The 142,594-nt window shown below is 38.4% G+C and overlaps 4 protein-coding genes across 4 annotated transcripts; all 4 read left to right on the plus strand.

Annotated features, from left to right (window-relative positions):
• Positions 1-21,222: 21,222 nt before the first annotated feature.
• On the plus strand, positions 21,223-23,184 carry LOC126366401 (uncharacterized; the record flags this gene model as incomplete). The annotated part of the gene is made up of 1 exon (XM_050009510.1): positions 21,223-23,184. A coding segment is annotated over exon 1 (1,962 nt), but the record flags the coding sequence as incomplete, so codon positions are not given.
• Positions 23,185-30,124: 6,940 nt separating this feature from the next.
• On the plus strand, positions 30,125-37,327 carry LOC126366121 (uncharacterized). The gene is made up of 8 exons (XM_050009064.1): positions 30,125-30,259; positions 31,064-31,187; positions 31,974-32,079; positions 32,970-33,117; positions 33,291-33,383; positions 34,844-34,942; positions 35,847-36,061; positions 36,902-37,327. The coding sequence occupies exons 1-8, from the start codon at positions 30,125-30,127 to the stop codon at positions 37,119-37,121; spliced, it is 1,140 nt and encodes a 379-aa protein (XP_049865021.1). The 3' UTR covers positions 37,122-37,327.
• A 5,621-nt stretch (positions 37,328-42,948) lies between these two features.
• On the plus strand, positions 42,949-52,302 carry LOC126366402 (uncharacterized). Its single transcript, XM_050009511.1, has 8 exons — positions 42,949-43,107; positions 44,200-44,388; positions 45,554-45,945; positions 47,478-47,637; positions 48,487-48,582; positions 49,607-49,705; positions 51,055-51,266; positions 52,071-52,302. Exons 1-8 carry the CDS (start codon positions 42,952-42,954, stop codon positions 52,300-52,302), a joined length of 1,536 nt encoding a protein of 511 aa, XP_049865468.1. The 5' UTR covers positions 42,949-42,951.
• An 8,910-nt stretch (positions 52,303-61,212) lies between these two features.
• LOC126366111 (proton channel OtopLc-like) lies at positions 61,213-92,362 on the plus strand. Its single transcript, XM_050009045.1, has 15 exons — positions 61,213-61,519; positions 63,909-64,073; positions 74,601-74,661; positions 75,590-75,661; positions 77,301-77,439; positions 80,819-80,924; positions 81,950-82,099; positions 84,190-84,337; positions 85,847-86,043; positions 86,148-86,334; positions 87,041-87,178; positions 88,027-88,132; positions 88,514-88,669; positions 89,039-89,288; positions 89,919-92,362. The coding sequence occupies exons 1-15, from the start codon at positions 61,367-61,369 to the stop codon at positions 90,237-90,239; spliced, it is 2,349 nt and encodes a 782-aa protein (XP_049865002.1). The 5' UTR covers positions 61,213-61,366; the 3' UTR covers positions 90,240-92,362.
• Positions 92,363-142,594: the final 50,232 nt, after the last annotated feature.

Consider the following 142,594-nt stretch of genomic DNA (forward strand, 5'->3'; position numbering starts at 1 on the left):
GCAAAAACGACGGGGTATTATAAGTTTGACGTGTCTCTGTGTGTGTGTGTGTGTGTGTGTGTGTGTGTGTGTGTGTGTAAAGGTGTATGTGTCTGTCTGTGGCATCGTAGTTCCCAAACGGATGATCCGATTTTAATGCAGTTTTTTTTGTTTGAAAGGTATATCAGTCGAGAGTGTTCTTAGCTATGTTCAAACTCATCAGGTCATTTGTTAGGTGTGATAGGAATGTTACACGCTCAGTTTGCTTGCAAGCATATGTGGGATCCGACATTTGAAACAATAATGTCTTCTGGAACCACTGAGCTGGTCTGCTGTTAGCGTACGTTTTTCTGGTCGGGGGTTTTTTAATTTTTAATTGTTTCTTTATTCTATCTATTGTTACTACTACACAAAAGATAAATAAGTACCTACAAACAAACATACTTACTCAGCGACAAAATTCAAGAACGTCGCGTCGAATATGTAAGTTACACCTGCATACCCGTCACTGGCCAGTAGTAAAAGAAAAAAACATCAAAAAGTTTTGATTACGTCAATTCCCACTTAATACAAAATGAAAGTCGTAACGAAAATACGACCTTGTTTGCATCCATCCAAAGAGCCGGGACAAGCGAACGAGTTCCCAAAAACAGCAATTAATGCAACAAAGACGCAACAACGTAGCAATCGATTTATAGCGGACTTATTGTGAGACACAATGAGTCTGTGAACAGTCACTGCTAAAGTTTAATTAAAGATTCATGATAAATTGTCGCGGGAAGCTGCATTCTGCGCGGCGGCGGCGTCTCACGTGAATAACGCCCGCGAACACTTAAATAACTTAAGTCGGTATCCTAACAATAAATTCATGAGCCCCGCCTTTTGTCCCGCGTGTTTTGCTAACGCCACGCTAATTGGCAGGAACCTGCTAAAACGATACCAAATATACGTTATAATTACATTACCCGCAGCCTTTGTAGCGCACAAACACTCATGACTTGCAGTAAATAAACTAGGCACTGTATCACAAACCTTGGTTACATACCGAACTAAATGTGGTTTTAAGATTAATTATCTCGCTGTGAGTACGTAAAAGTTAAATAGAAATGTTCGCTAAGTCGCAGGGAAGTGGTATCCGGAAAGCTGGAGCAGATTAAAGTTGTGCCACGTTGGCATTAAATTGCATATTTAGAAATAATATTAACGTCTCGACGTTCCATCTACACCTAATTTAATTTCGGAGTCCTTTGTTGCGGCGTGGCTGGAACTCTTAAAGCCATTTCAAAGACACCTCCGCTGTGCTCCGCTGCAGTGAGCGAGAGGAAATAAAGTTATGATTTATGTTGTGAAATATGTTGCAGGAGCGGCGACGCTCGCAACGCGTCCTGTCGTTGACAACATAAATTTTTAGCGAACGAGAAGACAATCGTTTAATAACAATGCCAAACGTAACGGGCTTGTGTCCAATGTAAATATTGCGTTCCGTATTTTGGATGCATGGCTGGCGGTTTGATTCATTGTATTTTTTGGAAAATGATAGATAATTGTTATGGGTGATAGGCTTATCTCTGGTTCATTATATCACCTCTTCTTCTTCTATCGTGTGGGTTGTGAGGTAGAGTACCAACCACCTCATATCAATAATAGCTGCAAGTTATGTTAAGGTGGGTACTGACCGGTGTTACGAGGCGTTTTGTACCATTCGTAGCGAGCATGATATGTTACATCATGTGCTTGATATCAGTGTTGATGCTCGTTACGAGCGCCTTATTTCCCTGTACTGACAGCACGAACGCTCGCTGTGGAACTGATATGAACCGTTTAGAGCAGTAACCAGCTCCGTGTAACTTGCCTTTTCCAGTGCCTGCGGATGTACTAATTTACGCGCTAGGCGATAGGTATCATCCCCCAAGTGTGTCAACAACAAGGCACTCTTGCTCTCCTCCTTAATATTAGCCGCATTCAATAATAAGAATTGTTGCATGCGACCGTGAAATATTTCCCAATCTTGGGTATTATGGCCAAAAACTCCAAGATTCCCAAATAAGGCACTCATCTTCCTCGAAGTGGGTAGAATTTACCTCGTCGGCCACTGATATGTTTAGAGCAAGTAAAATGTCTATTCACAGTAGGAACTGGTTACATGGACTCGATACAATTCACCAAAAGGTTACTATACTTACTTGTGTTTTATAATTTGTAGAGGAAATAAAGATTTTACTTACTTACTTACTTACTTACTTACTTAAAGGTTGCCTGGAAGAGATTGCTACTTAGCAATAAGGCCGCCTATTGTACTAATTCTATTTCTCTTTTGTTTTGTATTTTGTTTTTTCCTGTTTGTGCAATAAAGCATTTGTTATGTTATGTTATGTTAATTCACAACAGGTTACGTACTTATACACCAGGAACACATTACATTACGCGTCGTAACACCAGTCAGTACCCACCTTTAGATTACTTGTAGCTCCGCCCGCGATACAGCTCACCACGTATCACATTGGCGTGGTGAGGCGTGATACTCAGTTAATTTTGCGATGAATGTACCTCTAGTCCAATTGCGACACAGCCGTGAGCTTAAGTTCAAAGTCAACCCGTGCGATTACTGAAGCCTGCCCAGCTGTTTGTCAGTTCACCCACGTGGCGGCAAACTTCCACCAACTTGTGATACTAACGATCAATTTATTTAATTACGCCATTTCGCCGCCGCTAATGAAAAGCTGTCGGTTCAAACCGGATCGGACGAGACATGCATTCTTATATTTGTTCTATAAAACTTAGAGAGGAGTGGTTTATTGGAGTTATTTTTTATTTGAATTATCGAATTATCGTTGCCTCCTTTTTAATGCGGACCGTATAGCCAACAAATCTTTAATAAATATTATAATTATGGAATCTTCAACACGTTACGTGGAGATGTCATTAAAAAAAGGTTTAGTACGGTCTACTCCGAACCGACGTGCGTGTATGAAACGATTGATGAATGTGGAGGAAGCAAGAGAAGTGTGTCAGAATCGAAGCGAATGGAATTTCATTGCCTCTGCTTACCCCAGTGGCATAAACGCGTAAGTTTATGTATGTATGAAGTCTTCAAGGTTAGTCTGAATAGGTGTCTCACCTTAGGCCACATCACCAGCAAGTGAGGAAGCAAATCTATCTTCTTCTTGACTTATATTAATTATCTAGCCTACTGCAGAAGAAGTAGATACAATCAAGCGGTTAAATAGATTTGGATGGAGTAGTTATGAAGGTACAGTCATTAAGTATTAAAAAAAAAACAAAGAACATGTTGTTTTATCATTTAATGCTTGTGAAATTCAATGCAGTATCGTATAAAAAAAAGGTCGGGGTTTTGGGACGCTTCTTTGAATTTGAATTAGATTTTGAAATATATATCCTAATGCGCTATTTCTGTTACTTTATACCAACGACGGCTTCACGCCTGTATCCCCGAAGGAGTTAGCAGAGGTTTTTAGTATATACACCCACTCCTCGCTAGCTATGTTTAAGTCCTATGGGGGCGAGCCTATTGCCATTAACCGGGCACAAGTCTTGGAAACCACGTGATATCAATTATCTACAATCTAAAAAAAAGTTTATTTAGGTAAAACCCACGACTCACATATACATTTACAACATTAAAATATACACACATTAATATTTAGTTTGAAAACATAAAGGTATATGGGTGCCGCAGCTCACTAAAAAGGCCAGGGTTCAGTGAAAATTTACCCAGAGGGCAACACTGATTTTCAACCCACGCCGATCGGTGAAACGCGAGTACCCGCACAATAGATTAAAAACATAAATAAAGAGTACAAAAAAAAAACGACGAAATAATAATCTAAAGGTGAATTCAAACTCACTTTATTGGTATAAGAAAAAAAAAGTACTTTCAAAAATGTATTAATTAAGAACTGCTTCGTATGTCGTCATGTGCGTGAGAATATATTCGTGGTAAGCTATCGACTGGGCCCCGATACAGTCCCTCACCAGTTATCAGCTTGGTGACACCCAGCCCGCGTCTTAGTGCCCTCTGACGGAGGTCGCGCCTGCCCAGTCTCGATAGCGAGGACGGGTTGATCGCCCGTCCACTACGGATTATCTAACATAACCGTTTCTCCGAATAGATTTTCAAATATAGCGGACACTGCGGGGAGAAACGCAATGGATGTTTACATACAGAACATACATAAACAGCCTATATACGTCCCACTACTGGGCACAGACCTCCCCTCAATCAACCGGAGGGGGTATCGAGCATACTCCACCACGCTGCTCCACTGCGGGTTGGTGGATGTTTATCAAAACGTAAAACAAAGAAAATGTTAAATGCTGACCAACTGCAAACTGTATATATATGATGATTATGAATTATGAACGGATACTTATCAGTTTCATTGTCATTTAAGTAAATAACGGTTTTTACTTAAAGGGTCTTTTGCATTCATAAACTAAACTTTTAGAAACCAAAATGTCTTTAGTAATGTACCTATCTGTTTATTATTATCCGACGAAAAATATTTTCATGTAGAATATTGCCGGGGCGAGACTATATGGCTCGCACTGACAAAAAGTTACCAGATATTATTTAGAGCCAAGCTTCTAACTCTACATTCCTTAAGTCTACACACCATAACTCTTCACGCCCTAACTCTACAGGTGCTAACTCTACAAACCTTAACTTGGCCGTGTCTACAGCTAGGTACTAGTTGGTAGGGTGTTTTTACCTACACCAAACAGGTATACCAAATCTAGGTAAAGTCACAAAAATTAAAGAGTCAAGTATAACAATGTATGTAGGACGGTACCAGACCAGACCGTCTTCAAGACCTCGACATAAAGCTTCCTCCCCACCGACGCATTGGAAAAGGTGTGACCATTGTTTAGTTTGTCCTCAAACACAGAATGACCCCAATCTGTTAGGGGAGAGTATTTGTTTGGTAAGTATCTGATTAGACGAATAAACATCAAGGTATCTTCTCTAGCTGCTACGCACTACCCGACGTTTCCTGTGTAAAATCATATTGAAAAAGTATCTTTTAAGTTTTTCCTATAAGTATTTTCCAAAGCCGGAACATTGGCCAACGTAACAACGGCCAACGGCAAATCAAATGCAGTTGCATATTTTCTGAAATTTATTGTTATGTATGTTCCAAAACTGTATACATATGATAACCGAGTCCCATTGCCATTCAGAATTTGCCTTTCAACTGTTTTAAGACAGTAGTTAAACAAAAACTTTACAAAAAAGGTTATTATAAAGTTAGTGATTATTTAGAAGATATGAATGCATGGGATTAACTGTCTGAGAACTGATATTAGGCAGCTAAATTACTTAATTGTATACCAATATTTTATGTTTATTTTATTTTTTAAAAGAACATCTAGGGCCCTGTGCCGAGGTTTTTCTTGCAGCTTCTTTTCCCCAGCTATATAGGTTGTGAGAAGCTGCAGTAGTTTTAGGCGGATGAGACGTTCGTTATGTCATGTAAAAATTGACGATTCAAAGTGTAACTATGTTACCTACTGAATAAAGATATTTTTGAATTTTGTTGACCATAATAAGTTGGGGTCACGTGCATTTTGATTCAATTGTCCGCACGCAGCAGGACCGGACCGTCTTCACCCGACTCCGACACCGGCCGTCACTTCACTGAAACGATTTAAACGTCACTAAGTAGGGCTGTCACAAAGGAAAATTTTTGAACAGAAAGGAAAATGCTTTAACGTACACTTATATAATTTCATTCCAGCATGATTCAATGCACAAACTGAAGCGCGCCAGTAGATGCTGCAATAACATTGTTCAATAGTGAGGTAAAAAGTTATATAGATGGCACAATGCTGATCACGGAGTCTTCTTCTTATCGTGTGGGCTGTGAGGTGGAATACCAACCTCATCAACCCTGGTATCAGGGTTATCTGAGCCGCCAAAGGTCCCTGACCATCACGGAGTACATAGCTGGCAATTAAGTGCGGTATGTTTCGACCACAACTTAAGTTGAAATCACGTGCGTTTTGATTCAGTAGCGGCCGGGCCGTCTTCACCCGACCCTGCCACCGGCCGTCACTTCACTGTACTGATTTTAACGTCTCTAGTAGGGTTGACTCGAGGAAAAAATATATTTAACATCCATAATACACAATACATTATATAACAAATTTTTTAATGGTATGATACCTCATGGTATTTGTCCGATTTAATTTTTTTGTACATTATATTTTGTATTTTGTTGTCTGTGTTGTATGTATTGGGTTTATTGCCTTCATCAAAGAGTTATTATCATTATAATAAAGTTACGACTGTGGCCATTTAATTATGTTGAAGCGAACAGTTGTTATGCGGGCATAATTCTTTGATAGACTTTTATGTGAAAAAGCTCTTTTTTAACTAATCCCAGTGTAACAGTGAACTTAATGAGGTCGGTTATTGCTCTCATAACCCACACAAGAGAAGAAGTGAAGTAAGTAGGTATATATTAAGTAACCATTACATGAAAGAAAGACAAAGCTACAATTCGAAAATGACACGTATCTATAGATGAATAAGAACGGATTTTATTATTTTAACATTTTCAGTCGACAACCCTACATCGCTTCTCTCCCGCAATCCTTAGCAAAATTAACACGTACAAAATAACAATCAACCGTCGTGTCATGCTTTTAAAATTTACTCTCGGACAAGCTTTGATGTTGACATTCGTGCGTGCAAAGCGAGAGACGAGGGGCGGGGGGCGGGGGTAGTTGACATCGTTATGACGTATTTATACAGTAATGTGAGGGCTCAAGGTCGAACACCTCCGTGACGACCTCCGTGGTCCAGTGGTTGAGCGTTGGGCTCACGATCCGGAGGTCCCGGGTTCGATTCCCGGTGGGGACATATCACAAAAATTACTTTATTTTGTGATATGTCCCCACCTTAGTTTGATTAGGACATTACTGGTTGATCACCAGATTGTCCGAAAGTAAGATGATCCGTGCTTCGGAAGGCACGTTAAGCCGTTGGTCTCGGTTACTACTTACTGATGTAAGTAAGTAGTCGTTACATGAGCCATGTCAGGGGCCTTTGGCGGCTCAATAGTAACCCAATAGGGGGTGATTTCTCATAGAAGAGACAAACACATCTGCTCTGTCGAGACGGAGAAGCTATAAGCAAAAGCACATAAGTATTTGTATCGAATCCTGGTCCTTTTGCATAGCAGAATTGGGTAGTTTCCTAGGTCAAAGATAAATTATGAAATTCTAATTACTAAATAAAGACAGTTCTAAAGGTGACAAAAACGTCTTTTCTATTTATCTTATTTTTGAATTTTAATAAAGAAAAAAAAGAAAAAAGAATTTAAAAAAGAAGAGAAGGAAAAAAAAAGAAAGAAGCAAAGAAAAGAATGAAAAAGAAAGAAAGAAAAAGAAAGAATGAAAGAATGTAATAATAAGTAGGACATTTTGTCACGTTTTTCTATGACGTCACAGGTTGCTTTTCATACAAATTCCATACTAATTTCGTGTTTTGACTTTTGACGTTTTTTTCCTCTCACACGACGCCATGAGCCGAGGTTCGCGCCCAACTGGGCACCTTCAGGCCTGTTGTCTTAAACTTTGTACCGGGTGAGAGCCTTCAGCACTCCCCATTTGTCCGACCAAGTAGTTAATGCCATCTGCGGCAAATCTACAATAAGTCACGTCAAAAATACAATTTTACTTTTGACGTTTAGTAAAAAGCAACCGATTTGACTAGTTGGAAAGTACCCTACTGTACTGTAATCAGTATTTCACTTCCCACTGGTTTAGCTGAGCTTTACTAGTAAGTAGTATATCAATGGATATGATAGACTTAGTTCAATCAATAGCTGTGCGTTGCAAGGGAGACCCACAGACTGATATCATCTAGACCATGGTATAAAAAAACCACCACGGCCTACATACGCAACATGATAACATTTTGTTACGGTCATTTTATAACATAACATAACATAACATAACAAATACTTTATTGCACAAACAGGAAAAAACAAAAAATCTATGTATTTTTTTTTATTTTTTTGGATTTTGTCGATTCTGACTAGGTATATATTTATGTCGTTTTGTCGATTGATGCTAATATGTGAACCCAAATAAGTCATGACGTTCTGTCAAAATACGAACAAAATCACGTGGTACGTGGTGTTAGGGAAAAAAAACAACTTATCGATTTCAACAATACAATACAATACTATACAATACAAATACACTTTATTGCACCAAAATAAAAAGAAATAATTACAAAAAGTCTCTCAACATATTGAACAACATAACAACAACAACATAGTGATTCAACATATTGAATCGCATATTGTGCATGTATGGCTCAATGCCAAGCTAACAACAACACAACAAGCCAACAAGCCAACCAATAACAAACCCCAAGCCACAACAAGCCGCCTTTGCTAGCCTATTGATGACGTAAGTGAATTACTGACTAACGTATTTAATTACTATTACTTGTCACATAATATATTGTTATTACCGAGAAATCTGTTCTGTGTGTAGTACACACACTTACTCTAATCAAGCCTACAAGATCCCACTGCTGGGCAGGGGCCTCCCTTTCCTCTTTCCATTTTTCGCGGTCCAGTGCGTATTCCGGCCAGTCCCTCCGGCAAGCGCCTAAGTCGTTACGCCATTTTGTTACTGCCTGTCTGTTCTTCCAGCCCGCGAAGGGAAAGCCCAATACAGGTTAGGTCACATACCTCCGAAAATGTATTTCTCGGGAATGTCAGTTTCCTTACGATGTTTTCCTTTACCATTGTTTTAGGTTTACGCGGTTATTATCATAATTAAAACACATAATAACGCGTTAACCCGTTATTATGTGTTTTTCCTTCACTGTTGAGCACGTGATAATCATTTATGATCAAAACATGAATTCGAAAACAAATTAGACAATCATTGGTTTAGTCCTGTGCTGGATTCGAACCTCAAAGTGAGAGGCAAGCGTTCTACCAACTCGGCTACCACGGCTCTCTTTATTATCAGTCAGATAAAAAAATGTAATGTCTATGAAGGTACCAGTCTGGTGGTACAGTCAGAGTCGGATGCCTGGCAGGAATCCGGCCCTCGCAGTAGCAGCGCAGTCGCGTTACATTAGGCACAGCTTACATTCCGCTGCTCTAAATCTATTCGACTACACCTAACTGTTGTATTGGGTGCCTGCTGCTAAGGCATTGCTTTACATTCAATTAGGCTGCGTAAGTTGCTGGCGCATCGTTTCTTGTTTGGTTTGGAAATATAAGAATAACATAAAAACATAACATAAACAGCCTATATACGTCCCACTGCTGGCCACAGGCCCATATAAGATATAAGAATTAGGACTATTAAAATAAAGAAAGAGAGACAGAGACATTTATTATTTTAGGACACCACAGACACGAGTTACAGATACAATAACAAGACTAAGAGACATGAACTACTTACATAAAACACTTACATAAAACTAACAACAGATAGTAATGGTTATGATATAGGTATAAAAACACACACACACACACACACATAAATATAATAATTATTAATTAATTATTATATTTCTGTGTCTATAATTATTTATTTGTCTCTCTTGTGTAAGTTGTTTTTATTAAGTACGTGTTTTGTTTTATATTTGTTACGGTAGTGTTCCTTTTATAATAAACGTTTCTTTTAATACAAATAATCTTAAAAAAGTAATAAAAATGCTTTCTTTTTTAAATTGTTCTTTCTTATACTCCTATCCTTTCTACCTAAAGGCTAGATAATAAAGCTCTTTTTTGGAAAAAAAATACTTCCTTGTACACGACGACATATCACTGCACACAACACAAGTAAAACTAAGAGTGTATGAGCACACTTGCAGTATATATAAGGCAAAGACACAACGCACACGTGTAGGTATTTGCCTACATTTATCCTGCATATGCAAGTTCACAGGCTGTGCCACTAATCCGTCCCGAGCGAGCGATAGTGATAATGTGAGCCATTAAACTCGGTGTCGACAGGCCCGCAGACAGCAGCGAGTGGGGGCCACGAGAGGGCCATGGGGGGCCATAAAGGGGCCGCGGCCCCCACAACATTCTTGTGTATTTTTTTGCAAAAAGGTACATTCTGTTTTACTTCCAATGGAGAGTTCAATGTCTAAGGTTAAGACGGTTTTATAACTAGGTACACTGGTAGACAAAAAAATCGACTCGAGTTTTGTTTTGCTCTACGCAAATAATTATTTGTCATATTGTTTTCTTTTATTTTCTGACTCTGAATACCTTCCCCTTTAAAACGCTACCTTCATATACCAACACTTATAACATATTATTACTAGTTTTCAAATTAAATATGGAATAGAGAGTGGTTTTGCTTCGACGTTTGATTTGTCAGTCTTGTTTCGGAGATCGAATATAAATAGTCTATACACGTCCTTCTGCTGAGCATAGCGCTCCCTTCAATCAATCGTAGGATATTTAACCAGAAGAAACATTATATTTTTACAAAAAATATACATTTTTGTATTTTAATTTATAAAAAAAACTATTAACCCCAGTCAAATGTAATCCTAAAACCGCCACTGTTAGCATCTGCTTTACAATGACACAGTTTATGACACCCCTCATTAAACTCACGGCGATATTAACTACGTGCCGGTAAAAAGAATCCATTATTAAAATACCTCCAGGAACGTCTGTCTGCTTAATGTGAAAGTAAGATTTAAGACAATACGTGCTTATTCGCGTCCCGGTTTAATTGCCCGGGTACTTGCATCTGTGCGGCACTAAATTTAAATCCTCCCCCCAATTTTCCACTTGGAACTCCTAAATACGTTTTTAAATTATGTAAAACGTTCTGAAACATGCATTCGTTAGAACTTTGATGTTTTATCGCGATTATCTTTGGATTTGTTAAAGCCACCACCAGACTGGTACCTTCATAGACATTAGGACATTTTTTATCTGACTGATAGTACATAAAGAGAGCCGTGGTTGACTAGTTGGTAAAACGATTGCCTATCATTTTGAGGTTCGAATCCAGTACAGGCCTAAACCAATGATTGTCGAATTTGTTTTCGAATTCATGTTTGGATCTTAAATGATCATCACGTGCTCAGCGGTGAAGGAAAACATCGTAGGGAAACCGAAATGTATTTTCGGAGGTATATGACCTAACCTGTATTGGGCTGGTTTTCCCTTCGCGGGTTGGAAAGTCAGACAGGTAGTCGCTTCTGTAAAAAACCGGACCTGTCAAATCTTCAGGTTACGTAAGCGGATAATGCTGGAGGGATGATCTTTGGCTTTTTAACTTTTTTGTAAACATGGAACACTTTGGGCTGGTTGGCCCTTAGCGGGTTGGAAGGTCAGACAGGCAGTGGCTTCTGTAAAAACCGGACGTCTCAAATCATCAGGTTAGGTCAGCAAAACCTGGGAAAACGGTATAACGTATATGATGAAGATACTCTCAGCTGCTTAGACAAGCAGGGAAGACTCTCGGGCATGTCGTAACATCTGACAGAGGTATTGTATCTTTTCTGACATGATGAGCAATTATTATGTGCGATATTCGTCTTAGCATTTCGAATGAGCATGTCAGAGACAAGCGCCATCTAGCGAAAACGGGATGTAACCTTTTTTATCATAAAACAAAAGAAAAACAATAAAAAAACAAAATATAGTAACAAGAACGACGCCGTTTCATTTTCCCGCTCCTTATATTTAATTTATTTTATACAACCAAAATATATTCATATTATTTACCTATTTCTTCAAGTGACTGAAAGTTGTCTTTGATTACTAGTGGCTTTGCCCACTCGGATAAGGCACGTGTGTTTATGTATATTGTTACTTTTATTCTCCTTTACAATATAGGCACAATCGATTTATATAGGTTGTAACGGAAAATTCCACTTGATATTGACTCAGAATCATGGCCTGAATCATCCCCTTCAGTATTAAGTACGGTGGTTACACTCTGTACTTACAGTCTACTTCTTCTATCGTGTGGGTTGTGAGGTGGATTACCAATCCCATTAACTCTGGTATCAGGGTTATTATTGAACCGCCAAAGGCCCCTTACATGGCTCATGTAACGACTACTTACATCGGTAAATAGTAGCCGGGACCAAAGGCTTAACGTGCTTTCCGAAGCACGGATCATCTTACTTTCGGACGAAGTACTTACAGTGACAGCGATCAATATATATTATTCAAAGCTGCATTTAAATCCGCAATCATTGTTCAAACGTCTCGTATTTCGGCGAACGCTTTAGTTATGAATGTCATATCAAGCAAATTAGTTTATTTCCTCTAGGCGACAATTTAGCTCACGCTCTCCTCGCAAATTGTCGGCGGGTAAATGCAGACTATTAAGGAAATACAGCAATTCAACCAGTCCTTACCCTACATTATAGCGTAATCTGACTCCGGCGAAATTATAAGCAACACCTTCTTATGCCGTGTCTGGAAGCAATAACACGTACCACGGCCGTATTGGACGGACATTGTACTTCTAAACTCCTCCATGATTTGACTTGCGTATTTATCAATTTTGAATTTTGTTACGGATTCGTGAAATGGAATGACTGCGGTAAGTGTACATGGTGTTAGTGATACCGTAACGAAATCTTTGAGGGGTGATTCTGAGTTGCTATCTAGATTTTCCGTCCCGCTTAATTCAAATTCAAAATTCAAATTCAAAATATTTATTTCAAATTCAAATTCAAAAATATCTTTATTTATTTATTTATAGGAAAACCAACAGCTACATCAAATAGTATAAACATAAATATAAATCACAAAAGAGCCAATTATAGGTTTCCACAGATAGACTTCGGTATATGTTGGTCATACAGCAACAATAGATAGCAAAATAAACTAGGTGCCTATACAAACATAGCAAACACATTTCACGAAAAAATCAACCAGTCGCCCACAATGCCCGGGATAGAAATCTGCAAGCAGAAAAATGCCTGCGATCACGTAATTACAACGCATGATACTCCCAACCAACTAATATCTTTTTGCCAATTTCCGCTTCACTGATGGTATACTACAGTTGAAGATATCGATATCAAGATCTTTTATTATGTTATTAAGGTTTCTGCCTGCTCGCCATAGAAAACTGTCCTGTCTATAGTTTTTAGATGCTAATCTTTATTCAGTAGGTAACATAGTTACACTTTGAATCGTCAATTTTACATAACGAACGTCTCATCCGCCTAAAACTACTGCAGCTTCTCACAACCTGTATAGCCGGGGAAAAGAAGCTGCAAGAAAAACCTCGGCACAGGGCCCTAGACGTTCTTTAAAAAAAATAAAAATAAACATAAAATATATTTCGGAAACTAGTCTATATTTAGTTAGTAACAAAAGGCTTAACCTAGTATTAGTAACAGATTCGAAAGACGAACAACATAAAAATAAAACACAAGAGACCGGCCCGAATCACCGAAGCCGCGGGCAGCTATGTAACAGCGTGCAATCGCACCCAGCGGTTCAGCAGCGGCGAGTCGTACCACTAATAATAATACTACTAAAAATTTCATGAATTTTCCGACAGGAAATTCCACTTGATATCAACTCAGAATCGTGGCCTGAATCATCTCCCTCAGTATTCCGTACGGGGCGTCACTATCGATATGCTAGGAGGCTTGGTTTGACTTATCTGAGGGTAAGTAGGTAAGTTACTGATGACTTCGTTAGCGAGGCAACGTCGTAATAATGCACACATGGCCGAAATACGTTTATATCTATTGTGTTATTTGACGTTTGGTACTTCATATGGATTCGCATTGGATGACAATCACTATTTTCATTGCATGCATATTCGCATTGGATGACAATGACAGAATACCAGCGTCGTGGCTAGCGCCGCGGCTTATGCTGAGTGAGGCCCTTTTATAAAGGACACCACCACCATCGTTGACCAGTCCATACGCTCAATTATTTGTATTTCTCGTGTATGTTGTTTTTATTGCTTTTTAATAAAAGTAATAAAAAAGTAATAGTTAAGCCGTTGGTCCCGGCTATTAGCCGTAAAAACACCTCCACCAACCCGCAGTGGAGCAGCGTGGTGGAGTATGCTCCATACCCTCTCCGGTTGATTGAGAGGAGGCCTGTGCCCAGCAGTGGGACGTATATAGGCTATTTATGTTATGTTATGTTTTTATGTATGTTGTTTTTATTATGTGTTTTGTTTGATTGTAAGTTGTGTGTTATTCCGTGTTTTAAATTATATATTTGTTTTGTATTTGTTACTGTGGTGTCCCTTTATAATAAACGTTTCTTTCTTTCTATTTTGCCGCACAAATGGGGAGCGCAGAGGGTTTTAATCCAACTGTGCCCGTACCCTCGGCCCAGTTATCTTAAATTTTGGTTTGTATTTGCTCCCCATTTGTCCGACCAAGTACTTAATGCCATACGAGGAAAACATTTAATAGGACACGACCATATTATTCTCTAGCAACAACTATAATTATAACGGTATCATAATAAAAACTACCTATAAATCGTTCTACTGATATTATGTTATCAATTTTAGGACATTCAGTAAACGAAACAAAGCCACAAGAGCTATTTTCAACGTCACTACTATTTCACATTTTTCTAAGCAAAATCATGGCAACAGAATGTCAAACTTTATTTTTAAAAATCAAAACATACTGTGTACTCTGCTAAAGCTAGTCAGCAAAGCACATAGTTCGGCGACCCCACGTCAAGAAACCGACGAATAAATTTACAATTCCGTGTGTGAGTTTGGCTGTACTGGACAAATGCTGAAACTCTTTCCCGTGAGTTGCTCTGCTGAATTTAAATGTCGTAAACAACTACACACGTTGGTACCAAAGCACATGTTTTAACTAGGATATTCGACAAAGAATAAATTAGAAAAAAAATATATATTTTTAAATAATCTTTTATTTTTATATTTATTTGTAGTCACGTAAACCAATTTTAGTCTGTGTCTGCTTATAATGACAATAGTTTATACCTAATATATTGGTTTAAGTTTATAAACAATCTTTTTGTAACATTTCCAGTTTTTTTTATAATGTGTGTTTATTTTATAATATATATATTTTTATATACTTTAAGCCTAGCATTGTATCGTTAGTTTTGTTACTGTTCTCATCAAGTTCTACAATTTGTTTTATTTGTGGTAGGTATCCTGTGATTGGCGAACAAACATTGTACTTACTGTAATTATTCTTAGTTAATTAATAAGCTGTTGGATATCCTCAATAAATAAATAAATAAATAAAAAATAAATAAATATATTAATATGCTGGATGGACATTACATACAACGAGGACACAATGAAAAAGAAACAAAATAACCTAAAATAGATATTTAAACCCGCATTCTTGTCAAGCCAAGAACAGTGTGTTAACCACCACCACTTTCTCTTGGTAAGTCTCCCTTAGTACTGGCAATTACTATAAAAACAAAATCGATTACGATATTCGATGGTCTTAAACATACGATCACGAGTATATCGTTATGTCAAAATACGAACAAAATCACGTGGAACGCATGTTAGGAAAAAAAAGAAACTTATCGATTTCGACAAATTTATTGACTCGATCGATAATTTTATCATTTTGCGCATGTTAGTCCTGCTGAACATGAACCACAATCAAAACGCAATATTGCACGGATGTCATACGTTTTCCAGCTGCATCATGGGTAGCTGAATTGCATAACTCCCTTCTTTTCCAGAATCTTTTATAACAAAAAGTTCCTCTTCCTACATCCATTTTGGTCCTACTTGCTTCTAATGATCTCAAATAGATAAGTTGTTAGCTACATTTATTTATATAACATAAACAGCCTACATACGTCCCACTGCTGGGCACAGGACTCCCCTCAACCAACCGGAGGGGGTATGGAGCATACTCCACCACGCTGCTCCAATGCGGGTTGGTGGAGGTGTTTTTACGGCTAATAACCGGGACCAAAGGCTTAACGTGCCCTCCGAAGCACGGAATCATCTTACTTTTACGGACAATCAGGTGATTCAAGCCTGAAAAGTCCTTACCAAACAAGGACAGTCTCACATAGTGATTTCGACAATGTCCCCATCGGGAATCGAACCCGGACCTCCAGATCGTGAGCCTAACGCTCTAACCACTAGACCACGGAGGCTGTTTGTGGACATTTATTTATGTAAATAATATTAAATTGTAGTAAAATATATGTTTATTTTATACCTATTGATTATGTAAGTAAGTACATTGATATTCCTTATTCTTTACCTTATGATCCTTTATTCCAAAATTTCGTACCTATCCAAATTCCTTTCTCCATAAACGTTTCCTAAGTTTTTATCCTCTACATTATTGGGAAATATGCAAGTCGCATGACGCCAGACAAAGAAAAAAGGGTAGCCGAATCATGTGTGTGTAAATATGAACCAGATATCAATTTGGTCCTGCCAGCAGGAGCGAGCACTCGGCGGCACGGCGGATTCATTCCACGTCAATCTGACGCCTACTTCGATTGATGACGTTCGTCCTTTTTTGTCAATCACAATCAGCTTCGGTGGCTTAATAATAACTCTCGGTCATTGCCCTTACAGAATAACAAAAGAAGATCAATATTTTGCAATTTAAAATCAGGAAACATGCAACTAGAAAATAGACAGTAAGTTGTCATGAGCAATATAATGTACCTACTTTAGGACTCTGTCGCACTAACATATTTGACATTAGTGAGACGTACAGTTCAATTTGTCAAAAAAGTTAATATGACATGGTACCAAAGTGTATAAATATTAATGCTCGTGACCGTACTTTCAGGTAAGCTTTATATATAGTTATCTAACTAAGAGATTTTTTACAGTTGACCTACTTACGTGACAAGATATCAACTACGGCTTATCATATCTACAACAGTATCAGGCAAATAGTAACATAATATACTAATGGTATCTGGGAGACGGCTAAAGAAGCCTACATTGAAGCTACTTATTTATTAAAAAAGCAATAATGCAATTTGACGTTTGCGCATATAAAAGTAAGTGCGCAATGCACACAAAGTTGCTTTTTTAGATGAATGGCTTCGATGTGGCATTTGTTTGTTTGTTTTTTGTGGTCTTCAAATCAAAAGTAGCTGAAAGTACGGTTGTAGATGGTATATAAAATTGTATAAATTTTAAGTTCGTAAGTAACATAGGACACTGATGTTCTAGTTTTAAATGCAAAATTGTAAGTCTCGGTGGAATGCGAGGTTTCTTTATCTTCGCGCACCACGCTGTCCCGCGCGCGCTAACTTGTTTCCGTAAGTATGAAATATTGTAGGAGACATGTCCTCGTCTCTACGTCACCAGAACGGGACATAGAGAAGGGGACGTCTCCGGTCTCTAGCCCACTTAGCTTTTGACTTTAGAACACATTTTATTTTCCCAGCCCAGTTGGTAGAACGCTTGCCTCTCGCTTTGAGGTCGCAGGTTCGAATCCAGCACAGGCCTAAACTAATAAGTCAAAAAATGAGAAATCCGAAATTTTATCACGTTTTTCTATGACGTCACAGTGTGTTTTTTCATACAAAATCTTCTTTCTTTTTTTTTAGTAAAAGTAACTGACTTGACTAGTTAGTAACTAGCCTATTTCTCAAAACGGGAAAGTCTCATGAAGGCAACTTTTGTACAGTCATAGACAAAAGACTAAAACCTAAAAGCATTCCTTTTTAATCTGTGGGCTAGACAACTTTATATGCGATTCACTAAAAGCAAATTTGTCACCGATAAGCTGTCAACGTTTAATATTTTATACGTAATAATGTGAAACCGACATTAATTCTCCCGGCGGCGCGACCTGCAGATACAAGAGTTCGTTGACAGTTGGTGGGCGCAGCTAGGCAGTTGATAGATCCTACCATAGATAATCACTGGGATAGACTATCAAACATTTATCAACAAGTGGTAATACAGGCTTTCTTAATAACTATACCCACTAATTTAAGTTTTTTAAGGTTCAAGATTTAAGAGCCACGCTCTTGTCGGTGTAGCTTCCTCCATGCGCCTTTAATAACACTTACTTACTTACTACTTTTTACTTTAATAACTATACTACTACAGTAATACTAATAGTAATAATAACCCAACTCTCAACCCAATAGCCCAGTTCCCTTTTTCCCATAATCTGCAATTCACTCCTATAGTGCATACAGGGAAAATCGCCAGTTGGTGTCACACAACATTTAAATTAAATTGTCTTAAGGGGCCTCTACGTGTAGGCTGCCCCACGCATACCTTCCAAAAGTCCGGAACTCCATTGTCCCGAGAAATGGAAACGACATACAATAATAATAAAAATCAACCACGCTAAATTCAATTGTTTATGTCAATATTCTAAATTGTAAGGTAAACTTTGTGAAGGCATTACGGATCTGTCGAATATACTTTTTGTTCAGGATACAGAATGTCAGGAGTTTGTTTAAGTGTTCAAGTATTAGTGAGACGGGTGTCAGACGGGCGCTCGTCGACCCAACTTTTCCTTTCCGCGGCATCGACGCATGAATTATGCATGGGAATTAAGTTTGACGGCAGATAAGCGGCCCTAAGATTTATTTGCCGATATGATGTGCGGAAAACAATCCAACTTGCCTCCAGTCGCTGAATTATGGTTGTTGTTTTATTGTGGGCACGTCAAACGTCTTCAAGTTTGGACGATCGGCAACTTGGCTAAGAATTTCTTAGTAGTTTTTGTAGAAAACAAATAGGTTTCGTGCCAAAACTTAAGTGTGCCGATTACATTCATATTTTACATGTCAAAAATTATGTTTGTAGTAAGTAAAATTTTAAGTAAGTAAAAATCTTTAATTCCTCAACAAAAATATATGGTAATGTTTGTAGAGGTTGGAGCATAAAGTAGGACACCCTGCGTTTTAGGACTCCAGGTCCCCACCTCCAGAAAGTCATGGTCAAGAGAAACTAACAAAATAGAAAAAAGTTGAAAGTAATAGCAATTAAAAGTAGTCTAAATCATAAAAAAAATTGTTAATCCAACTCTTTTTGTAATACGATTTAATTTTGAAAATTTTAATTTATTCAGTAAGTAGTTAACTTTTTACACGTGTGAACTGCTCAGAATCAGGAGGAGGAGTGAAAGGTAATCTTCTTCTTATCGTGTGGGTTGTGAGGTGGATTATCACAACCTCATCAGCCCTGGTGTCAGGGTTATTACTGAGCCGCCAAAGGCCCCTGACGTGACTCATGTTACAACTACGTATTTACATTAGAAAGTATTAACCGAAGGAAGGAAGGTAATGTAAAACTTATATTATACAAAAAAGGTTATTATAAAGTTAGTGATTATTTAGAAGATATGAATGCATCGGATTAACTGCCTGAGAACTAAAAGAAAAAAATATTAGGCAGCTAAATTATTCATTTGTATAAAAACATTTTGTTTATTTTTTTTTAAAGAAGGTCTAGGGCCCTGTGCCGAGGTTTTTCTTGCAGTTTCTATTCCCCGGCTATACAGGTTGTGAGAAGCTGCAGTAGTTTTAGGCGGATGAGACGTTCGTTATGTAAAAATTGACGATTCACAGTGTAACTATGTTACCTACTGAATAAAGATATTTTTGAATTTGAATTTGAATTGTATAAAACGTGACGCAAACATAAGATCGGCATTGTGGGCGGCAGCCTTTTATCAGAGTTACGCACGCTCTTACAGGACCTGGCCGGAAATTTAACTTCGTTAAGAATGAAATATGTCCCGTCGTTATTCCACGGCTTGTTGCGCGCATACTTACATTTCGAGTTCTCCTCTAGTTTTCTCATCAGGCTCAACGGAAATAATTTCAGCCGAGACTGAGTTATGACAAAACTCCAACGGACATTGCCGCATCCGTAATGAGAATGGAGTCGAGATATGTCCGTAATTTATTATCACATGCTCGTATTTGGGCGGTATTAAGCGCAAAATCGACTGTTTTTGCGGCGAATATCGTACTCGGGACAGATTTACGAGACGCTGTTTATTTTGTTATTCACTTAGTTAGTATCCATGTTTGCTGTTGTAACTTAGTATTTAGAATTGCTTAAAAAAGAGATTTAGATGACTGCCAAGTTCCAGTGATGTCTTTAAGTCCTATGAAGTATTTCTTATAAGATTATAATGTCTTTAAGTCAAATACGTACTTGCAAAGAAAGGTAGCGGTATTTCCCTCTATTGATAAAGCATCTTAAAGCGTTACGAGTGAATATATCACGCTCGCTGTAGCAGGGAGAGATAAGGCGAAGTACACAGGTAAAATACTAGGTGGGTGGAGGAAGTATTTAATTAAATCTAGCCCGCGCCCGCGCCGCGCCGCGGTCCATCACCGCGCTAATCACAGCTACGTTGTCGACACGTTCCCCATTTGAATACCTACCGATTATTTTGCTCCGTCAAACGTTTCTCTATCGATATTGCATGTGTTTAATTTATATCATTTACAAACCTAGAATAATAAATAACAATAATAATAAATAAATTTATTTCCAAAAAAAAAAAATTGTTACAATGAAGTTTACAATGGTTGTACTTAAAATACAAGGTTGTGATTCGCTGTCCCCTAAACTAGGTAAAAACCTGTATCTTAGGGGTCAGTGAGTCTGGCAAAGCGTTGGAGTAATGTACAGACCAGAGTTATGTTAATCCATATGCCCAGTGGAAAACAGTAAATAATAAAAAAGAAAAAACAAAAGAAAAGGTGTGTGTGTGTATGTGTGTGTGTTGGGTGTATGTGCACGTGTGTGTCAGCGTGGTAGCCCAGTCGGTAGAACACGTTGAGGTCGCAGGTTCGAATCCAGCAAAGACCTAAACTAATGATTGTCGAATTTATTTTTGAATTCATGTTAGGATCATAAATGGTTATCACGTGCTCAGCGGTGAAAGAAAACATCGTGAGGAAACCCACAACCCCGAGAAATGCATTTTCGGAGGTATGTGACCCTGTATTGGGCTAGTTTTCCCTTCGCGGGTTGAAAGATCAGACGGGCAGTAGCTTCTGTAAAAAACCGGACCTGTCAAATTTGCAGGTTAGGTAATAGGAGATGATGACAAGCCTAGAATAATATACGTAGGTAAATAAAATAATACAATCTTTGTCACGGTTCAGCCAGCAAGGAAATGTTATTACTTACACAATTGTCAAACATTAGTAAAAACTTCAAACTGACAAATCAATAAGTGTCATTTTTATGCAGAGTTTACAAAAAATAGTGTATTTTGAATAATTTTATTAAATATTTATAAACATGGAAAATGAGGTTATTGACACTTTAGCGGAGGGAGAAAGGGTCATTGGCCACTATGCTGAAATTTACTTACCCGATGATTACTGCGATTACAAACCGACTGTGGATAGCGAAGAAGAACATGAGCCCACAACATCCAAAGGACCCATTGTAGAAGCTACAAAAGATGAATGGACTTCACCCAGTGACTTGCTGATCGGTAAAGTGGACCTACTTCCTCCATTCACCTCTAAAATAACAAGAGGGTACACCCATAAAGGAATACTCGAAATAGGGGAAGCCGTTTTAGAAAGAGAACGCGCTAAATTCCTTAAACATATAGCTGAATTACTATCCTACAATGATTCGGCGTGGACTCATATACAAGAACAGGAGAAACTGATTGTTGCACAAAAAGTAAGAGGCATTTATGAAAAGATTTTTGATATGAAAAGTACTCATATGCAGCAGGAGATATCAAAGTTTTACGAGGAATCTCTTCAAGAACTAGAAGACCATTTGAAAACAGAGGTTCGAACAGTACTGATAAGCGCTCATTGTAATATTATCAACGACCTCAACCAAGAAATAAAAGAAAAACTACATAATGAAAGACAGGTGTTAGAAAAAGTCTTAAGAAAAAAATTTGATTGCGAAATAAGAAAGATGAATAAATATTACAGACTTCTTCTACATAATGAGAAGCATAGGAGTAACATGCTGATAAACCAAGCAATTCGCGAACGCAACGAAGCCATGAGGAGCTTTTGTAAACAAGTAGAAAATGACACGACTACAAGCACGATGTACGTCATGTGCACTGAAAGAAAGAAATGCAGAATGAGGCAATTTCTTCTCGAAAACTTTCATTCCAAAGAAATAGAAGAAAAAATAAAAACGATAAAGGAGCGTCAGGATGTGTTAGATGAGTTTGAAAGGAACAAAAAACATATTATGGACATTAATAAAGAATGGGAAGAAAAAGTACAAAAAATACTTCAGCTATTCTTAAAATTCATAAGTTTCAGTCTGAAATTGCTACCAGAACAAACTACATTTTTGCTTGATCTCGAAAAGCTTGTTGTCTTACAATTAAATGAAATTCACAAACATCCGAAAGAGAAAGGTCCTTACATTTTAATAAACAATGATGATGTAAAAAATCTATTTCAATTCCAACCTCAAAAAGATGACGAATCAGTTTGCAAAGGTGAGCCATTTGTTATTGAAGGTGACTTGGCGCCATCTATTCCCACTCCTTATGGAAGCAGAGAAACTATACCTCCTCATGTAGATCTACCTATGGTTAGACTGCAGAGAAAATTTGTGTATGCCAAATGTCAAAGAATGGAAGATGTGAAAACGTACCTGGAAGCACAACGTTGTAAATGTCATGATAAGCCGGACGATGAACAATCATTTGTTACTGATTCGAGGACAAGTACACCTATGCCGTCACCGACACCGGACGTTACGCCTGTGTCTTCAAATGAGTTGCTCCTAGTAGAAGATTTTCAACGTTTGCACCACTGTCCTAAAAGAGGATGTACAGATATGATAAATAAGCTTTCATTTCCTAATCTTGACGAATATGTCGATTTTAATGAAGAAAACTTGTTGAGAGTGGAGGCGATACTCGGTAAACCTGCGGCACTAGAACCAACACCGGAAATGTTCAATCCGAAGGATATAGTGTTTCGGGACTTGCCTTTTGCAGCCACCAAGGAGAAGCATCGTGACGCGGAAACACAATACTACGCAGATAGTGTAGAGGACTTGAGAGATGTAATAGGCTATCCTTGTCCGTGCACGGGCGATCTTCCTATAAAACCTGTAAAGAAACCAAGCATAGGACCAGAAATACAGAAGATTGACGATAAGGAATTAAATAAAATCCTCGCTGATCGCAAGAATTCGTTGAAGATGATGCTACATGCAAACCCGAAACTTTTGAAGTTATTTAGTGAAGAAAATTTTGATTTCAAATATGATTTTAAATTTTAATTTAATTAATTAAATTCTTTCTTTAAAATTTTGTATTATGAATATTAATAAAAATGTTATTTTCATATTAGATTGCTTATTTGGCGTACTGAGAAGGCAAGTTTCTCTTTGAACCCGTTGGGTTTAATTAAACAGTGTAACTTGGAATCACATGTATATTGAACAACATTCGCAGCAGTTGTGGTATGTTAACACACTCGGCACGGATGGTAACGTTCCAGCAGGTGTAAACGTCCCTCGGATCACAAATTGTCAGTGTCTTCGCGGTTTCTCGCTAAACTGTATTCATTTGTTCTTGTTTGCTATACTGTATTTGTTTACGCAAGTTCCGCCCTAGTATATGAAATTGGTACAGATAAATCAGATAATTTTATATGACTTTGAAGCAGATTTATAAAGTGGCCATCTAGAATCAATGCCTGATATGCAGTGTCTGTTCCGTTTTTCACAGGGTCCCGTTACCTAACCTGAAGATGTGACGGGTCCGGTTTTATACAGAAGCGACTGCGTATTTGACCTTCCAACCCGCGAAGGGAAAACCATCCCAAAGCAGGCTAGGTCACATACCTCCAAAAATTGCATTTCTCGAGAATGTGGGTTTCCTCACGATGTTTTCCTTCACCGCTGAGCGCGTGATAATCATTTATGATCCAAACATGAATTCGTAAACGATTGTCGAATTACAATCATTGGTTTAGGTATATGTTGGATTCGAACCTGCGACCTCAAATTGAGAGGCAAGCGTTCTACCAACTGGGCTATCACGGCTCATTATCAAATGACAAGAAACTGCAACAGCAACACATCTTTTAAATCAATGAGGGTACATTACAAGTTATTTAATAACTAGAGGAAGTATTTAGACTTATTTAGGGATTTAGGGACGAGGTGAGTGAATATGTAGGTAATTATGTGTAATTATGTGAAAGAGGGGGTATAGTGAACGTGGGTGCGAGTGAATGTTGATGAAATTAATGAAATTACACCTGAAACATTGTTTTCATTTAGCATATACTGCGTAATCATATAAATTACACCGGGTTAGCTAAGAATAATGTAGGGACGCGCCGGGTATATCGGGCGTTAAGGTAAATTTGCACAGTCCCGCGCAACTTAACTTATTAACTCGTCACCCAAGACGCGAGTGACTGCGCTCGACTTATGACATTCCTACCGTGTGTACTCAGCCTTGTAATTAAAGTCTGTTTACTTAAAGATGTGTTTGTAGATTCTTGTTCAAATTAAATAGGGAGGTTTATTGAGTGGCCTGATGAGTTATTTAGACGGAATTATCAACAAAGTTGAGCAAAGATAGTTTATTATGTGGGATTCCATTTGTACTCCTATTTTTTTGTTTCATATTGATTTTGGACAATTATTTTTTTTTACATTAAGTATTATAGTGTTTTGGCATAATATGTTATTAAGTAAGTATAAATGCTTATAGTTTATCCTATTGATATAAGAACAGAAATATACTTACACGAAAAGTATACTGAACGATGACCAACAGCATGAAATAGTGTCATAAAATATAAAAAGTCACGATCATGAACCAAATGCAGCCAGGCTAAAAGTAGGTTTCGAAAATGTTCAAAGTTGTGCCAAAACTTTTCTTATTCGGAGTATAGTTTTTATGCTTATAATAATAATGCTTATATATCATTATGATCGTTAATTATTATACTTAAAAAAATAGTAGTTATGGTTTTCAAAATTAGGCCAAAAAAGTTATGACAAATTAATACTATAACTAATAATAGGACAAGTAATAATATGCAATGTTAAATGATTACATAAAATTTTATGAGTACAAACAGAGAACCATAATTATTATGTATATTTTCGACATAATTTTATTATATTTTTTTACCATCAGATAATAAGTAATGCAGCTCGCAGTGGAGCAGCGTGGTGGAGTATGCTCCATACCCCCTCCGGTTGATTGAGGGGAGGCCTGTGCCCAGCAGTGGGACGTATATAGGTTGTTTATGAAGATTTTATGAATAAGTAATGTTGGGTTTGGCAGAAGAAACATGAGAGTAGAATAATGCTTTGAATGATAGAATAAGAAATAGTGTGGTGTATAGAAAATGTAGAGACGATAATTGGAATGCTTAGATTGTTCGAGAGAATTAATGAAAGTAGACTTAAGTACCTTAATTTATGACGCGGGTGTAAGTGGTAGAGCTGGAAAACGTCTAGGCCTTCCTGGGAGTACATACCGCGATTAGATACAGGATGTTTTAAAGAAATGCCTCAAGAGTAAATACTCTAAAGCGGCAAGCATGCGTGAAGGCTTTCATGAGAGTGGAAAAGCGAAAGGGGTGTGTCAGGATTTCGTACCGAGTGAGAAGTCTCAGCGCTGCCCATTTTCCCGATCAAGTAATTAATGCTATCTGAGGCAAACCTACAACTACAAGTCACTTAAAAAAATGAGGGGTGGGTGTATACTTATACTATACACTTCTGCTTACCCCTATTGGGATATAGGCGTGATTCATTCACAAATCACAACTCAAATACAATATGCCCAAGTTTCCATAACAGTCTTCACTACAATTGAATGCTTTTAGATGCTCCACGGAAAGATAAAGTCTCGGGAAGAGTTGGTTTGCCTTTCTTTGAATGGGAAACAAAAGATATCAGTAATTATAAACAAAATTGACCGTTGAAATTAACGAACCCATTGTGACAAATGCTATAAAACACTGATAAGTGTTAGAAGTTTGTGAATAAATTACAAAATAAAATCAAATATACTTTATTGCACACAACATACAAAACAAATTTACTCAAATGGATGATAAAATATGTTTATATTTTTATGTAAATATGTTTATATTTTTATGTAAATATGTTTATATTTTATCATCCATTTGAGTAAATTTGTTTTGTATGTTGCAATAAAGTATATTTGATTTTATTTTGTAATTTATTCACAAAATTTTGGTTTATAACATTTTAATGCGTGTAGTGTAGACGTTAACGGACCACATGAGAAACAGGATAACGCTAGGAAGATGACAAATATTAAAAAAAAAAAAATTACAACAGGAACATTTCCTCTTTGGTAATATTCTCGGGAACTACACACCACTGTAAACTAAACACAAAGTCAAAACTGCGAACTGACTAAATCACTATCATTTGTTATTTAAAGACTTGGCGAAGTTAAAGTGTGTTATGTCAAGTTGATGTTTTGCTCCATAATATTGTGTTAAGCGGCGCGCCGTGAAATCTGACACAACTTGACACAAGAGTCTGAACAAACTTGCCTCGTGAACAGTATGGTGATACTACACTGCAGTTGGAAAGTGATTTATTTTGAACCTCATTGAACAGGTTTACAGGATTTGTAAACACGATGTGATAACTGCAATAGGTTTAGGTCCCACGTCCTCGAGGGCGACTGGCGAGTAGTGGTGTGATGCTTTGTCGCGGGGCCACCACCTCCAATTCAGTTGAAGACGATACAGATTAATGTACGTACCACGTACATAGTGTACGTGAAAAGATTTTATGTGTACGTGCTATTATAAGGAAGAAAACAACTAATTAAAGTGGCTCCGCTGCAGAGCATACTCATATACTTTAAATAGTTGTTTTCTTTTTCACGTACACTATGCACGTAGTACATACATCGATCTATACTTCAATTTACAGGAAGAAAACATCTCGAAGTATGTAAAGTGAGTGGCTCTGCTGGGGAGTATGCTCTGCAGCGAAGTCACTTTAATTTGTTGTTTTCTTTTGTATTATAGCACGTACACATAAAATCTTTTCACGTACACTATGTACGTGGTACGTACATTAATCTGTATCGTCTTCAACTGAATTGGAGGTGGTGGCTTCGCGACAAAGCATCACACGAGGAGTGGATGTAACGACAACTTTGAGGGATGATTAAGACCATGATTCTGAGTTGATACCAAGTGGAATATCCCGGCTCAAAAGTATGGAACTGAAAATAATTAAAAAGAACACTAAAATTATCATGAATTTTCCGACAGGAAGGAAAATCTGTACAGCGCCATCTATATTGAGGAACGTAGCGTGTAAAGTCCCTTACCGTGTTAATAGGTTTGTGTAACAGCCTCCGTGGTCTAGTGGTTAGAAACAGCCTCCATGGTCTAGTGGTTAGAGCGTCAGGCTCACGATCTGGAGGTCCGGGTTCGATTCCCGATGGGGACATGGTCGAAATCACTTTGTGGGACTGTCCTTTGTTTGGTAAGGACTTTTCAGGCTTGAATCACCTGATTGTCTGAAAAAGTAAGATGATTCCGTGCTTCGGAGGGCACGTCAAGCTGTTGGTCCCGGCTATTAGCCGTAAAAACACCTTCATCAACCCGCAGTGGAGCAGCGTGGTGGAGTATGCTCCATGCCCCCTCAGTAGGACGTATATAGATTGTTTATTATAGGTACGTGTAAAAGTTTTAGTATTAGTAAATGTGCAATAAAGTTTTTCAACATTTTATAACTGCACTGTAACAACACCAGTTTGTTCATCTTTTGATTACATTAACCCTGCCAAGTGAACTTTTGTCTGTCGTTGCATTTGAGTACTTTCATTTGAATTTATTATTGCCTTTTGCAAATGGAATTCAAATCAGGGTGGAGTTATAAAATTGTACGGAACTAAATGTACTTACGTTTTTTGATGATTAGCTGAGAACTTATGCGATTTTTACACGACCGTGCACCGACGAGGTTGGCGGTAAATCGGTTTTTAAATCGAATTGATTTCGCATTGATTGATTGTATGTGATCCGCTGGATGCGGGCAGCGCAGGACCGATCGTCGTGGAGATCCTTGGGGGAGGCCTATGCCCAGCAGTGGGCGTCATACGGCTGATGATGATGATGTGATCCGCTAACCGCTAACATACGAACTCCGCCCGTCCGCGCAATACTTTGCGCGGTTGGGCGATGCTTGGCACACGACGAACCGCATAACCGCGCGGATCATTGTGGGCTACGGTATGTTTGGTATGTAGGTATGTACAGTCATGAGCAATATAATGTACCCACTTTAGGACTCTGTCGCACTAACATATTTGACATTTAGTGAGACTTACAGTTCAATTTGTCAAAAAAGTTAATGTGACATGGTACCAAAGTGTATACATATTAATGCTCGTGACCGTACTCGAAAACCATTCGGTTTAAACTTCACCATCAGCTCTACCGTTTTCATCTGCCGCGTATGTGCGCAGCGTCGCGCGTCCTAGGAGAAACATCTTAAACCCACTGCTATAGATTAAAAAAAATAAAAAAACGCCTTCAAAATAAAAAACATTAACTACAAAACAAACACAAAAAATCGCATTAGAAAAACACGCAGAAACTAAAAAGCAAAAACTATATATAAATGATACAAGAAGACACAAATTATTTAAATATCTGCAACAATTTTCAGAAAAGAAATGTTAATTTTTTTATTTAAGTATGTATAAAATTTGACACTAAAAACGAAATTCAATATTTACAATAAGTAATCAATTATTTTTGGAGTTGGTTCGGGCTGACACTGACTTTTTAACCGAAAAAGTAAAAAATAAAACTGAAAAAGAAAGATAACAAAAGTACTTATCCTGTTTTAGGTGTCTTACATCATATGTGCACATAAAGTCTGGTACATAAACCTTGTAAAAACGAATATTAGATCCTTTGTACTCTTGTATAAACGTCAATCATCCAAACATAAAAAGCCATAATTAACGTCTAACATGTTCATTAAACAGTAATAAACCATGATCAATAAACGGGACATAAAATACTCATTTAGAATTGACGAGTGACCACTGATCAGTTCGGTTTAAGTATCAAACACGCATAGAGTTCACGGTCTGAGTACAAAGCATAGCGCGACTATCCGATATTGATCAAACATTGGCGCACTACACCCTATCCTACATGAAAATTCACGCGTATTTAGAGGCCTTCATTTAGCAAATTACGAATTCCATCCCTAAATACTAAGCAGCTACTGCAGTTGACAACGAGGTATTTATAAAATGACCGTGTCTATGTTTTATCAAACCAATGTCATGTTTAAGTATCGTATCAGTGATCAGTGTTTATATTTAACTTAACTTTGATCACTATAGCAACCATATCAGATGCAATCAACCAAACCAATGGCAGACTAAGAAAATATAGACAGTTCTTCTTCTTATCGCGTGGGTTATATTATATGATCTGTGGTTATGAGATGGATTACCAACCTCATCAACCCTATGTCAGGGTTACGTGACGTGACGACTACACATGACTCATGACTCATGTATAGACAGTTAATATGTATACTTATAGAGGTTTTTTTTAGTGTCCTTTGGCAACCATCGCATTTGAGAGTACAAACGAATGCTTATTTCCATGTTCATCAATTATATAATTTAAAGTGCATCGGAATTTGAATTTAGAACAAATATTTTATTATTGTCACGCGGGAATTAAAAAATATAACAATAAAGTACCTACTTAGTTCGAAATTCAAACTTTGATACACGACAAATCTAATTAACTTCTCCTGTGAGAGTCAAACGTCGTACTCATTGTTACTTAATTCAAAAATATAATTCGAAATAAGTCGAAAAGTAAAATGAAATTGATTTTTGATCATCTTAGACTGGCTTCTATTTCTAAATTAGCTTTTTACAATTTATCTTTGACTCAGTCAAATAGCCTGTTATACAAAAAGTATAATAAATATACCTAATTAAATGCCCAGTCTAAACTTACTGTAGTCGTGAACACAATGCAACGCATTGAGGGTTATTCATGCCTCGGCTACGAAGCATTCCACACTGATTCAAAATCGAATGTCGAAACTTTTTCACATTTTTGTACCGTAACGAAAATCTATACGGTTGCGTTTGTCTGTAAAAATAAATCAATCCACACACTAATTTCTTATAATGGAGAAAAAATATTCAAGAAAACCTTGTAAAATACCGGTTATAAAGTCATCACAATATGAGGCAGGGTCCGCTATACATCACAATAGGAAATACTGGCACAAAGTGTTTCAAGAAATGGATACTTCGACTACAGCTCCGGTGAGTTCCCTATAAGCTTATACAATAGGGTATTTAACTGGGTCAAAGTTAAATTATAAAATGCTAATTCAGAAATAGAAGCCAGTCTAAGATGATCAAAAATCAATCTCTTTTTACTTTTCGACTTATTTTCGAATTTTATTTATGAATTAAGTAACAATGAGTACGACGTTTGACCGCTTTTATTGATGACGTCACAGGACAGTATGTCCATACAAACTGCAAAGAAAACTTTCGTTTTGACGTTTCGGAAATAGTATCTCATTTGATATGTCAAATAGCCTATTATGCTATGATACCATAATGTTTTGCTGGACGGGGGGCGAATAAAAAACAAACGCTATCAACCAGGGCTCGAAAAGATTAAAGTATACATACAAGCCATTAAACTTGTATTAGTACCGTTAGTATATACCACGCTACCGTTAGTATACCGGTTTAAAATTACGTTACCGATTTCCTATTGGTCCGTAATTAATAATATGAAATCGGTGCCGTAATTTGAATATGATATGATAACGGTAACTTAACTAAATGTAACTGGTTAACCTTGTCAAATATTGACTTTCAACTGCGTATCCTCCTAACTAGATCGACCAGACATGAGATAGGTTATAGGTATTTACTATCTCCAAGAACGCGTAGAACCCATTATTATGGTGTTTTAATTATGATAATAACCGCGTAAACTTAAAACAATGTATATTTACTATCTGCCAAATAGATAGTTATCAGCTAGTGAAGAAATAGGTCTAACTGTAAAAGACGAAATATCTAAAACATAATGCTTTTTTTCAGTCGGATTACGAGAAAAGTCGTCACCTATCACAGGTTCTCCCAGACAACTTGTATGAAAAAGTTTGTGAAGTACTGGAATTGCCAAGAGTAGAACCACAAACGGATACGCCTAAACAACGACCAGGTGAAACGCCAAAGACATTACATGCATGAGATCACGCCTATTTCCCATTGGTATAGGCAGACGCCACAGAATCCCACTTATGTATTAGGTATCATTCAGATGCACCATTTTCACTTCATCGTAGATTATTCTGCGCATGTTCCAATATAATGCATCCAGACCTCCTCCAGGAGGTTCTTTTGTTCCGATAACTTTTATGTTATTTTGTATCATTTTTAATATGATCTACTCTGAACCGGCGCGCGTGTTTGAAGCGATTGGTGAATGTGGTGGAAGCAAGAGAAGTGTGTCAGGATCGACAATGAAATACAAGAACAAGCAAATGAAATTATATAGTCCCTGCTTACGCCGGTGGGAAATAGGCGTGAGTTTATGTATGTATGTATTATTTAGTACTATTTTTTAAGTTTTGTAAATTTTATTAATGATAAATAATTTAATAAATTTAATTTGAGGAGCTCGGTGGCGCAGCGGTAAACGCTCTCGGTCTGCAATTGTTGAAGTTAAGCAACTTTCGCAAAGGCCGGTCAGAGGATGGGTGACCACAAAAAAAAGTTTTTATCTCGAGCTCCTCCGTGCTTCGGAAAGCACGTTAAGCCGTTGGTCCCGGCTGCATTAGCAGTCGTTAATAACCACCAACCGCACTGGGCCCGCGTGGTGGTTTAAGGCCCCATCTCCCTATCCATCCATAGGGAAGGCCCGTGCCCCAGCAGTGTGGACGTTATTGGGCTGATGATGATGATGATGAATTTAATAAATAAATTAAGAAATATAATTCTGTTTCAGAGAAAATCGTGCGTAGGCTGAAGAAACAACCTCTGTTGTCTTATAGAAAGACTCTGTATATTGATAGAGAGATGGATTCCGATACTGATGTTGAAGTGAGTCCCAGGTAACACAGAAAGTAAATAAAGTGAAAAAAAGTACTTATAATGACAAGTAAAGTAAAAAAGTGTCAAGTGTCATAAATTATATATAATTTGATTTGAAGGTGGTTTACTTATATATAGTGACATCGTATCGAAAAAAAAAATCGTATACGTGATTGTAATAAAAACGATGGTAACTAGTTGTTTTTCTAGTCGGAAAGTTATTGCTGCGCCGCTATGAAATCGAACAACACAAATAGTCGAAAAATATACATACCATACATACATACATAAATACCCTACATACGTCCCACTGCTGGGCACAGGCTTCCTCTCAATCAACCGGAGAGGGTATAGAGCATACTCCACCACGCTGCTCCACTGCGGGTTGGTGAAGGTGTTTTTTTCGGCTAATAGCCGGGACCAACGGCTTAACGTGCCCTCCGAAGCACGGAATCAACTTACTTTTTCCGACAATCAGGTGATTCAAGCCTGAAAAGTCCTTACCAAACAAAGGACAGTCTCACAAAGTGATTTCGACCATGTCCCCATCGGGAATCGAACCCGCCACCACCAGCCTCCGTGATCTAGTCGCTAGTTTCGAACTAGTCAAATAAGTTACTTTTTACTAAACGTCAAAATAGGAAATTACTATGAAATTTTTATGAGAAAGAACACTGTAACGTTATAAGATAGATAGAAAAACGTGACAAAATGTAGGACTTATTATTATTACTCTCCTTAAATAAACTTCATCAAGCTAAATAGAAAAAGAAAATGTTTTTGGTTAGTTTTAGGTTTGTCGTTATTTAGTAATCAGAAATTCATAATTTATCTTGAACCTAATACTGATATAATATATAATAATACCTAATATAACACGACCCAATTCATAGTATAATTTGAAATGCAGAGATGATGTGGAAGAAGAACTAAACGTCCACCGAGAACTGCTAAGGAAACCAGTTCGTGAGCAGATCACGTGGGCTACGCACTATCTCCAGCCGGAGCGAGAGGACGAGAAGAGTCTAGTCACCAAGGCAGATGACGTCACTAATCGGGTAACACAACATAACATAACGTGACGTAATGTAACGCAACGCAACACAACATAACGCAACGCAACGCAATGCAATGCAACGCAACGCAACGCAACTCAGAATCATGGCTTGAATCATCCCTCAAAGTTTTCGTTACGATGTTACTAACAACCTGTATGTACAATGTGTTTCAGATAGCGACTGATTTCGCTCAGTACATGACTGAGTTGGGCGGCAACCAGCAATCACAACTTTTTACTCCGAAAGCTATTAAAGAACTTTTTCAGGTTTGTATTGATTCATTCACAGTAATAATACAACATACAATAATACAACAGTAATATTATCCGTGATGGCCCTGTTTGAATATGCGTGACTCACATCGTTGTGTTTTCTCTGAGGCTAAACCACTCAAATTAAAAAAATATTTTTATTCAGTGGGTAACATTTTGAATCGTAAATTACATAAATATACTAGTTTTTGCCGAACCTCTCATCGGCCTAGAACTACTGCAGCTTCTCTACTTGTATACACATACATACATAAACTCACGCCTATTTCCCATCGGGGTAAGCAGATACCATGGAATTCCATTTGCTTCGATCAACTTCAACTTGTAGCTGAGGAAAAGTTGTTGCAAGAAAGCTATGAGTTACAAAATGTAAACTGGATAGATTTACTTCAGGGGATTTTGGGATTTTCATAAGGTACAAAATACCTCAATACAGTTTTTTTTAACATAATTATTCAAGCAGCCAGTGGTGATAGCGTTGGTCTCACGAACTAGAGGTAAGTAGATAAGATAAGATATTTATTGCATTCCTGATGTTTTACAGAGGTCTTTAAAATAAAAAAATGTACAAACAGGAACCCTGTAAAATAAAAATAAAAGATAGATACATTTACAATTATCAGTATTTCATAGATTCGTTAAAAAACTCCTGCAGGCAGCGTATAGAATGTTTTTTCAGTTAAGTATTTTTTAACGACATTTTTAAGAGATGTATTTTGTCTATTTCAGTTATGAATTTAGGTAATTTATTATATATTCTAACGGACAAATTCAAATTCAAATTCAAAAATATCTTTATTCAGTATGTAACATAGTTACACTTTGAATCGTCAATTTTACATAACGAACGTCTCATCCGCCTAAAACTACTGCAGCTTCTCACAACCTGTATAGCCGGGGAAAAGAAGCTGCAAGAAAAACCTCGGCACAGGGCCCTAGACGTTCTTTAAAAAAATAAAATTGAGTCAGACATTGAGTGAGGGCCGGAGTCTACAAATTTTAGATGGGAAGGGAGTTTGGCCAGTGCGTTGCGAGGTCTTAAATGATTTGGGCGAGTATATTGGGGGAACATGTTCATGTTATTCCTAACGAAAGTACACATTTCGAGTATGTAGAGTGAGGTTCGGGTTCGTAGCCCTTATATTTTTATTTCTTTTTTAAATAATCTGTATTGAACAAAAATATATACAGAAAGTCACTTGCATATTTATTTGTACGCAATAAGACAGACAAAAGAAACATACAAAGAAAACAGTACAGCCCTCGCGGCACGACAACACCGCGCGCGGCGCGAGTTATATCGAGGGCTTTGACCGATACCCGTACGACGTATATTCATGTAGATAGCATTCACTGCGTCTACGCGCGGCGTCGTTGACATGCAGATCCTGCAGGTAAGCTTATCTCTAAGGAAAATACAGATTTCTTCATAAAGGTTTCTTCTTTTTTTTCAGGTTGAGTTCGATACGCACGTGGCCCGCGGTCTGCAGGTGGTACCAAAGGAACTGCCCACTGTTCTTGATAGAATAGCTACTGTTTCAGGAAATCCAGAGGTATTGATATGCACATTTTAATTATTTAAGATAAGTCGGCAATCGGTAGTCGGCAGTGTGGGGGTGGATACCTAAGAAATGCGTTTCGGATGTGACCTAACCTGTTTTGGGCTGGTTGTTCATCGCGGGTTGGAAGGTCAGACAGGCAGTTGCTTCTATAAAAAACCGGACCAGTCAAATCTTCAGGTTAGGTGAGTGAACGCTGTGAAACACAGAATAACGTTAGGGAGATGATGACGACAAATCGGCAATAATTAGGTAAAACGTGGTACAGTCATGAGCAATATAATGTACCCACTTTAGGACTCTGTCGCACTAACATATTTGACATTTAGTGAGACTTACAGTTCAATTTGTCAAAAAAGTTAATGTGACATGGTATCAAAGTGTATATTACATATTAATGCTCGTGACCGTACACCTTACTATTACTATTTTAAATATAATAGATACTATTTTAAAGCGGAAGGTATTGAGATTCAGAAAAATAAAAACGCAATATATGACAAACAGTCAGGAGCCTCCGTGGTTCAGTGGCCAACGCTGGAGGTCCCGGGTTCGATTCCCGGTGGGGACATATCACAAAAATGACTTTGTGGTCCCTAGTTTGGTTACGACATTACTGGCTGATCACACGATTATCCGAAAGTAACATGATCTGTGCTGCGGAAGGCACGTTAAGCCGTTGGTCCCGGTTACTACTTACTGATGTAAGTATGTAGTCATTACAAGAGCCATGTCAGGGGCTTTTGGCGGCTCAATGATAACCCTGACACCAGGGTGGATGAGGTTCGTACACCTCACAACCCACACGATAGAAGAAGTCAGGAGCCAGTTTCTAGGGAACAAAACTTTTTTTTTGTCCAGCAGTGTAATTGCAATAAAAGATAACATTTTGTCACAGAGATCTCAACTGGCCATGTTAGAGCGAGAAGTGAGCAAAGACATCGCGGCTGAGCGTCGTCCTGAGTTGAAGATGGCGTTCAACTACAGCATACCCCCGAAGGAGCAGTGGCACGCTCCTAAGAACAACACTAAGACCATGTGGCGGTCAGCGCGCCATGTGCCTAAGGACCTGGTCTCTTTGAAGACTGTTTGGGAGGGCATAACAAACTTGAGGTAATTTAAAACATGCAATACATACATAAAGATCACGCTTATTTCCCGTTGGAGTCGGGAGGAACTGGAATTCCACTTACTACGATCCTAAACAAACCAAAGACAAAGTTAAAGTCAAAATATAATAATGAATAACTAAATATAGGTAATAATTATGCACTATAGTAATGACACAAATATATTGGGTTGATATCAACCCTATATTTGTAATTATTATTTATGACTATAATTTGTACTTGTCATCCAAAGACCCTTTCATACTATAGTATATTGCAAACCAGTTTGAAAGAAAATTTTGAAATGGTTTTAATTTGACCTTGTTAAAAGAGTCAACAGGATCTACACGGCACCGCGCGCGACGCGAATTATATCGTTTGACCAGTAGACGCAGCGAATGCTATCTACGTGGATAGACATCGTACGGCTATCGGTCACAGTCCTGCCGAGTCTGCATGACAACCGCGCCACGCGAGGCGCGAATTATATTGAGAGCTTCGACCAATAAACGATACGAAAAACAAAAATACTGATTTATTAAAAAATGTAAGCGTAAAGAGAATTATAGGTCCTCATATAAAGACTTCTTACCGTACAGGGGTAGCAGTTTTACTGGGAAATGCGTTGTATTGTAGATCGACGTCAAACGGCTATTGGTTGAAGGCCTCGATATAAATCGCGCCGCGCGCGGCGCGGTTACCGTGCAGAGCCTACTGGATATAATTCGCGTCGTGCGGTTGTCGTGCCGCGAGGGTTGGAATCCGCACCACTTTCACTGTTGTTTCACGTTGTAATGTTTATAGTTTGAATTTTGAAACTGACTGTATATTTCTCCCATGCCAGGAGTGTCCGTGAATACTGCCGCTGGATGATCGAGCACCCTGAGTACCGTCGCGCACCGTACCTTCTCAGCCTGGGCATGTTCGACCCTGCCGTGTTGGAGGCGCGCATGACCCTCGAGTTGAATAACATGGTCGCGCCGCCCTCGCCTGACCACTCCCCTTCGCCCATCGACCACATTCGACGACGACTCTCGCAGCTGGCTGACACCGACCACGACTGATCAGCTCGCGGCCTAAATCCTGTACATAATAATTAAACTCCAAACTTGTGGTTGCGCCTTTAATAATAAACTCCATTAAACGCGCAACCACTTCCGAAGAACCTAATAGTTGGCTTTTAGAACAAGAATTTGCATTCTTCCGATAACATGATGCTTGATTCGACTGCGCTTGGAGGGTTATGTTTTTTCTAGATTGAATTGTAGATACTTACTAAGCAGTTGTAAATTCAGTTTTTATAAATAAATTGGTAAATTAGTACTTAATTAAATTATCTATTATCAATCATCGACAATTCAAATACAAATATTATATGTATTTCGGAATCTAGTCCATAATATGTTAGTAACAGAACGCTTAAACAAGTATTAGTAACAATATCAGTCAAATAACGTTTTTAGTTGTATTTATTATAATATTATTTATAAAACTTGGCTTGTATTATTTATAATGAAATATGTTGCTAAGATATTTTTTTTAGTTCGACGTATGTATGGTAGGTACGTAACGTACAGTGGGAACTTCTATTTTCTTAATGTTCTTCGGCAGGCTACATATTCCCCCTAGCGTTATTTCGTTTTTCACCGGAATCTTACTTAACCTGAAGTTTAGACAGGTCCGGTTTTTAGCAAAGCGACTGCCTGTCAGACCTAACCCGCGGAGGGAAAACCAGCCTAATACAGGTTAGGTTACATACCTCTGAAACATTTCTCGGTGCTTCAAGATGCTTTCCTTCACCGTTGAGCACGTGACAATCATTTGTAGGTTTGGGCGCTTGCTAGATTCGAACCTACGACCTTACAGTGAGAGTCAAGCGTTCTTCCAACTGGGCTACCACGGTTCCTTGGGCAGGCTATGTTCCCCCAAAAATAATACAGATGGCGCTGTCGAGATTTAACGTGTCAATTACCTATTATCGGCTTTTTGGTGGGAAACGGGAACGGGACAGTTGCTTTCTTCATTGAATAATCTAAATAATTAATACGAAGTGGTGTTTTGTGGTTAATGATCGCATTAAGTTAGTCGGAAGACATTCGCGAGTGTTATTATATCGGAGTATTCAATAAACAAAGTGTATCTGCCTATTTTCGCTTCGTGCCAGGAAGCCGCTTCATAACTCGAAAGTTTATGCGGACTTTTGAGTTAATTCGTTTGGGGTTCGGAGTAGGAGTCTACTCTGAGGGTGGGGGCTTAGGTTTCATCATCATCATCTTTCATCATTTCATTAATCATCAAGAAAAAAAATACGTAAGACATGGCTGTATGGGCATAGTTCCCTTTGCCTTACCCTTCGCGGAAAACCAAAACAAAAAAAAATAATTACCTATTATCTCATTACTCGGGTACATAATTATTCAGAAATAATCAGTGAAAAATCTTTACAGCGCTATCTATATTGTTTTTAAGGAACATAGCCTGGTAAGTCCATTATTATTGAATTTCCGAATACAAATATGTTTATGACCTTTCTGAATAAAACATCAATAAAGCACTTTATTCTGAATACAAATAGGCTACTTGAATATCTAGTGAAATGAGATATTTTTTTCAAAACGTGAAAACGGAAGTTTTCTTTGCAGTTTGTATGGAAATACCATCCTGTGACGTCATCAATAAAAGCGCTCAAACGTCGTACTTATTGTTACTTAATTCGTAATTTAAATTTGAAAATATATCAAAAAGTAAAATGAGATTTAGACTGGCTTCAAATTATAATATGCCAATATTATAATTTGATTTGTATTTGACCCCGTCAAATACCCAATTATGATACACGATAAATCTAATGATATATGGACATGGAAATTGGCTATTTTGTTTTCGGAATTCAAAAACAGAACATTTTCGCCCGCAGTCCCTAACGGGGTAGGTAGAGCCACAATGATGACAAGTGAGATTTTACTGAGCAGCCGCTTTTGAAATAAAGGCCTCCTGAGATGAATAAAAAATTGTGGTGACAGGAAATTAGCCATCAACCCCGTTTGTATGGTGGTAGAATGGACACAATTCCTCTGTCGGTTTTTACGACACCCCAAGAAAGACAAGCTCTTAAACGGGTTCTGGTGTTTATTTACCTAAAATTCAGCATAGCACTCCATCATAATTACATTTAAAAGTTTAAATTCTACGAAAGCCGATATAAGGGTGTTTTATAACAAAAGTGAAGACTACTGCCATCTCTCGGTTTCAACCGAAACTAATTCAACTTTGTAAAGTTCAGTTGGACGTACGATTTCAACGCAGCGCTCTATTGCAGCAGCAGTGACGGCTTGTAGTTTTACGTATAAGTAACTAGATGGCACTGCTATACTCGTAGGAAAATATTAGTGTTATTGGTGAGTATTCTTTTTAGACGAAAATAGTAGCCTATTGGTGCTAATTCCTGTAAATACCATCTAATTTTATTTTAAGTTATATCTGTCATTTTCTTATCCGCCGAAAAGGAAAGGGACGGGTAATCGACAAGCATAAAATTTATGGAACACACGTCAATTTTAAGCACAAATCTAAACCAACCGTCTAAAAATTTTACATCAGTCAATAACCCGACACATTCATTTACTCATTCTTCCTAAAATTAAGAGCTGTGAATCATCCGTCCCTTTCCTTTTCGACGGATATGAAAATGACGGATATAACTTAAAATAAAATTAGGCGGTGTCTCCAGGAATCGGGGCCATTATTAGTTATTCTATTTGTTTAGTAGATTTTTTTCCGTAAAAAGCCCTACCCTATTTGTCCCTAAAAAGTAGCATGGAGAATACTACATTGACAAGAGCGTGGTGATGAAATCTTTTTTCATTTCGGCTAAATACCGATACAAAAGCAAGGAATAATTAAAATAACTAAAAAATACATAAGGTCTTATGCTCTTAGAACTGTGTACTTGTGGCTCTGCCCACCCCTTTAGGAATTACGCACGCTAGTTTATGTATGTATATGTGTATATGTCACCGTAAAATTGTAAATAACGTTAGATTATAATCTATCTCGCGAGATTGTGAACTGTCGAAAAATTGTGAAACGTAATATACTGCTTACAATTTAACGTATTATTATTCGTCAGATTATAATCTATCGAAGTAAAAATTTTTAACAAAAAAAACCGACTTCAAACGCAAAACTAAAAAGCAATAAATAAATTTACTTCGCACAAAGTAATTAGTACGTATTTTCAATTAGTTAATTAATTTTATAAATCTGAAGCCGGTGCCAAGGAAATGCTACAACGAAGTACCGATTCATATATTTTTCAATACTGATTGTTTTGTAATTTTTTGTTTGACATTGTTTTGTAATTGCTTTAATATAGGTATTAAACAATATTGTGTGTACATAGTAATTTGATATTGTAGTAGGGTTGTTGTAGCATTTACTTGGCACCGACTTCAGATTTATAAAATTAATTAACTAATTGAAAATACGTACTAATTACTTTGTGCGAAGTAAATTTATTTATTGCTTTTTAGTTTTGCGTTTGAAGTCGGTTTTTTTTTGTTAAAAATTTTATTTTATTTTACGATTTTAAGTGATGGTTAGACCGAGCAAGGATGCAGAGACAGACAAATTTTCTGATTTATATTGATATATATTAATACATGATTAGTAGTGATCACAATTATTATTGATGAACATGTTTACACACACACACACACACACACTCACACGCGCGCGCACACACACACACACACACACACACACACACACACACACACACATACACACACATGTGGTTGTCAGTGGAAGCTGCTATCATACACACTCACGCACACATATAGATACAGTAGATTTCGCGTGGTTCGCTCGCTGCTAAAGCAGCTCGCGTGTCCTGTTTATTCGAAACTGTCCCTCTTCGTATGGCGGCCATCTTGTTTTTCCGCCATTTTGTTTTTTTTCACCGGCGACAGAATTTGACCATGATTTAAATGGGTGTCGCGGAAACAAACAAAATCCAGGTGCAATAGGTTTGCCAGGCCGTAGAATGTCTCCCTGATTGGGAGCAGTTTTCAAAGATGACGTTCCGATCACACCCCTATACATCATTTTTACCCCCAAGACATTTTCTGGAAAAACAAAATTTTGTATGGCGGCCATCTTGTTTTTCCGCCATTTTTTTTTTCACACGCTATGGAATTTGACCAAGATTTAAATAAGTGCTCTGAAAGAAATATTGGTTCACGTGCGATAGTTTTGCCAGGCCGTAGAGTATTTCTCTGATGCGGAGCAATTTTTGGTGACCAGAAAGTATTTCCGTACTCTACATGACGTTTTGAGTAAGCGCCCCATACATTATTTTTACCCAAAGGAGCTTCTTCCAAAATCGACAAAATTTTGTATGGCGGCCATCTTGTTTTTCCGCCATTTTGTTTTTTTGCACCGGCGATTGAATTTGATCAAGATTTAAATACGTTTCGTGAAAGAAAAATTGCTCCATGTTGTATAGTTTTGCCAGGCCATAGGGTGTCTCCCTGATGCTGACCAGTTTTCGAAGGTCGGGAAGTTTTCCCGAAGCCTAAAGATCGATCCGATTAATATGACTTTACAAACGCACTAGTCGCTCCTACGATTTTTGAAAATTCCCCTTGATTTCTCTGGTCTTCCATCATCAGATCCTGACTTCCTTGACATGGGACCCCCTTGGGTATATCTCCTTTCAAACAAAAAAAGAATTATCAAAATCGGTTCATATACGACGAAGATATGCCCGAACAAACATAAAAAAAAAAAAAAAATATACGGTCGAATTGAGAACCTCCTCCTTTTTTGAAGTCGGTAAAAACTGTTAAATCACAATCTTACAATTGTCAAATTGTCAACTGTCCGACGGCTGTCCCTGATTGGTCGGCCTTACAGTAGACCGTTCTGTGTCCATAGAGTTAGGAATAAAACACAGGTGTCAGTCAAATAAAATAAATGCTCTTCAAGATTGTGAAATCAAGTACGTATTTATTAATTATTTAGTAAGTAATCAATAATTCTGACATCACATAGTAAGAAAAAATGTATCAAAATTAAAAAATCTGAAACGTATCATTCAGTATACTTTTCGTGTGTAAGATAAACATGTTGGCGGCATAGGGGTGGCCCAAGGGCCACCCCCGCCGCACCCTAACCTACTGTTATGCCTTGTAAAAATTATGACAAAACACTATTATTCTAAAAAAGAATTATGGATATCTATTTATTAATCCCAAAAATAAGTTATACCTAACAAACCAGTATTCCTAGATGTTATTATGGGAAAGTAAAACTATTATGCTAAAAAACGTTATGCAAAAAGGATTATGATAATTAAAATTATGACAAAAACATTTATGCATTTTAAGAGAATCCCAAATTAACATTATGATCACTCTAATAGTTTTGTAACTCTATGGTATAGCACGCGTTTCGTATCACAATTTGACGGTTTCACTTCGATAAATTATAATCTACCGAAAAATAATACGTTAAATTGTAAGCAATATGATACGATTCATAATTATTCGACAGTTCACAATCTCGCGAGATTCAATCTCTCGATAGATTATAATCTAACGTTATTTACAATTTTACGGTGACATATATAACAAGGGAAAGAGAACAGACACTTTCACTCAAATACTTCTTCATACTTATTGTAAAAAAGAAGGGATTTTTTCTATTCTCTTTGAAGTCATGACTTACCTTGTCACTTAGCCAAAGAAACGTCATAATTAGTCAAACAATTCATACGGACGACATGAATGAATCGTTTCTTTGATAAGTCCTTAAACAAGGCTTGTCTAAGCGTAATCGGGTAACCCTGAAATCTCCGGACTCCGGACATCCACGTGCAATTAGTCGTCCAATATGCCCTGTGGCAAGAAACCCCTCGTTAAAAGTTGGGACAGGCCGAAAGATATAAGGACGGTAAAGCCTTCCCGCTACCAACAGAACGAAGCCTCCGTGAAAGTACATTGGAAGAATGTTATCAAAGACATTGAATTATTTTACAAAGATGAACAGGTAGACTATGTAAAAATGTTATCTTCATTAGTCACGTCCAGTGATGTGCTGTTTCCGGGAATGTTCCCAAAGTGGGAATGTTCTCTAAGTAGGAATGTTCTCAAAGTGGGAATGTTCCCAAAGTGGGAATGTTCCCAAAGTGGGAATGATCCCAAAGTGGGAATGTTCCCAAAGTGGGAATGTTCTCAAAGTGGGAATGTTCTCAAAGTGGGAATGTTCTCAAAGTGGGAATGTTCTCAAAGTGGGAATGTTCCCAAAGTGGGAATGATCCCAAAGTGGGAATGATCCCAAAGTGGGAATGTTCTCAAAGTGGGAATGTTCCCAAAGTGGGAATGATCCCAAAGTGGGAATGATCCCAAAGTGGGAATGTTCCCAAAGTGGGAATGATCTCAAAGTGGGAATGACCCCAAAGTGGGAATGATCCCAAAGTGGGAATGATCCCAAAGTGGGAATGTTCCCAAAGTGGGAATGTTCCCAAAGTGGGAATGTTCCCAAAGTGGTAATGTTCCCAAAGTGGGAATGATCCCAAAGTGGGAATGATCCCAAAGTAGGAATGTTCTCAAAGTGGGAATGTTCCCAAAGTGGGAATGATCCCAAAGTGGGAATGATCCCAAAGCTCTACAAAAGAAAGGACACTGGTTACTGGTAGTAAGGATGCCGTGGTAGCCCAGATGGTAGAACGCTTCCCTCCCACTTTGAGGTCGCAGATTCGAATCCAGCAGAGGCCTAAACCTATGATTGTTGAATTTGTTTTCAAATTCATGTTTAAATCATAAATGATTATTACGTGCTCAGCGCTGAAGGCAAATATCGTGAGCAAACCCACATTCCCGAGAAATTCATTTTCGAAGGTATGTGACCTAACCTGGTTGGAAGGTCAGAAAGGCAGTCGCTTGTGTAAAGAACCGGACCTGTCAAATCTTCAGGTTAGGTAAGCGGACACTGTGAAAAACGGGATAATGATAGGGAGATGATGGCGATAATGAAACTTACAACTATATCCCAATGAGACACTTTCCAGGCTACGGTCTTCAAAAATAATATAGATGGCATTGTAAAGTATGTGAGCTTATGCTACGTTTTCATGTCTAGTTCTGGGAGACTCAAGGCAAGACGGTGCGTGACCTGGTGGGCCCTGTCATCTTCGAGCGTCTGGTGAAGATCTTCAACCTGCAGATAGATGACGACCCTTACGTACCGCCCTCTGAACCTTCCACCATACAATCCTCAGACAAGTACTATGCCACGTACATGCCCAGTACCGTGTCACGCCAGGATAAAGTAAGAACTGATTTGTATAACAATATAACGGGTGTTAGTGACATCGTAACGAATACTCAGGGGGATGATTCAGACCATGATTCTGAGTTAATATCAGGTTGAATTTTTCGTCGCAAAATTCATGTTTTTTTTTTAGTTTTTTAAAATTATTTTCAATTCTATACTTTTGCGATGGAAAATTCCACTTGATATTAATTCAGAATAATCAGCTGAATCATCCCCCTCAGTATTCGTTACGATATCACTTACACCCCACACAAGTACATACAGTAGCCATACAAGTAGGTATAGGTATTAGTGACAACGTAACGAATACTGAGGGGGATGGTTCAGACCATGATTCTGAGTTGATATCAAGTGGAATTTTCTGTCTGAATATTCATGAAAATTTTTGTGTCTTTTTTAATTATTGTCCACTTGATATCATCTCAGAATCATGGCCTCAATCACCGCTCAAAGTTTTCGTTACGATGTCACTAACACCCTGTATGTATAGGCCCCGATACCTGCAGACACCTGCTAATTTTATTTTAAGTTATACCTGTCATTTTCTTATCCACCGGAAAAGAAAGGGACGGATGATTGACAACTGTTAATTTTAAAATAAATGAGTGAATGAGAGAATGAAATAGGTATCTCGTTCGTACGCAAACCGTTTGATGTCTGCTGTTAACTTAATTAGGTCGGGTTATTCGGAGGCCATTTTAAGCAGTCGGTCCCTGCTATTGTTATGAAGTCGCTACATGAGCTATATTAGGGGCCTTTGACACCAGGATGGATGACCCACAAGAGAAGTATTTATTTCTTCTTCTTTCGTGTGGATTGTGAGGTGGATTACCAACGCCATCAACCCTGGTGTCAAGGTTATTACTGAGCCGCCATAGGCCCCTGACATGACTCATGTAACGACTACGTACTTACATCAGTAAGTAATAACCGGGACCAACGGCTTCACGTGCCTTCCGAAGCACGGATCATCTTACTTTTTGGACAATCAGGTTATCAGCCTGTAATGTCCTAACCAAACTAGGGGTCACAAAGTGATTTTTGTGATTTGTCCCCACCGGGATTTGAACCCGGGACTTCCGGATCGTGAGCAAAACGCTCAACCACTGGACCACGGAGGCCGAGAAGTATTTATGAAAAAGTAACTTGTGATTTACAGTCTCAATTCGAGATGCGGCCGTCGTATTCGTTGAGTGACTTCGAACCGGAGGAGATTGGCGAGGAAGATGAGGAACGAGAGGACGAAGACACGTGGTCCACCTCATCGGAGGACGAGACGATCGGCGGTGGCGGCGGCGGCGTGCAAACCAACCGATCCATCACTCGCTCGATGATGGGCCATTCTATGAATCGCTCCGTGAACAAATCCCTCAACCAATACGTATTCAAGAGCTTCTCCAAAGTGTTCTCGACGATGTCCAGGACGTTCAACAAGAGTTTCCAAAGGTCGTTCTCTTCGCGGAGGTTTGAATCGTCGTCGTCCTGGGACATGAGCGCAGCGTCTGATGACGACATCATAGTGCATCCCAAGAGTGTCGTCCATACTCGGAAGTGAGTTTATTATTGTAGTTTTTTTTTATGTGACTTATTGTAGATTTGCCGTTGATGGCATTACTACTTGGCCGGACAAATGGGGAGCGCTGACTCTCATTCGACCTCGGCTCAGAGCGTCATCTAAGAGGAAGAATATTGGAAATAATTAATCGACCCTTTTTCGATTTCTCGATTGAGGGAAATCGTAGCCCACGTCGGCGGGGTCGGTATCGGGGTTTTGAAGTGTTTGGTGTCGCAAGCTGATTGACCGCCTCTATGGCTAGAGTAATCGGGTCGTCGGGATCGTATATTACGTCCTTCGGACGCCGATACTTTTCAGTACCGACCCTAAGCGGGATGTATTCGGAAGCCGCAACTACCAGGGGATTTGGGTAGTGCGGAGCAGAATGGAATTATTATTGTAGTGTAGAGACGCCTTACATAAGCTAGCCATAAGACAAATTGCTTAGGGTGTAGATCTGGCCACGGCCTACACCCTAAGACCTATATAAATGGGTACTTACGATGGGCCTCTGAGTGACAGGTTTTTTTAAAATATAATAGGCTCGCGTTTGACAACAATCTCCCCTGATGGTAAGTTACGATGTGGTCAGGGTGGATCAGGCTTACCTAGAAAATGCCTATTCAGTCTAGCCTTGAGGACTCCCAGAGTATAACGAGGCTCTGACGACCCCAGTAGGGAATATAGTCGTGATCTTAGGTAAGTTTTGTTCTCTCTCTCTCTCTCTTTAAGAGCTGCGCTCTTGTCGGTGGAGTAATCGACATTCCTTTCTTCTTCCCGCCAAAACCTTCTCTTTTATTTGTTTCATAAATGTTCTCCTAGGTCTACCCCTTCCTCTCTTCCCTTCAATTTTTCCTTTTATAATGTTTGTTATAAATGAATGAAGTTTTGTTATGTTATTGTATTGGACAGTAGGTACGAATTCTCTTGGGTAATTTTAATTTAATTAATAATCCAACCGATCAATTAACAATCCTGTAAAAAATCCTGGTCCAACGCATATCAGTGGCTGCGCAATGGGGCAATGCCGTTAGTGTAATGGGTTCGTTTGGACCAGGTCAGACTCGATCAGAACACTTAAGCGTCTAGTTTGGATGTGATTAAGTTACCTATGTTTATGATTATTTTACAAAGGTGCTAATTCCTGCAGACGCCATCTAATTTTAAGTTATACCTGTCATTTTCTCATCCGTTGAAAAAGAAAGGGACGGGTAATCGACAGGCATAACATTTATGAAATACACGTCAATTTTAAGCAGAAATCTAAAACAACCGTCTAAAATTTTACATCGGCCAATAATCCGACAGAATTAAGAAAACAGCACGTCAAACGGATTGCATACCAGGGAGATGCTTATTTTAATCGCACGGGTTATTCATTCCTTTTAAAATTAACCATCTGTCCCTTTCTTTTTCGGCGGATAAGAAAATTACAGGTATAACTTAAAATAAAATTAGGAGTTGTCTGCAGGAATCGGGGCCAAATTGTATTCTTTTATAATTATTTTATTAATAATATTAAATGCAGGAGAGGAGGACAAAAGTTGGTCAATCCTCATTTCGAATTGTTGTACTGCAACGACTCTGAAACAGACATGATCAAATGGAACTCCCACTATAAACAAAAGAAGTTCGAAGTATCCGCTTCTGATGAGTATAGCAAGAAGGCTGAACTATTGACGAAACAGGTAAGTATTCATATTCATATTCATTTAAGTATTGCATGTCACAAACATAAATTAAGGTGGAACATAGTAAAAAGGTACATGTGATGTGACGCCCTGCAAGGGCACGGCAATATAAAAGAGGCGACACTAGGTCTTGCCTTATTATAATAATATTATAACATCTAACTAAATATTATTATTAAGTAATTAGGTAGGTACAAAATTATATCATAGGTACAGTTGTTTAGTGTGTGTACCGCACCACACGTGTAAAACGTAATAACAAGATTAGAAAAAGAAAAACCTGCCTGCCTACTGTTCATAATATTTATACCATACCTACTACGTACATGCGTGGTCGCCGATTTCCCTCAACCAGCGCTTATCGCTATCGACCCGCTAGGGTCGATTAATTCTTTCAAATATTTTTCCTCTCAGACGACGCCCTGAGCCGAGGTTCGCGCCCAACTGGGTACCCTCAGGCCTGTTGTCTTAAACGTTATACCGGGTGAGAGCCTTCAGCGCTCCGCATTTCTCCGGCTAAGTAGTTAATGCCATTTGCGGCAAATCTACAATAAGTCACGTCAAAAAAAAAAAAACTAAGTACATGCACGCATTAACAAAACATCCATATAAGCCTGCTTAACTTGAAGTTTTGACAGGTCCGGTTTTTACAGAAACCCGCGAAGGGTTACATACCGAATGTCGGTGGGTTTCTTCTTGATATTTTCCTTCACCGCTGAGCATGTGATAATTATTTACAATGTAACATGAATTCGAAAATCTTTGGTTAGTCCCGTGCTGAGATTCGAACGCGTCCAGCGTCCTTCCAACTGTACCATATACATTGACAAGGGCATTATTTTCCAGATAGCTCACGACTTTTACGAGTGGTGGGTTGGTCTGGGCAGTGTGGAGTTCAAAACTGAAATCAAACGCCCGGTCGACATTGAAGACTTGTTCCAAGTAAGTATAAGGTCGTGGGTCCGAAATGTTGGTTTTTCTCTGCAATGAATACCTTGTGATTGAAGTAACGGCTAGCAAAACAACAAACATTTTTAAGCATAGTATGATAGTTATAAATTATGAAAATCCGATTACTAAATTAAGACAGATCATAAATAAATTAAATATAAAAAAATCTAATGTTTTTCGTTAGTTTTAGATGTGTCTTAATGTATCTGATTTAGTAATCAGAATTTTATAATTTACTTTTCTGAACCTAGTTCATGACCCAGTTGGCATAAATAGAGGTACATCCATCGAAAGATGAACTGAGAATCTTCGCCAAGTTTTCTGTTAGACCAACGTGATAGGTGGTCTTCCTCTATCGTGTAGGTTGTGAGGTGGATTACCAACCTCAGCAACTATGGTGTCAGGGTTTTGAGCCGCCAAAGCCCCCTGACATGGCTCATGTAACGATTACTCACTTACATCAGTAAGTAGTAACCGGGACCAACGGCTTAACGTGCCTTCCGACGCACAGATCATCTTACTTTCGGACAAGCGGGTGATCAGCCTGTAATGTCCTAACCAAACTAGGGATCACAAAGTGATTTTTGTGATATGTCCCCACTGGGATTCGAACCCGGGACCTCCGGATCTTGAGCACAACGCTCAACCACTGGACTACAGAGGCCGTTATAGGTTGCTTCGGCTATTTCAGCTACAGGAAATAATAGGCTAGTTTCCAACTAGTCAAATCAGTTACTTTTTACTAAACGTCAAAACACGAAATTACTATGGAATTTGTATGAAAAAGCACTCTGTGACGTCATAGAAAAACGTGACAAAATGTCGGACTTATTATTACGTTTTTCTTGATTAAAATTCATAAATAAGTTTAATAGAAAAAAGAAAATGTTTTTCGTTAGTTTTAGATGTGTCTTTATTTAGTAATCAGAATTTCATAATTTATCTTGAACCTAGTACACGACCCAATTGTCGTTTGTTATAGTCGACATATTAACATTCTCTATTAACTTATCAGGTTTGGTTCGACGAGCACGCATCTCGCGGTCTGGTGCTGGATCCGAAGATTCTTCCTTGCGTGCTGCAGAACATCGCCAATTACGTTGGAGCACCAAGAGTATGCTATTTTATTGTCTATACACATAACATTGGCAGAAGTTGTCCATACACACACCCACGCTTCCTCTGCTATGTTTGAGACCCAATAGATGGCGAGCCTATTGCCATCAACCGGACACAAATTCTAAAAAAAAAACTTTATATCAATTATATATGATCCAAACGGGGTCTACCACGTCTACGGTGTCCGTCCTGCGGTACCCAGTGCGTGATGATCTTTGCCCATCGTTCCGGATGCATGCGGCATACGTGTCCAGCCCAGTCCCACTTTAGCCTGGCGGTCTTCCTGCCAACATCAGCTATACCGGTTTTTGAGCGCAGCACAGTGTTTTTAACTCGATCAATTCGTTTTACACCTAGTATGCTGCGCTCCATTGCTCTTTGACAAACCCCGACCTTGGCCTTTTGAGCCTCAGTAAGCGACCACGTTTGGGCACCGTAAGTAAGGATTGGCAGGATGCACACGTCGATAAGTTTGCGTTTCAGTGAAAGGGGAAGATCCCCTTTCAGGAGATGTTTCATCGACCAGAAGCTCTTCCAGGCATTATCTATACGGCGCTCGATTTCTCGTTCTTGCCTGCTCTGGAAGGAGACTATCTGGCCCAAGTAGATGTACTCATCAACGTATTCTATCTCCTGCCCATCGACCAATACCTTACGTTTTCCGTAGACCGTAGACGTGGTAGACCCCGGAAACGATGGCGCGATGATCTCGACGGTTATCGAAAAGACTGGATGGAGCTCGCACAGAACCGGGATACTTGGAAAGACATGGGGGAGGCCTTTGCTCAGCAGTGGGATCATATAGGCTAATAATAATAATAATAATAATGATCCAAACATGAATTCAAACGTTAAATACAGTGGTTTACAGCCCGGCGTAAGAACGGGACGGATTTAATTTAATTCAAATTTTATTGTCTATTTTTATTGAAAAAACGTTACTTGATGGTTTTGACTAGACCGCTTAAGATAAAATTCGCTTACCTAATTATTTAATTTCGAAGCGCATCATCAACTTCCTGTTGGAGTATTTTTTTTGTCAGAATGATACTGTAAAAAACTTTATTATCTATACGACGTATGTTTGTGAGTAATAAAGCGGCATTCATTGTCGGGGGAAATGACGATACGAGTATTTAGTACTGATTCATATTATATTCCAATTGGGGTAGCCCAAAGTACATCCATCGCAAGATGAACTACCGACACCTCACCGAGCCTTTTAGACCAATGTGACAGGTGGTAAGCCGTATCACCATCTACAATGGTCGAGCCAACTGTGTTAGTGAACACCGCAATTGAGAAGAATCTAAAGAAACTTAAAAAGCATCCTCTCGTCCCCAGACGTCATGCCCGAGGGTCCTCAAGAGACAGATCGCGTCAGACATCCACGCGGAGACCAAGCCAGCCCACACCCTCGCTTTCGGACAGTGCCTGCCGCTGCACATGAAGCACATCCCACCGCAGAACAACACCAAAGAGATCTGGCACAGCGTCAAGATACCAGAGGATCTGCGCTCCATGGCCGCTGTCTGGGAAGACATTTCTCATCTCACGTGCGTTTCCGTTCTTTTGTTTTTCATCATCATCATCAATTTAAGAGCCACGCTCTTGTCGGTGCAGCATTTTCCTAATACTTTTTTAGGTAAAGCTAGGGCAGTGATTTCCCTCTTGCCGTCCGCCCCGCAGTACTCTGTCTGACGCAAGTGGGATGGCGCCCAGAGTAGTCTGTTACAAAGCCATACTAGGACTCCTGTCCTCCGCCTCCGAATAGTAGAAGTCTGAATAGTTCTGTTTTTAACACATATTATTATGACAGAAAGACGTCGTTCCTGGTTCAGTGATTAAGCGTTGTGCTCTCGATCCGGAGGTCCTGGGTTCGAATTCCGGTGGGGACATATCGCAAGAAAACACTTTGCAACAGGCAAACAATAAGTTACGCAAAAAAACAATCTCAGTTGATGATAAAATGAACACGCTTGCACTAACAAGTTCTGACCATGTAAACTCCAATACTAGAGTTGTGTCTGCCGGCTATTTCAGTTCTTCGCTGTTCGCATTGGAAAGATGGAGGCAAAACGGGTGGGTTAAATTACAAATGTTTCTATGCTGGTCTTGGAGCGAATAAAACACAGAACACCATCAGCTGCTTATTTCCCGAAAAAATAATTTAAAATCCGACTGAGGGTTTATGTCCTTTCTAACATGATCCCTTGTCACCAAATAATCTTAGGATGTGCAACCTCTGTTGATGTGAAATCAACAGAGGCTGCAAGTTGTCTTTGATTACTTCTGGCGGATTACGGGCGTGAGTTTGAATGTATGTACTCCTGTTGAAAATTCTATTAATTCTTTTCCAGCGCTACGAAAGCGTTCATGAAGTGGTTGACGCAGCATCCTTATATGCCGATGCCTCCTTATCTGAAGGAGTTGGGCGGCGCTGGCGAGAAGAAACAGTTGTTCGTCATCCCTTCAGATTTCGTGGTGAGGGATAAGAGTATTGAGAGCTTCTCCAACCAGGACCTGAACATTCCCGTCTCGCAGTTCTCACTCGAGATAAAGGAAGTTCTTAGCCGACTCTTGAACGACTAAACGAATCAGAACTATTACTCCTAGCATGGAGTAACTAATACAGGGTGTTAGTGACATCGTAACGAAAACTTTGAGGCTTGATTCAGACCACATTTAGACTGTCATTTGAGTTAATATCAAGTGGAATTTTCTGTCGCCAAATTATGGAATTCAAATTAATTTCAATAAAACAGTAACATTATCATGAATTTTCCGATAGGAAATCCCATTTGATATCAAATCAGAATCATGGTCTGAATCATCCCCTTCAGTATTCGTTACGGTGTCACTAACACTCATACATACTTGTATGGCTACATTTACCCTTAAGGGTCTTAGTAACTGCGATTGTTGAGGTGTTTAGGGATTTATCTTCAACTGATTATATTTTTGCTTACCTATGTAATAATGTCATTACAATTGATTGATTGGAAATCATGTGATACATTTTTGGATTACTGTGTGGCGTTATGATTAGAGGACACTTAATTATCTTTGTATTATGAGTTGTGTGAACTCTACTACTTAATATATTGAACGCAAATCTTAATTATATATGATATATTATTTGGATATTTGTTATATTATTTCGACATCTCGAATAAAATTGTGATAATGACTTTCCAATTTGTTTTCCTTTCGTAATCTACACCTACATTCTCCGTTAATTGTTGTCTTGACAGGTCTAAGCCTTTGCTTTATCGTTTAATAATATATTACAATAATGAATTAAATGCATTAATAGCTTATTCTTGTTTGATTTATTGACATAAAACTCGTGGTATTTATTTGATAATTTTGTCAAATAGAAAGTAACCGATAAGCCACGCCCTGGAGCTGTGGAAGACCAAGCAAATATGGTTGCATAGTACATCGCTACAACGCGCGCTTTCTCCCTGTCTATTCACTCGTCCTCAATACTAGCGTGAACAGACATTCACTAGGTAAGCATGTACCAGCTTAGATCAGGTGAGATTGTGGTCAAACGGTTACCTACTTACTTATATGGTATAGAATTAAATTGAATTAGCTTAGTGCAATAAAAATATATAATTATAAAAGGATGTTACACACAAAACAAAGACAATAACATCATTTAAAATTTTCACAAAACAATTACAAAAAAGAAAAACGGGTTATATCTATTTTGAGTTGATATCAAGTGGAATTTTCCATCGTAAAAGTATGAAACGGAAAATAATAAAAAAAACCATAAATTTTCATGAATTTTCCGACAGGAAATCTCGCAACTCAGAATCATGGCCTAAATCGTCTCTCAAAGTTTTCGTTACGATGTCACTAACACCCTGTGTATATATACATATACATCGTCGTAGACAAATAAATCTATAAAGTATATATTTGTTTACAATTTTACTTTCCTCCTTACCTACATTACTAATAAGTGAACCACTTATAAAATATTTCTATAGGGTCAATGATTCCTAGGAAATGTAACGGTTTCACTGATTTAACCTACATTAGTATGGCAAGGATAGTATCAGTGTGCATTATTATCTACCTGTGATTGTTGTCTTCAAACTAGTTTCAACTAGAAATGATTAATCCACACTTGTATATAATTCTATGTACGCACTTGTGATTTATGATAGTACTATTTTCGGAAGTCATTTAGTTGTACAATATGCTTATGTGCAATAAAAGGTAATGACCTATAACAGATCATCCTCAGGGTAAGTCCCTTCCGGGCAAGATCGTCGGACAGGTAGAGTTCTGCTCAGGGTAAGACCCTTCCGGACAAGATCGTCGGACAGGTGAGCAATATCATGTAGGTATCCACTTTAGAACCCTGTCGCACTTTATATTCGACATTTAATGAGACTTACGGTTTAATTTGTCAGAAAAGTTAATGTGACATGGTTTCAAAGTGTATTATTAGTACTCGTGACCGTACACCAACAATATTTTATTAATAACAACAACAACACAATATACATCATCATCATCTCCCTAGCATTATCCCGTTTTTTACAAGGTCCGCTTACCTAACCTGAAGATTTGACAGGTCCGGTTTTTACAGAAACGACTGCGTCTGACCTTACAACCCGCGAAGGGAAAACCAGCCCAATACGGGTTGGGTCACCCTCCGAAAATGCATACAACACAATCCACGAACAACAAAAAAATACATATCTATACTGCAAGACAACAATATCAATATTTAACAATATTTATTTTTACAATAATTATTATAACGATTATTGTCGACTTTATCTAGTTTTACTAATTTAAGTACTTACTTACTTAAAAGATTTTATTGGCAATAAAAATGATCTAAAAATAACAGTAATAACAATACGAGCTTATTATAAATGGAAAATCTCCTCCAGCGCGCCACACTGAGGCAGAGCGCCCAAATTTTTTTTATTTTTTAAAAGAACGTCTAGGGCCCTGTGCCGAGGTTTTTCTTGCAGCTTCTTTTCCCCGGCTATACAGGTTGTGAGAAGCTGCAGTAGTTTTAGGCGGATGAGACGTTCGTTATGTAAAAATTGACGATTCAAAGTGTAACTATGTTACCTACTGAATAAAGATATTTTTGAATTTGAATTTGAATTCAAAACGCTGGCAGCATTTCCCCTCTGAACTGCCAGGCCTATCCTCTGTGCAATTTTACTTAAATTAAACACTAAGTTTGCCTTGTACGGTCACGAGCATTAACATGTATACACTTTGGTACCATGTCACAATAACTTTTTTGACAAATTGAACTGTAAGTCTCACTAAATGTCAAATATGTTAGTGCGACAGAGTTCTAAAGTGGGTACATTATATTGCTCATGACTGTACACAATGTAATTTCAATGGGTACTTCTGAAAATAGGTAGGTAAGTACGTAATACAGATTCAGTCATGGGCTACTTGACCACCTAGTCAAATGAGAATATGTGTGTTACTCTTGGAGTTTCTTGTCATTTCTTCTCAGCCATAACATCTTGCGAAATGACGTAGATTAAAAAATGTTAAATTGACCTTCAACAAGTTTATCTATGATAATTACGTTGAATAAATGATTCTGATTCTGAGATTTTTTACGAAACGTCAAAACGAAAGTTTTCTTAGGAGTTAGTATGGAAATACTGTCCTGTGTTATCAATAACATTTATGAAACAAATAAAAGAGAAGGTGCAGGTCGTGTCGTATCGGGAGCTGAAGGTTTTGGCGGGAAGAAGAGAGGAATGGCGGTTACTCCACCGACAAGAGCGCAGCTCTTAAATAGAGAGAGAGAGAGTTATCGATAAAAGCGGTCAAACGTCGCTATCATTGTTACACAATCTATACTTATAATAAATCTGTAGAGAGGTTAATTCTGTACATTAAATATTTTTTCAAAATAACTATCAGGGGATGATAAGTGGTCGATACTGATGCCAAAAATGCAATCAGTAAAATTTTTGTCTGTCTGTCTGTCTGTCTGTCTGTCTGTCTGTCTGTCTGTCTGTCTGTATGTTCCTTATAGAAACAAAAACTACTGGACGGATTTTAATGAAACTTGGTACAATTATTCTTCACACTCTTGGACAGGTTATAGTATACTTTTCATCACGCTACAATCAATAGGAGCAGAGTAGTGAAGGGAAATCCTTTTGTATGAAAAATCTAAACCACTCAAGTTAGACGTTTGAAATTTGGCATGCAGGTACCTTAGATACCGTAGAGGTACACTAAGAAAGGAATTCCCGAAATTCCCACGGGAACGGGAATTAGCGGGAAAATACTTTTGTATGAAAAATGTAAACCACTCAAGTTAGACATTTGAAATTTGTCATGCAGATACCTTAGGTACCGAGGAGGTGCATTAAGACAGGAATTCCCGAAATTCCCACGAGAACGGGAATTAGCGGGAAAATCCTTTTGTATGAAAAATCTAAGCCACTCAAGTTAGACGTTTGAAATTTGTCATGCAGGTACCTTAGGTACCGTGGAGGTGCACTAAGAAAGGCATTCCCGAAATTCCCACGGGAACGGGAATTAACGGGAAAATCCTTTTGTATGAAAAATCTAAACCATTCAAGTTAGATGTTTGAAATTTGGCTCGCAGGTACCTTAGATACCGTAGAGGTGCACTAAGAAAGGAATTCCCGAAATTCTCATGGGAACGGGAATTAGCGGGAAAATCCTTTTGTATGAAAAATCTAAACCACTCAAGTTAGACGTTTGAAATTTGGCATGCAGGTACTTTAGTAAACTTAAAGCTTAGTTGCAACAGGATATTACAAAATTCCCACGGGAACGGTAGTTAGCGGGAAAAAACATTTGTATGAAAAAAATCAAATCTAAATAAAAGGAGAAACTGACTGACTCAGTGACTGACATATCAACGCATAGCCTGAACGGCTAAACGTAGACATTTGAAATTTGGAAGGGACATAGCTTAGGTACCGTAGAGGTACACTAAGAAAGGAATTCCCGGAATTCCCACGGGAACGGAAATTAGCGGGAAAATCCTTTTGTATGAAAAATCTAAACCGCTTAAGTTAGACGCTTGAAATTTGGCATGCAGGTACCTTAGTTAACTTAAAGCTTAGTTGCAACAGGTTATTGCAAAATTCCCACGGAAACGGGAGTTAGCGGGAAAAAAACATTTGTATGAAAAAATCGAAACCGCGTAAGATAGATGTTTTCAATTCAATTAAATTATTTATTGCATTCCATGTAGTACAATGGGGTGTTACATAGGCATAGGAACTAAAACATGGACCCTGTAGGGCACAGCATAGTTGAAGGGAAGAGAGGAAGTGTGTATTAAAATTAAAACTCAATGAACAATCAATTAAAAAAAAAATCAATTCAATCAATTAATTCAATCTAGCATGCATGCATACCTTAGTAAATATAAAGTTTATTTTTGGCTGTAATATTTTGAAAAATGGGAGTTATTAGGAAAAAAATTGTATGAAAAAATCTAAACTGCATAAGTATGCACTCCCACACACACAAAGATCTCTCTCTTATATAACACGCCACGCGGACGAAGTCGCGGGCAAAAGCTAGTTCATAAATAAAATTCGAAAATAATTCGAAAAGTAAAATGAGATTGATTTTTGATCATCCTAGACTGGCTTCTATTTCTAGATTAGCATTTTATAATTTACATTTGATTTATAATGTATGTTTCTTAAACTAGAGTAATAAGATGATACTTTCGTAAATGTTAATTATATTACATATTAGAAAATTAATATCTTAAGTCTAGACTGCGTCTCGAGTAGGTATAAGTATATAAGTGGCTCTTATTCATAATAACAGAAGGCGGCATGAAATTATCTTATATTGTCGTCCTTTTAACTGCCCTGAACTGTATCTATAGGAATTTTTAATGACTGTAAGCTGTCAATGTTGTAAAGTCACTGACAGCCTACCAGCCAGCCATTGCATTCCAACAGTATATACTATAAGTACACCTCTGCCTACCCCCTTTGGACTTCGCATTAATAATGGCTACTTGGTTGCTGCGTTGTCTTCTGATTACTTGTCGCTCTGTCGTACCTGGTAAGTTTGTGTATACATGTATAGTTATGTGTGTGTATGGGACGATATCATCTGAAAGTAGCTATTTAAAATTCTGTAAGGAACTGAGTTAGTCATATTTTTTATTGATAAAAAACATGAACATAATACATTAAACGCTAAGGAGCATTGATAAACCCGACATGGGTTTGTATTAACGCACTTTAAACATCATTACTATCATTGAAAATGTAGATGCACTTAGACATTTTTATATTTTAATAAATAAAATCTAATCTAATCTAGCCTATTACATGCCACTGCTGGGCAAAGACCTCCCCTTCCTCTTTCCATATTTCACTGTTTTAAGCGTACTCCAGCCAGTCCCTTCGGCAAGCATCCAAGCTGTCATGCCATCTTTTTCGAGGTCTACCACGAAGTCTGTACTATCATCACGAGGCACTTAATGGTGATGCGCGCCCAAAGGTACCAGCCAAGTTGTTAGTAATTGCGGCAAATCTACAATAATTCACGTCAGAAAAAGCGCCCACAGCTCGTGGTGCATGCGACAAACTATTCGACCCAATCCCATAAAATGAAATACAGAGAGAATATAATATTTCACAACGTTATAAAATAAAATGAGAATAACATTTTCAAAAACTGTATTTAGCAAAGACCTCCATGTAATGTCAAAGTGAAAGTGACATTCTAGACCTTAGACAAAAGAACATAGATAAAAGATCATGAACAAGACCTGTTTGTATTATGGAAAAATATTATAAATATGTTTTATTAAATTATTAAACATAAGTACTTACAACAACAGGTGACAGGTTTACAATAAGTCCATTAGTCCTTTACGTTAGGTCCAACGCTGTCGCTTTGTCGTCTTTTGTAAACAATATGGCGCATTGTAATTTTTTCTTTGCTTTTCTTGATTTTCTTTTGTTTATATTTCTTTACAATGAGGACGTATGTGTACTGTCGAGATCTCCAATGTTTTGTGGAGTAGTATTATTCCTTATTCTATGATGGAGTGGGCTGTAGCTATGACGGCGAGGTGTAGGTAATTTTTCCAACCAAGTAAATCACAATTTGGTTATGCAGTACTAAATTACATAGTTGCTTTTGCTTTATAATTATTACACTTTAATTAAATCGCGGGAGGCGGCAGACATCGTTTTTTGGAAAGAGTTTAACGGCTCTGGCCTTGTACTCGTAGCATTTTAATCCTATCATTAACCAAATGTTAGGTATTGTTATATGCAAAAATATTATAAGTAAATATTTACCTATACTTGTGTTGCCAGCAACAAATTCTATAATATATATTTATGTAAGTATGTATAACATAAAACCAGTTTTTATCCGATTACTGCAAAGCTAAAAGGCAGAGATATAGTAAAAAGTAAGCTAAGAAACTTTTACTTTACAAAAGGTTTCTTCAACTACTTTCATTTTATTCGATTCTGACACACTTCTCTTGCTTCCTTCACATTCATTAATCGTTTCATACACGCACGCCACGTCAGCTTAGAGTAGATCGTAGGTACTAAAACTTTTCTAAGGACATCCAATTCAATTCTTATCAGGTAATGAATACTTATATGACTAAACCTTACAGCAGTATCCATTGCAAATGTCTAGGTTAACACAACTCTCGGGTAATTACCGGAGTCGGTATAGAAATAATCATTTTATTATCATACACTATTTCTATAAATAGCATACAATTCAATTATATATCGGAGTTAATACATCTACCAACAAGTTTATCTGACTAGACAATCTTCTAAAAATAATTATCATAAATAAATATCGAGGACAGTATATGTAGATATTATATATTATTTAATTTATAAGTAGGTTGTTATAATTTCTGCATATTTGCCGTGTTAGTGAATTGCGGAGAAATTAATTGTTCATAAATATTATATTTGGCTACTTAAGAGTTGTAATAATAAAATATGAAATATGTATTTGTGATTTTTTATGAAAATCGTTTTTAAATATTTAATTTTTACAAATAAGACTGCGCCATGATTGAGCATCGTGTGACGTCACATGTCACAAAATAAAAAAATAACTAAGTATCTGTCAGGTTTCAAGTTGCTATCGGCTTTTGGGCGGGAACGGGACAGTTGCTTTCTTCATTGAATAATCTAAATAATTAATACGAAGTGGTGTTTTGTGGTTAATGATCGCATTAAGTTAGTCGGAAAACATTCGCAACAGTGTTATTATATCGGAATATTCCATCAACAAAGTGTAACTATCTATTTTCGCTTCGCGTCAACAAGCCGCTTCATAACTCTAAAGTTTATGCGGACTTTTGAGTTAATTCGTTTGGGGTTCAGAGTAGGAGTCTACTCCGAGGGTGGGGGCTTAGGTTTCATTATCATCATCTTTCATCATTTCATTAATCATCGAGGAAACGTAAGACATGGCTGTATGGGCATAGTTCCCTTTGCCTTACCCTTCGGGGAAAACCGAAACAAAAAAAAATACTATGTTTGACAGACTAAATCAAAATTGCGTAAGCGAAGCCATTAAGAAATATATTTGACAGTTTCTTTGCTTATTCAAATGTGACGTCACTAGACAATATGTCACGTGACCAATCGTTTTCGCGGGAAATTTGAAATGAATGAAGAAAAATACGTTCTTTTCTATTACTTATATAAATATTTTTCAAATATATAAAATATTTTAAGAGGTATAAAATAAGCTATTCTAATTTTTTAAATACTTATTCGAAAACTGTGAAATACCCAATCGGCGTACAGTGATTAAAACTTTATCGATAATGATCTTTTTGATAATGTGATTCTTATTTTTATTAAAAATTGCGTTTCTGCACATGAGAAAAATGCGATGTCATTACATTCACGATATTTACAGTGTCATCATTATCATTAATTTAAGAGCCACGCTTTTGTCGTTGTAGCATTCTCCACTCTTGTCTTTCAAAGGGCAATTCCTTGACTTCCTTTTTCTTTCTTTCTTTTTTGGTTTTTCATTTATAGTGTAAGTACATAATTAGAGTGGGTTTTTGACATGACTTGTTCTGATGAAAAAATTATATTTCGTTTATGTTTTTGTTTTAAACAAAAACGAAATATAAATTTTTCATCCGGCTTTGCAGCAATAAGAACAAGTCGTGTAAAAAAACCCACTCTAATTATGTACTTACACTATAAATAAAAAACCAAAAAAGAAAGAAAGAAAAGGCAAGAATGAGTTGTTTGAAAGGATAATACCAAGAAGAGCTTACATGGAACAATTTACAATTTCCTGGTGCCAAATTCGTCGTCGAATCCCCGCATAGTGTGCGCTAGGCCTAACGCCTGCCACTCATGTACGAAATAAAAGGAAGTTGTAAATTGATGACGATGATTTATTAATAATCGAGATATGCCAACCAACTGATAACGGGTTACAATCAGAAACATTTTTATTAACATTTGCACTGCGAATCTGTTGACACAAACTTACAAGTGCTTACAAATCTCAACGTAAAATGTTGCAATAAACAAATAAATTGTTATTAAATGAAAAAGTTACACAGACTTTCAAAGTAATTACAAATAAAGAATTTCAAAAGTCATACAATATGACGGAACCAAACGAAGTGCCAAAGGATTTGATGGAAGAAATAATGAACAGGAGTAAGTTGGGAGCCCACAGGTCTCATTCGGAGACTTCCTTGCAGAACTTCGGGGAAGACGAACATCCACACACACCAGAGGTGTTTGAGGATCCAGGGGTATGTAGAACCAATTTATTTTTTTATATTTTTGGAGCAGCGTGGTGGGGTATGCTCCGTACCCCCTCCGGTTGATTGACGGGAGGCCTGTGCCCAGCAGTGGGACGTATATAGGCAGTTTATGTTATGTTATTTATTAATGGATCACTTACAGCTATGCACATTATAACACTTAGTTAGGACATAATTAAATAAAGTAAAACAGTACTTATGTGTAAGCCAATTACAAGTCAACACAACATTCATCATAGAAAGAAAACAACATCTAGTCTGTTGAGACTAACTTCGCAGCAGCTAAAATCTCACTATTAATAACTTTAATATATCATATTATTGCACTAGTTGGTACAAAAAACAAATAAACTATACAAATTTAACATACATAGCTATACAAACACAGTTGGCTCGACTGTTACAGACGTCGATACGGCTCGCCATCTCACGTTGTTCTAACAGAAAGCTCGGTGAGGTGTGTTAGTTCATCTGGCTATGGATGTAATAGCGAGCATCACGCCTGTATCACCGAAGGGGTAGTTAGAAGTAGTACATAGGCTCCTCGCCAGCTATGTTTAAGACCTATATAATAGAGAGCGAGCCTACTACCTGGGCAGAATTCCTTCTCGATATTTCGATGGTATTCATCAGATTTTTTCAGCCCAGTATTTTGCTGCCTGGACAGCATTTTTGGCAGTATTCATAAGCTCCTCTCACGTGCAGGTATTAGGGCACGCGGGGCAACACGTCAGGTGAACCATAGTTTGCACAACTTGAAACTACGTAAACATAAATTCAAACTTATAAAGTCGAATACAGTGGTGTAGAACCCTAGCTGGGATTTGAACCTGTGAAGACACGCATTTTCCGAACAGCTGGACTATCAGGGATTAATTATTAGATATCACCATTTTTGTATCTATTTCAGGCTGATCTGGACAAATTAGGGCAATTTAGATTGTCTATTTGGACAAAGGAAAATATACACTAATTCAAGTACCTAGGCACTTACACATAACCAGCCAATATACGTCCCACTGCTGGGCCCAGGCCACCCCTCAGTCAACCGGAGGGGGTATAGAGCATACTCCACCACACTGCTCCACTGCGGGTTGGTGGAGGTGTTTTTACGGCTAATAGCCGGGACCAACGGCTTAACGTGCCCTCCGAAGCACGGAATCATCTTACTTTTTCGGACAATCAGGTGATTCAAGCCTGAAAGTCCTTACCAAACAAAGGACAGTCTCACAAAGTGATTTCGACAATGTCCCCATCGGGAATCGAACCCGGACCTCCAGATCGTGAGCCTAACGCTCTAACCACTAGACCACGGAGGCCTAGGCACTTATTGTTACACGAATCAAACACACTTAACATATTGATAACAATGACTGTTGCAAATTATACCGTAATATTATGACATATTAGCCTCGATTTCTGCAGACACCTCTTAATTTGTCTTAAGTAACCTGTCGTTTTCTTATCCACCGAAAAAGAAAGGGACGGATAATTGACGATATGTAATGTTAATTTAAAACTGAAAAAATAAGCCGGGCGAATCAAATAGGCTTCCTTTTCTCATGTGGGTGGTGAGGTCAGTGGCCGAACTCATCAGCCCTGGTGTCAGATTATTATTGAGCCGCCAAAGGTCCATGACATGGCTCATGTAACGATTACATACTTACACCAGTAAGTAGTAACATAATCATTTTATTTTTCAGCCTAAGATATCCTGGCCAAACTAGGAATACTCAATATGTCTCACAAAGTGTTTTTATATCAGACGTGTCTCATACGTCGAACCCCTAAACTAAGCCCCACGCTCAACCACTGGACCACGGAGGCCGACGGATAGGAGTAGAAAGAGCGGAAGTCGTGTGTCTTTGTGTACACTTACCATACAATGTATGAATGATACTTATAGGCAAATCCTACGATACCATATAGGTATACTTCCTACCTAAAATATCCTTACTAAGGTAATCAGAGGTACATCCATCGCAAGATGAACTAAGTACCGTAGCTCACCGAGGTTTTTGTTAGACCAATGTGATAGATGGAGAGCCGTTTACTCGTAGCTGTCTATAATGGTCGAGCTAACTGTGTTACTCGTTTAGCCGTCTATAATTGTCCAGCCAACTGTGTTAGCCGTATAACCATCTATGATGGTTGAGCCAACTGTGTTAGTGAAAGCAATACAAAAACTCTTTAAACACTAAACAGACAAATATTAGTGGATCAAAAGTAGTACAATCCCCGGTCGTCGTTTATTCTTCTTTTTCTGGCAATTTTACAAGCTCATGACTAAGTATGTTCCCACTAGGTGTAGTTGAAGCAACAGCATCGCATGATGGACTAAGTACACGTTGGTTTCCTAATCATAATTCATTTTCAGGTACAGAACGTGGCTACAATGAACGGGTCTGCACTAGAGCCGGCCAAAATGGACGACCCGGCTCGAAGGCGCACCGTGTCGCAGCCAGGACCCATATCCGGCAGTTTGCTGACAGCCACCGCCGCCCGCGCTGCTAGGAAGAAGAATGTCAACTATGCTCTTAGCGTAAGTTCTAGAATAATTTCACTCCTCATCATTCCTCTAGCGTTTATTCTGCTTTCACGGTGTCAGCTAAAGTTATTGGCAATAATTTTATTTCATGCGATCCTCTTCCAAAAGAAAGTTACAAAGTGTGACAGAACGCGAACAGATACGAATTATAAGGTTTGATGTAGAAGTGACTGCCTTCTGAACTTACAAACCCAAGGGAACAGTCAAACAGATATTCATGCTCATATAAGTGAAACTACTCCAAAGGCCTGAGGGACAACTATGTAACAAGAAGATTTTTCTACCGCGATTGATCGCGTCCCGTGATCATGGCACTTGAAACAGTGTTGAAATGTCGGGAGTCTAATATCCCTGATTATAACGCGGTAAGAACCCGGTATTATGTGTTTTAATTATGATAATAACCGCGTAAACCTCAAACAATGTTTAATTTTTATATTTCTTATAAAAGTGACCTGCTATCACTTTTTTCGGAATAGTTTTCTAATAAAATAATATACAGCGATAAAATGATGATTTCAGAAGTACTTACCTAAGGTAGTAATCTTAAAAAAAGTAGAAAATAGGCCATATCTTCTCAACCGTAAATAATCGCTGAACATACACATGGGATTTTTCCGGTAGCCAATGAGGCCTTCTATCTAAATTTTCGTTATGTGCGTCAACTTTCGAGTCACTCTGTAGGTACAAACCTATAATGCACTCATAAACTATACACTTATAGATAAGTGCTGAGTGCATTTTTGAAGAAATTAGGTTACCGGGTCTAATACTCATACTTTGCTAAATGTAAAGTATTCAGCCCACTTCCGCTCAAAGTGACAGAGAAGTTAGGCTAGAAGACACGAAACGAAGAACACGGAACACGAACGAACGGAAACGGAACGGAGAGCACGGAATAGAAGAAAGAGGATGGAAAGACCTTTTTTTTGACGTGACTTATTGTAGATTTGCCGCAGATGGCATTAACTACATGGCCGGATAGGATGGAAAGACCCTAACTCGTGTTTTGTATGAGAACCGCTATCGCCAGTTCCACCCCACTCACTCTTACCACTACTCCTGCTAACAGATAACTGCGATAGCTCTACTGCTTCTCAAATCCCATAGCCACTTTACCGGCAATGTATATTTGTTTTTTTTTTGCTGCAATTTTATCATTACTTTTCGTAAGGCACTCCATACAAAAGTATTTTTTGGATAAATAGCCAATCATACTGAGGTTTTTAGATTTCCTGTGATGGAGGGATTTCCTGGCGAAACGTTTAGTGCGGATTGGTGGTTTATCGACAATATAAGAATTAAATGCCCGCCGACGCGTAGTTGTTCGTAGATGGAATAGAGTGGGTGGAATTAACTCGTGAACTTCTTGTTCACACTTACCGAAGTGTATCCTATAAAAGACTGACAGACAAGCTACCCCTAGTCGTGAGGACGTCACACCATCTTTTACGCGGTCGGTCTCGACTTCTATACCCGCCTTGAGGTGACCAGTGGGTAACGACAGCTCGTGCCCATCGCTCTGGATGCGTCCGACAAACGTGGCGGACTTTTTCCCTACGTCAGTGATACCCTCGAGATATTTGTTTTGGAGGAGAGTGTTCCTATTCGTTCTGTCCCTCAATATTTTCATGATTATCTAATGGATCAAAACTTATTGTCATTTTTAATTATACATTTGATATGTAAAACAAATTACTCATTTATTGACACGTTTCGTCTGAGTTTGATTTATTATAAATTGTTTTAAGGATTAAAAATATGTCGAAATTAAGCTTGGATTAAGCTGTCATTTAGTGATGAATTTGTGTCATTGATTAAGGTATATAGGTACGTTTTGTTGAATTAATGTTCACGGTTGTTTCCATTAACCCGCACTGGAGCAGCTTGGTGGAGTATGCACCACGTCCCCTTCGGTTGATTGAGAGAAGGCCTGTGCGATAGAATAAAGAAAATTACTCTCCGCCCAATTACCCTCCGTGGTCTAGAAGTTAGAGCGTTAGACTCAAGATCTGGAGGTCCGGGTTCGATTCCCGATGGGGACATTGTCGAAATCACTTTGTGAGACTGTCCTTTGTTTGGTAAGGACTTTTCAGGATTGAATCACCTGATTGTCCGAAAAAGTAAGATGATTCCGTGTTTCGGAGGGCACGTTAAGCCGTTGGTCCCGGCTATTAGCCGTAAAAACACCTTCACCAACCCGCATTGCAGCAGCGTGGTGGAGTATTCTCCATACCCCCTCCGGTAGATTGAGGGGTGGGACGCCGTGCCCAGCAGTGGGACGTATATAGCATAGGCTGTTATGTGTATGTATGTTAGTATGTTAGTCTCCACCCAGCACGAAGTACTTGCTTATCTAGCTTAAAGCGAGCTTGATTTACCTCACCTCCCCCCGATGGTTGCTATTTAGTCTATTTAAGTCGTAAGCCGTTAAGGAATAAGGGAGCATGCGCAGACTGTCTGTCTCGCTCCCACGCATAGCTAAAGTGTGAGAACGAGATTTTTGTACGGAGTATCCAGACTGTGGCATTGATCCGTAATCTTCGTACTAAAAGTGGCTGCAGGTTGTCTTCTGATAACTTGTGGTTGTAGCTCTACCCACCCCCATTGATTAAGGATTACGGGCGTGAATTTATATGAATAAGTCATAAAGAATATAGTTGCTATTCAAATTCAAATTCGAAAATATCTTTATTCAGTAGGTAACATAGTTACACTTTGAATCGTAAATTTTTACATAACGAACGTCTCATCCGTCTAAAATTACTGCAGCTTCTCACAACCTGTATAGCCGGGGAAAAGAAGTTTAGAAAATTAAAAGATTATCAGTGTCGTGTGCGTGTGTCTATAATTGACAGGCATACCGGAACTTTTCCTATGTGTTTTTTTAATTTGTGTGTTTGTGTATGTACTGCTGTTGATGCAGCATAAAAAAATAATAAATAAATACACGGTGACAGATCGTTATCAACATCATGGAAGAATCATTCGATTGTTTCCTACTGATAATGCCATAAAAAATTAAAACAATTATCAAATTGTATTTATAAACGTGCCTAAAATTGTGGGGAATTCCAATATGAAAAACTAGATAACTTTACAACGCGATCGTTCTTAGTTTTGCAGTGGAAAATTATATGGCACAATAAACATTTATAGACAATTGATAAAAGTTCTAGCAATCTGCCTTTGGGAGTTTTTATATCACGAATCAACATAGTGATTTCATGTTGACGCTTTATTTTTGAATCGCACGCTTTCAACTGATGTTCGAAAATACATACTTACCCACTAGCCATTGCGAGTGGCTTCGCTCGCGTTGAATTCGCTTCCTACCTTGAAAACTGCGAAAAGTCCCATATAAAGTTTCACCTCCTCTTTGTGGAAGGGGTTTCCAACCGGGGTAAACAGAGGCTATGGAATTTGATTTGCTTCGACCCTGACACACTTCTCTTGCTTCCTCCACATTTAAGTCAATCGTCCAAAATATAACAAATTAACTGCTAACGAATTGCTGCATGAGCAATAAGGCCGCCTTCTATGCTTTTCTGTATTATGTTGTCCTTATCTCTGTATTTGGTGTCCATTGTGCTCAATAAAGTATTTTATCTATCTATCTATGACAAAAAACCAACGTTCGTTCGATTGTGAATGAACACAAAAGTGTGAACGCAGATTTCAATAAGTAATTTATATAATTTGAGTGGCTTGGCCATTTCTTGGCTATTGGGCCCTGATAAGATTTGAATTTTTGAGTCACGTCAGGTATTTGATTTCGTACGATACACGAGGACAACCATTCGGCGTGATAGGGATTTCCACCTGATTCCACACTGAGTGACACAGTCCATATCTAAATAGATGTTTATGAAAATCAAATCACCAAATCATTAGCGCGTCAAAAAAGTACAGTAATTAATTATGATTAGCTTCCCCTTATCTAAATTATCCGATTAAGATAACTGGAACTCGTTCATTCCTTACACGTTATCGTGCAATATTTAAAACAAAAACTTTTTACATCGATACACAAACTCACGCCAGTAATCCCTCATAGGGTGGGCAGAGCTGCAAGCAATCAGAAGACAACATACAGTCATTGTTATGCTTGAATCTTATGCTTGTGACAAGCTGCAGTAGTTTTAGGCGGATGAGATGTTTGTTATGGAAAGATACATAACGAACGGTGTAAAAATTTACTTTAATCAAAGTGTAACTATGTTACCTACTTAACAAAGATGTTTTTGAATTGAAAATATCTTTAGGGCGGAAAGCAAGAGGGAAACCACTGCCCTATTTTCCCCTAAAAAGTAGCATGGAGAATGCTACACCGACAAGAGCGTGGCTCTTAAATTAATGATGATAATGATAACTATGGATGAGCCTTGCACAGGACGGGAAAGGATGGCGTGAAAGAGAGCAGGCCCAGCAGTGGGTGGATACAGGCTGAGTAGATAGATAGATAGAAAGATCAAAGTCATTCCCAACACAAGTACTCTAGTTACTTACTGGGAAGTCTCGACAACAAACTTCGTTACAATTATGAGAAATAAACTATTTTTTTTTATATAGATGACAACTTGTCAAGTGATCTCTCTCTCCTTGACATTTATTATTCCCATCTGATGGTGGAATCTGCCTTCTTCATACTTCTTCCACTTCGCTCTATCAGACGTCAACTCACAACTTGACTACTTGTCAAGGGATGATGAAACGAAATTCAATATTTCGAACTGGATATTGGCATGTTTTCAAAGTAAATTTATTTTAAGCGGCAGCCGTAGTTTAAACAACGGATGTATATATCAACGCAATGGGTTGTAATGATTTTTCCGTTGGCATCGTGTGGACACGTTGGCGTTCAATATATGCAGTGGCAGAAGAAAACTCTAAATGTAAAACTCTTGGAGAAATGTAAAGAAACGCATGCAAATCAATTTATGAGATTCTCGAGATCACCTCGAACGTACATAGGATTTCCGTACTGTTACGAATCTGCTGTGAAGTCACAGGGACTGTAACCTGGAACCTGACAGAGGGCAGCAGTAACTGTCAGTACTATTCAGAGGCGGAGGACAGGAGTCCTAGTATGGCTTTGTAATAGACTACTCTGGGCGCCATCCCACTTACGTCAGACAGAGTACTGCGGGGCGGAAGCCAAGAGGGAAACCACTGCCCTATTTAAGGTAAACGCTCCTATTACCGCCAGGTTAAGCTATGCTCTGATTACCGCTCAGAAATTAAGTACTTCTGTATTTGCTAGTGCAGCTTATTTATTTTATTTGTATTGTTATGACTGTCTTCTGCTAAATACATCAAGAATTTTTAATTTTGAGTGAATATTTTGGATAAAAAATAATTTTATGTCCGAAAACTCACTTTCCTCTATTACCGCCACATAAATTGCGGTTTCTTTCTATTACCGCCTTTGCTGCATCGAATACCGCCAACGAGATATCTAACCAACTATTCAGGTACAATAAAATACTTTATTTAAAAAAAAAGTTGTTTTTACCACTGTTAATGTAGTTAATAGATACATAAATTGGGAAGGCACTGTCTCTTAAAATACAGGTTCACCTAGTTTGAAAGACAGCGTTCCAACAAAAACTGTAAACGAATTGTTTTCAATAATCATCATCATCAACAGCCGTATGACGCCCACTGCTGGGCATAGGCCTCCCCCAAGGATCTCCACAACGATCGGTCCTGCGCTGCCCGCATCCAGCGGCTTCCCGCCACCTTCACCAGATCGTCGGTCCACCTTGTAGCGGGCCTACCCACTGAGCGTCGTCCGACACGTGGTCGCCACTCCAGAACCTTTCCGCCCCAGCGGCCATCGGTTCTCCTCGCTATGTGTCCTGCCCACTGCCACTTGAGTTTTGCAATTCTCCGAGCTATGTCGGTGACTTTAGTTCTCCTGCGGATCTCCTCATTTCTGATTCGATCAAGCAGGGAAATACCGAGCATAGCTCTCTCCATTGCCCGCTGAGCGACACCGAGCCTCCTCACGAGACCCATAGTATGCGGCCACATCTCACTGCCGTAGGTCATCACTGGCAACACGCGCTGGTCAAAGACTTTCGTCTTGAGACACTGGTATTTTGGACGAGAAGATGTTCCGCAGCTTCCCGAACGCTGCCCATCCGAGTTGGATCCGACGAGAGATCTCTTTCTCGAAGTTGGACTTACCTAACTGGATTATTTGTCCTAGGTAAATGTACTGGTCTACAACCTCGAGTGTAACGTTCCCAACCTGAACTGGAGTGGGTGCGACATGGTCGTTGGACATAATTTTTGTTTTTGCCATGTTCATGCTAAGACCCACTCGTTGGGATGCGTTACTGAGATGCTCGAGCATGGTGTTCAGTTCTTCCAGGGTCTCAGCCATTAGGACTATATCATCGGCAAATCGAAGGTGCGTCGGGAACTCACCGTTGATGTTGTTGCCAAATCCTTTCCAGTCCAGAAGCTTAAAAATATCCTCCAATGCAGCAGTGAACAGTTTCGGAGAGATGACATCTCCCTGTCTCACTCCTCGCTGCAGTTGGATCGGATTAGAGCTCTGGTTCTGTACTCGAACTGACATAGTGGCATTTTGGTAGAGGTCCCTTAGCTTTTCGATATACCTATGGTCCACTTGGCACCTCTGAAGAGACTGCAACACCGCTCAGGTCTCGATCGAATCAAAGGCTTTCTCATAGTCCACAAACGCCAAGCAAAGTGGCAGATTATACTCTTCGGTCTTCTGTATAACCTGCCGCAGCGTATGGATGTGGTCTATGGTGCTAAAGCCTTTTCGGAAACCGGCTTGTTCGGGAAGTCGTCAAATCTGTAAGCGAGACGATTCGTAATGACCCTCGAAAACAACTTGTAGACATGGCTCAGAAGCGAGATAGGTCTGTAGTTCTTCAGTAGGGCTTTATCACCTTTCTTGAAGAACAGGACCACCTCGCTTCCGCTCTATGCCCTCTGCGCTTTGCCCTGAAATATGACGGAATTGAAGAGCCTCTGGAGGGCTTTGAGTATTGGCGTTCCGCCCGCTCTCAGAAGTTCTGCTGTGATTCTGTCATCTCCTGCCGCTTTGTTGTTTTTGAGCTGTTTGAGGGCCATCCTAATCTCGTACAGGCTGACGTCCGGGATATCTTCAGTGTAGTGTCGGGTAAGCTTGGCTCGAGGGTCTCGAGCCATGCTTTCGCCTGATGTTTTCGTGGAATATAGCTGTCTATAGAAACTCCCAATCTCCCTCAGGATTTCGGGAGTCGACGAAATGATTCTGTATGAGGAGTTTTCAATAAACTTTATTATTATTGTTATTTTTTTATTAAATGAATTATGACATAAACTACAGAAAAATCTTTTGGTTTCATAGATTTATATACATAATTGACGTCTGTCTCTGTCCGCCCATCTGTCCATCCGTCTGTCTCTGTCTATCCGTCTGTCTCTGCCGGTCCGTCTGTCTCTGTCTATCCGTCTGTCTCTGTCTATCCGTCTGTCTCTGTCCGTCCGTCTGTCCATCCGTCTGTCTCTGTCCGTCCGCCTGTCTCTGTCTGTCCTTCTGTCTCTGTCCGTCCGTCTGTCTCTGCCTGTCCTTCTGTCTATGTCTGTTCTTCTGTCTCTATCTGTCCGTCCGTTTCGGTCTGTCCGTCCGTTTCGGTCTGTCCGTCCGTCTGTCTCTATCTGACCGTCCGTTTCGGTCTGTCCGTCCGTGTCTGTCAGTCCGAAGAATAATGCATCACCCTGTCTATAAGTCATAAGAGGGAATCTATGGTGGCGGTAATAGAAACATGTATGTAATTTCTGTGTTTCAATTTCCGCCACATAAAAATTAGCCTTAAGAAAACAAATAAATATTCAAAATGAGAGCTACGTATGTAATAACCAGTTTCAAAGCATATTTTAATAAATATCTAAAGTATTTAAATTAGAAATTCATAATTACTTCAACTACTTGTTCATACATTTCTTAAAAAAATACATTAACTTATATGCAGCACAGGATACTTGAATTCCACCAAATGTGTGGCGTTAATAGATTTTAATATAGTTCATGAACCATACTATAAAATAAGATGATAACATTATGAATGATTGGGCATGTTACCTTAAATAACTAAAAAATACAAATATCATACAAATATCGATCGCCGCCATAGGTGGCGGTAATAGTAACCAAACTGCAAATGTATGCTTCTATCACCGCCACATTTTAAAACTCAAATTAATCATTTAAAACTAACACAAATATCAAATATAGCATGCTTTCTCAGTTCTTAAACGTATTAACAAGTAGTTATAATTACTAAAATGAAGAAAAATTATGTTTCATCGGACACAAAACCTTAAGAAAAAAATGTTGTATGCTTATGCATTTCAGTAGTGGCTTGTATGGAGCGCGTTGCTTGCGCGGACACTGCACACTTACAGACCAATCACAAATTAGACTGTTGTTGCCCACGCTCAGGGGTATGTTCGTTTCATGGTCAATTAATACATGTATCTTTTGACATTTGAATCAATTTTCTATCTCGGACACAATTCAAAATATCCGCAATTTAAAAAAGGTGGCGGTAAACGATGTCGATTTTTGGGTGGCGTTAATAGGAGCGTTTACCTTATCAGTAAAAAAGTAGCATGGAAAATGCTGCACCGACAAGAGCGTGGCTCTTAAATTGATGATCATGATGACGAATCTGCTAAGTGACGATTTACGTAGAAGGGGTCACATCATCACAGTGTTTATTTCTTTTTATACATAGTTATGCATTGTTTGGCGATAATGACATCAATTCAATATTGCAACGTACAAACTCGTCCAATTTTTACGACAATTTCAATCATCGACGAGGCTTAAAACGCGAGGCATACTGTAGTTTCAATTTTAAACACTGTATCTCAGTCTAGTGGCGGACACTAATAGACTTTTTGCGGTAAAATAAAAAAAATAAACGTGAGAGGGCATCTAGTGTCCATAGCATCGAACAGCGGGCGCGAGCCTTGTTTGTGAGGCGGGGCACTCTCGCGCAACCAACTGTAAACCTTTTGAGTCCAGTCGGCCGCGAGCCGCCCGCCGACCTCGCGCCCCGCGCCGACCCCGCTCGGCGCTCCCCCGCCGACCCTGCTGTAAATACTAGCAGCGGACATCGTGCCGCCCCAACGCCTCGCCTAATGAAAATTCGATCTCTTTATTTTTCATTCCCCTACGTGTTAACTCGCCGCGCCATAAATACTCAATCCAAACGTCCATTTACGACACATCGCTCACTAACACCACCTCGCCGCCGCGTCATGATAAACGTCTCTAATCACCTTTTAATCTCACGCAGTCTGATTATGATTACACTGAATTAATATAAGCAAAGGCCGATTCCCAAACAGTAGGGTTTTAAGCCTTATCGTAGATATAAACAAAGTAGTAATCCATAGCATATGTCTAATAATCTTTAATTACGTGTTCTGTTATTTACTATAATCCACCGAGCTCAAGTTACTATGGAAAAAAACCGTTAAGTAATTCGTATTAGCTGTGATTTAATTAATGCAGTAGGTACTTATATATCATAAACAATATGTTTTTTTAAACACAACAATAAAAATACACAACATCAACTTAAACATAAAAATAATTATTACGTGCCACTACTGGGCACAGTAAGATGATTCCGTGCTTCGGAAGGCACGTTAAGCCGTTGGTCGTAAAACACCTCCACCAACGTACAGTTGGGCAGCGAGGTGGAGTATGCTCCATACCCGCCTACGGTTCACTGAGGGGACAATAAAAAAAAGCATTTTTTTTAAAAGCGTGCCGATAGACGCAGCGCTTATCAATAACGGAACTAATGCAGTTTAACCTCTCTCCATATTGTCCAAAGCCCTCGATCGTGCTACCAAATCCCGTTACAAGCACAAAGCAATTTTTCCCAGCTGAAGCGGACGCCAAAAATTCCGTTCAGAAAAACTGGATATACAGTAATGGGATTAAAGTGAAATACTGGGTGGTGTCGATCGGGAGAAACAAGCGGCTAATGAAGTTATTAATCCGATTTTAAACGGCTTTCCATGTCCGCCGGCTCGCTTGATCGTCCGTAAAAACTGCATTTTGATACTCCGGTGCACAACTTCATTATGACTTTATTATTACTTCGACATTGACTGGAATATACAAATATTTCGTTGGCAATTACCCACAATATCCCAGAAAGAGGAAATGACTGAAAACCAGCGCTGGATGGCGCCATAGCATGGCTTTTGCCCGTATTCATAATTACATAGTTCTTATAGAATGAGCCGTGGTAACCCAGTTGGTAGAACGCTTGCCTCTCACTTTGGATTCGCAGGTTCGAATCCAGAACAGGCCTAAACCAATGATTGTCGAATTTGATTTCGAATTCATGTTTGGATCATAAATGATTATCTCGTGCTCAGCGGTGAAGGAAAACCGTGTCGTTCGGTTAGCACAAAAGGAACGACATAATTATTAGGTACTATGAATATTGACTGTAAAATATATTGTTTCAGGATTCGGATAAGTTTAAGATTCAAATACCTCGAGATGACTCAGGGACGGCTACACCAACAGGTAACTTCGCCTGGTTTAAATTTTTACCTGTCTTCTTAGAGAAATGCAGATAATAAATAATTAAATTAATCTTTGTTGGACTAAAGTAATTCTAACATAATATGAGTTTAATTGTAACTAACTAATAATTATAGTTACTCTCATTATCATTCTTTTTATTATTATGGACTAAAATGTATGTCTGAAATAAATGAATAAATATAGAAAAAAATATAATTATATAACATATTGTTGAAACCGCAAGTAGTAGTTCAACTGGCAACTCAAAATATAGATGGCGCTGTCGAGATTAAACGTGATAATTACCTATTTTCTTATTACTTGAGTACATAATACAATGTAATGGCAGAAGCATATATAAAAAAAAATGTTACTTGATAATTGAATCACGTATAGTTGGCATCAGATCTGGCAACCCCCGTTATCTAGATTTGTTGATTATATTGAAGGTTTTTATTTATATTATTCAAGTTTGTGTTTTCTTTCTCTTTAGGCCTAACAGCCGAACAGCCTCCGTGGTCTAGTGGTTAGAGCGTTAGGCTCACGATCTGGAGGTCCGGGTTCGATTCCCGATGGGGACATTGTCGAAATCACTTTGTTTGGTAAGGACTTTTCAGGCTTGAATCACCTGATTGTCCGAAAAAGTAAGATGATTCCGTGCTCCGGAGGGCACGTTAAGCTGTTGGTCCCGCTATTAGCAGTAAATACACCTCCACCAACCCGCATTGGAGCAGCGTGGTGGAGTATGCTCCATACCCCCTCCGGTTGATTGAGGGGAGGCCTGTGCCCAGCAGTGGGACGTATATAGGCTGTTTATGTATGTACGTATGTGTTTTCTTTCTCTTTATTATATATTAATACTAGGTCAGTTTTTTTTTTCCTTTCGCTCGCTAACACTAAATGTTAATAGATGCTATACATGTTTCAGGTGATAAGAATGGTACCTTACCGCCTATGTACAGTGGAAGTTTCCAAAGAAACGCAGACCTTAGATCACTCAGTAAGTAAAACTATTTTTCTCTCTTATCGTTAGGGCTGTGACCGTCTTCTACTATCTTTAGAGTTGTAACACAACCTTACCAACCTCAGCGACTAAGTGTTAGGGTTTTCATTGACCCGCCATAGGCCCCTGACATGGCTCATGTAACAACTACGTACTTACTACTAAGTAGTAACCGGGACCAACGGCTTAACGTGCAGAAGGAAAAATCATCTTATTACTATCGGACAATCGAGTGACAAAGTGTTCCTGAAAAAAAAAAAACTCAGTTGGGAGTGGATTTGGATTTGTTCCATCCGTCTTTTTCGCTTTGAGCTTCTATTTTTGCAAGTTTTTACTACGTACTTCGCGATGTTACCAGTTCGGCGCCTAATCGCGCACTGAGGTAAAGTACTGTCAAACGTCGCTATATTAACAGTAACTTTGCGTCCCACTTATTGAGCGCTGATTTTGTTTCTACGGTAGTAGAAAATCTATGTGCGTAGTTCGTATAACATCGTCGCGTTTATGCTATCAATAATTATGAAGAAACATTACCTTCTACAAAACAAGATAACAAACTATTTGTACGACTATAGCTAGCGTTCGAATGCATTAATTAGTTAGTAATTTTGAATTGCTAGATAAAGAAATTAAACAGAAATTGGTACCGATTCTAGAACAAAAGTTAATCTTTGTTTTAGTAACGTGTCGATACGTGATTACTGCATGAATATTCTTCTTCTATCGTGTGGGTTGTGAGGTGGATTACCAACCCCATCAACCCTGGTGTCAGGGTCATTATTGAGCTGCCAAAGGTCCCTGACATGTAACGACTACTAACTTACATTAGTAAGTAGTAACCGGGACCAACGGCTTAACATGCCTTCCGAAGCACGTACGCATGAATATTTAAAAGTGACTATTATCTCTGTGTGACAAGTTTCAAAATAGTGCTAATTGCAGAAGTGTCAAACTTAAATAAAATTTCGTTTACATGTGCTAAAATCAGACAAGATTAGAGCCGTGGTACCCCAGTTGGTAGAACGCTTTCCTCTCACTTTGACGTCACAGGTTCGAATCCAGCACAGGCCTGCATTTCCGGAGGTACGTGACCTAACCTGTATTGGGCTGGTTTTCCCTTAGCCGGTTGGAAAGTCAGACAGGCAGTCGGTTCTGTTAAAAACTGGACCTGTCAAATCTTCAGGTTAGGTAAGCAGACTCTGTGAAAAACGGGATAATGCTAGAGGATGATGATGTGTTAGAATCAGATGTATACATAAGATCACGCCTATTTTCCATTGGGGTATGCACAGACCACTTCCACTTACTACAACCCTGAAACACCACTTTCGCTTCATCTGCTCTCATTAATGTCTTCATGCATGCTGGCCGGTTTATAGTATTCTTGACCTAACCTTTCTTTACAATATCGCGACACCAAATACTTCAGAACCCCGATACCGACCCCGTCCGCGTGGTCGACGATTTCCCTCATTCAGCGCTTATCGCTATCGACTAGGGTCGATTAATCCTTTCAATATTCTTCCTCTCTGACGACGCCCTGAGCCGACGTTCGCGCCCAACTGGGCACCCTCAGGCCTGTTGTCTTAAACGTTGTACTGGGTGAGGTAAAATTGTGTAATTTGTAATGTTTCAGGCAATTATAGACCTTACAACTCAGCAGCTGGGACGCCTAGGAAGCGCTCGGTGGCTACAATGGACGCGCAGTCCATACGATCCGTGGAGACCCATGCGCCGCCGCCCACCAGCACCGAGGACAACAAGAAACTCACTAAGTACGTATTTATATACACGGTGTTAGTGACATCGTAACGAAAACTTTGAGGCATGATTCAAGCCATGATTCTGAGTTGATATCAAGTTAAATTTTCCATCGCAAAAGTATAGAACAGAAAATAATTTAAAAAAACACGAAAATTTTCATGAATTTTCCGACAGTATTTTGGAGGTATTGGACCTAACCTGCGTTGGGCTGGTTTGCCCTTCGGGGGTTGGAAGGTCAGACAAGCAATCGCTTAAGTAAAAAAACCGGACCTTGCAAGTCTTCAGATTGGGTAAGCGGACCCCGTGAAAAACGGGATAATGCTAGAGAGATGACGTTTTATTATTTTGTTCCTTTTCCGTCTGTACTGTGGCGACCAAAATATTAATACATGTTATAAAAAACACCAATTTATACTAGGCCTGAGTGAGTGATGGTATTTATATGACACAACGTTTTTAATACCAATAGTGTATGTAATGTAAACAGTTTACGAAACGGTGAAATAGATAATTTGCAATTTTATCTTTTCCTTGTCAAACTGTGCCTAGAGGTAATTAGACTTTAGCATTTTATGATAAACATGGAGCTTGTTTCACGACTTGTTGATAAGTGTTTGATAGGCTGTTTTGATCTTATCTGAGAGATGTATTACAATCAGATATTTATCTGAAAGATAGGCTATAAGACAGTTTCCCCTTGGATTCAGGCTGCCTGTCCATTGAAGAGGTACGTGCTTGCGGAGCTGTGAATCGGATAAATATTAACCAATAGGATAACCAATAAGCTAGAGTACGGCAAGGTGTAAGACAGGGCTGTTCCTTATCTCCACTAATATTTAACATTTTCATAGAGGGTGCCATGAAGGAAATAGCTAAAATCAGTAACGGAATAACAATAAATGGACAGAATATAATTAGTATCAGATTTGCAGACGATATTGCGGCACTGGCCAGTAATAAAGAAGACCTAGAAACCCTACTTAACACAATGAACACAGTTTTTGAAAAATACGACCTTAAAATTAATATAAGTAAAACCAAAATTCTAACAATTTCCAAAACTCCAAAAATAGACAGCCAAATAATTAAGTTAAATAATATCCCGATTGAAAATGTAAAGAACTTTAAGTATCTAGGCAGCATAATAACGAATGACTCAAGATGTACTTTAGACGTTAAAACCAGAATAGCAATGGCAAAACAAGCTTTCCATAACAAAGGGTGCATATTCAAGGCTAGGATTGCCAAATCTATCAGAAAAAGATGTGTCAAAACCTTCGTATGGAGTATAGCCCTCTATGGATGTGAAACTTGGACACTGACACAGAAGGACAGAGAGAGACTCGAGGCCTTTGAAATGTGGTGTTGGAGGAGGATGGAAAGAATAAGTTGGACAGAAAGGGTTACAAATGAGGAAGTGCTAGTAAGAGTAAGGGAAAAGAGACAAATACTGAGAATTATTGAGGACAGAAGAGGCAAGATGATTGGACACCTAATAAGACACGACGAATTCATTAAAAACATCATAGAAGGAAAGCTAGAAGGAAAGAGAGGAAGGGGAAGACCAAGAAGAGCTTACATGGAACAGATTAAAGAAAAGGTTAACGTCGTGTCTTATAGGGAAGTCAAGGAATTGGCCTTTGATAGACTGGAATGGAAAATGCTACACCGACAAGAGCGTGGCTCTTAAATTGATGATGATGAGGATAGCATAAATCTTACAAAACATAAGCTCACGACTATATTACCAATTTGGGTAGTCAGAGGTACATTAATTGCATGATGAAGTAAATTATAGCAGCCCACACCTCTGAGATTTCTGTTAGACCTTCGGAGAGCCTTTTTTGTTATACAACGGTGCAAATGAGAGAATACACGATGCTTGGAATAAGGATTTAAACATAATGGCCCCGATTCCTGCAGACACCGCCTAATTTTATTTTAAGTTATATCCGTCATTTTCATATCCGTCAAAAAGGAAAGGGATGGATGATTCACAGCTCTTAATTTTAGGAAGAATGAGTAAATGAACGAATAACCCGGGCGAATCAAAAGGTACGTCGCTGGTATGCAATCCGTTTGACGTGCTGTCTACTTAACTGTGTCGGGTTATTGACGGATGTAAAATTTTTAGACGGTTGGTTTAGATTTGTGCTTAAAATTGACGTGTGTTCCATAAATTTTATGCTTGTCGATTACCCGTCCCTTTCCTTTTCGGCGGATAAGAAAATGACAGATATAACTTAAAATAAAATTAGATGGTATTTACAGGAATTAGCACCATTGTCTATGTAAAAATATTGTCTTGGTTATATTTTCACACTAGAGGTATAACCATTTGCGCAGCGTTTAACTGCAAAATCAGTGTTGCTGCAAAATAAAAGCAGTTTTGATTGAAATAATTATATTTCCAACTGGCTGCTTTTCTTTTTCGTAAATCCATTCTTCAGACGGCATACACTCCACGTTGCTACACATTTTAAAGCAATTTATCACGAATTTTAGCTGGACAGTATGGAGAACTGTCAAAATTTAGGAACATTCAACAGTGCTGCCGCCTATATTTGAGCTTCTTCATCCTCATTGTAATTTATATTACATACATTCGATAGATAAGTTGTTGGTATTTGTACTAGCGAAGCGGAATCAAAGAAAACAAGTTCTAGCTATACGCATAGAATAATGAATAATACTACGTCTATAAGCTCTGTTTCGAAAAGTTAACAAGTATTTATATTCAGCCTTGTTTAATCTGTTCTCGACTTAGTCCTTACAAAGTCGTTATTCTCTTGCATAATAAATAACAGGAAATTCTATTACGCAATACCTACATACTTCCTGACTGCATGTATATAAAACTATCTCAGAATAGTTTGATCTATTAAATAGAATGATAAGAAAGTATATATTATAACTGATGGCAGAGCAATTATTTCACATCATCCATGCTGTCAAATTTTTTCAGTTTTATATATCGCAGATTCGAATCCAGCATAGGTCTAAACCAATGATTGTCGAATTTGTTTTCGAATTCATGTTTGGATCATAAATGATTATCACGTGCTCAGCGGTGAAGCAAAACATCGTGAGGAAACCCACATTCCCGAGAAATTCAAACTAACCTAACCTAACCTGTATTGGGTTGGTTTTCCTTTCGCGGGTTGGAAGGTCAGACAGGCAGTTGCTTCTGTAAAAAACCGGACCTGCCAAATCTTCTGGGTACGTAAGCGGACCCTGTGAAAAACGCTACAAAAACGGGATAATGCTAGGTGGATGACCACAACATCCTTACCCGTCCCCTAGTAAGAGTAAGGACCTCTGATGAAAATTTCTGAGAAAAAGGGTCTAATCAGTTGCTTTGTGTGATTCTGACTTGTTTGTTGGTTTCAGAAAATACTTGACGTTGATAATCAGCACCATGTATGCTATACTGCTGGTGACACTCGGGTTCATCATATATCTTGGAGATGTGTTTGTCCAATTCTCAGTAGCATCGGTAAGTACCTATATACTTACTTCTTCTTCTATCGTGTGGGTTGTGAAGTGGAGTACCAACTTCATCAACCCTCATCAAAGGGCCCTGACATGGCTCATGTAACGACTGCTTACTTACATCAGTAAGTAATAACCGGGACCAACGGCTTAACGATTACTAGTCATGGATGCCGATTCCGTTGCCCAACTGGGCACCTCAGGCCTGTGGTGTTAAATTTTACACCGGGTGAAAGTCTTCAAAGCTCAATTGAGGCAAATCTACAATAAGTCACGTTAAAAAAAAGCCGATTCCGGCGGACAAAGAGCTACAACTGCGAGAAAATATGGTAAGCAAATTAAAAATTCCTAAATTCCGTAGTCACTGCCTACTCCAAAAGGAAATAGGCGTGATATTATGCATGGGAAGACGTAGAAAGACGTACATGGACCAAATCGGAGATGTCCTTAGAAAAGGTTCAGTACGATCTATACCAACCGGCGTGTGTGTATGAAACGACTGATGAATGTGGAGGAAGCAAGAGAAGTATGTTAGGATCGGAGCAAATAGAATTCCATGGTCTCTGCTTACTTGGGAAATAGGCGTGAGTTTATGTATGTATGTTATGTATGGTTCAGTTGATCTTACTATCTATGATCCAAACATTAATTCAAACTCATGAAGTCGAATTTCGAACCAGGGACACGACGATTCGTGCGATATCCGACGCTTTATTTTCGGGAATGATTCTAATCATATAATAGCCCCGATTCCTGCAGACACCTCCGAAAAGGAAAGGGACGCATAATTGTCAACTGTTAATTTTAAAACGAATGAATAACCCGGGCGAAAACAATAGGCATCTCGCAACTTAATTCTGTCGGGTTATTGGCCAATATAAAATTTTAGAAGGGTTTTTTAAATTATGTTTAAAATTGACGTATATTCCATAAATGTTATGCCTGTTGATTACCCGTCTCTTTCCTTTTCGGCTTAAAATTAGACGGTTTGTACTGGAATCATCGCCAATATTTGTAAATTGTTCGCAGACTTACTCCATCGCCTTAACATTAATTGGATTCTTGTACCACGTGTATTTAATAATCGACATCCAGAGGTATAAGAGTGCTGCACTCAAAAATCAAAAAACCAAATGCGAGTATGAAGAAAAGATGCAAGAATACTTCAGGAAACAAGAGGTAACTTTTCACTGTGTCTTATGTACAGACATGAGCAATATAATGTACCCACTTTAGGACTCTGTCGCACTAACATATTTGACATTTAGTGAGACTTACAGTTCAATTTGTCAAAAAAGTTAATGTGACATGGTACCAAAGTGTATATGTCGTAGCCAGATCGTAGAATTGGCCATTTCATGATGTGTTCGACCATTTCATGAAATAGGCATATTTCATGAAATAGCCAACTTAAGTTGACCATATCGTTGAAACGTCAACGTTTAATGACATTTCAATCAACGTTTGGCCATATCGTTAATGTAGGCGGTGTTATTAATAAAAATGCGAATAGTCGCTTAATTTCTTAGGTTCAAAATTTGATATGCAAAATTGCACAATTACATTGATCTATCGATTATAATATCAATCAAGTTTTAAATATAATCGACACCAGCGCCACTACCGGTGGATAATGGTACTAATTTTACGATATGATTGCCAACGTTTGGCCATATCATGAAGTAATCATGCATTTAGTTTCGTGTTCATTGATTTGGCCAAACTACATCATGATGTGGCCAACGTGTGATATTCTATTTCATGAAATATGCCCATTTCATGAAATGATCGAGCACATCATGAAATGATCAATTCTACGATATGGCCACGACATATATATATATATATATATATTAAAGCTCATGACCATATCATAAAGACCTTAACCGGTAACTCTCCCCCAACACCAATTTGTATTAGGCGGCGACATTACCCCCTCTGTGGGTCTTACTTTAGTTTTAAATTGCTGTAAGCCACTAAGGCGTGAAGGGGAGAGCGGACACTGTTTCGCTTACACTCATGATTTAAATAGCACACGGCAAGAATCAGATTTTTGTACGACCGCCGACCGCGATGTGTCTTAAGACCACCAAAATCTTGGTGAACAAAAATTTTCTTGGTGTTTTTATGACAATTTGTTAAGTGACAAAATTTAAATAAGTAGATAACATAGCATAAACCATGACAACAGGGGTTCTAACCGCTTCAGTAGTGAGTACCGATAAGAAAGAAAGAAAGAAAGAATCGTTTATTATAAAGGGACACCACAGTTACAAATATAAAATAAATAACAAATATATAATATAAAACACGGAGTAACACATAACTTACAATCAAACAAAACACATAATAAAAACAACATACACGAGAAATACAAATAATTGAGTGTATGGACTGGTCAACGATGGTGGTGGTGTCCTTTATAAAAGGGCCTCACTCAGCATAAGCCGCGGCGCGAGCCACGACGCTGGTATTCTGTGGACCCTGCTAAGTGAGGCACGGAAGCCGTGTCTCCCACAAATACAACTTGAATGGATACATAATAATATTTACTTATACTATAAAAACAAAGTAGTTTACAAAAACATATATTAAAAGCGTGTGTGTGTGTGCAGTGTATCTACAAATACATGAAAGAAATACAATAATACTTACAAAACAATACATATAAAACGATGAAATAAACAAATAAATAAAGTTAGAAATGTTAGAATGTGTTTCAAGTTAGTGTGCGTGCGGATTTGAACGAAAGAACGTAGGTAGTATACGTTGCAACCCAAACTGGTTTGGCCGGAGTAAAAAAAGAAAAACTACCGTTAGCGGGCTTACTACGATAAGAAGGTAATCTTCTTCTATCATGTGGGTTTTGAGATCGTTTCCAACTAGTCAAATCAGTTATTTTTTTACTAAACGTCAAAACACGAAATGACTATGGAATTTGTATGAAAAAGCATACTGTGACGTCATAGAAAAACGTGATAAAATGTCGGACTTATAATTATGTTTTTCTTGATTAAATATCATAAATAAGTTAAATAGAAAAAAGAAAATGTTTTTCATTAGTTTTAGATCTGTATTTATTTAGTAATCAGAATTTCATATCACAAACAAGCACTTTTCGTCGTTTTCAGCCATCCTAACTTTAAATTTTTTTATGAACTAGACGAAATACCGAAAATTCCGGGATCTCGCGGGATTGATATTTTCAATCCCGCGGGATCTCGAGTCGGGATTGCAATCCCTAAATATCACATTATTTCTCATGACAGGAGGAGTATGGCACAGGTTCTCCCGGCGATCGGACCCCGGATGGATATAGGCACTTCCCTGCCCCTTCCCTCGTACCCATCAAACATGACTACTGCTTCAACCAAGGCAGACATTCTGGAAGTTTCTACCTTAAGCTTGGAGCTGCAGGTAATATACTGTTTCATTGTCTGTACTATAACGCTTTTGTGATCAGTAATTATTATTATTCATTACTAAGTAATGTGGGATATAGTGTGTCCTTTGTTTGGTAAGGACTTTTCAGGCTTGAATCACCTGATTGTCCGAAAAAGTAACATGATTCCGTGCTCCGGAGGGCACGTTAAGCCGTAGGTCCCGGCTATTAGCCGTAAAAAACACCTCCACCAACCCGCATTGGAGTAGCGTGGTGGAGTATGCTCCATACCCCCTCCGGTTGATTGAGGGGAGGCCTGTGCCCAGCTGTGGGACGTATATAGGCTATTTATGTTATGTTATGTATGTGGAATATAGAAATAAAACGGGATATGTTAAATATCTTTACTCCTATTTTAATTAATTTTAACAAAACAAAAAAAAAAACTTCTTCCCTTATCCTCTAACCCTGACAGACCTCGCACCATAGACCTTTTTTGTTTTAGTTTTCCCCGAAGGGTAAGGCAAAGGGAACTATGCCCATACAGCCATGTCTGACGTATTTTTTTTCTTGATGATTAATGAAATGATGAAAGGTGATGATGATGAAACCTAAGCCCCCACCCTCGGAGTAGACTCCTACTCCGAACCCCAAACGAATTAACTCAAAAGTCCGCATAAACTTTTGAGTTATGAAGCGGCTTCCCGGCACAAAGCGAAAATAGGCAGATACACTTTGTTTATTGAATACTCCAATATAATAACACTCGCGAATGTCTTCCGACTAACTTAATGCGATCATTAACCACAAAACACCACTTCGCATTAATTATTTAGATTACTCAATGAAGAAAGCAACTGTCCCGTTCCCTTTTCCCGCCGAAAAAGCCGCACCATAGACCCCTTTCTTATTTTTAAAAACTGCCTTACGTCCCATTCGTTAACCATCCTCCATTGATACCATAAACAATCAAATTCCCATTCATTATCCTTCCATAGTACGGTCACGAGCATTAATATGTATACACTTTGGAACCATGTCACATTAACTTTTTTGACAAATTGAACTGTAAGTCTCACTAAATGTCAAATATGTTAGTGCGACAGAATCCTAAAGTGGGTACATTATATTGCTCATGACTGTACTCACTTTCCTACAGTAATGTGCGTGTTCCCAGACGAGAATGTTCCCGTTGTAAAAAAATCTTTAATAGTAAGGATCCTGGCCTCGATTCCTGTAAACACCTTCTAATTTTATTTTAAGTTATATGTATAATTTTCTTATCCACTGAAAAGGAAAGGGACGGATGATTGACAGCTGTTAATTTTAAAGTGAATGAATAACCCGGACGAATCAAACAGGTATCTCGCTGGTATGCAAACCGTTTGACGTGTCCTGTCAACTTAATTCTGTCAGGTTATTGGCCAATGTAAAATTTTTAGTGGGTTATTTTATATATATGTGCTTATATAAATTTCATGCCTGTCGATTACCCGTCCCTTTCCTTTTTGGCGGATAAGAAAATGACAAGTATAACGTTGCAGGTTTCGCCCTTGGCAACTTGGTGCACTCGGTCCTCCTCATAACAGTGCAAGTAGCCTTCCTCTTCGACGAAAATATCGACAACGAACACTGCATCGATTACGTCCGCCTCACCTTGGACATCATCCATCCTGTCTACTGCTTCCTTCAGCTGTTCTTCGTCTTCAAATACTCTAATGTCATCATTTTGAAAGGACAGGTAAGGGAAAGTTATCTTTGTTGAGTCCTTTCACTCGGCTGATGGACTCAGGGCTTTTATGGACTTTAAAATAAGAAAGTTTGTCACTTTTTTGTAACTTTCAGGGTGTAGCCCGCTTTGCTTTCATGCATATGATTGGTAGCAGCTTATGTTTCTGGATATCAGCCATTGTGAGGGAGACCATCCTGGCTCTGACCATCTACGCGCAGTACCTGTACGGCAGTGGCGAGTACGACGAGTATGAAGATACCACGAGGATGAATGCAACAACAACAGCACAAAACATATTTGGTAAACTGATATTTTTGTAGAGTATTGGTATATTTGTAATGTTCTGGCTTGAATTTTCTCAGCCTAACATCAGAGTCGAGTTCTTTATAAGTAGAAATATGAATACGTACTTCTGATACTCCTTCACTTTTGCTCCTCTTATTAAAATCTTCATACATGTGGGAGTGAGCGGGAAAATAAACTCTGAAACGTTATAACCCACAATATTTTCTTAAATTTAATTAACTTATCATTCAAATTAGAAAAACGCCTTCAGCAGCGCAGCGTGCACACACGTCGTCATTCCTCTTAGTTCTTTCTTTGTTCAACTGAATACGTCTTCACTCATATCTTTTCTCTTTCACACACGAATTTTGCATCTCTGTCTCACGCACCTGTCTCTTTCTTACTCGTTACTGTACAACATACATTGTAGATATTAATTATTTAAAATCCTAATCATCATTAATTTCAGAGCCACGCTCTTGTCGTTGTAGCATTCTCCATTCTTGTCTATCAAAGGCCAATTCTTTCACTTCTTTATAAGAACGACGTTCACTTTCTCTTTAATCTGTTCCATGTGAACTCTTCTTGGTCTTCCCCTTCATCTCTTTTCTTGTAGCTTCCCTTCTATGATGTTTTTAATTAATTCGTCGTGTCTTATTAAGTGTCCAATCATCTTGCCTCTTCTAAAATCCTAATATACTTAGATAATAAATATTTTCAGACATGGAGAACAATCGGTTCTTCAACATCTCGGATCTGTACGACGAGACATGTGTGGGGTCAGCAGCCGTGTCCGCCATCTTTGATAGCTTCTCGCCGTACCTGTACCCTTTCAGCATAGAGTTCAATATTCTAATCGGTATGTATCACAATACTTATAATACAATATAACCTTTGTTGAGCACGAATTCCTTTTTTCTTTGGATCATAAATTATTATCATGTGCTCAGCGGTGAAGGAAAACATCGTAAAGAAACCCAAATTCCCGACAAACGCACTTCGGAGGTGACCTAACCTGTATTAGGCTGACTTTTTCCTTAGGGTTGAAAGGACAGATAGGCCACCGGACCGGTCAAATCATCAGTTTAGGTAAGCGGAACTCGTGAAAATGGGATGACGCTAGGAATATGATGAGCACAAAGGACACCTAATACCGAAAGCTTATTCATTTATAAGTGCTTTGTACTTAATTCCGCTGGGGCGGAAGGGTTCTAGAATGGCGACCACGTGTCGGACGACGCGTGGGTAGGCCCGCTACAAGGTGGACCGACGATCTAGTGAAGGTCGCCAGAAGCCGCTGGATGCGGGCAGCGCAGGACCGATCGTCGTGGAGATCCTTGGGGGAGGCCTATGCCCAGCAGTGGGCGTCGTACGGCTGATGATGATGATGATGTACTTAATTAGCTTTTCCTTCCTAAGCCCAGCATGTTGGAAATTTATATAAAGGGCAACTCTGCCGTCTAACATTTCTCTTTTCTCTACGACATTACACCGTAAACTTGTAACCGTGTGGTCTTATGCAAACAATTCGATTTCAAATGGATTCATCGCATTTTATTGTGAAGAAACAATACAAGCCCCTTCATAATTTGGTTCTTCATAACAAATTGTACCCTCTCCTGAACATGTTCTACTTATATTGATTATTACTTATTTAATTATGTTTAGACAATCTGTGCATTAGTACAATGCGTATATCAATTACAGTTGCTGTATACTACATAATTTGGAGTAATATTGGCAACTGCCATAGTGAAGACACCAGCAACTCCGAAACCAACACAACCCTCGAAGACAGCTATTCAGTATGCAAGTGAGTATTATACCAATACGAAAGCTTTTATCAGAAAGTCTAGTTTTTCGAAGTTTTCAACCTGATGATATAACCTCCCCCATTATCATCCTTGGTTCTTTACTTAACCTTCACAAATCCTCTCCAACACAAACCGGGAGCTGATCCACAAATCGTGGCTGACTTTGCAAACATAATGACGACAAATTCTTTTAGAACATTGCAGACAGTATATGTGTGTGCTACATGCGTCGCATGCGCAGATACCTGCAATGTTCTAAAATAATTTGTGTTTTATTGACAATAGCAAAAGGTGCTAATCACATTCGCTGAAATTTCAGATACGTCAGTTAGCGGCGTACTTAAGTATTTCTATCCATCTCTCATCTTTTCTTGTAACAGGATCCCAATAGCGGATGAGGATAACGACTACACAAGCAACATGGTGATCTATGCGGACTGCCACGCGTCCAACAAGGGCTTGTTCCTCGGGCTGGTCGTCATGGTCATCATCGTGGGCATGCTCATCGTGGGCTTCGTCTTCAGCAGCGTGGGCGGGTGAGTGATTACTTATATTTATAAGATGGTGTTGCTGTTGCAGTTTTTTGTCATTTCTTCTCAGCCGTAACACCTTGCGAAATGACATAAATTCAAAATTAAAAAATGTTACATTGACCTTTAACAAGTTTATCCATGATAATTACGTTGAATAAATTATTCTAATTTCTGATATGTGCCATAATATAAACAACTAAGTACTTACTGAACATAATTATACCCTAAGGCCAGTTGCTATTCAGGTTGTGAGAAGCTCGTTCGTTATGTAAAAATTACGATTTAATATGTTATGTTACAAAGTCATTAAGTGAAGGAAATAATCTAAAACAACAACACCAATTTGATTAAAAATTGTTTCTTTTTTTGCAGAGAGTTCATAGAAATTGGCTACATAGTGAACAACGCTACCAAACTGGGTCTCCACGGGTTGATGCTGTTTGCATCTATCCTGGCCTTCACCCAGACCACCAAACTTGATATCAACGAGCATCCGATATCCCTCCTCGATGATATTCTCCTCTTCATCTGTCTTCCACCCTTCTTCATGGAAACTGTCTTCTCGCTAATAGCTACTCTTACCATCTTGAATATTACGAACACCGTGGATTACACCATTATGGTTAGTGGAAATGTTTTTTTTTTTTTGCCATATTCGTAAAATACTAATAGCACTAATAGAACCCTTCAATCTTCTATTTATTACAAATTTTATTAACTGAAGTATACAGGGTCTTAGTGACACTGTACCGAGTTCTGAGTTAATATCAAGTGGAATTTCTTCTTCGCCTTTCATCCTCTGTTAGGATGCAGGGTCCGAACAACAAGTAGAATTCGCCGTCACAAAATTCATGATTATTTCAAATCAAATCAAATACTTAATACATTATTGCACAGAACTATTCATTATTATTTTTGTTTTCTTTTTAATTATTTTAAATTCCAAACTAATTCACCTGGATTTTAACTCAGAATTACGAGCTAAGCATGACCAGTATTCGGAACGGTGTCACTTACACCCTGTATTAGATCAATTTAAATGTTATCATCAAGTAATAAAAACTAGACAGGCGTTTGTAACGCTTGGCGCTCTGCTCACAGGAGATGATAAATAAAATCTTCGCAGTTTTTCTCTTATCAGTGCACTTTGCGTCAACAGTAAAAGTTTTTAAAGTACTCCCACTTTGGAGGTATCAACTCTAAAACACTAATCAAAATTTGGCACGATTTCATCGGCAAACTCTTCTTTCAGGTAATACAAGTTCTAGTCCAAACTCCCTTGATAATCGACGCTTTACGCCGCTGCAGCAACTCCCGCAAGCTCCGCAGACAGAAGCCTGGCAGGGAGCTGATCATGTTCCTCCTCATCACCAACGTGGCCATGTGGCTCCTCTACACGTTCTCGTACAAGTCTCCCGACAGCCTCGACGAGAGGTACGAGTTCTACGGCAAGGTGCTCTGGACTATCCTCGGCCACGTCAGCTTACCCCTCATCATGTTCTACAGGTTCCACTCCAGTGTCTGCTTCGCTGATATCTGGGACTCGGCTTACAAACCCGGCTCGGAACATTAGTACCCACCTATTTAGTTAATTTTATTCTATTTAAATACCACTTCACCAACTCGCAATGAAGCAACGTGTTGGAGTATGCTTCATACTCTCTCCGATTGATTGAAGGGAGATCTGTGCCCAGCAATGGGACGTCGTCTTTTATTGTGTGTGTTATGAGGCGGATTATTAACCTCATCAAACCTGGCGTCACGGTTAATATTGAGCTGCCAAAGGCCCCTGACGTGACTCATGTAACGACTACGTTCTTACATGTCTCCCGAAGTACGAATCATCTTACTGTCGGACCAACGGGTGTTCAGCCTGCAAATAAGGCCACATCGAAGCTATTCATCTAATTCATCCATACTGTTCATAAGAACGTTTATGGCATACTTACATTATGGTAAGGCTACTTGACAACCTACTCAAATGAGATAAAATACAACACAAAAAGTCTTTATTGCACTTAAATCACATTAAAAATACATTAGTATTATAATTAGATTGGTAGTACAACAGGCGGCCTACTACTTACTATACTACGTAAGAAATCAGAAATCATTTATTCGTTTAGGATAGGTAGGTACAGAGTCACAATATGGTATAAAGCAGTGTTACAGCATCTCTATCCTGCTAATTATCTACAATAAAACGTAAATATTAGTAACATACCCAGTTTTAATCAGTAAATGTTAAGTACCACAAATGTCACTTATTACGGAAACCCAATATTGGCCCCGATTCCTGCAGACACCGCCTAATTTTAATTTAAGTTATATCCGTCATTTTCATATCCGTCGAAAAGGAAAGGGATGGATGATTCACAGCTCTTAATTTTAGGAAGAATAAGTAAATGAATGAATAACCCGGGCGAATCAAAAGGTACGTCGCTGGTATGCAATCCGTTTGACGTGCTGTCTACTTAACTGTGTCGGGTTATTGACGGATGTAAAATTTTTAGACGGTTGGTTTAGATTTGTGCTTAAAATTGACGTGTGTTCCATAAATTTTATGCTTGTCGATTACCCGTCCCTTTCCTTTTCGGCGGATAAGAAAATGACAGATATAACTTAAAATAAAATTAGATGGTATTTACAGGAATTAGCACCATTATTACTACAAATTAGCAACTAGTGTTTCAGTTTTTCGCTTCTCTCGACAATAATCGTCTTCACTTGTTTTTTTCTTTGTAGTCCCAGACGGAACACCAAAACATTTTTCTCTTAAAAAGTGACGTGACGTTCCTTTTTTGAAATTGCCAACACTATTAGTAATAAGCCATATAAGAAACTTACTGTTGTATGGTATGATTTATTTTAGAGAATGCGAACTTCGTGTCATAATAAATAAATAAAATGAAACGTCAATACAAAAGGTTTCTAAGGAGTTTGTATGATATCAAATACTGCCCTGTGACGCCATCAATAATAGGGGTCAAACGTCATCATACTCATTGTTATTTAATTTATAAAATTATATTATAAGTATCGTATCGATATATAAAATAAAGTAAACTGTAGATATTAGATATATACGCTTAGAATTAGTACTGCGTTATATTTATTGCATTAATTAATATAAGTATTTCTTTAAGATTCATAATTGCGATACCCAAAATTACATTTATTGTACATATTTTATGAAATAGATTTACTATTGTATTATTATGCATAACATTCGAGTTAGAAATAAGTATTTTTATAATGTACTAGCTTTTGCCCGCGACTTCGTCCGCGTGGAAGGATTTTTCCCGCTAATTCCTGTTCCCGTGAGAATTCCGGGAATTCCTTTCTTAGTGCACCTCTACGGTACCTAAGCTACGTCCCTTCCAAATTTCAAGTGCCTACGTTTAGCCGTTTAGGCTGTGCGTTGATATGTCAGTCAGTCAGTTTCTCCTTTTATATTTAGAGAAAGATTCTACGTAGGTAAGTGCACTACAGAAAAGGGTCACAACAATGTATAAGAATAAGTATTTTAGGTAAGAAAATAAAAATCGTAATGTTATGTTCATAAATGTGCACTTTTGTATGTTTAAATAATCATAATTCCTTGTACAAGAAATTATAAAACATGTTTTTTATGACAAATAATTTTGATGTAAAATGTCTTTAAGAGTAAACATAATAAATAACTGAAGAACATTATCCGTCTCCTTTTCAATCAAACAATCAGACATAACACATGAATACAGTAGAATTTGGGCGGCCTTGTTGCTCTAGAGCAATTTCTTCCAGGCAACCACCAAAAGGAAACAAAGATTTACAAACAACTTGGATGCGGGATGGTGCAACAAGAAATAAGTAAGTACCTAAAAGTCGACCTTTTCTGGCTAACGATCCAAAAGCCTGCACCAAGTGTGATTAGTCACGACTCATTTGTAAAACTAGATTAGTTCTCAGACTACATTACGTAATATACCCACCAAAGCGTAATGTAAAATAAAATGGTTGTTCCACATGAGTGGAGTCAGTGTGCCGCGCCGTGCGGTCCATTGCGTCAGAAGCACAAGGTTTACCTATTGGCACAAAGCACGTAGGTACCTATAATAGTGCCTCCGCCTTAGCTGACCAACTCGGGCACTACCAGGCACTTAATTAGCGGCGGTGCCCCTAATGCAATTACCGAATATTAGGTTAAGTACTACGCCGGGCAGGACGCACTTAGCTCCGTCCGAGATACAAACTAGTTACATCGAAGACAAACCACAATATGTCTACGATATACCTAATATTTGCTCAAGTTGATAAACCTCCAGTAACCACATTATACACATCGAGTTACGTTGAAAATTCTCACTGAAAATACGGGAAAATAACAGAAGATAAAAACAAAGCGACAATACCTATGCTTACTTACCGACTCACATTGTATTTACGTGCAGTCATTGGGCCAGAAAAAGTAGTCAGTAATACAAAGGTCCGTATTGAGAAGCACTTACATTACGTTTTAACATTACCGACCGAAGTTCGTTATTTTAGAGTCTATTTTGGGTGTGCTTTGTTGTTGTGGCATAGAAAAAATATGATCCTAAGCATTAGGGCAATGGACGACGTGCGGATATGCGCTCTAGTGACCAATGCCACTGTTGTCTAATTGTTTCCGATCTCTGAATAACCACCGCGATGGATTGACGAAATGTGAACACGTGAATGGGACCCGATAAAGGTATTTTCAATGCTTCAATGCCCTACTGCGATGCGTCAGTATTTCGGTACATTTTGCTGGTCATTCCCCAATTCAAAAGTCGCTTTCATTGCAACAAAAACCATACCTTTTTATTTGCAAATTGAATGAATTGAATGTACGATTCCGTTTATGTTATTTTGAAACGCTTAAGAAAAATATGACGTAATTAAATGTTACACATTTTTGCTTGCATTATCGGAAAAGTGGTGCTAATTCCTGTAGTTACCATCTAATTTTACTTTAGGTTATACCTGTCGTTTTCTTATCCGCCGAAAAGGAAAGAGACGGGTGATTGATTTCTCTGTTAATTTTAAAATGAATGAGTGAACAACCTGGGCGAATCATATAGACATCACGCTAGTACGCAACCTATTTGACGTGTGTTGTTAACTTAATTTGGTCGTGTTATTCACCATTGTAAAATTTTGAGAGGGTCGTTTAATTTTCTGTCTAAAATTGACGTGTGTGCCATAAATTTTATACGTCTCCCTTTCCTATGTGGCGTATAAGAAAATGACAGGAATAACTTAAAATAAAATCAGAGTGTGTTTTTTACAATCAGCATCAAATAACAAGTTAAAATACCGCATACAAGCAACCACACAAGTTCATGCCCACAATATCATGCTGATAACCTTTAAAATTATAAATAAAGTGTATATTTTCATTTAATACAATTTGTAAATAACATGTAGGATTGTTTAAACCTGGCAGACTCAGGTGGCTACCGTCCATTAGCATGTCGGTACAAAATTAATACCCTTTTATTTTTCCGATATCTACTTTAAACTGAGCGCAATAATTGGATCATAAAAGCGTTGGCCGAATCCCGTGTCCCTACTAATTGGTTTACAGTATGGGCCTTGTAATAAACAATCAATTTGTCCCCAACGAACATAATGAGATGAACAATGTGGTTACAGTTCTTTTATAACTTTTAGCCAATTAGTAACACACTTTTCAATATTAATATCGTCACTGGAAAGGCAAAATTACGTAAGCGCCAAAATAGGTATTTTGGGTTTTTTATATATTCGGAATCAGCGTTTCATTCTGCGTCGATCTGTCTGGGTAGCATTGCGATACGAGCACTTTTTTGGCGCTTACGTAAATTTGAAAATAGTTGACTTTTTTCAATTCCAGTTTCTTAAACGACAAGATTTTGTTGTTTTTTTCGTGACTGGTGTATAAGTAATATTGTGGTCCTATATAATAACTACATATTAACTTTAAGTAAATTTGGCATTCTATAGTTTGAAAAGTATCATTTTATTAGTAATTTTGGACTACTGAAAATTAAATATAGACTATGTATAAGTCATTTTTATTTACAGCTTTTAAAATAAGTAAGGCGTATAAGAAAAAAATGTCTTAGCATGTTTATGCAGTGAATGGCGTATAAGTAATTTTGACTTACAGTATTTAGAATAAGTAAGGCGTGTACGTAAATTTGCCTTCGCATTTTTATGCTGTTATTAAGCAAGTTTGTGGGCTAGCAGTAAGTTTCCCAGGAAGTTATTTTTTAACAATAGATCTAAAAGTAAAACTATTTTAGAATTGATTTTATAATTTATTAGCGACCCGGCTTCGCTCGGATGCAATGCTGAGGAAAAATGAAATTATTTACGACATCACATTAAAATCCTCAAAAATAACAGTATTTTTACACTATTTATTGGATGTTATTATACATACCTATAAACTTTCCTCTTGAATCACTCTATCTACTAAAGAAAATTGCATCAAAATCCGTTGCGCAATTTTAAAGATTTAAGCGTACATAGGGATATAGGGACAGAAAAAGCGACTTTGTTATACTTTTTAAGTTCTGTCGTTTGCATATTTAGCGCCAATTTTGAATTGAGAACTCAAAATACAAATTTGTTGGAATTTCGAATATCAAAACAATTGAAAACATTAGGATTAATGCAATTGTTTAGTCACAGCGTTGGTTTGAATCTGTCAGGTCACGTCCGAAAATGAATCTTACAAAGAAAAAATTTCTATAACTTTCGAAGAGGCCTACTGCGACTTCAGTGTTTCAAACAGTTAAAATCTCTATTCCACGATGAAGTGCCATGTCTGCGAGCCATCGAACGCTGGTATTTAGAATTCGAGCGTGGACATCCGCCTTCACTGAAGATAATTATCGTTGCTGTGAGACAACTAATCCTCAAAAATCGTCATGTGACATACCGAGAATAGAGGCGTTATTAGGCATTTCAGGGACAACCATTTAAACGATATTGAATGAGGCACTTGGTGTGAGAAAACTAGTTTGCCGTTGCATCCCGCATTTTCTGACGATCATAAGGTAGCCCGCGTCAGATGGTGTAAGAAAACTCTTCAGAGGTTCAACCGAGGAGAGTCAAATCACGTGTACGACATCATCAGTGGTGATGAATCTTGGATTTATGCTATTATCCTGATTCCAAACAACAATCCACAGTTTGGGTCTTCCAAAACGAGTCAAAGTTGTTCGCTCTCGAAGCACTTCAAAGAAGATGGTGGCTACCTTCGTGGAGAAAATCGGTCATGTTGCGACAATTGCACTTGAAGATCGTAGGACGGTTAATGCAGATTGGTATACCACAAGTCATCGCCGAACTTCGAAAATCTAACCCAAAGCGACGCATGATGATGCGCAGGAGTGCAGGATGCTGCACTATGACAACGCAAGCTCACACACCGCTCGTCAAACGATTATTTGAAGCAGGAAAACGTAGAAATTCTTGACCATCCTCCATACAGTCCTGACCTAAGCTCCAATGATTTCTTTACATTTCCTAAAATTAAAAAAGAAACTCTTCGCGGTCAAAGGTTCCAGTGCGGTGAAGAAGCGGCCAACGCTTTCAAGTCAGCCATTTTGAACACTTCTACTTTGGAGTGGAATAAATGTTAAATAACACCTGGTTCGAGCGAATGGAAAAGTGTATTAAACTTCGTGGTAAATACTCTTAAAAACAATAAGGGGAATAATTGAGGAATTAAAAAGACTTGACCCTTCCAGAGACTTGACTCGACTTAGAGCCACGTATGCTTGTCCTAATTCAAACAATTTTGAGCCCAAATATACTACTGCATGGTCGACTGTGCTGCCCTGCATATGTTATGTTATGTTAGTGGGCTCTGTTTTCCGCATTTAGACTCTAAGGTGGCCCATTATGCGTGTAATTGTTGACTACGTAAGCCAACCTATCTCCTTCCAGAAGCTCAGAAGCCTCCTGGGGATTTCACAGGCTTCGCGGAGCGACCCCACCCAGCGATCCACTGTGCTGCCCTGCATATTATGGACGGTGGATGACAATGACAAAATTAAGGGCAACATCCTTCTTTCAGTCATTTTGTAATATCGTCCATCTTGGATTTGAAATTTTGACATAATGACAGTATTCTACTAGTGTAGTCCTATCTTTGATACCCATATTGAGGGGGTTGTGGAAAAATATGTACCTAGTCCGCTATTTTGGAACGGCGGCCATCTTGGATTTTAAATTTTGACATAATCACAGTATTCTACTTGTGTAGCTATTTCATTTGATACCCATATTGAGGGGTTTGGAAAAATATGTAATCCCCCATTATGTACCGGCGGCCATCTTAGATTTATAATGTTATTGATTTTATTATATTGTATTGACATCGGAATTAAAGGTGCGTACCAAATTTCAGATCAATCTGACAACAGGAAGGTACTTAAATTGCAATATCTAATTTTGATACAAATATACCGTACGGGTTTAGCTAAATAAAACCGTTTAACCCTTTCACGGACAGAGACCATGGGTCATTGGTGGTTCATAATAGGTAGTATGGCACCTTGGAATCGGAACGTCCGTATACGTTCTGTCTTTGAAAGTGTTAAAAAGAAACTTTTACAAACAGATAACGGGTTGTACGCTATTATTTATATTTTATGAAACTTTATTTCTGGCACTTCAGTATTTTAATAGCCCTTTTTATAAATCAATTGAAGTAATAAGTAATTTAAGGAGGTATTAAGAATAATTATTTGTCTCTTACGTCTTTTTACCCATGTAAGATATTACAAAAACTTACTTTAAAGAATTTTTGGTGAACTGACATAATCAATCGATCACTTTTTAGGCAATTTTTACATAATGAGAGCAGATGTGTAAAAGTCGTTACAGTAACTTTTACTCCGCTAACATTACAGTATTACTATATTTAAAGAAATATTGTCGTTCTCGTATGCATTGTCTTAAGAGCTGTAAGTAATTTTGCTTCCAAATAATATTTTAACCAGATGGCGGTTAAGTAAATTTGCTTTACTGTAAACTGAAGTCATTTTTACGTAAGCGCCACTATATCCTAAAATAGCAATCCAACAGTTATAATATGTATTGCTGGACATAGAAAATTAAAAAACAATGTAACCTTACCTTGACATCATCTAAATTGGATAATTGGGTAAAAAGTTATGATAAAAAAACGAAAAAATGAAACTTTAAACGGCTTTTTCTCGAAATGGCCTTTTGGCGCTTACGTAATTTTGCCTTTCCAGTGACGATATGTTTTTAATTTAGCAATTTTCAGATGCCTTTAAATGTATTGAGAGATTTGATAAATAAATAATAGGCGGCCTTATTGCTAATTAGTAATCACTTCCAGATAACCTTTAAGTATAGGAGACGTTTAATATTATATAATATATAAAAATAAAATACAAAGATAGATAGACACTTACAAGTACATAATAGTTATGCATATAGAGGTATAAATTATTAAAATACTCTTGACTTTAACTGAAAGAGATTTACAGGAACTAGTTTTATAAAAGCAGTAAAATATTCCATGCAATAGCATCACTGTTCAATGGCATGACAACTCGTGTAGTTATACATTTTTGTCTCCATTTATTAGAGCACAATAGCGCATTAGAGCGGTAATGTTGGTATGGATGTAGCCTCGATGTAGCTGTAGCACAGCGCTCGCATATGACGCGCGACGCGATAAATGAACCAATATTTGGTTTATTTGTCGCATAGGTAACCAATTGAGTGATATGTTTGTGCTATGCTACGGCTATTACTCTCCACGTATCTGATCCTGTCTGATGCTTACTTGATTGTCTGATACTTGAGATAAAAATACTAGATACCACCTTTTTTGTATTCTATGTGTTCTCGCAAATAAATTGATTTGATTGATTGATTGATTGATTGGTAGATAGCAACACATAATGCTGTAAAATTAAGAATTAAACACATTTTATTATATATTTGTCGTAAAAGTGGTGGGTGTCGTAACATCATCATCAGAATGGAGGGTGGGCGTTAGAAGAGTGGGCGTAGAAGACAATAATGGCCGTCATCAGTATCACAATCATTTTATTTACTTCAACATAGTTTTTGTATCACGATTAAATAAAGTCACAGCATAAGGTACACACTCACGGCAACGTCACGTTATTCGTAACGGTTACACAGTCTCTCCTAATCTAGCGCGCTTAAGGACGTTAGCGTGAAGGGGCCCTCCACCACCCATGGTTCCAACATTCGGACCGAATCATCGGGACATGTGAACGTACTTGCTAGGTGCTCTTTTCCGATCACACTTTCTTGACGTCCCTACAAGTTATAGGTGAGCGACTATAGCACTCCTCGTAATTATTCGACACGTCCGCTCATGACGATGGTTCGCGGTAGACTGCCCGACTAGAACGGCAGTACACGTCCGCTCGACACGACGACTCTGTAGTGACTCCCTCGACTTCACGCAGCTCTGGCCGTACGCCACCTTTCGTCGGAGCGTTGCAACTTCATAACGGAAGTGATGTAACTTCATTTTATTTTCCGATTTGATCAATTTCTCTTCTTAATTCATAACTAACGCCGACACGGCCATCCTGCGTGACACACGTCCTCGTGTGTTAATCTGAAACAATATACCACAGCACAGTATCCAAGTTCGCTCGGTCATTCCTGACCTGACATGAGACTCTATAAAGGACTCGTCCGAGCTCTATTTGTGACTCTACATGAGCTCTACTTGTGACTCTACATGAGCTCTACTTGTGACTCTACATGAGCTCTACTTGTGACTCTACATGAGCTCTACTTGTGACTCTACATGAGCTCTACTTGTGACTCTACATGAGCTCTACTTGTGACTCTACATGAGCTCTACTTATGACTCTACATGAGCTCTACTTGTGACTCTACATGAGCTCTACTTGTGACTCTACATGAGCTCTACTTGTGACTCTACATGAGCTCTACTTGTGACTCTACATGAGCTCTACTTGTGACTCTACATGAGCTCTACATGAGACTTCAGTACACATATCCATCAAGTGGATTTCCCGTGTGCATCACCACACAGAGTAAACAATTTGAAAGAATGCCTCAATCAACATCAACAACAACAATGATCAAAAAAACAAAAAATATCTTAGACTGTTCATTCTACACACACATACAAGGGCACATAAATACTCGGTTATAAGTCAACATTGGCAACCATTTGCCACTTTCATAACAGACCATCATTGGTCAACTCAACAAGGTAATCATATACCACTAAAACCAGGTCCCCATGGACCTAAACAATCACCACACCTCCAGTCGCACACCGCGCCCTGATCAGCCTCTAACGGGACTGCAGTTACGACTACGCTGGAGCCACAGTGCACCTTAATACTCGGTGATAACATTGGCAACCATTTGCCACTTTCATAACAGACCATCATTGGTCATTTCCACAAGGTAATCATATACCACTAAAACCAGGTCCCCATGGACCTACACACTCACCACACCTCCAGTCGCACACCGCGCCCTGAACAGCCTCTAACGGGACTGCAGTTACGACTACGCTGGAAATGCAGCACAACAACAAAAGAGAAAATAACAATACCAAAGTATGTGTGCCGTGTAACATCTTATTCACTCTCTAAATCAGTAAGATTTAACTCAGAAGGCAATTCGCTTCGAGGCATTTTTTTCAAGTCTATTTCACTTAATCATAATCCAAATCATTTTACTTCGCAATGTTTACTTCACTTCATTACGATTTCTAATTTAACTAAAGTTAACTAAAGAGAACTTTATGCACTATATTCATTTGTATCTTATTAAAACTTCCCATCTCTCAAATCAGGTAAAACAGATACGACTCACCATGACTTATAAGAATTTCCAATAAAAGATCAACCACTGGTCTTGTGACATGGTTTAGGTCTTCAACAGCGCAGCAAGTCCGGCTGGTATACAACGTGCTGCCATGATGACGTCACTTTGCACGGCTACAGCTCAGGCCGCACCACTTACATCGCCGCTAGCAATCCACCAGTTGCCGAACCACGTGGCAAGTTATGACATGAAACAAAAGAATTCACTGTATTATCGTATTCACATGACTTTCTTTCAATCAGTTTAAAAAGATTTCAATAAAGAATGTTGAATTTTGAATCATTTGATGAACGACGGTAGATTACAAAATACGTTATTTAACGAGACTTAATTATCATGTCATGATTAATTTATTTTTGCTTGGAGTGAGAAAATACAACTTTAACCACGCAGGTTAAGCGTGTCTAAACTGATTCGAAATATTTTTAGACCAAAATACAAAGATTTGACGATGATGAAAACAGATTGGAAAACGCGGTATGATTGACACGGATTGACACAATATGTCTCGGCAATTTGGTTTTAAAAAAAGCAATTTTCTCATTATTTGAAACGGAAATTCACCCAGCAATAAAGTCAATAACAATAAGGTTCCAGTATGAAAACGACTCACCGTAATAACAGTTTCCAAGTTGAGGTACCATAATTTCCAAACACGACTGCACACAGTATGGAAATATTGTGCTGTTCACGCCATTATATCTCACGGCATGTAGTGATGCCGGTCATTAACAAGGTCGAGGTCACTTCAAAGTCAGGTCCATCTCCAAATTCAGGCATGACACTACATCTTCATCACGTGGTCACACGAATGTGATAATCATCATAATCTTCTTCTGATTGTGATAATCGAAACTTGCATTGTCTTGCTGTGAACGTCGCATCACGTTGTCTTCATCCAAGTCCACTAATCCCGCTTCTGATGTCGTAACAGTGGTGGGTGTCGTAACATCATCATCAGAATGGAGGGTGGGCGTTAGAAGAGTGGGCGTAGAAGACAATAATGGCCGTCATCAGTATCACAATCATTTTATTTACTTCAACATAGTTTTTGTATCACGATTAAATAAAGTCACAGCATAAGGTACACACTCACGGCAACGTCACGTTATTCGTAACGGTTACACAGTCTCTCCTAATCTAGCGCGCTTAAGGACGTTAGCGTGAAGGGGCCCTCCACCACCCATGGTTCCAACATTCGGACCGAATCATCGGGACATGTGAACGTACTTGCTAGGTGCTCTTTTCCGATCACACTTTCTTGACGTCCCTACAAGTTATAGGTGAGCGACTATAGCACTCCTCGTAATTATTCGACACGTCCGCTCATGACGATGGTTCGCGGTAGACTGCCCGACTAGAACGGCAGTACACGTCCGCTCGACACGACGACTCTGTAGTGACTCCCTCGACTTCACGCAGCTCTGGCCGTACGCCACCTTTCGTCGGAGCGTTGCAACTTCATAACGGAAGTGATGTAACTTCATTTTATTTTCCGATTTGATCAATTTCTCTTCTTAATTCATAACTAACGCCGACATATTTTTATTGCCTTAATTACAAAACGTTTGCAACATCACAAATGTAGTTCATCCATTGCTTTACAAACAAGATTCTTATCATTTGGGCTAGTAGCCCAAACAACACAACATCATATTTATCATTATTATTTTCTCATTTATCGCATCATATGCGACATGCGGGAACCATGCCACGGTAGCTGGCATAGTAATAGGTACAATCGTCACGGTATGCGCCCGCGCAGCCGGAAGGGCGCGACGCGGCCGGAAGCGTCCCCACGACCCGTGACCTGATCGCACACGCGCTTTGTTGTCCGCATGCGACACACGCGACAAATTTATATCACGTCCAACTGTCACATTATTTTTTTTAAATAATTTTTATTTTCTGAAAATGATTAAAAATTTAAATAAAATGGAATTTGAAGTGGTGAACAAGAAAGGTTAGCTAAGTTGCAAATTATTATGACAATCGACAGTGACAGTGGTGAAATGCAAATTCAATTCGAAATTCAAAAATATCTTTATCCAATAGGTAACATAGTTACACTTTGAATCGTCGTTTTTTTCATAACGAACGTCTCATCCGCCTAAAACTTCTGCAGCTTCTCACAACCTGTATAGCCGGGGAAAAGAAGCTGCAAGAAAAACCTAGCCAAGAAAATTCTAGTCCCATATATATTTTTACCGCTGTCACTATCGATTGTTATAATTATATCGTTTGCAACTTGGTTGAGCCCCGGGTTTTTCTCGTTACGTTATTCCGCTACGGAAAAAAATAATGACCTTAATAGTTACGACGTTAACATGCGTATTTTAAGCACCTAAGTCAATAAAATTTAAAAAAAGCTTAAAAGAAATTTAAATTTATTTATCGAAGAAACCTAGAAGCGTGCACACATTTGCCAACTACCCGCAGCGATTAAACGCTTGACGTACTCTTGATACCTCTCCAGTGCCATTCTACCCGTGTTTTCGTGTTTATTAGGAAACTTGCATAGAATCTAATAAAACCGTCTGTCTAGAGGTTTACCTCTTGATGTCGAGATTAAGTACTCGACTTTGCTGTTTCATTTGTGAAATAATCAGTGTGGGGAACTCAAGTTGACCAACAAACTGAGAGGCAATAACTAGCAGCGGCAGAGACAGGTGAGTGATTTTTGTTCTAATGGTGAATTGCAATAAAAACATGTCACTAGAAAAGCAAAATAACGTAAGCGCCAAAGGGGTTTTTCGTTTTTTTATCATTACTTTTTACGAATACTTATACGATAAGATTACAATATATACAGGTTAGTGACATCGTAAAGAAAACTTTGAGGGATGATTCAGGCTATGATTCTGAGTTGATATCAAGTTAAATTTTCCGTCGCAAAAGTATGGAACAGAAAATTTAATAATTATTATTTAAATAACGCAATAAAAAGCATAAAATTTGCGATTTGTTTGTATGTGTATGTATTGTACGGATTATGTACTTAAATGTACTAAAAGAAAGAAAATATGTACCCGCTTCCCGCTCCGCTGGTTGAATTGAGCTTAAAAGATTATGAACGGTCGGCACTCTGCACTCCTCCTGGATTTTAGAGCGGTCTCCGATCGTCTTAGAGCGAACAGATTCAATACATCTCGCGTCCCCTAAAAGCACTATTGACGGGCTGACCGAAGCGAAAATCAAATGGCCAGTGCCATATTAGATTGTGTCTTGTGTGTACTCCCCTCGTTTTACCGAATTTACACTATTCACTCGCATTTTTAAAGGATTATGTTGGGTATTTTTTTACCGTTTGGAAAATTACACCTACCTATAGATTTTTTGAGACAAAAAAGGCCTTATATACACAGTGATTCTACTGCCGCGTTTCCCAACACAAACGAATTTGAATTTGGAGTTTTTATTTCCATATTCATCAATTACTCTATTGTGTGTGAATTTGAATTCAGAACTAAATTCTTTATTATTGTATTGCTTTTCGTGAACTAATCAGCAATTGTTACTATAAGTACTTACTTATTTTGCGATAGGCATATACAGTGAAATTGCAGTGTAGCACCAAACGCCACTATAATGATTATGTGATTATGAATAAAGTCAGTATGTATTCAGCACTTGGTAGTTTCAGTTGTCTCCCTACGAACGTCCCTATATGGCGACCCTGCCATCCCATATTTGGGAGCCGTTAGCGTGAGTGCGAAATAGATCACAATGCACTTTGAACTCGGGATACCGGTGCTCGTGTCAATCATTTTTATTCGGGTTCGTGAAATTAAAATCCACAATGGGCAACTCTGCAACTAAAACTGAGTCCGGGACACAAAATCAAAATCAAGTGATAACGCAAATTGGGCAGCACAACGAGATAGAACAGCGGCACGCTATACTGGCGGAACATTTGGGACGTACTAGCTGGTATGTGTTGGCGTTAGCGATCATCGTGTCCATAGTGGTGGCTTTCTTTGCCGTACGCTACGCCGTCGTGAGCTGCAATAAAAGGATGGATCGCCGAGCTCAAGGCCAAATCATGAGGAACAGACAGGTATAGCTTCAAGATTTCTAATTCTCACACCCATGGCGCCACGAGCAATCATTACTCCAGAAAACATACAGTATCAAGTACGCAACTTTATGACAGTATTCTGCTACAGACACCAACTTCTATACTGCGACACCAGTATTGAGCACGTCAGTGAGAATTTGATTAAGGTGAAATCTGTATTTATTTCAAGTCATACAGAGGGACTATTTACAAATGGATCATTAAACAACGTACGACGCGAAGCAATTTGTGATGAAATCGGAAATATACCAGTTGGAATTGGAAGCGAAGAGATAATGGTCGTCCGTCTTTCCCTCTGCGAAGGCAACACCTGGCAGTTCATCAGGGCCTGCGCTTTCCCCTAATCAGTGATAAAGTACGTGTAAGTGCAGCAATAGTGCGGTGACTGTCCCTCCCCTAGTGTTATCGTTCTCAAATTTCCCTACGTTAATTAAGCGCGAAAACTGTGAACTGCGGCAACTCGAGAGGTTATATGAGGTATGAAATTATAATGTTAAAGTCTAATGTAATCACTAATATCACTATCTATATTAATTTTGCAAGTGTATATGGATGGCAGAACTTATAGAAGAATTACTTGAGCAATTAACCATTGTAAGAGAGTATTTGATTAAAATAGGTCCTAAGAGACGGAAAAATAAAGGTGAAGCATTAAGAAATAAGATAATAGAGTTTAATCAACTAAGTGACAGATATAACAATTACATAAGTACTTGGAGTAAGATATTATCATCTGTAGACCATGCTGAAAAGGAGTTAATAAGCAATTTATGTGTACGTTTTAATGCAGTCCATTTAGAGGTTCAAAGGTTATTGGGGCAAACTACTTCTAGTAATTCCAGTAGTAGTGCAAGTTCATCAGACAGCGAATTATCCACAATGGCTAAATTTGATTTAAAGGTGGCACTGAGCCTTATGCCGGTGATGAACGATACCGAGGCCAATACTAAAGAGTTGATAGATGCTATCGGATATTATAGTTCGACTTTGGACTCAGAATCAAAAGCTAGTCTGATAAATTTCGTACTAAAAACCCGTTTGTCCCAATCTGGTAAATTAAATCTGTCTAATTCGTATGGGTCTGTCAGTGATTTGTTGAAGGATATGCGTCAGACTCTACTGCCGAAAAAAGCTGCGACAGCGCTTCAAGCGAGACTGCAACAGGCAAGGCAGGACGTCAAGTCAGTGGCAGATTTTGGTAAGCAACTTTCAGATTTATTTGTCGATCTTACAATTTCACAGTCGGAAGGAAATACAGACAGCTACAAAATACTAAGGCCAATTAATGAAAAGATGGCTATAAAGAGGTTCGCCGATGGGTTACGTAACCGTAGACTGGGAACTATAGTGGCTGCTCGCGACTTCCAGCATTTGAAGGATGCTATACAAGTCGCGCAGGAAGAAGAAGCTTCGTCATCGACTCCTTCAGGAGAATTTATAGGTATGTACCAAAATCGCCGTAGAAATCATAATGATTCCAACAGGATGTATGGCAGTCGAGGCGGACGCGGTGGACGTCCACTGTATACAGGCCGTCCTACAAGAGGTAATGCCAGGGCACGCCCTTACAACAGACAATATAATCAATATTCACCAAATCCGAGATTCGGGTATCGACAAGGGTCATTTCATAGGAATAACTACAAAGGTAGATCTAATTCCAATCGCAGATTTACGGCACATAGTAACATGCACATAATGAGTCATGATAACTCTTCATCAAATCATGATACAGTAGAGCAACCAAATACAGCGTCACTGAATCATTTTTTTCGAGCATGATTACATTTGCATGACCAATAATCTAAACAAAGTATCATTTGGTTTAGAATATCAAACTTACCAATGGCTAATTGACACCGGTGCATCATTGTCAGTAATGAAACGTGACTGCGTGATAGGTTTACAAATTCCAATCCATAAAACGAAGCTACGAGTAAACGGTATCGGCGGGACCGTAATATCAGATGGATATGTTTATTTAAAATTACAATCATGCGGCCAAATATTTCATCATAAGTTCTACGTATTTTCAAACTTGCCGTGTGATACAGATGGTATTTTAGGCCAAGATTTCTTAGTAAAATATAGAGCGACATTGAATTACGAACTAGGTACTTTAAACTTATTAACGGAAGATGAAAAATGCGTACAGTTGATATTTAATTATTACGATAGGCAGTTAAACTCTAGTATGACTATACCGGCACGTAGTGAGTCAATTCACTACGTAAGTATGGGTAACATGCAAACGGATGATTGTGTAGTCAGTAATCAGGAGGTATGTGAAGGGGTCTTTATAGCGAATACAATATCTAGACCGATTGATGGTAAGATACCAATCAAAATTTTGAACACTAGGGATAGTGATATCACCTTGAAAAATTTTTATCCAATCACGTCAAACTTAAAAGAATACTATGTTTGCCAATTTAATAAAACAAATATCAATGCAGATAGGGTTAAATCGTTATTTAATCAATTAAGCTTGGAAGGTCTGAATGAAGAGGAACAAAAATCGATTGAGAACATCTGCGCTAAGTTTCCCGATATTTTTCATTTGCACGGAGATAAGTTAACCACCACCCCCCTGTACCAGCAAACAATCGAATTAAAAACACATAGTTCTCCAGTCTATGTAAAACCATATCGCTTACCACAAGCTCAAAAATCGGAAATAGATAGACAGATCGAAAGCATGTTAAAAGACGGAATAATTGAGGAATGTAGAAGCGCATGGTCGAGTCCATTATTGTTAGTACCAAAAAGAAGCGACAATACTGGCACTAAAAAATGGAGAATCGTCATCGACTACCGTAAGTTAAATGAGTGTATTAAAGATGACAAGTTTCCATTGCCAAATATATCCGATATTTTGGATTCGCTATCGGGAGCAGTATACTTTTCACATCTAGACTTATATCAAGGTTTCTATCAACTAAACTTGCATAAAGATAGTAGACCATATACCGCGTTTACTACTAGTAAAAATCAGTATCAAATGACTAGGCTTCCCATGGGCCTTAAAACCAGCCCAAGTGCCTTTTCGAGAATGATCACTGTAGCTATGTCCGGTTTGAACTATGAACAATGTATGGTATATCAAGACGATTTAGTATGTTTCGGTAGAAGTTTAGATATTCACAACAAAAATCTATTAGACATTTTCACACGGCTAAGGGAAGTAAACTTGAAACTAAACCCTAACAAATGTACATTTTTGAAAAAAGAACTTCTATATCTAGGACATGTAGTATCAGAGAATGGAGTATTACCTGACCCAGAAAAATCAAGAGTGTTAGAAAATTATCCGCAACCACAAAACACCGATGACGAAAAGCGGTTTGTCGCCTTCGCCAACTATTACCGAAAATTCATTCCGAATTTTGCGCAAAAGGCAGTTTCTTTAAACAAATTATGTTGCAAAAATGTTCCGTTTAGATGGACAGATGACTGTGAGCAATCATTTCAAGAACTTAAACATTCACTAACCCATCCTCCGGTATTACAGTATCCTAACTTCTCAGAGAGCAATGAATTTGTTTTACAAACGGATGCTTCAGGTATAGCTGTAGGAGCGGTACTTACCAACAGCGATGGGCGACCCGTAGCTTACGCAAGTCGTAGTTTAAATAGAGCCGAAAGAAACTACCCTACTATCGAAAAGGAGTTATTATCGATAGTATGGAGCGTGAAGTACTTCCGCCCTTATTTATACGGAAGACGTTTCAAAATTCAAACTGATCATAGGCCGTTAGTGTATTTGTTTGGAATGCGTGATCCATCAAGCAGATTACTAAAATTCAGATTGCAGTTAGAAGAATACAATTTTTACATAGAGTATATAAAAGGCAAACAAAATTCCGCAGCAGATACCTTATCACGCATAAACTTGACGTCAGATGAGTTGAAAACCATGAATGAGCATGTTATGAATGTAGTAACCCGAGCGCAAGCGAGGCGTATTCGTGAACTACAGGGTAAGCAGACAACGTCAGATAATAGGGTTGTTAATAATTTCCCAGACTTGAGGCCTGATCAACCAAAGGTTGTGGACATTATTAAAAAACCAAAAGAAATGACGGAATTATCATTAACAACAAATAGGAAAATATTAACGCTGGAAAAAGATGGATTAATAAAAGAGAGGTCAAAATATTTTTTGTATGTTCCAAGTATGTCGTGTACATTTTTCAATAGCCTATCTCGATCATCAATCACGCGAGACGTATTGGTGAGAGATTTGTCTATTTTATGTAAAAGACTACTAATACGGGATATTTGCGTATTAAAAAATGAAAATAATAGAGATTTTGTAGCGGGAATTTCAGAGGAAATAAAGAATAGGAAAGATTGGACCGGTCCACGACTATGCGTTTTAAGAAATGTACAGAGGTTACACAATAAAGATGATATACGCGTAGTTATTAATGACTTTCATCTACTGCCCACTAGTGGCCACGCGGGCATTAGACGAATGACAAACAACATTAAAAAGTTCTACTATTGGCCAGGTATGGATAGCAATATTCGCGAATTCGTGTCCAAGTGTGCCAAATGTAAAACACAAAAACATTCAATTAAAACAAAACAACCGATGGAAATAACAAGTACAGCAAACTATGCTTTTGAAAAGGTTTTTCTTGATGTTGTAGGACCATTACCTAAAGATGATGATAACAACACTTATATCTTAACATTGCAATGCGAACTCTCAAAATTTGTAGAAGCTTATCCCTTACAGTCAAAGGATGCAGTCACAGTGGCACAATCATTTGTCAATAATTTCGTGCTACGATATGGAATTCCACAGCAAATAGGTACGGACCGAGGTACAGAGTTTATCTCATCAACGATGAAACAGGTATGTGAGTTACTCAAGATCAACCACCTGACATCAACAGCTTACCACCACGAGTCAATCGGAGCGTTGGAAAATACGCATAAATCGATGGGTGCGTATTTGAGAATACAGTGCGAAAATAAAGCGAACACATGGAGTAGCTGGGTCCCGTACTGGTGCTTCTCGTATAACAACACCGTGCACAGCGAGACCAAGTACACTCCGCACGAGCTAGTATTCGGTAAGTCGTGTACAATACCATGTAATTTGATTACTGGTGACGTAGATCCCTTGTACAGTCACGACAGTTACCCACTCGAGTTAAAGTACAGGCTCCAGACTGCTCAGAAAGATGCTAGAAATAATTTAATAGCAAGTAAGTTACAACGAAAATGTATTTACGATGTTACAGCTAGGCCGGTAACTTATAGAAATGATGACTATGTATTATTAAAAAATGAGACAGGAACCAAATTAGACTGTATTTATACCGGTCCCTATCTAGTTTTGGAGGATATGGGTCCCAATGTCAAAATATTAAAAAAGGGAAACCCTGAAATTGTACACAAAAATCGCACAAAGCGATATGCAATCTAATGTAAGCTAGTTAAGAAAAGAAAACAGGACTATGTTATAAATAAGTCTCTACTACTAATAGGTAAGTATATATAGGCATAGTTATAATGTTATGTGGTACCATGGTTGTGAAATAGAAAACCTATACCAATATATAAAAACTATATAATCGATATAGATAATCAACGTGTATAACCGATATACTTATTAAAAAACAGCATTATAACATGCAATGTATATCTTATAATAATTATGTTTTCTCTCTAACTGTACTTAAAGAGAATCAAGTATGTACTCGTGCTTACTCGTATTGTAATAATGATGTCACTTAAGATATATTATGTTACTGTATAACCCTATATACCAATTGTATTGTAATCTATGAAACAGAAAACAAATAATAGTATTATTGTTTTCTTTTCCCCCTCAGGGAAGGTGCAGTGTAGCACCAAACGCCACTATAATGATTATGTGATTATGAATAAAGTCAGTATGTATTCAGCACTTGGTAGTTTCAGTTGTCTCCCTACGAACGTCCCTATAAAATCGTAACTACTGAGACCATGATTCTAGTTAATATCAAATGGAATTTTCCGTCGCAAAATTCATTACTACTTGTGTTTTTTTTATTATTTTAAATTTCATACAAATTCATATAATTTCCGTGCTTCGGAAGGCACGTTAGTTACTACTTACTGATGTAAGTTAGTAGTAGTTAGAGAGCCATGTCAGGGGCCTTTGGCGGCTCAATAGTAACCCTGACACCAGGGTCGATAAGGTTGGTAGTCCACCTCACAACCCACACGATAGAAGAAGGTATAAATAATGAAAATATTAATTATGTTTCAAAATCAAAATCAAAATCAAAACGTTCGTTACGTAAAATTGACGATTCACAGTGTAACTATGTTACCTACTGAATAAAGATATTTTTGAATTTGAATTTGAATATGTTTTCTCTTTATTTTGATCAGAATAATAATAGGTGGAAGTTATAATTGTATCTTAATGTAATAAAAGGATCATTATTTATACCCAAAAACAAAGATAAAAGATTCATGTCTGTTATCCATGAAATTACAAGTTTAAACGAAGAAAAACTTAACAACGCCATCTATCGTGTTTTTTGGGAACGTCGATTGGAAAATCCCTCATTGTACTGAAGTGGTCGTTCTGTATAATACTACTTATTTACATAACCAGTCTCTAAGCATCACCCTTCTTTCACCTCATAAAGGTTATACAACAACCTTGTTTAACAATTTAAAATTAATACCCGGGGACTAAATATATCACGTTGATAGGTTGGTATAATTTTATCATAAAACATTACACAAGCGTGTTTATTGAAGCTCATCAAAGTTAGGTCTTCACTCAAGTAGAAGCTCGCATATTTTGATCGTTGTGCTATGCATAATTATCTTAACACGCTGGAAATAATGTTTAAAAGGCAGCAGGGTTCCAAGACGCCCAACCCTTGCCCTTTCTAAAGGGGACTTCACAAGAGGCTTCGACGCCTGGGATAGTTTCACACGCACACATCAAGTTGTAATATATTATAAAACACTTGATACCCGCCCGTAGTTTAGTTCGCGCGAACTATAATAATAATAATACCAATAGCCCAGTTCCCTTTGTTCCCATAATCTGCAATAGTCCTACATGAACCGGGGATTGTCTTTGGGTGCACTCCCATAGTGCATACAGGGATAATCGCCGGTTGGTGTCACACCACATTTAGATTAAACTGTCTTAAGGGGCCTCTACGTGTTGGCTTCGGCCCCACGCACGCCTTCCAAAAGTCCGGGACTCCGAGATATGGAAACGACATAGAAATAATAATATTTATTTCAAATAGCCTAATACACAGGTAGCTAAAAAAATATTTTTACAATGTGTGGCTGTTTCAATTTTACACGAGGCAATGACCTGTGAATTCCCAAACTAGAGTGAATCTGTATTATGGGAGTCAGTTTTCTTCCGTGCAAGTATAACAATATACTATGTTCTGGTTTCACGATTTCTTTTAGATATACCTATGACCTCTAATCTTGTCCTCCTTTTCATTCTGTCATCTCTTGATGAGTGGGCTCAAACGATTTACATACTTCACGATATTTAACATACATACATACATACATAAACTCACGCCCGTAATCCCTAATGGGGTGGGCAGAGCCACAAGTAATCAAAGACAACTTGCTTTGCTTGCTTGCTATTTAACATAATCTAATCTAATCTTACTGTAAGTGGAGGTGTCTCCCGTCGTGGCGTGGTGGTCTATCTTATATCTATCTGTTGGAAACACCAACATTACCAACGTAATTTTGGCTGTATGTGTAACTTCCTTTTTTTGTAGCTGTCATAATTTTTGATATGTAATTCGCAATTTTGATTTATCGAACATCGTTCGCATTGTACTTAAAGACTTACAAAAATATACGTGAAAATGCTACCAAAAAATCGTGGTTTTCTTCCATTGTGCTTCCACCACACACTAGCCCTTCAGCCCAACAGAAGTTGAACACTATGTACTCAGCCTGTATACACCCACTGCTGGGTATAAGCCTCTTCTCTTTCACGCCATCCTTTCCGGTCCTGAGCAAGTCTCATCCATTGCTTTCTGGCATACCTCACAACGCGTCGCGGCGTGATGGTGGCGATGGTGAAAACTTAAACTCCTTTTTGGTGAAAATTATTGTTTGTTTTATTGTGTTTTTAGAAAGTTTAGTTTAGAAGTACTGCCCTTTAACATAATATAATATAACGACCTCCGTAGACTAGTGGTTGAGCGTTAAACTCACGATCCGGAGGCGAAGAGAGTTCGAATCCCGATCGGGACATTCTACAAAAATCACTTAGTGATCTCTAGTTTGATTAGGACATTACAGGCTGATCTCCTGATTGTCGGAAAATAAGACGATCCATGCTTTGGATAGCACGTTAAGCCGTTGGTCCCGGGTACTACTTACTGATAACTACATGAGTCATGTCAGAAGCCTTTGGCGGCTCAATAGTAAACCTGACACCAGGGTTGATGAGGTCAGTAATCCAAACCACAGAAGAAGAGACACCCTTAATATAAGAGAAATAGAAAGGACAAAGTACTCTTGCTTGATCTTTGTGAGATATGACAGTAAAATTTAAAATCCAAATAATTTATTGCATCAGGCACAGGTAAATTAAGTGCTTACTACTTACAAACTCTCAGTTCGGCGTACAGTATTATACGACACAATACTTACAAAAATCCAAAACTAAAAAAAGAAATTTATATATTATATGAATTTAGAACCAAAATAACCCACAGAATATCTCGGCAACCAAAGATAAGAAACGCCTGTGAAACCAAGAAAGAGAAGGTTCGTTTAGTCAGCCATACTCGCTAGATACGAGTTTAGCGAACAACGAGCATTTCCTCTCCCACAAAATTCATATGACAGGTAAGGTGCTCGCTCGAAGCCCCCGCCTAGGTGCTCGGGGCTCCGCCCTCAGACAAACGATGAGATTACTAACGTGCACGTGTCGCGTCGCGGCTCACTTGCTTGGGGTGCAAAATTGAATTACTTTGGGAACGAGTATTTTGGGACCCGCTAATGTCAACTGATAGCTCGCCTGTAAACAACTCACTCGGCCGCTCGTCTTTTGTTTATTCGTTTTTGTTTATTTGTTTATTCGTTTTACGGTACCTACTTACTTAACTTTTTTTAATCCTTCTTTCTGGCTTCCGCGGTTAGTGATGCGCCAATGTGTTTTTTTTATGTTACTAACTTAGACGGCAGGCAAGCATTGCCTATGTGTTGCCGCCCTCGAAAAGCTTTTTTCACTCCTCCGCTTCGGTTAATGAAAGAAATAAAATAGGTACCTAATTTAATTCTCTAAATTATTCTCTAAATCCAGACTACACGACATAATTTAGTGCAACAAATTTTTTATAAATAATAATCAATAATCGTACAAATTATAATTTAATTATACTGCATAAAAACAACTTTGTAGAACTTTTTAGGGAATGACTTTACAGTTAATGATAAATGCTACTTTGGCCGAATAACAGAAGTGACTGCGAGTTATTCTGTCTCAACCCCCCATATGAATTATTGTGTAGATATTTAAAATAATAAAACAGTTTCTATCTCTTTCGGTTTATCTAACCACTAAAAGTAAGTTGTCTGTTTTTCCAACTCGTTATAATCTGGCTGTCTTCAAGGCTAGAGTGAATAGGCATTTGATAGGTAAGCGTGATCGACCCTAGACCAAAACGTCACTTACAGGTGAGACTGTGGTCAAACGTGAGCCTCAATCACAAATAAGGAATTTTCCACAATACAGGTTCACAATACAAAAATAAATAGGCTTTAGGGAGTGGAGAGATGCCGTTCTATACGTGGTATTATTCCTTATTCTATGGTATTGTTTTAAACTTACCTATCGTCTCGTTGCCAATTCAAAATCTATTATGTGCAATCGGGTCAATTTTATAAAAATTAAAAAACTTCCGCCTGTTTTTTTTTTTGTATGACGTGTGTTAAAAATACTAAAAGATATTTACGTACATAAGAGTTTGTACTGTTTTAGGAGCAATATGCTATTAGATCCTGACAAAAAAGAAATTTGGCGGGGGCGACACGTAAGAGCTTTTAATTTGGCAACGACGCTATATTACATTATATTATTAATAGACTTAAACAGTGATAGTTATTCTTGTATAGAGTGTTTATAAAAGGGCAATTTGACTACTCCTGGGCGGACGGTGGATGCTGATCAAAGTCGGGAGTCGTCGAGTGGAAAATTGCCCGGGCCCAATGAATATTATTAAACTCTTCAATAGTTCCTTACTTTATTCTCCTTAGATAAACTTTAACAGCCTCCTTGGTCTAGTAGTTACAGCGTTAGGCTCACTATATTAAGATCCGGGTTCGACTCCCGTTGAGGACATAGTCAAAATCACTTTGTGAGACTGTCCTTTGTTTGGTAAGGATTTTTCAGGCTTGAATCACCTGACTGTCTAAAAAAGTAAGACGATTCCATGCTTCGAAGGGCACGTTAAGCTGTTGTTGTAAAAAACACCCCCACCAACCCGCAGTGGAGCAGCGTGGTAGAGTATGCTCCATACCCTCCCCTACCGGTTGATTGAAGGGAGGCCTGTGCCCAGCAGTTTGGTTAACATACTGATCACCCAATTGTTCGAAAGTAAGATGATCCGTTCTTCGAAGCACTTCAAGCCGTTGGTCTTAGTTAGAATTTACTGATATAATTACTGTTAGATAGAAAAGAATCGATCAACCTACTATCGACTGATACATCACTATGCTAATGAACGTCACAACACTAGCTTACGTACTTTGACAGATGTAATTCTTAAAGCGCATTGAGACTAGGCTTTTCGGCGGGAAACGGGAACGGGACAGTTGCTTTCTTCATTGAGTAATCTAAATAATTAATACGAAGTGGTGTTTTGTGGTTAATGATCGCATTAAGTTAGTCGGAAGACATTCGCGAGTGTTATTATATCGGAGTATTCAATAAACAAAGTGTATCTGCCTATTTTCGCTTCGTGCCGGGAAACCGCTTCATAACTCAAAAGTTTATGCGGACTTTTGAGTTAATTCGTTTGGGGTTCGGAGTAGGAGTCTACTCCGAGGGTGGGGGCTTAGGTTTCATCATCATCACCTTTCATCATTTCATTAATCATCAAGAAAAAAAATACGTCAGACATGGCTGTATGGGCATAGTTCCTTTTGCCTTACCCTTCGGGGAAAACCAAAACAAAAAAAAAAGCATTGAGACTATTGTAAAATGATATCTCATTGAAATAGAGTCACTAATTTTACTTGCGTTACAAATTCCGATGTGGTAGTAGTTTTACAGCTACGTAGTTACATAATATGTAATTTAATTTTTGACGTTCAAAAAGCACTGACTATGTAAGCCAATTTTAAAAAATAAATATTTTTGTTTTTTTTACTGGAGTCATGTCAGGGGTCATTTGCGGCTCAATAATAACCCTGACACCAGGGTTGCAGAGTTGCTAAGGAATTGTCTCCTTTTCTAACATACACATCATGATGCACTATCATAATTATAGGCGATGGGCTTTTGCCCGCGGCTATGCTCGCGTTAAATTCGGAGTAACTCAGTTCCCCTTTCCTAAAGTACCAAAATTTAGCTTCTTACCTTGAAAACTGCGACAAATCCCTTATAAAATTTCACCCCCTTTATGATGGGGTTGGGAGCAATCTCCATAAAAAATGATACACGATTTTTTTGTTAGTCACGCATAGTCCGCATACGACTTTTTAGCTTTCTGCCTTGATAATTGTGGAATGCTGCATACAAACTTCTAACCCCCAATTTAGGGAAATGGAGGATTGGAAAGAGACAAAATATAGCCTATGTCACTCTGCATCCCTTCAACTATCTCCATTTAAGAAAACATGTTAATTTTTCCATCCGTTTTGCCGTGAGAGACGAACAAACTGACAGACAGACACACACACTTTCCCATTTATAATATTAGTCTGGATGGGCACGTTAAGCCGTTGGTCCCGGCTACTACTTACTGATGTAAGTAAGTAGTCGTTACATGACCCATGTCAGGGGCCTTTGGCGGCTCAATAATAACCCTGACAACAGGGTTGATGAGGTTGGTAATTCACCTCACAACCCACACGATAGAAGAAGATGGATGGGCTGATCCCATGTCATATATGGTTCATGAATCCATCTTAGGACCTCGTGTCAACACTAAGTCATCTTACATTCACTTGTGACTCTGCCCACCCTTTAGAGATCACGGCTTTATGTTATCAAAATCAATCTTAAACGGGGAAAAATACAATAAACAGATTCTTACGTCAGAGCTAGTAATTTCTCATTTTTAACTTTTAGTAAAATGAAACAGTTTTTACTAGTGCAAACTATTCTATTCAATGAGGGAAAGTGACCCCTATTTTTGCGGGTAACCACTTTATTATTCTCTTCTCTTGTTCTATCGTGTGGATTGAGAGGTACATTACCAACCTCATCAACCCTGGTGTCAGGGTTATTATTGAGCCGCCAAAGGCCCCTGACATGGCTCATGTAACGACTACTTACTTACATCATTAAGTAGTAACCGGGACCAACGGCTTAACGTGCCTTCCGAAGCACGGATCATCTTACTTTTTGGACAATCAGGTGATCAGCCTGTAATGTCCTAACCAAACTAGGGATCACAAAGTGATTTTTGTGATATGTCCCCACCGGGATTCGAACCCGGGACCTCCGGATCGTGAGCCCAACGCTCAACCACTGGACCACAGAGGTCGTCTTTATTATTGATATACATTATACCGTCATCCCCTTGCAAATTGCTACTTAATTAAATTAGTACGGTTAATTGACTACTAATGGTTACCAACACAAATGTAGGTAATCTGTTATCACAGTCGATGAATGACAGAGAACGATTTGTTTTTGATGATGAACAAATAACTCAACATACATTATAGTTACTATGGGAAGACGTAGGGCTGATACTTAATCAAATTGAGTCATGTACGGTCACGAGTATTAATATGTATATACTTTGAAACCATGTCACATTAACTTTTTTGACAAATTAAACCGTAAGTCTTATTAAATGTCATATATGATAGTGCGACAGGGTTGTAAAGTGGGTACATGATATTGCTCATGACTGTACTAGGTTCAAAATAAAATAAGAATTTCTGATTAATAAATAAAGACAGATCTAAAACTAACTCATAATTCATTTATTCGCTTTAAAAATGGTAGAAATGAAAATCATTTATTTTTATTTTCTCTATTTAACTTAAATATATACATTTTCAGGAAAAACGTAATAATAAGTCCGACATTTAATCACGTTTTTCTATGACGTCACAGTGTACTTCATCATCATCAGCCCATTAATGTCCCCACTGCTGGGGCACGGACCTTCCCTATGGATGGATACGGAGATAGGGCCTTAAACCATCACGCGGGCCCAGTGCGGATTGATATAACTAAACAGTGTGCTTATTCATACAAATTCCATAGTAATTTCGTTTTTTGACATTTGCCCTGATACTAGTTGAAAACTATCCTATGTAGGTACTTTATAGCACATACCATAGAGTATAGAATAAATAAGTGAATAGGCATTTGCTAGGTAACTGTGATCCACCCTAAACCACATCGTCACTTACCATCAGGTGAGACTGTGGTCAAACGCGAGCCATTTTATTTAAAAAAGTCATCTAAAAAAGCAATATTGCTATTTGACATTTGTTTGCGACGCGCAATTACTTTTATATGCGCGAATGTCAAATTGCAATATTGCTTTTTTAGATGAATTGCTTTGCCCTTTTAAACCCTCAGAAAATAACATAAATTAGAACAAATATTTTCAAACGTGGAATTCATAACCCTACCGGGGCGTGGTGTAACGCGCGCTCCACCACGCTCCGCCGGCCATATTTAGAGATATGTGACGGCCCAGCGGATGCCCACTGAACCGGCATAGGATGTGAGTTATTAAGTGGTACACTTTCAGGTGATCCGTCGAGTGAGAGAATCGTGTCGCGCTCAAACCCAATGTTGCGGAGTTATAAAAATGTTCCACTGTTATTTTTAGGGTTAGGTTTATGTTATTTTTGCGAAGAATATAAAATTGTTGCATAAATAGTTTAACATATCCCCGCAGAGGTAGGCAGAGGTCTATAGTATACTTATAATAATAAAGATCTTTTTATTTGTTCTCCACAATGTACATAGATGGGTTACTTAAAATAATGCACAATTGAAGCACGGTTTACACGCACGGTTCTGCTGTTATTTTTAAAGTCAGGTTACGTATGTTAATTATCGAAGGATAAAATATACTGTTGCATGAATAGTTAAAGCGTTGTTTTGTAAAATGACAATGGCGACAGTCAAAAAAACCGGCCTTGTCAATAATTTAGGATAGGTTTGGTTAGACCCCGTGTGAAGAGATTATATTTATTTACGAACTTAACACCTATTTTTATAGTTTTCTTACTGTACTAGATTAGTTTGTACCAGTAACTACATTAAAGTTAATTTAAATTACTAATTTATACGTCGTAATTTATCTAATACACATCATCATCTCACTAGCGTTATCCCGTTTTCACAAGGTCCGCTAACCTAACCTGAAGATATGACAGGTCCGGTTTACAGAAGCGACTGCCAGTCCAATACAGGTTAGGTCACATACCTCCGAAATGCATTTCTCGAGAATGTGGATTTTCTTACGATTTTTTCCTTCACCGCTGAGCACGTACATTTACGATCCAAACATGAATTCGGAAAACGATTTCGAAAATCATATGTTATTGCCCATGCTAAATTCGAACCTGCGACCTTACTAATTAAGCTTTGTCTTACTACTTCACTGTCTACTTTGTACTTTAACAACAGTATCAGCACTTGAATATAATCATGTTTTTTAAGAACCACCTCACGGCTAAACACTGACTCTTATGATACAGGTTCTTACCTAGTATAAGAGGCAGGGTATTTTATTGTTATACGTACCAACATGGTTTCTGTATTGTTTGCTAAAAGTTTGAAGGTATGTTTTGAGTCAATAAATATTTTCATTTTATTTTTTGTGAGAGACAAGCGTTCTGCCACGGCTCTGTTATATCTTTTTTCTACTCCTCTACTTTAATCTGGCACTTAAATAACCAAAAAGTCTAATATAAGTACATACATAATTAAACTCTTTGAAAAAGTGTACGCTCTATGGCCTATAAAAGCATTGTTTACAAAGTGTAACTGTACTATAATGTCGCCAAAAAAGCATTGTTGTTGTTTTTTTTTTTTTGACCTGGAAACTGGCACCTTTACTTTGTTTGGTGCCATAGATAATATAGATATACTATAAAAAAAAAGTATACATTTGCCGCCATTTTCCCGCGCGTTGGAAAATAAATTGGAAAATTTTTGTTTCATTTAAAATTACGTCGTCGTAGAAAAAGTATTGTATGCAACGTTGTATAACTAGGTCAAAAAATGCTCGTGGCGTCTCTTATTGCGATGTTCGCCAAGGCTCACATCGCAACTCACGCCACTCGCATTTTTTGACCCTTCTTATACAACTGTTGCATAAAATACTATTTTCTACTCCTCTACTTTAATCTGGCATTTAAATAACCAAAAAGTCTAATATAAGTACATACATAATTAAACTCTTTGAAAAAGTGTACGCTCTATGGCCTATAAAAGCATTGTTTACAAAGTGTAACTGTACTATAATGTCGCCAAAAAAGCATTGTTGTTGTTTTTTTTTTTTTGACCTGGAAACTGGCACCTTTACTTTGTTTGGTGCCATAGATATACTATAAAAAAAAGTATACATTTGCCGCCATTTTCCCGCGCGTTGGAAAATAATTTTTATAAATAAAATTTTTCTTTGTATAATTTTTGTTTCATTTAAAATTACATCGTCGTAGAAAAAGTATTGTATGCAACGTTGTATAACTAGGTCAAAAAATGCTCGTGGCGTCTCACTCACGCCACTCGCATTTTTTGACCCTTCTTATACAACTGTTGCATAAAATACTATTATACGTAAGTACTATTTAATACATATTATCTTCATAAAATGACACATAATATATGGTACATGTGAATAAAGCTCGAGTAGTGAGACGAAGAACCACGAGAATCTTAAGTTTAATCACACAAAAGCATGTTCATTAAAATTAATTGAATCACCGCAAGTTTTGCAAATCGGGATCACGGATGTTATGCGCCATTTAATGAACGTTAGTTTGATAATGTCCTATGGTTGCGCCATAATTATTATATGTTTGAAATTTGATTTTTGATTGGTATGTTCGCGCCACTTCCTGTTCCCATCCTTTTCCCGCACATACCTATCGTCTCTGCGCGAACGAGAAGGAAGATAGATAACGCGATAGTTCCGCGTTTCGTCGCTTGGAGGCGCTAGTCAAGAAAAAGAAGATGGGAACAGGAAGTGGCGCGAACATACCAATCAAAAATCAAATTTCAAACATATAATACTTAATTATGGCGCAACCATCCTTACAATAACACTTGCTATAACTTTAAGTGAATATTTATCCAATCACAAACATTATAGTTTCATTATTCCGAATATTTTTTCAAGCCAAGATATCGATTCACCAATTTTAAAAAGATTCCGAGGCAAATATGTCTACTAACTACGTTAAATAAACAAATAAATCCATGTCCTTAAAAGCTTCAGATTCGTAAAATGTTCATCAAAACGCCATTTTTATACTGTGGTTTAATATAGACATAGAATAAAGAATAATAAATACTACGTAAAAATCGATTAGTCCCCACCCCGTACCATTTCATACCGCCGAGCTAGATTTACCTCACCCCCTGTGAGTCTTACTTTGGTCAAAATGGCTGTAAGCTGCTAAAGAGTAGGCAGGAGTGCGCGCGCATTGAATGTCTCGCTCGCACTTAAGCGGTAACACGGTAAGAATGAGATTTTAGTACCTATGAAGTGTTCGGGGTATGCTATAGGCAAACATTTCAGAACTCCGATACCGACCCAGCCGATGTGGTCGATAGGGTCGATTAATTCTTTCAAATGTACGTAATCTTCTCAGACGCCCTGAGAGGACGCCGCCGGTATGTACCGGGTGAGAGTCCTAAGCCCTCCCCATTTGTCCAGCCAAGTATTTAATGCCATTTGCGGCTCTAAAAGTCACGTCAAAAAAGCTATAGGTTTGTTAGAGCGAGACATCTCCAACTCGAGCATTAACCTGGCTTCCTGGGGTTGCCTCATAACTTTATGTTGTATAAAACAAGAAATAAACACTTTTTTATTTATTTATTTCGACTGAAATTTACTAGTTTGAACGAAAACGCCACATCCACAACGATATTGCCTCAACCGATGAGCACACACGTCCGGCACAACTCATCCATTTGTAGCGAGCCTCTGATGTTATTCAAACCATATCAAACGGTGAGAGAGCATTACGCTTCGCTCAATGCCTATTACAACCTATGGACGGGTAATTCGAGTTGGTATTAACTCTATGTAGGTAGATTGCTCAGTGAGAACCGTGGAAACAGGTGGGATGTTCGCATAAGTTGCACATATGATGTAATCCAGCCGATTTCGGCTACGGCGACTGTTTCAACTCCGACGTTCATATCGCATGTGGCTTATATAGCCACTCTTATTGGTCTCTTTTGATTTAATTAAGTTCTATATGTGGAAGCTTATAATTGGCCTCATTCTGGCTTATGTTTGTACGTATTTATTTAAGATTCCGTGCTGTTAGCTTTCCTTAAGAAATAAATAAATAAAATAAAATAAAAGATCCTCGCACATAGCGGGCATGTGAGCACATCATTTAAATATGTTCAATTGATCGCCGCCGGTCAGGCTTTCAATTCACCGCGTTGGCATCAAGCTCTAAACACCGTTGATGATCAAATTCATGAACTTTGGTGTGAACGAAAGCTCTCCGAAAATGATTATCACGTGTTCAGCGGTGAAGGAAAACATCGTGAGGATACCCACATCCCTGAAAAATGCGTTTTGGAGGTATGTGACTTAATTTTGTTACTCTTCGCGGGTTGTAAAGTCAAACAAGCAGTCGCTTCTGTAAGAAACTAAACCTGTCAAGACTGTGAAAACGGGGTTAACGTTATGATGATAATGACTTGTAGTCTTAAAACTTAAATCTCACGCCGATCTGAGTACTGATCGCAAGTCTAAGCCAAAAAAAAGTTTCAATCAAGAACATCGGTTTAAAAATCTACCATAACAGCCAGATATTTATCTAGCTAGCTACTATTTTAATTAGCACGCCACAGTACTTAACTATTTTTGTTTTTTAATAGCTTTTGCCCGCGGCTTCGCTCGCGTTAAATTCGGGGTAACACAAAATAAATAAATAAATAAAATAAACACGGTATCCCGTTTTTAAAGTACTAATTTTTAGCTTCCTACCACGAAAACTGCAAAAAGTCCCATATAAAACTTCACCCCTTCTTCGAAGGGTTCGGGGTAGATTTAAAAAAAAATGAAACACGATTTTTTTTTGTTAGTCACAAATAGTCCGCATACCAATTTTTAGCTTTGTACCTTGATAATTGCGGGACAGACTTTCACCCTCAATTTTAGGGAAGTCGGGGGTTAGAAAGAGACAAAAAGCAGCCTATGCCACTCTCCAACCCTTCAACTATCTCCACTTAAAAAATCACGTCAATTCGTCGCTCCGTTTTGCCGTGAAAGACGGACAAACTAACAGACACACACAAACTTTCGCATTAATAATATTAGTATGGATAAGTAGTCCATCGTTATAAAATACAGCAAAATAACCTTTACCAGATAAGTTTATTAATACGAGCACCGGTGCACTTGACCGCATCAAACTAAGTTATCGACTATTACATTATTTCACTTTGACCCCAGAATTAATTACACACAACATAGGCACAAAGGTAATGTGGTATCGGAGACTGCAGCGGAAGCCCCGTTGGCCTCTGTAAATCAATATCCGGTGACCGCGCCGACTAACTCGGTTAGAATAAAACTACTAACTACTCCTCTACAATTCAGGGCGCTTTTGGTCGTCCTGAACCATAGACCTCGTACAACAAATAGACAACTAATCTGTGTAAAAAAGTGGCCACAGCGCATCTTGTCACAAGTAACGACGTGTAACGACACTGTACAACTGATAATACACTCTATTTGAACATCCATAACATCTTATTTTGATCCCTTATACAGGTGTTAGTGACATCGTAACGAATACTAAGGGGGATGGTTCAGACCATGATTCTGAGTTAATATCAAGTGGAATCGCGCTCGACTTGGCGGGGGCACTGCCATGCCTCCCAATTTTCCGTCGCAAAATTCATGTTTGTTTTTAGTTTTTTTTTTTTGCAATTCTATACTTTTGCGATCGAAAATTCCACTTGATATTAACTCAGAATAATGAGCCGAATCAGCACTCTCAGTATTCGTTACGATGTCACTTACACCCCCTACAAGTACATACAGGTACGTATGTGTGTTAGTGACACCGTAACGAATACTGAGGGGGATGTTTCAGACCATGATTCTGAGTTGATATCAAGTGGAATTTCTTGTCGAAAAATTCTTTTTTATTATTATTATTTTCCGTTCCATACTTTTGCGACGGAAAATTCACTTGATATCAAGTCAGAACCATGGCCTGAATCATCCCTCAAAGTTTTCCTTTTTAGAGAAACTCAGATAATGTGAGTCTATTTGTTTATAGTATGTCGGTGTCCTAAACTTAATTAGTGGGAACTGAGCTGAAACGATATTACCCTAAAAGGTCACTTGTAATATATCAATTTTAGCATCCGGTACTTCACCGAGTCGCATGTCTCTCGATAAATAAAACCATTTACCTATGGTTACATTATTTACGGTATAACTCATCCCATACACGAGGCTACAAACCATACAGTCATCATCATCACCAGCCCATTATCGTCCCCACTGCTGGGGCACGGGCCTTCCCTATGGAGATCGGGCCTTAAACCACCACGCGGGCCCAGTGCGGATTGGTGGTTATTAACGACTGCTAATTAACGTGCCTTCCGAAGCACGGAGGAGCTCGAGATGAAAACTTTTTTTTTTTTGAGGCCTTTGCGAAAGTTGGTTAACTTCAACAATCGCGGACCGAGCGCGTTTATCGCTGCGCCACCGAGCTTCTCCCAAACCATACAATACACATTCATAATAATTACTTAATACTTCATCACTAATTTAAGAGCCCTCACACTAGCTTCTTTCGAGTGTCGTTGTCGTGCCAGCATCTGCGCGACGTCTGCGAGATGTCGACGCCGCGGCGACGCGACGCCAGCGCAGGCCGGCTGCCGAACGCCGAGCGTGCGCGGCGCTGCTGGTGTGACCGTTATTGCATTCCCTATTATCCACCCTCCAAATATGAACCCAAATTAATAAAGTCGATGATGACAAAAGTAGACAATCCCTAATTGCCCACTTGCAGTATATATGAAACTCTGTTAATATTCAATGAGTAGCATTACCGAACAGTTTTTCTTCGATCCAGAACATCGCACGTCATCGACGTTGCAACCTCTAGACTCCTAATAACAGACGAACGGGTTCTGTTAACACACCTGACTAATAGAGTGGTTTGAGCGTTGGTCTCACGATCCAGACGCCCCGGGTTCGAATTCCGGTGGGGACATATCACAAAAATCACTTTGTGATCCCTAGTTTGGTTAGGATATTACAGGCTGATCACCTGATTCTCCGAAAGTAAGATGATCCGTGCTTCGGAAGGCAGGTTAAGCCGTTGGTCCCGGTTACTACTTACTGATGTAAGTAAGTATTCGTTACATGAGTCATGTCAGGGGCCTTTGGCGGCTCAATAATAACCCTAAAACCAGGGTTGATGAGGTTGGTATTTCACCTTACAACCCACACGATAGAAGAAGACCTGACTAATAGACCTGTGCCATGTCTATCAAAACTTACAAGTCTACACGTTCACAAGCTACAAGTACGTGTAAATTACGATTATCAAAAAAATAAGAGGGATTGTAAAATATACTTGTGAAATATTGACACTTGTAACATGTTAGTTACATGTATAGTTTTGATAAACAGGAAATTCCGCCCGTCGACGTTTGACCAATTGCGACCACTTAATGTGATATTTCTACGTGTTTAGGATGTTGAGTAAGCCCGTCGAAATTCAGCGTCGCGCTTCTTTCTTCCTCTTACCTCTACATGACAGAATTAATTCTATGCGAATAATCAATCATTTTCCTAAACAAGGACTAAAGAAATGCCAGGTATAAAATATCGTCCACGCCACCAAGAAGTCCCGCAGCTGCGGCGCTAGTGTCGCTTATTCTGCATATAATTTTTACAACTTGTCAATTAGTTCGATTAAAACCCGAGGACTTCTTTCGTAGTGCGGATTATATTTTAAACCTGGTATTGGTGCTAATTCCTTTAAACACCATCTTATTATATTTTAAGTTATATCTGTCATTTTCTTATCCGCCGAAAAGGAAAGGGACGGGTAATCGACAAGCATAAAATTTATGGAACACACGTTAATTTTAAGCACAAATCTAAAACAACCGTCTAAAAATTTTACATTGGCCAATAACCTGCCAGAATTATGTTGACAGCACACGTCAAACGGTTTGCATACCAGGGAGACCTTTTTGATTCCCCCAGGTTAATCATTCATTCTTCCTAAAATTAAGAGCTGTCAATCATCCGTCCCTTTTCTTTTCGGCGGATAAGAAAATGACAGGTATAACTTCAAGTAAATTTAGGAGGTGTCTGCAGGAATCGGGGCCATTATCTTGTTGCGTTTCGTTTCGGCTGTAGGCGTCTACGTGGTCGTTACCGATGTCGCAAGGAGATCAACTAACAGGTTTCATTAAAAGTTTGTTATTGCGAACAAGTTTCATTGCTTCATAGAGTTCGAAACATGTCGGATGAAAATTTCTTGCTATTTTCAATTTATTTCACTGTAATATGTGGAGGAATGTAAACTTAATAGGCGAACATACCGCGTTCAAATTCAGGATGTTTTAAAGAAATGCCAAGGGATATGGAAATGCAGGGATATTCGTTATTGACGAGCACGTTAGAATCCTGTTCGAATGTAAAGTAGGCGTGATCTGAAAAATGTTTGATGCATAATAATACAAATTTATAATTACCACTATAGCACAGAATAAAGAATAATTACTACACATCATCATCAGCCCATTAACGTCCCCACTGCTGGGGCACGGGCCTTCCCTATGGATGGATAGGGAGATCGGGCCTTAAACCATCACGCTGGCCCAGTGCGGATTGATGGTTATTAACGACTGCTAATGCAGCCGGGACCAACGGCTTAACGTGCCTTCCGAAGCACGGAGGAGCTCGAGATGAAAACTTTTTATTGTGGTCACCCATCCTATGACCGGCCTTTGCGAAAGTTGCTTAACTTCAACAATCGCAGACCGAGCGCGTTTACCGCTGCGCCATCGAGCCCCCCTGATCAACTAATAGTAATTAAGGGTCATATCCCACTTGGAGACCATGATCGCACTACTTACAGATGTAAATACGTTGTCGTTACATGAGTCCTGTCATTGATGAGGTTACTTACCTCATACCCTAAGTGAGCATTCGGACAAGAATTTTCTGACCAATAAAACGACATTACCTTTATACTACACATACCACCTTAAAAACAAAAAATAAACCAAGGATGAACGTGGGTTTAAGTATTTCACAGCCAAGTCACTGCATACGTGAAACTGCATACGTGTTTGTGCCCGTGGCTTTTGAGACTGCAGGTCTTTGGGGTAGTGAGGCGAGGGAATTCATCAGGGAGATCGGCCGGAGACTCAAAGTCAGAGGGGGTGACCCTAGGTCTGCATCTTACCTGGTCCAACGCCTGTCAGTGGTTGTGCAACGGGGCAATGCCGCTAGTGTGATGGGTTTGTTTGGACCAGGTCATATTCAGAACACTTAAACGCCTATACATTGTTTTAAGTTTACGCGGTTATTATCATAATTAAAGCACATAATAACGGGTTCTTACCGCGTTCTTATGTTTCGTGCGAGTTCAGATGGTTCCGAACATTCCGATATCAAAAACATAAACAAGCGGCAAAGAAAGAGGGTAGACAGATATGTCTGCCCGTATAAAATTATAGATCTACCTACTCCACTCCAATCTCATCAGTCATCCCGTGATCATGGCACTTGCAACAGTGTCGAAATATCGGGAGTCTCATATCCCCATTTAAACGCGGTAAGAACCCGTTATTATTATTTATTATTATTTATTTATTGTGTTTGTTTTTTTTATTATGTGCTTTAATTACTTAAACGCCTAGTTGAACGTGACGAAGTTACGTATGTTTCTGACAGCCAAGTTAAATTGAATCTAATTATCATACAATTCGACTGAACTTTGCTTGCCTGTCTAATACTTACACCCACTTTCATACCTGGTTTATTTTTTATTTGTAAGGTAGTTAGAGTCTTTTGTAATTATTTCTATTAATTTTGGCGCAATAAAGTATATTTGTATAGAACGAACACTGTCCGCCTCACACTAATTTGTATCAGTGCCGAGCTGAGTTTATGTATTGTGCATGCACCTATGTATACTTTTTTGTAAAATAAAATACGATCCAAACTTAACCTTAAGAAATTGTAACAGACCTTTTTATTGGTCATTGAAAATTGACCAAAAAATAAACGTTTTCAGAAAAACTGTTACTGGAGGACCATTTACAACACCCGGAGTCAATCAGGGAACTACCTCTTGCTAGATTTACAAAAACCTTACATAGATGTCTTCTTCAGTACAGATTTTATACTGTCAAAGAGTTTTTGGAAGACGGATGAAGGATTAATTAAGTATATGGTTTATGATAATGACAATGATGCATTGTATCTATAATTTTGACATGTTATATTTGATATTAATTTACACTTTACAATCTGTATATTTAATAATAATAATGCTGCACTGTATTTATAATAATGTTGACATGTTATATTTGATATTTTAAATTTTATTTTTAAAAGATTAATATGTGTACATCTTAAATATTTGCATGCTATTGTCAATAGCTGACTAGGAGAAACTAATTTCAATGACGACCAACAATGTAATGTACCGTTCTTAATGGCGAATAAACGATTATGATTATGAACCCGAAGAGGTACCCAGAGGTGTATAATATATAAACCCGCTGCTCGCCAGCTATGAAATCAAGTTAAGCATAATTTTTGACCTTCAAAGTCTCATGTACTTAATAGGGGGCGATCCTATTACCATTAACCACGTGATATCAATATTATAATAAAACTATATTTTTAACATGATTTTCTTTATAGTAGCACCGAGTACTATATTGGTTGTAGGATAGGCAGCATGTGTCGGTGTAATGAAGATTTGAGGATAATCGAAAGAGCTGGGCGAGACGATTTATTTGCAGCGCGACCGTCCGGATAATAATGCCTTTAACGGCGCTTCCGGGCGCACGGAGACTCGTTTACACGATGTACTTGACGTCAAACTAGCACTTACAGTAGGTACACTAGTTAACTGCATTAATTAGTAACCAATCCAGCCAACCTCACACACACAGGTGATGTTAGTAACCAACATAGTAACCAATTAATAACATAAAAAAGCGATTTTGATGATCTTTGCACTCTTTCCTGAGTTGGGCGGTACTTAATCCAATAAAAAAATAATTATTGCAATACGTACGTTTTGTAGATTCTGAGAAATGCCTGTGAAATTTGACTAGAAACTTATATAGACTAACATATACGTATATTGTGCATTTACAATAATATTGCATACATATGGGTCAAACTGAAAAACTCCTACTATTTTAAAGTCGGTTAAAATAGAATACGGTACGTATAGATACACCTTCACTGCAGTCTGCTGGTAGAGATTTATACTATGAATATGCACCTTCTGGGCGAGCTCGGTCTATCTTAGGCCTCGTCAATGCCTTCGGGCAAGTCTGGGGCCAAGAGCTAACCCATCAAAGGTAAAAAACAACCGTTTGCCTCTATTGTGTTCAATCTATACTTATGTTTTGTCCTATATACAATAAACTTAAATAAATCAGTAAATAGACGTAAGTCGGATTTAAAACCCTCGTTTGAATGAAATTCCGATACGCATAACATAACATAACATAAATAGCCTATATACGTCCCACTGCTGGGCACAGGCCTCCTCTCAATCAACCGGAGAGGGTAATTCCGATACGCACTTGTAAAAAACCCACGCCTTAGATGATAACTGGTAGATTGCCCATTTATATGTAGAAATAAATGAATTTAATAGAAACGATATTTTTGTGTAATGCTGTTAATTTGGTTAAATTCTTCATGATGCGGGCTTGATAAAAGCAAAAATAATCTTATTAGATAATCTAACTCACTTAACGCGTAGTTAATAACTGGGCACCCTCAGGCCCTATTTTTTTTCCTCGGCACACCTTATTAATAAGGCCAAGTAGTTAATGCTATTTGCGGCAGATGTACAATAATTCACGTCAAAAAAACATAGGTAATGCATGTTTTTCTAAACAACATAATGCCAAACGGTAAACAGAAGCCAAATCTATGAAAGTTTAAAGAATCAGACAAACATAAACAAATTAAAATCCGCGTTGAAAATAATGAATAGCATTTAATAACAATTACTTTTTGAAAGTAGTACTTGCCACTTGACAAGCAACTAATGCAAACGAGGCACGCAGTCCGTACACCTTCAAGTCATGCTGTTCGCTCGTTGATAGACTTTCGACCTCACCATTAAGTGTTTTCCACCGGCTTTTCTAAGAACACATTTATTGTCCGCCGTAAAATGAGACTCTTGGAATATCTCAGCCGTATTCTTATCTACCTACTTGTTGACGACATTAGTATCCTACCTTCCGCCCACTATTTAATGTTGCTGAATAATCGATTATCGATTTATCGATTATTTACCCCTATATAATCTAAATATCGATATGCCCATCGATACTATTGATTGTAAAATAGTTTCAATACTATTGATTATTGGTAAACACCTCCACCAACCCGCATTGGAGCAGCGTGGTGGAGCATGCTCCATAGCCCCTCCGGTTGATTGAGGGGAGGCCTGTACCCAGCAGTGGGACGTATATAGGTTGTTTACTTATGTTATGTACTATTGATTAATGTATATATTGAAATAATCGATTATAATTGTAGAATTTTAAATATCGATAGTATCGATTTAATCGATAGGCTAATCAATGTTTAGATTATGTAGGGGCTTAGAAAATAATCGATTATTAATCGATACACAGTCGATTATCGGGCAACAATAGCACACGACTTCGTGCACGTGAATTTCGGTTACATTCATGTGAAGTCTGTCTGTAGTGGTTTAGGGCCCAAGCAGGGATTTGAACCCGTGACAGAGGATGTAAGTCACGCGTTCCCCGCACAAGGTTATTACGTGAATTATGGACCTGTTCACGTCCGAATCCGTATTCGGACGTGAACAGGTCCATAATTCACGTTTTTTTAGTTCCATACTTTTGCGACGAATAATTTCACTTGATATCAACTCAAAGTTTTCGTTACGGTGTCACTAACACCCTGTATATACCTGTATATACTTCTTCTCTTCTATCATGTGGGATGTGAGGCAGATAACCAACCTCATCAACCCTGATGTCAGGGTTATTATTGAACGACTACTTACTTACATCAGTAAGTAGTAACCGGGACCAACGGCTTAACATGCCTTCCGGATCATCTTTCTTTCGGACAATCAAGTGATCAGCCTGTAATGTCCCATAACCAAATTAGGGATCACAAAGTTATTTATATACTGCTAATTATATAAATATATTAGCGGAGTTAATAAGTAGGTAGGTATACATAAACTATCGTGGACAGTCCCACAAACAAAGTAAAAGAATAAAGTCTTAAGATGGCTATCATGAAGTATGGTACAAATGTCCCAATCCCTCAGTCGGGACGGTAATAAGTAGGTAGGTACACAAAGGTAGGTACCATAGGGTAGTGCGGGGCGCGTCAATAAACATGACAAAATAGGTCCATAATAAATATGGAATAGGGTTTCCAATCAGGTTGCTTCGTCCGCGCGGCGGCGAGCCCGCCACGGGATGTTGTGTACACTTAGGAACGGTTAGACCTGGCCAGAATAAGTATAATATCCCTTGTATTTGTAGTGGTTAGAGAATTGGGCTTACGAACTGGCGGTCCAGGTTAGATTCCTGATGGGGACATGTCGAAATCACTTTGTGAGACTGTCCTTTGTTTGGTTTACATTGCAGGCTTGGATCACCTGATTGTCAGAAACAGTAAGATAATTCCGTGCTTCGGCGGGCCCGTTAAGCATTTTTTTTTTATTATACGTAAAACACCTCCACCAACACACAAAGGACCAGCGTACCACATCCCGTTGATTGAGGGGAAGCCTGCGCCTAGCATTTAGACGCATATAGGCTGTTTAAGTTATGCTTTTACGTGTTAATCATACATATATAATAATAAAACATAAATATAATACTTTAAGTACAATAACAAAACGAAAATGAAGAAACCCTCAACAGGCGTCCTTATTGCTAGAGCAGCAATTTCTTCCAGGGAACCTTACATACACATATTCATTCAATCGCAGGCAGAAAAAAAAACAAAATGGCGGAAAAACAAGATGGCCGCCATACAAATTTTTAGTTTTTCCTGAAAATGCCTCTGGGATAAAAATTATGTATGAGGGTTTTGATCGAAACGTCTTTGAAAGTATGGAAATACTTCTCGATCTTTGAAAACTGCTCCGCATCAGGGCGGCACCCTACGGCCTGGCGAAACTATCGCATCTGGACCTTTTTTGTTTTCACGAAACCTATTTAATTCTTAGTCAAATTTTATCCCTGGTGAAAAAAAAAAAACAAAATGGCCGAAAAACAAGATGGCCGCCATACAAATTTTTGTTTTTCCAGAAAAAGTCTCAGAGGTAAAATTGATGATCGGAACGTCATCTTGGAAAACTGCTCCGCATCAGGGAGACACCCTACGGCCTGGCAAAACTATAGCACCTAGAACTTTTTGATTTCACGACACCTCTTTAAGTCTTGGTCAATTTCTTCGCGGTAAACATACAAAGCTTCGAACTAATACAGGACACGCGAGCAGCTTGCCGCGAGCGAACCACGCGAAATCTAGTTTATATATAAACTTACGAGTTATCCGGATAGATAGAGCTTGTTACCATAGTAACAAATCCGCTAATCATTTTAGGAACATAACAATAAGCTCTAAGCACGAGTCTTCCCAATTAGGCATTAATTACTTGGCCAGATGTATACGGTGCGCTGGCTACAACTCGGTAAACACTTAAAGACAACATGCTTGAGGTTTTAGTAGTTAATAACAAAAATATATTTAAAAAATCTTAGCGTTGTTAAGAAAGTTGTAGCGCCGTAGCAGATCGTAGCATTCATAGCACTATCGTAGCTACGCCGCCGCCGTAGTTATACTGTAATATAAACAGTATAGCCAACTAGGCATGCGTTTACGACAAATTTTTAAATTGTCTCGTCGCCCTACAGACTACGAACATAGGCTTAATGCAGTTTTTCTCCTTCACGCATATTGGGAGGCATAATTAATACCAGACCGTATATATACCGTAACTCTGTCTGTCTACTACTTCACTTTTAAACCACTGGACTGAATACCTCGGGATGGACATAGGCTATTTTTTATAGAATACTTACTAAGGAAATTTCTAGAACTTTTATAGCTAAAGTATTTTCAAAACACATCAAAGTGTTGTTTCTGACTTGGCATTACCAAAAAACTATAAAACTATTCCTTTAAAAACTAATTACACAGGACTGTAATTAAAAATACACCATTAGCCGTTGGTCACGGTTACTACTTACTAATGTAAGTAAGTAATCGTTACATGAGCCATGTCAGGGGCCTTTGGCGGCTCAATAGTAACCCTGACACCAGGGTTGATGAGGTTGGTACTTCACCTCCCAACCCACACGATAGAAGAATATTAAAAATAAACTTTTTAAAAAAGGTTACTACAATGTTAATGGCTAGTTAGAAGACAGGAATGCTTGGGAATAGCCGTCTGGGAACCAATATTTGACAGCCAAATTACTGAAATTGTTTTTTTTTTAATAATATAAAGACTCGTGTTTGACCACACTCTCACCTGATGGTAATTGACGATGTGGTCTAAGGTGGTTCACGCTTACTTAGCAAATGCCTATTCACTCTAGCCTTGAAGACTCCCAGATTATAACGAGTTGGAAAAACAGACGACGGCAGACAGTTCAAATGCTTCGCTGTTCGCACCAAAAAGGAAGAGGCAAAATGTTTAGTGCCGACGGGTAGTTGTAAGTGTTTTAAGAACATCTAAGGCCCTGTGCCGAGGTTTTTCTGGCAGCTACTTTTCCTCGGCTATGCAGGTCGAGAAGCTGCAATAGTTTTAATGAAATGAGACGTTCGGTAAAAAATAATTTATATATTATTAAAATATACACTTTATACTTTTACTTTTTTTGTTTTTATTTTAAAAAAACCATTATTTTAAAAACCATAACCATATTACCAACTAAATAAAGAAACTTATAACCTTGAGTTTGAAACGTTTAAAAAAAACTATCTCAACTCATAACAAATACAGTCCAACTTTCATTGCATTCGACTGCTACACGATATCGGGTAACAATTAACAACTGGCGTCTTGTGTAGAACTAAACAGTCGCCCCTTGCAGATAAGGCAACTACATCAAGATAACATGTGGAGTACTTTGGAACTTCCGACAGGCAACATTCGAGCACTTTTGAATGGAACCCTTATGGAACTATAATAGAACATTCCAGTGACACTGCGGGAACAATGTTGCCAACTTGAGCATATTGTTTGTTTTAATGTAGAACTGATACTAGACTGTGAAGTTCTGAGTTCTGCTTAGCTTAAATTGGAATCCATATTATAAGTCAACGGCCTACGTGCTCTAGTTGAGCGATAAGCTCACGATCCTAGATTCGATTCTCGGTGGGGAAAAGTGTAACAAAAAATTTTGTGAGACTATCTCTGGTTTCATCAGCATGCTGAAATTACCTGATTGTTCGAAAAGTAAGATGATTCCGTGCTTCGGAGGGCACGTTATGCAGTCGGTCTCGGGTAATATTTACCTTAAGTAAGCATGTAGTCGTTACTTGAGCAATATCAAGAGTCTTTGGTAACTCTGACATCAAGGTTAATGAAATCTCCCAGTCAGCAGAGAAGTATGAGCAGAGTACGCTTCAAGTATAATTGATCCAATCAAAAACATAAATGTGAAATGACAGCCAAGTTCAATACAATGATAAATGCTTTGGTTGTTGACTTCAACGACAAAAGAAGTGAGATCTAAATGGGTGCCAAGTTCAATGGTCAGTCCTGAATTTATTTATAAGTAACAGTATAACATAAAATATCTTCTTATAACATAAGATAATGTATTGTAGCCTAAAGTCTGTCTCTGTATTCATCTAACTACCTATCTGCATGCCAAATTTTAACTCTCTAGGTCATCTGGAACTGGGTTAGAATTTTGATCTATAGATCAGTCAGTCAGTCAGTCAGTCAATGATAAAAATGAGGATTTTAGGACATTAATATCTAAATAACCGTTTGAGATAAGCTTATGAAATTTAGAACACATATGTATCTCGTTAGTCTCAATATATAAGCCAAATTTGATACGTTTATGTGAAATAGTTTTTGATTTATGAGGGGTTCAAAAGTGGCTCCAAATGGTTCGTGTAATATTACACACGGTGCGGCTCGCCTTCAGACGACGCCCTGAGCCGAGGTTCGCGCCCAACTGGGCACCCTCAGGCCTGTTGTCTTAAACGTTGTACCGGGTGAGAGCCTTCAGCGCTCCCCATTTGTCCGGCCAAGTAGTTAATGCCATCTGCGGCAAATCTACAATAAGTCACGTCAAAAAAAAAAAAAAAGGTGCGGCTCGCCAGTTCTGTTCCTTGAACTTGGCTTGACACGCGACCGCGTGTCTAGATATGTTTTTTTTTAACATTTTACCTACATACAGGGTGTTAGTGACATCGCGATGTCGCGATGTTACGATGCATCGTAACGAAAACTTTGAGGGAAGATTCAGACCATGATTCCGAGTTGATATCAAGTTGAATTTTCCGTCGCAAAAGTATAGAACTGAAAATTATAAAAAACTAAAAAAAACATGAATTTTGCGATGAAAAAAACCTCATAGTCTGAATCATCCCCCGCAGCAGGTATTAGTTACGATATCACTAACAACCTGTATCTTTATTTCTTTTAAAAAGAATAACTTATCGTTCGAGATGTAAACAATCAGTGTGGTTGACCAACAACAGATATAGTCCGGAGACAACATTTGTCCATGGAAATATGTATTTGAATCCGTATTTACATAATTCGGGGCCGGATGATACCACTAGTTCTAATACACGAAATGAACGTATCCCAAGATCCCGGTACAAATTGAACGCGCCACGGGTTATTCCGCAACCCTTCACGTTTTCCATAACATAAGCTCACGACTATATTCCGATTGGGGTAGTCAGAGGTACATCTGTAGCTATGAACTAAATACCCACGGGTCGGTGGGTTCTGAAGTGTTTGGTGTCGCGAGCTGATTGGCCACCTCTATGACTAGAGTAACGGTCACCTACAAAATGAATATTATTATTATTATGTTATACGATGTAGTACAGATTAAAGAAAAGGTTAACGTCGTGTCTTATAGGGAAGTCAAGGAATTGGCCTTTGATAGACTGACTAACTGACACGAGCGTGGCTCTTGAATTCATGATCATGATACGATGTAGTTGGTTAACATAAGCATACTTACAACGCGTGATAATAATGGCCTCCGTGGTCCAGTGGTTGAGGGTTGGGCTCACGATCCGAAGGCCCCGGTGGAGACATGTCACAAAAATCACTCTGTGATCCCTAGTTTGGTTAAGACATTACAGGCTGATCACGTGATTGTCCGAAAATAAGATGATCCGTGCTACGGAAGGCACGTTAAGCCGTTGGTCCCGGTTACTACTGATGTAAATGAGTAATCGTTACATGTGCCATGTCAGGGGTCTTTGGCGGTTCAATAATAACCTGACACCAGGGTTGATGAGGTTGGTATTCCACCTCACAACTCACACGATAAGAAGAGGAACGAGTGATAAGGAAAACACGAATAAAAACTATTTTTTTAATCTGAAGAAAACGCCGAAAAACCATCCTATTATTAATGTCTAAAAAACTTGAATATAGAATATTAAATACAGAAATTGTTTCTCCAAACACATTCGGAAGGTGACATTAGTGCAAGGCTCATTGTTCAGAATAACCGCCTGTGGTCCGTTGGGGCGCGGCGAATGGAGCGCGCATACTAATTCGTGGTCGTCGAGGAGCATTCAAATACCCGAGCCGGGCTTATAGGATATGTGAGACGCTCCAAGATTTAGTTTACAACTTAGATTATGGTCAAGAATTAAACAAGTCTAATTGCTCACGTTACGTGCCTAAATAACGTAAGGTCCAATTAAAGCACTTATGATTGCGCACGTTCGGGGGAGCTTGTGGATAAGTATTAGCCATAGCCACTAGTGCACACTAATGCATACAACATACACGGGTAAAACAAATAATAACGGTTTCTTATCGCGTTTAAATCAGGGATATGAAACTCCCGATATTTCGACACTGTTGCAGTGCTGGAGTGGAATTATGGATCTACCTACTCCACTCCAATCTCATCAGTCATCCAGTGATCATGGTACTTGCAACAGTGTCGAAATATCGAGAGTCTCATATCCCTGATTTAAATGCGGTAAGAACCCGTTATTATGTGTTTTAATTATGATAATGACCGCGTAAACCTAAAACAATGTAACATACATGGGTTTCCATCGCTTCGATGGAAGCCAGTCTCCGTCAAGGCTGGTGTTGTGCAGAATGATACTGACATGTGATCAGGGGGGTTAAAAAGGCCCCATCGAAGCAATTTGCATATAATAGTAAGTGCCTAATCCAAACAACATTAAAAAATGTCAAATAACATTACTGTTTTTTAGATGAATTGCTTCGTCACTACGAGTCAACTGATCAGTCAGTTGACTTGGGGAATCATTATAAAAAACCCATCATTATAAAACCAACCCAAAACCCACCCAACTATATAAACTTACGCCTATTTTCTGCCGGGCTATGCAGAGATTATGGAATTCCATTTGCTTCGATCCTGACATATTTCTTAATAGTCTGATAATGCATACAAGGCAGGTAATGAACAATTCATCAAAATTCAAATTATTTCTTTCGGACATTCATCCATATATGTTAGTAACAAACAACTTATATTCTAAAGCTAGTAATAACTTATATAACTTAATGCTAATACTGCTGGATGCAGCATGCAGCTGCATCCAGCGCCGCAGCAGCGGGCAGTCCCACCGATCTACTAACACACTCAAACAATAGTGGACAGAAATGTATCAGAATTTCAGGACCAATCATCCACGATTGATGACCGCGTCACGACAGAACTAAAAATATAACAGATTAAATTGAAACTAATCGATCTCTGAACAAACGTCACTAAATCATGAATCAAAACAATACAATGACGTGGAAAAATATAACAAAAATATCATAAAGGCAGATGAAGGGCGGGTACTCAGTACATCTTGTGCTTAATGTACTTACCTCTAACTAGCTCAATTGAGAATTACCGTCGCCTTATAAGCAACGATGTGTTGTTTTTGTTAATAAATATGTCGTCAACATCAAAATCATGCCCCTAGCATTATCCTGTTTTTCACAGATAAGAAAATGACAGGTATAACTTAAAATAAAATTAGGCGGTGTCTGCAGGAATCGGGGCATTGTCGCCTTGTGAAACCCTCGGAAAAATGTCATTCGGATGTGATTTTCTTTTCGTTTTATATAATTCATTCTGTTCCAAGTCATATCAAAGTCATGTCACTGTGACGCGCACACACTCGCCACTCCTCCGTGCCGTGCACATGCTTAATGCACTCCTTGCATCAGCACCAGAGTGTGATCTGTTTGTGAGTGAGTGGACGTATGTGTGTCGCGAGTATCTGAGGTTCAAACGATGAATGATGTCTTAATATTGTTTAAGTACCTACTGTTTGTTTAAGTATACACAGTTAAGTTACCTTATTTATACTGAAATCTGATTATATTATTATAAAGGTTTCATGGCGCATTGGCACTTCTGCAGCGTAATATCGTGAAATGTAAATAAATAATAAATATAATTCCGGGTAAAAATTAAGACCACACTTTCTGTCTGGTTTTTTTTCTATCGTGTCTATTGCGAGGTCTTCTTAAGAAAAAAACACATCCGAATGTGACTTTTCATGAAGTCGCTGACGCGGTTTTAAAGCGACGATATAATCCTTATGTTTTTATTATGTTATGTGAGGAGCTCGGTGGCGCAGCGTTAAACGCGCTCGCTCTGCGATTGTTGAAGTTAAGCAACTTTCGGAAAGGCCGGTTATAGGATGGGTGACCACAAAAAAAAAGTTTTCATCTCGAGCTCCTCCGTGCTTCGGAAGGCACGTTAAGCCGTTGATCCCGGCTGCATTAGCAATCGTTAATAACCACCAATCCGCACTGGGCCCGCGTGATGGTTTAAGGCCCGATCTCCCTATCCATTCTTAGGGAAAGCCCGGGCCCCAGCAGTGGGGCTGATGATGATGATGTTATATTAACGACATATTTATCAACAAAAACAAAACCTCGTTGCTTCGAGTCAATTAACAAAAAAGCTGTCCCTTAGAATAAATTTACAATTTAATTCACTCCCCGCTCCTAGCCCCGAAACAAATAATTAGAATTGTAAATAAGGTAATTCATAATGTTACCAATTCGGCAACTCTTCTGCTTCTTTCTCAGAATAAATAAGTCATTCGCGAGATTAAACGTTTTTGTTACTTTTGGGATCAATAAAGTTCTTATCGCTGGATATTATTAGAAAATAAAAAACTCTAAATCAAAGACTTATTTCATAATTTCATCATCATTTGATTGAAATATAAGTAAGTACTTAAAAAAATGTGACAGCAATATCATCGATTGTCATGTTACTTTATGTCAATCACAATCTCATATTATATTACCATAGTTGACTAGCTTTAGCGCGCGGCTTCGCTCGCGTTAAATTCCGGGTAACACGGTTCCCCTTTCCTTGCTTCATGAAAAGTCCCATTTATATAATTTGGAGGCAGATTTCCAAAAAAAAAATGATGCACGATTTTTTTGTTAGTTAAAAATAGTCCGCATAGCATGGCCGGAGAGACAAGCAGCTGAACGTGGTTTATGTGCTTTATTCGCTCCGAGCCGCTGGGCTGGCCGAAAGAACCATTAGTATCTAAAGTAAAATACTAGCCGTGTACACTATTCATAGACTCAGGAGCTGTCTGTAGAACCAAGTAGCTCTAGAGAGCGTTACCTGTTGCGCGCGGAGTCCGCTGGCCTACATCCGTGCACGGAAGCTTTACAGCTCACTCATTTTCTTTTTGTATGCATTTACGTTTCAGATTAAAAGATCCAATCGCCACCCCAAGCGCTCGGCGGGCGTCGGGTGCCTTCGGGCGGCCTCGGGAGGGACGGTGGTCGCTGATTGGCTGGCGGGAAAACGGGGTGAGTGCTGACGCTCTGGAGGGAAGTTTTCGCGCTGGAAAATCAGTTGTAGTCGCGGGGTTGAGCGCCGCGGGCGCGTCACCAGCCGCCGCCGCCGCCGTCGCTCGAGGGTAAGTCAACATTTCATTCGATTAAAAAGCAATTTCTCCGGAGAAGTGAATATACCTATCCATTACTCGATAAACATCTTAAGATTTTGTAAGTTCCCTACTAATAGGATTAAACTCAACTGTTTATAATATTTTTCGAACAGATTTACTTGTTGCTTTCATCGTCTTAGAAACAATTTTGCAAAGCTAATTTGTGAACTTTATAAAATATATTTGTTAACTTTTTGCGTTTTCGTTAAATACGATGGTAATATATTTGGGAATCATTATGCCGCTATTCAGTTTCAGAGTTGATTTTAGTGAAACGATATTAATTAGTTAATAATAATATATAACGTTGTGGTTGAAATGTTATTAATCTGACGGGATTAAGCGCAGTATTACTCCTTATTGTATGATTATGTTCCATTTCCGTGAAAAATGTTGTACTTAATTGATTAGCGCTTCTCTCAATGGAATTTTGCGGTCTTCTTACATTTATTATTGATAATAACGCCTGTAACGAGATACTTTTATGACCCATTTGAACGAACGAACCGGGAAAATGATACGTATCGTTATATCTTACGTATAATGATTAAATCCTTTTCAAATTAATTTCTTTGGTACAAAATTCTCAATACAAAAAAAAATACTTACTTATACGTACATTAATATAAATAAAAAATGTTAAACACGTCGGTGTACTCATTGTTGTAAGTTTACACGGTTATTATCATAATTAAAACACATAATAACGGGTTCTTACCGCGTTTAAAATGGCGATATGAGACTCCCGATATTTCGACACAGTGTCGAAATCGTATCGTATCGTGTCTCATATCGCCATTTTAAACGCGGTAAGAACACGTTGGTTTACTATTTTTTACTTAATCAATTTCAGAGGTAATAGTATTTACTTATATTTCAAGTAAACATGATACCGATGTAAATGTATTTCATTTACAAATATGGTCACGTAGACATTAAAAACCCCAGGAGACAGCTTTGCATAATATTTCGTGGGCACAAATTGATATCTTCCCCGTGATAACCGGCATTAAATTCGGATAGAACATTAATCTTCAAAGGATTGTAATTTGTCGGGCCTCGCGTATGCCGATTCATAAACAGAAGTCGTACCTACCTTTCATCGTTGTACCTACAAACACATTTAAATATTTAATCCATTACTTTAATCAATGTATCTTCATGGCGAAAATTTCGTAAGCGCCTGTTGGAAAAAAATATATACGGGATGTGGGATGTTCATTAAAAACACTTTGCAATAGACAAGTTAGACCAATCCAAATAAAAAAATGTACTTAGTCTCAATTTTTAACCGAACGGAAACTAGCTCTCGAGGTTTTGTTGAATAAAATCACATCAGAATAAAATTTTTCAAAACGAGGTCGACTCTTTATAGAGAAGATATGTAAAAATAACCGGGGCGCCGAGATACGGGTAAAAAAGGTAAAAAGTAAAAGTTATTTACATAAACAGCCTATACACGTCCCACTACTGGGCACAGGCCTCCCCTCAATAAACCGGAGAGGGAAAAAAATATTTATTTACCAAATAAAGTAAAATACACAACTTAATAACGAGGCTTGCACTAGGGTTTCCCCTGTATCGCAGTTGCCCTATGATAAAATATTTTTGCATAAAGATTAAGAATACAAAGTCTGGTGGAGACTCAGGTAAGTATACGTTTAATTAAAAAATAATAGGAACATAATGATTTTCAATTAAATTAATTTTAAATTAAAGATTCCTAGAGTTTAAGATACTTACATGTTTAATTCGTGATCTCTTTAGTGGAAAGGGATTCCTCACGACAGCATAAGATACATAAACTCACGCCTATTTCCCACCGGGGTAAGCAGAGACTATGAAATTCCATTTGCTTCGATCCTGACACACTTTTCTTGCTTCTTCCACATTCATCAATCGTTTCATACACGCACGCCGGTTCAGAGTAGACCGTTAAACCTTTTCTAAGGACGCTGCAAGATAAACCGTGCTCTAGACGTTCTTTAAAAAATATAAAATATTATAATTGTTATATAATTTAGTAATTTGGCTGCCTAATATTAGTTCCCGGACAGTCGTAGTCGGCTGAGACTTTCATCGAAAACGTAGCCTTAATCCCTTCGAATAACAAAACAA

Source organism: Pectinophora gossypiella, chromosome 4, assembly GCF_024362695.1.
Source record: "Pectinophora gossypiella chromosome 4, ilPecGoss1.1, whole genome shotgun sequence".
Classification (NCBI taxonomy): domain Eukaryota; kingdom Metazoa; phylum Arthropoda; class Insecta; order Lepidoptera; family Gelechiidae; genus Pectinophora; species Pectinophora gossypiella.

Coding starts and splice junctions, on each gene's coding strand:
- LOC126366121 (XM_050009064.1), top strand. CDS start 30,125: ATGGAGAAAAAATATTCAAGAAAACCTTGTAAAATACCGGTTATAAAG. Junction 30,260..31,063: donor AAATGGATACTTCGACTACA/GCTCCGGTGAGT, acceptor GCTTTTTTTCAG/TCGGATTACGAGAAAAGTCG. Junction 31,188..31,973: donor TACGCCTAAACAACGACCAG/GTGAAACGCCAA, acceptor ATTCTGTTTCAG/AGAAAATCGTGCGTAGGCTG.
- LOC126366402 (XM_050009511.1), top strand. CDS start 42,952: ATGCCCTGTGGCAAGAAACCCCTCGTTAAAAGTTGGGACAGGCCGAAA. Junction 43,108..44,199: donor TATTTTACAAAGATGAACAG/GTAGACTATGTA, acceptor TTTCATGTCTAG/TTCTGGGAGACTCAAGGCAA. Junction 47,638..48,486: donor CTGAACTATTGACGAAACAG/GTAAGTATTCAT, acceptor ATTATTTTCCAG/ATAGCTCACGACTTTTACGA.
- LOC126366111 (XM_050009045.1), top strand. CDS start 61,367: ATGACGGAACCAAACGAAGTGCCAAAGGATTTGATGGAAGAAATAATG. Junction 82,100..84,189: donor AATACTTCAGGAAACAAGAG/GTAACTTTTCAC, acceptor TTCTCATGACAG/GAGGAGTATGGCACAGGTTC. Junction 86,335..87,040: donor AACAGCACAAAACATATTTG/GTAAACTGATAT, acceptor AAATATTTTCAG/ACATGGAGAACAATCGGTTC.